The sequence below is a fragment of the Myiozetetes cayanensis genome, unplaced genomic scaffold (assembly GCF_022539395.1).
Source record: "Myiozetetes cayanensis isolate MyiCay16 unplaced genomic scaffold, myiCay2020 scf17, whole genome shotgun sequence".
In the NCBI taxonomy this organism is placed as follows: domain Eukaryota; kingdom Metazoa; phylum Chordata; class Aves; order Passeriformes; family Tyrannidae; genus Myiozetetes; species Myiozetetes cayanensis.
In genome coordinates, this window is record NW_026087378.1 from 16,919,808 (window position 1) to 17,046,601 (window position 126,794).

Genomic DNA, 126,794 nt, shown 5'->3' on the forward strand with positions numbered 1-126,794 from the left:
AGACCGTTCATTATCCTGGTGTCTCAGGAGCTGGCATCAGGAGATGGAGAGAGGCTTTTTACAAAGGTGAGCAGTGACAGGACAAGGGGAGCAGCTTCACACTGACAGAGAGTATGGTTAGATTGGATATGGGGAAGGAATTGTTCCCTGTGAGGGTGGGCAGGCCCTGGCACAGGTTGCCCAGAGAAGCTGTGGCTGCCCCTGGATCCCTGGAAGTGTCCAAGGCCAGGTTGGACAGGGCTTGGAGCAACCTGGGCTGGTGGAAGGTGCCCCTGCCCATGGCAGGGGTGTGGATTTGGGTGAGTTTTAACATCCTTTCCAACTGGAACCATTCTGTAATTCCATGATTCTCTGGCCATTGCAGTGCTGTGAATTCTCCCTGTCCCAGGTTTCTCTGGGCTCCTGTAGCACGTACTCTGCATTTTCTGCCGTGCTTGATGGAATCCACAAATTTCAACATTATCTTGCAACACTCCGTTAAGTCTCTACCAGTTAATAAATCCAAATCTTAGACATTTGTATGGTTATAAATTAGCACGTAACTATAGTAAAGAATTCTTAGGGTCCAAACACAGCCAGGACTACACAGGAACACGAAGGACAGCAACAGACCTTACAGTAATTTCTGTGCTTTGGGGTTGGTTTGGCAGGAGGGGAAAGCAGCATTATTATATAGATCCAGCTTCCTGCCTGATGCTGAACTCCTCACCACAGCTGGGGATTTAGAGTTTCACGGTTTTCTTTATGGATGTAAAACAATCCCTAAGGAGAAACTCAGTAGAGGTGGCTTCTTCAGCACTTGTAGAAGGTGGTGGTGTGTTTGTCACCCCATTTCTACTGACTGCCCACTCAAAGAATGATCAACAGGAACTCAAAAATTGAATTTGGGAGGGTGCTGAAGGAAAATTTTGCAAGAGTATAGGATTAATTTCTGTGCTCAATATTAAATTCATGGAATCATGAAATGGTTTGGATTGGAAGGGACCTTAAAGCCCATCCAGTTCCAACCCCCTGCCATGGGCAGGGACACCTTCCACTAGCCCAGGTTGCTCCGAGCCCCGTCCAACCTGGCCTTGGACACTTCCAGGGATCCAGGGGCAGCCACAGCTTCTCTGGGCAACCTGTGCCAGGGCCTCACCACCTCACAGGGAAAAAGTTTGGCTTATTAAATCCTAAAGAGCATGAAAATATATCTTATATAAATGACAAGTTTTGTTCTACCAGCAGTCAAATAGCAAAAAGCTTATTTAAGTACTCTGAGATGCAGGAGATCTGCTTCCAGTTCTCTCACTGATTACAAATTTTGTGTTCAACTTGGACTAATTCATTTACCTCTTCCAGGGTTTGGCTCCCGAGTTTTCCAGAGTAAATACATCACCCCCTTCTCCTGCTCTTTTCAGTCAGGCAGAAGGCTCTCCCAGGCAAGCACTGCTCAGTTCTGAACATTGTATAGCAGCACCTGTACAATGGCAGCACATCCTGGGGGGGTTTCAAGGCACTACTGCAATAGAAACAAATCCCAGCTCTCTGCTGTCAGTTGATTAAATGCATTCTTTTCAAGCAAAATTCACACCCCCTTTTGTTTTAATTAGCCATTCATACTTTATTTGGTGCTTCTTTGCCTCCATTTAAAGCACACCAACCCCACACCCACCAAATTCTCCCAGATATTCTCCTCAGCTAAATGCACAGTGACTCCTTTATTCCTTCAATAATGCACAGTGACATACAGGAACCCTCTGAGGCCAGGCATACACAGTAGGAAAAATAAAGGTGCTTGTAAAGCACTTCTCCAACTTTCCTAAAGGCTTCATATTTGTAACTTATAAATCAGGGAGGTTTGTTCCACGGTGACCTTGCCAGTTGGGTTCCACTGCAGTGAACATCCCTGAGAAGTCCCGGTGACGCAGCGTCTTCTTGATGGGGTGGATTTGCACAGAGTTTCCTACATCAATCTTGCACCAGTGGGGGTGATGTCATGAAGCTGGGAACAACTGTCAACTGTAGAGAAGCTGGGGGTGCCCTCAGCAGATGAACACCAGGGTTGTTCTGTGCAAAGCCGATGCTGAGGTTGAGCTCTGTGTGCAGCATCATCCTCATCTCAGTTCATGTGGAAGAACTTGGTTTAGAGCAGCAAGTTCCACTCTGTGTCTGCCTGAACCAGGGAGATGCACTGGGATTAGGAGCATCCCCTGCAGTTTACAGTGCAGCCATGAAAATTGCTGCAGTGGCACTTGACAGAGAGGGGCTCAGCTTCTGCAGCTGCAGGAGGATGTGCTGTGCTTCACAGGGAAGAAAATCCTCGGTTTTGTGTGAAAAATTACAGACTATGTCTGTACTTGGGCTATTTGCATCCCCATGGGTCAACATTACAGAAATGTGAGCAATTTCTCACAGGAAAGCTGGGCTTCCAGAGCCAGGCTGATACAAGAGCTACAGGCAATGTGCCTCTAAACTCAGAGTATTTCGTGTCATTTCTGACACCAATATCATAGGCAAGTTCTTACTGCTCTCCCAACTTGCATATTTATAAGATAGATGCATAGGGATCTTTCCTTTGTTGATGGATATATCCATTACCCTCCCTCCTTAAAATCTGTATTATTCATCCAGCTAATCTTGTTTTTACTGCAGACCTTCAGCTCCTTTTTTCTCAAAGTGTTGCTCTGAAAATTCAAACAGTGGTCATTTCTCACTGCCTGTGAGGGAAGGTTTCTAAAGGAATGAGTCTCAATCCAGCTTTGACACAGCTAAGTTTGAGGAAGCTGCAAACTCAGAGAGAGAGCTTCCACAGCTTGGTCAGAGAACACCATTTCACTTGTGAAACCATCCTGTTTGAGAGTACTTTCACCAACTGGCTCAGAAATGACCTGGTAATTACATACTGAGTTCACACCAACCCAGCCAGATGAAAATGCCTTCACTCTCAAAACTCGACGTTGTGATGCAGTTTTGTCTCCATGTTGCCTGTGCTCCCTCCAAGCTCAGGTTCAAACTGGGGTCATGGGTATTAGAGAATTAGTGGAGTTTTTTTGCCCAGGGATAGAGGCTACCCCGTGGCATTGGGGGTGGTTCACAAAATGACTGCACTTTGTGACCCCCACAGACCCAATCCCCCTTTCCAGTGTTAGTATTCTGGCACCCCAGTTTGGCTCACATAACAGCTGAAAGGCCCCGAAGGAATGAAGAGTGGGGAAAAGGTGTGTGAACAGTTTTAGACTCGTAAGAGCTATAGCATCCAATTTTGTCAAAAAGTTCAGAAGGCTTTGATAGTACTCAAATGAAAAGAGGCATTTTTACAGTACTTCTTCTAGATATCTGGTGTATAAAAATACAGAGATTTCTTCAGTCTTCTCTTGTGCATGGTGGGGGACAATGTCTTAAATGAGACCTCTTTCTGTGCAGTTGTTCAGTGAAAACAACAGGTAAGATGCAACATCACAGAACAGGAAAGGGTTTGTGGAACAACAGAATGACAGGCTGTAAATTTTACTGTAATCCTGACCTGCCAAAAATACACCAGCATGGCATCGAGACTACCTGACTAATAATATCGGGATGATCAAGTCATAGAAAATGTGTCAAAGGTGCATTTTTCCATAAGGAAGCCTGGGCTGCTGGCCAGAGTCGTGCTTTATGAGGCTTTTATAAGAAGAACAATAATAATATAATAAGAAAAAAGGGCCCTGGAGGTCCTGGAGGGTTCCAGTTGGCCCTGAGTCAGCAGTGCCCTGGCAGCCAGGAGGGACATCCCTGTCCTGGGGGCACCAGGGAGGGGATTGACCCGCTCTGCTCTGCCCTGGGGCAGCCTCACCTCAATATTGGGGCAGTTTGGGGGGACACAATATCTGAAAGATCTAAAGCTGTTGGAGAGTGTCCAAAGGAGGGACAGGAGGATGGGGAAGGGCCTGGGAGGGCCACACGAGGAGCAGCTGAGGTCACTTGGTGTGTTCAGCTGGAGAAGAGGAGACTGAGGGGAGACCTCAGTGGGGTCTGCAGCTCCATCTCTGCTCTGGGGGGACCAGAGACAGCCCCCAGGGAATGGCTGGAGCTGTGTCAGGGCAGGCTCAGGTTGGATCTCAGCAAAAGGTTCTTCCCCCAGAGGGTGGTTGGCACTGAACAGGCTCCCCAGGGCAGTGGGCACAGCCCCAAGGCTGCCAGAGCTCCAGGAGGCTTTGGAGGATCCTCTGGGGCACAGGGGGTGACTCTTGGGGCTGGGCCTGTGCAGGGCCAGGGGTTGGACTGGATGATCCTTGTATCTCCCTTCCCACTCAGATATTCCATGGTCCTGCCTGTAGAGCCTGTTTTTATTGCAGTGGTCCAACCCTCGCCCCTCCCGCCGCCGAACCAGAGGCTCGTGCTGCTGCCTGGTTTGGGGGAACTCTGAAAATGGTGAGCAATCTGGGAATGTTAACCTAAAACTCACATCTGTCAGCAATTACACTCACTCACTGAAGCACAAAAGAATTCTGCTTATTTGTATTAAGCTGTAAATGCAACATGGCATTGACTTTCAAATCCAGAGATAAGCCTGTCACTGCCTGAGCTGAACACTGTACATGACCAAAAAAGACAGACATGCCAGCAATTCTGTTCTTCTTCCCAAACTTTAATCTGGATGAGCATTATTTGCTATCTCATAGGATTTAGTACTTTAATAAAAACATCCACTTTTAGAACATAATATTCCCTCTCATAACCATATTCTTACACTCCTAACACCTGAAAATTCTCCCAAGCTTAACAGGCAGAGTCCCCAGCTTGAAAACAATCGACTGGTGAAGACAAAGAGAGAGAATGTTAATTATGTAGGAAAATAAATACTTCCAATATTGCCATCAGCTTTAATTAGACAGCATTTCACAGAAGACTCTGAACACCTAGTAACTGAGGCAAGCTGAGGTAGCTGCCACATCCATCTATTTTGTGAGCTACAGAAATGTGTGCTATTAACGTGCAATATGTATTATTAATGTGCTATTACCCACAAAGGACACCTTGAGCAACTCTATAGTACCTACCCAGTATGTTTTCTGGTCTCCGTGGGCAGGTCCTGTACTCTCTGAATTATCCCCCTCAACCTTTAGTTCATGGAGAGTGGATAATCCAAAGGAAGCTGTAAATCAGGACAGCAGCAGTCACACTGACTGAACTGGGATATGCATTTGGCCTCTGCTCCCCAGGGGTATTGCCTAAAGCTGGAGTGCACTCACCACCCAGGGCCTCTGGAGAGCATCAGGAAGAGCATTGGAGCAGGGCAGGGAGGGGATCCTGCCCCTCTGGCCAGCCCTGGGCAGGCACATCTGCAGGGCTGGCCCAGCTCTGGCTCCTCAGCACAGCAGGGCCAGGGAGCTCCTGGAGCGGCTCCAGCGCCGGCTGCGGAGATGCCCAAGGGCTGGAGCATCTCTGGGAGCAGCAAAGGCTGAGGGAGCTGGGGCTGTTGAGCCTGCAGAGCACCCCCTGAGAGGGGCCCTCCCCAGGGTGTGTCAGGGGCTGCAGGGAGGGGGCAGAGGATGGCCCAGGCTCTGCTCGGGGGGGCCCAGCAATGGCCCCAGAGCCACGGGCAGGAACTGATGCCCAGCAAGTTCCACTGGACAGGAGGAAGAACTTGTTGGCTGGGCAGTGAGCCAGCCCTGAGCAGAGAGCAGAGAGGGTGTGGAGTCTCCTCCCTGGGGATATTCCCGAGCTGTGTGGACACACTCCTGTGCCGTGTGCTCTGGGCTGGCCCTGCTGGAGCAGGGAGGTGGCACCAGATGAGCCACTTCCAGTCTTATCCATTCTGTGACTCTGCAAAGCCCAGAAGTCAAGAGGCTTACAGAGTCAGCCTCACTCTTGAGGCTGTCAGGGATGGGTAACTCTGCTGTGTGAATGAAACCTGAGCCCTTCATCAGCCAGAGCAGCAGTGCTGGCCAGAAATCCCAGCCAGTGTGCCACAGCCACAGAGCTGGTGGTTAGGAAGGAGCTTTTAAATGGTTTTGAGAGACATGGAAAATGCCACAATTAGGGAACTGGAGATTCCTTATGCAAATATTTTTCATATGTCCTCCCACACTTGGAGGCATTTGATTTTAGGCTTGCTTTCTTAGGGAAACAATGTTTAAGCAACCACAAAGTCTGCTTGCTCCACCCAACAACCTGTGTCATTCATTACTACATCTCTATCAAGTTTATTTGCAACTGGTTGTCCTGCAAAAATCATGAAAACACGTAGCCAGATAGAAAAGAGAGATCATTTTCATGACAGAGGGATGAACTCACACTGCAGATTATTGGATCCCACTCACAATTCATTCTTACAACACAGAGATTCTGGCTCTTGGAAACAAATCTTTAAGAACCTGGATTTGCTGGCTCAGCTGCACGTGGAGCAGCTTGAATTAGGAGCAAGGGCAGAGAGGCAGACTCATTGTTGACCCCCTCCTTCCCCTTTTCCAACAGCAGTTCAGAGCAGCAGCCACCCAGCACGGACAGAGGGTTTCTGGCAGCCAACTGATGCAAACAAAACAGAACACCCTGGCAGAACTCACTCTGAAAGAACACAACCTGCAACTCAGGGTGACATTTTTGCCCCAAGACAAGGCAGCAGGTATGATCCCATTCCTAGACCTGAAGGATGGTATGACATCCAGAGGGACTTGGACAGGCTCAAGAAGGGGCCCAGGAGATCTCCTGTTAAATCTCATGAGATTTAACAAGACCAAGGGCTGGTGCTGCACCTGGGTCAGGGCAATTCCTGGGATCAATCCAGGCTGGGGATGAGCAGATGGAGTACCCCTGGGAAGACCTGGGGGTGCTGGTGGGGGAGAGGCTGGACATGACCCACCCAGAACCCCCCGTGCCCTGGGCTGATCCCCCAGCGTGGGCAGCAGGGCAGGGGGGATTCTGCCCCTCTGCCCCTCAGGGGAGACCCCCCTGCAGAGCTGCTCCAGCCCTGGGGAACAGCACAGCAAGGACAGGGAGCTGCTGCAGAGAGTCCAGAGGAACCACCAAGATGGGCAGAGGATGGAGCAGCTCTGCTGGGAGGAAAGGCTGGGACAGCTGGGATTGTTCAGCCTGGAGAGGAGAAGCTTTGGGGTGACCTGACTGTGGCCTCCCAGTGCCTGAAGGAGCCGACAGAAAAGATGGAGAGAGACTATTGACAAGGGCCTGGAGTGCCAGGACAAGGGGGAATGGCTTCAAACTGCCAGAGGGCAGGGTTAGATGGGATATTGGGAAGGAATTCTTGGCTGTGAGGGTGGGGAGGCCCTGGCACAGGTTGGGCAGAGAAGCTGTGACTGCCCCTGGATCCCTGGAAGTGTCCAAGGCCAGGCTGGACAACCTGGAAGGTGTCTCTTTCCATGGCAGGAAGTTGGACCAGAATGGTCTTTAATGTCCCTTACCATGCAAACCATTCTGTCATTCTCTGCTTCTGTGATTCCATGATTCCATGGTTATTACAGACTCCTTTGCTGGAAGACTGTTTTCCTCGCTGAAGGTCATTAGAAAAAGTTTACTTATCATACCACCCCCTTCAGTTCAGCAGGAACTCTCCCACCCTGGTAGCAAAGTGAACTTGCCTCCCTGCTCCTCGCTGCTGGCAGCAGCCACGGCAGGACTGAACCATAAACAGGATCCACAGCAGCTCCTGGAGCTGGAGTGGGACAATACAGTGAATTGGAAGCACATGTGCTAAGGGAGAAGTGTAATGTAATTGGCATGTACGAGACGTGAGGAAAGCAAGACATTGACTGGGAGATTAAATTACAAAGGGGTCAAATCTGTGGAGGGGATGAAGGCAACAAAGCAGAAATTGTTGGCAAGACGGGAAAAAGAAACATTGCGTAAGAAAATGTTTTTAAAATAGCAGGTAAGAAAGATTTTTTTTAAAATGACAGGTTTTGAGGTGGGAGCTGAAAGGGGCTGAAACATATATATAACTGCATATGTAAAACATGTCAGCAAAGAGCAAAACAAAAACTAAGGCAGGTTTTATTTCTGCTGATCTCCTAAGTAGAAGCTCCAAGAGCTTGGTGAACTTCCTTTCTGCAGATGAGCCAAGCACAGACTGCAATGAAGACTTTTGGGACCATACACCAGGGTAAGCACAGAGGATTTCTGAAATGCCACCTGACCATCAGGACAAGGAAATAGAATCAGAGAATCACAGAACATGCCAAGATGGAAGGGACCCACAAAGATCCTCGAGTCCAAAAAATGTGTAGAATAACATCTCATGTAAAAGCAAGAGACAAGGAAGGGATGTGCCATTTCTATAAAACAGAATCTCTAATGGGTCTACCCAGGCAGATGTTATTACCCATAAATTGGGTAATGATGCTAAATTTGCATAAAATACTGATAGTTTGTTATCACTAAGTGTAAGGTAACACAGCCTTTCAAGCCCAGGGCACAGAGGACAGTAAATTCTAGTGTTACTCACACCTAAACAGGTGCAATCAGAAAGAATTTACAGTCTAGGACCTAGTCTAAAAAAATTTTGTGCACATAAAAATTTACATCCCCAAATTTATTAGGACTACACATAGCCTGTGCAATTATTTTAATTTCTTTTGTAAGAGCTCTATGTGCTTACATGCAGACGATTGGGCTCCAGGGAGAGAGTAAAAAAGAACCAACTCCTAAATGCCTTTAATTGTGTCATGTCTCTCTTCTGTTCACTGTGTCATATCTCAATTAGTTACCTTCAAGTATTTCTTCTCTAAAAACATACCACATTAAATATTTTCAATGAAAAAAATCCAAGGAATCAGCAACTCTGAGCTTTCAGATGTGTTCAAAAATGGAAAACTATTTGGATTTCTATGACACTGATTTATTTTGATTGTGCTTCTCCTCCAGCAGGAGCCACAGTCACAGGGACACAGAGTTCATCGCTTCACCTCTCATTCAGTGCCCTACAAAAACTGCTCCTTGCCTCACAGTTTCCTTACATCGTGAACTGCAGGAGATCTTGGTGTTCTTTCCTGCCAGAAAATGCTGTTTTGACGAATCCTTAGACTTGTCATACATGACAACACCACAATTAATTTTTTATTCCTGTAAATGGAGCTCATGCTGTTTATTAATGCCCTGCTGTAGCACCACCACAAAGTTACCTCGTTCAGATGGTTCAGCTCAGCCAGAACTGTCACCACCAAGTTCTCTCCCCCCTGAGCTCTGGTTGCTCACTCTAATCAGACTCGAGATGCAAATCACTGACCCTTGTGGAGTGGCCCCAACTCCCTGCCTGGCAGTTCATCACCCCCCTGAGCCACAGTTTCAAAAGCACAGGGAGAGAAATAAACTTGGTTTCACAAATTCAGACCTAGACAAGAAGCCACTCTGAAGATCTGTGGTAACATTGACAGGCCAGGAGCTGGGAGAGTAAAACCTGAGCACATGAGACCAACAAGGTCCTTTGTTAATGATTTCCACGTATGACCAGCACTGTACACTCAGATGCCCTTGACCCAGGGCTTCCCCTGGTACTCTAGCATATAAAAGGGGGGGATTATTTGAGTCACCTGTCCCAAGCAACCCCACAGAGAGTTACTTAGTGCAAGAAGGTACCCAGAAAGTCTCTGCAACACACAACACTTCGTGCTCTGCCATAAACTGCCCATCAGAAGTCACAGAAAATATTCTTACAGCACAAGGCATGAGCAGGCTATCAGTGTGCCAGCCTTTTGGAGGACTTCATTCCCTGTTTGGCAGTTGATAATACAAACAGGAACATCAAAATCTGCCACCCACACAGTGTTCCCAGCATTGTTAGAGCGTGTGTAAGCTGATGATGAGCCATGTACATGGCAAATATGCACAAAGGCATTTACTGCTGCTTGTAAATGAGATCTTACCTTTCCAGTGCTTGAATATGTCACTTGGAGAGAGTTACAGCAATTCTGCTGGGACTTCCACACACTGTCCAAAAAACAAGAAAGGGGAAGAGGGGTCAGGAAAGAAAAAGGTCATCGAAAGACTTCCTTTTTCACAAGTGAAAATAAGAATGTTAATATGTTAGTATTTATGTCCTCCAAAGTAGGCTAATGGCTGCTGTAAGTCTTCCATAAATTAAGTAAAGCTTAACCCTGCAGAACTGAGCAGAGAATCAGGGACAAGGAGGGCCAGGGCCACCTGCCCTGAGGGGGTACAGGCTGGACCTGGGGGTGGTTACAGATGGAATCTGGGGGCAAGACAGTTTTGTATTGCAACGTGATTCCCACCACTGCTGAGGCTGGACATGCTACAACTTCTCAAAGCCAAAACAGGACCCTCATTTATGTCTTACAACATCCTACCTTTCCTGAACAACTCCAATCCAGTCAAAGAATCGAAATAAGTTTTTTTCAGCATCCAGTCCAGGTTATTCAGTCTGCTGCTCAGGGTGTCTTTGAAATGTCCTGTGCCCCTGAAGATGGCACAGGAGACACTGCCACGCTCAGCAATCAGACAGGGATCTGACACTGAACTGTCCCTTAGCCTGGTTCATAGAACTGTAGAATGGTTTGCATCCTCTGGATGACTTTGGGACACCTGGGGAGGAAACTGTCTCACCTTTAATGTCACTCTGGGACTGTGGCAGGGAGAGGAGCAAAGAGGAGAAATCAAACAAGACCCTGAGGACTTGGGTATTGTTTACAGTGCAGGAATTTTATCTCGATATCGCTTATTGCAGTGGGCTTAACATACACTGTGACACGTGTGGAGAGGTCCTTCAGGGTTCATTATTCTGCTGCTCCAGAAAGCACCTGCACTCATAACAAGATTTTTACAGATCTTGGAAGAAACCTTTCAAAGCTCATCTACTTTGTACTAACCAACACAACTACAGATGATTATTTAATAAGTAAAAGAACCACCAAACATGCTGGGCAATAAGCAAAAGCTCTCACCACAAAATCAGCCAAATGAAATCAAAGTTTAGTTCTGAAAAACACCCAGTCTAATTAGTCCACTTTACAAGTCAATTCAGACCAATTCATCTTAATGCTGGGACCCAGCCAGTGTTATCAGAAGTGTTATTTTTATGCCTTCCTTTTCAGAAATTATCCCACAGACTGTAAACAATGTCTTCAAGTGCATAGGTATGTATATGATTTATGTATAGACTGGTATAAGTGAATGGGCATTATCAGTTTCAGATTACATTGTGATAACAAGATGATTTTGTATCTTTTGTAGCTCCAGCACAGAGCTCTGGGATCATAAACCACACACAGTTAAATCCAGTTCAACCACTTCCATAGAATCCCAGAATGGTTCAGGTTGGAACAGACCTTAAAGCTCATCCCATTGCACCCCCTGCCATGGGCAGGGACATCTTCCACTATCCAGGGTTGCTCCGAGCCCCGTCCAGCCTGGCCTTGGACACACGCACATGGGGGGGTTTCTGGGTCCCAGTGCACACAGCTGGGATGTATCTTTGGGTATTTACACAACTCCAGCCAAATCCCAGCTGCCCCAGCCCCTGGGCAACCTCCCCTCTCCTGCAAGCACCGGAGTGGGTGGAGGGAAGGTTGCCCTGAGGTCAGAGCTGTCCCCTCAGAGCGGGCAGGGTGTGCCCACCACTGGACTCTGGGCTGGACTGTAAAGGAACAGGAACACTACAATGGCCCCTCACAAGCAGGCACTGGGACTGTGCCTGTGGCTGCCCCGTGGGGTGAGGTGGTGATGGAAACCCTGGGCTGCTCCAGCCCACTGACAGGGCAGGCTGGGCCAGGGGGCAGGGCCCCACACACCTTCTGGGGGTGTCTCCTCCTGCTCCCACCTGGCCAACTGCTCCAGTTCAAGTGCAACCAGGCATTTTAAAAATAGTTCATACCCTTCCCTTTGACATTTAGACTTCCCTCTTCGTTTCCTCTCTAGTTTGAGTCTGTTAGCAGCACTCCCAGACTCACTGAAAGCCTCACTGGAGCAGAGTAAAGATTATGGTTTGGCATGAGACTCTCTGATGATACACAACTCCTAACTGTCCGCAGAACTCACAGTTGCAAAATTATCTTCCTTCTTTTGCCAATATTCTACCTTTGTGCTTCTGTTTTCCTGAAGTCACTGTCCCTCCAAGAGATCACTTCTTTTCCTTGAAAACCTCCCTCCTGGCTTTGCTGCTAAGAGAAACCTACAGCAGAACAGCCTGTTATCCAAAGAGAGGCAAAGGTATTTTATCTGCAAGACTGGGTTCTTTTCCTCTTTTCCCCCTCTCCTATCTCACAGTTCCTTTCAGTTCCCCAGGGGAAGGTCAGAGCATTGCCTGCTCCTCCTGTCACCATCTGCTTTGCTAGAAGAAGGAAGCAGGAAAGGAATCCAACCCAAGCAGAGTTTTCCCCCAGGCAGGCAAGAACAGAGTGTGATGACTGATATGTTTCATCCTAATGCAAATGCAGCTCCAACAGATTTATGATTAAACTGTAAAAACTGGCAACAGTGGAAGGAATTAGTATCACAGAAGGTCCTACAGTCAGAGGAGTTTTGGACCAGTTACTGAGCGATAAGGACAAGGAGCCTCAGCGAAAGACAAATTCATCCCAGTTGTGCAGTGCTTTTGCTGCTGTAAACTAAGAGTAATTTGCAGTGGGCAGTACCTGGAACATCAAGTGCATCTGGTGCACCCTGGTGTAACGTGAGACTGAGCTTTGAATTTTTATGAACACAGAGAAACAGCTGCAGAAGTTAAAACTCACAATAATCCCCCTCAGCAAAGTATTTGGCCCTAAGAAGGGGTATATAAACTCACTTTGTGCATCATTTCTCATCTATGCTATTCAGGTCTGCTGCTTCTCAGCACACACAGTGCAACAGCACATTCAGCCACGTAAGGAACATTGGATTTAACAAAAGGATAAATCTTGCAAGCACTTCAGATGTTCCCATCAACCCCCCTGACGTAGCAGGTGGCCCTTCAAAGCACCTGCAGCTTATTTGTCCTCGAGATAACACAGGAGGTCCAACATGACAGACTGGGGTAGTGTTGAAGCAAGGAATCACATCAGAAAGGAAAAGAGACCTCATCCATGAAAAAATACCTCAGTGCCAACCGGGCTGCAGCTGCCAGGGGACAGGAGGAGCCACATCTGCAGGGTGAGCTCCTCAGACACCCCACCCCAGAGCCGAGTGAGCTGAGGATGATACACACTGTCCACGTACCCTCCTGGTGTTCTGACATTAAGTGGTGCCAGGAAAGCCACTGCTTCTTGGCTCAGCAAAAAAAAGTACATTTTTGAAATGGAAGGCTGGGGCTAAAAGAGTAGAAAATGTGGCTGATCTCTTTTGGGAAGGAGGGAGCTTGATTTGGAGCCTGCATCATGCTCTGTGACCCTAGCAAATGAAAGCTCTAATTATGCTTTCAAGGTCCAATGCTGGCACTTCTTAATTATACTGAGCAACAGTTTGTTATTTGAATAAAGCTGGGAGATTCAGGGCTCTGTCCTAGTAAGGTACTACTGGGCCTGAGGTGCAGTTTTGTTTCAGAGCTAATTGTTTCTTCTGTCTCTCACATAACATGAGAGCTCCTAAACACTTTTCCCAAAGAAGCCAGTGAGAGCATTGTGTGTCTGTTCCTTTTTCATCTCAGAGAAATGTATCATTGCCCCTTACAGCCTTTATCCCAATCTGTATTGAAGTGGCAGTATTTTTACTGTTTAATGTATTTTGGGCTACTTTCAGCTTTGTCTAAGTTAATATCTCGCAGTAGTTGGTTTGCTCTGGCCTCTCCTCCCATGATACACTCACACTGTGCTGGTCACTGTTCTTTCACTGAGTTCTTGGTTCAAGGAGCTGGGCTTTTAGGTGTCAGGAAAAAATCAAAAGAGCAGCTCCAGAGGGCAAATGTACTAGGTCAGAGCTCTGAGAAGTGTTACACAGACCTTGTGACACTGAAACACTTTGGGCAGTTGGAAACACGCTTCATTGGGGCAATTGAGTCTGACATGGCTGCGGCTGAACAGGACTGAAATCCACTTCAGAGCCCTTGGAACAAGATGATAAGTCAAATCTACCACTTGAAAATTATTTCTTTCATATCTTTCACAGGCCATGCTATGAACTTCTAGTGGATGGTGCCGCAGCTGCAAAATGTCCAGGTCACAGCTAGAGTTTGGGCAAACAAGCAGAAGTTTGATTTGTTCCCCAAACACTCTGAGCCTCTGAGCTATTGTTCTCTTTGTCAGCGTGTTCCTGCCATCAGACATTCCCTTGGAGCAAGGGCTTCTGGAGCTGGATGCTGGTGCAAGGGTAGCTGTGCCACGTGAGAATTCAGGATGTGAATGAGACAAATTGTTTTTCGCCAGCTTGGCAAGGCTCAGTAAGACGGCAAAGGGGCATTTTTCAAGGCACCCAAAAGGTATCACAACGCCATGGGAAGACCACGGGTATTTAGGTGATGAACTCCTGCTGCTGCACTCAGTCAGACGTGCTGAGGTGCTGACTGTGGGTGTTTTCCAGGTGCCTGATGCAAATGGCTTTAGCACATCCCAGACAGAGCATCAGCTGCTCACAGTGCCCTCTGGGACACAGGGCAGAGCACTCTGAGGCAGAGGCTGACCCAGCAAGGGCTCAGGACTTACTACTCCATCACACACCAAACAACCCCTGGAAGGGGTTCTTCTTCATTAATCATCTCGTTGCCAGAGACACCATTCACCCATACAAAAGATAAAAATTACAAAAAGATATAAAATGAATTATTATTGTGAAATTTAAGCAGACTATACCCCTGTGTGCTGCAGCCTTCAGGACTATGGGAGGTAAGAGGAGCACAAATTATGAATATCTTTTGTTTGTTTTTAACCCAGTCAGTAAGATCCCAAACCCACACAGACTACGAATATAATTGGTAAGAAGGTGGTGTCATTGCAGTCTCATTGGAGATTGTAACACACTTTGACCTTAAAACTCAATAAAATTTCAGTTTATCTAATCCCAAAAGACTGTGGGTGATGCCAAGTCTTTTTTTTTTTTTTCCCCTTTGGCAGGAAAACTAAGAACTTAATTATAACTCATCTATCCTTACACTTTGAAGTTGCATGGTTTCATTACCTCAGAGATCTTCTAAATTCTTCTAGCCCACAAACAGCTCCATCACCTCTCTATTTAGTTACAAATTACCTTCACTTAAACCAAAAATCTATCATGAATTGGATGAAGACTGTCTCACAGAACTGTTCTGTTACTTTCTGTGCACTCTGTTCAAGCAGCAAGGATCTCCATCTCTTCCAGAACCCTGAGTGAAACAGGATGATGGAATTATTTTCTCTAGCCTGGGTTCTGTGCTTTCACTCACAGAAGAGCTGCTGGTTTGGTGTAGAAGGAAGGGTGAACTCAAATTCATCGCTGACCTCAACACATGCAACCCTTGGTCTTGGGTAACATCTTTTCTGAGAAAGGTAACGCACAGTGAGAGGTGACATGAGGTCTGTCACTGCCTGTGTGCAAGGTGGGCAGCCTGATTTATTAAAAACCAATGGACTGCTCAGCTGTCCAAGCAGACCCTTATGCCCCTGCAGGCATCACACACACAGAAAAGCAGCCTTCAAAATCCTTCACACGTTCCACCTGATCTGATGGGTATGGAAGAGAGGCAAAGAAAGTAAAAAAATCTGTTTTATCAGTGTGATGCTCAAAGTTGTCTTCTTGTTTGTTGCTGTATGAATAATTTATCTGGCTTCATTCCCTTTTCATTCTAGGTGAGGAAATGGAAAATAAGAGCCCTGTGAGCTGTCGAGCCCCAGAGCCTCCTGCTGACACTGGGCCTTGGCAGAAGGATGGTAAGGAAAGTCCTCACCTGAAGAAAGCTGATCCTCTTCTGGAATGTTCTGCCAATGGTGCTGTTCAGTTCCTCACCCCCCAGGAAGCAGAGCTCCCGTCTGTCCTGAGAATGGCACAGGGCATCGGAGACAGGCAGCCTGGCAGCCTTATCTGCACGGATTGCATTCCAATTGACCTCCTCCCAGACCTCCTCTGTGCCCTCCTCAGGAACCAACAAAGTCAAAACCCCTGCTCCTTGTTAAATACTGAACAGTTCAATGTTCTGTGTTAGTTGTACCTGCCCAAAGATGTGAGTCAGCAGTGCCCTGGGAGCCAGGAGGGACATCCCTGTCCTGGGGGCACCAGGGAGGGGATTGTCCTGCTCTGCTCTGCCCTGGGGCGGCCTCACCTCAACATTGGGGCAGTTTGGGGGTACACAATGTAAAAAGTTTCTAGAGCTGTTGGAAAGTGTCCAAAGGAGGGAGAGAAGGATGGGGAAAGGTCTGGAGGGGCCACACGAGGAGCAGCTGAGGGCACTTGGTGTGTTCAGCTGGAGAGGGGGAGACTGAGGGGAGACCTCAGTGGGGTCTGCAGCTCCATCTCTGTTCTGTGTGAGCAGGGACAGCCCCAAGGGAATGGCTGGAGCTGTGTCAGGGCAGGCTCAGGGTGGATCTCAGCAAAAGGTTCTTCCCCCAGAGGGTGGTTGGCACTGAACAGGTTCCCCAGGGCAGTGGGCACAGCCCCAAGGCTGCCAGAGCTCCAGGAGGCTTTGGACAACACTCTGAGGAACATGGTGGGATTGTTGGGGTGTCCTGGGCAGGGCCAGGGGTTGTACTTTGATGATGCTGTGGGTCCTCTCAAACTCAGCATATTCTGTGATTCTATATTTTGATATTTTAAGGGAATGAAGGAGCAAGTGTGGAAAACTGACACTGAGATGGGATAAGAAACAAATTCAGAACAACCAAAAGGCCAAAGTAGATGCTAAGTTGGACAAGATTGTTTGCTAAGTTTCTATGACTTGTTTCTCTTTCCAGTTCCCCACATCTCTCTAAGGCTGTATTTCCAGATTTGTATCTGGAAGGGGCATTTTGAAGATAACACAAACAAAAGCAGAAAGAACACAGAAAATTGACATCCAAATTTGGGAGAAATTTTCGAACAGCTAACTGAGATAGAGAGCAGAACAAAGCATTGCGTGTGTTGTAAGAGAACATTAAGGAAAAGGTGGGACACCAGGACATGAGGGAGGTGTGTGAGGAAGCAGGAAGGATTGGCTGCTGGAGTGGGACTTGAAAGCAGCAGCAGAACGGGCTGGATCCTCAGCCTGTTTGCATTGGCACTGCTCCTCTGACTCCACAGAGCAGCACAATTTACACCAGCTGACGATCTGGCCTGATAGCTGGGGTTTGAGGATAGACCATATTCATCACAGGGCTGTAAACCTTCCCCGCCCTAGGAAAACAAGAGGCGTAATCTGGTTCCTGAGCTTGCTGTGGCCAAGTGGAAAAGGTGCCAAACACCTGAATATCCCACATGTGAGGCTCACTATTTGGGGGAGAAAAAAAAAGCCAGACAATAAAAACAATTTTACTGCCAAATAAAAGTGTCCCTGATGCTTTCCTATAGAGAAACAATGACATCCAGTGGTGAGTTCATTAATCACAGGGCTTTACATTAACCCAAGCTCGAGAAATCCCAGCTCACACCTGTCCCAGGGAGGGGATGAGTTGCTGTGTCCTGTACCCTGTTCCAGTCCTTGGAGACTCCAAAGCTGTCCTCCCTCCTTTCTTTGCTGATAATCCAAATGCCTCGGTGCTTTTCTGTCAGCTGCACCTCTGAACCCCTGCTCCAGGTCCAAGGGCTTGCTAGAGAAGCATCTGCAGGTGACAGCAAGGGATGGCTTCTCTGCTGGGTAGGCAGAAGGCAGTTGGCAGTGCCAGCAGGGCAGATGTCCTGGCACTGTCCTCCCTGTGCCAGTGGTGACAACCTGCACCCCTCCTCACCTGGGGCAACCACCTCCAGGCTGGAGATGGAGGGAAAGGGTGATTAAGAGTACAGACTCTCATGAACCCCTTCTTACCCTTAGGATAACCTGATATTAGCACAAAATTGCTCCCCCCACCAGCCCTGCAGAGGCCAGTACAGATCTGGACCCTGGTTAATGGTCCCAGACTGTGAGCATCACACACTGCCTGTTTTCCTGCCTGCTTTTGCTCACCCCAGTGGAGAGAGATGACCTTTGCTTTGTTGCCTTTGTCCTGGTTCAGCTCATCTGCCACTGCTGCTTCAGAGGCTTACCCAGACTACTCCTTTTGATTTGTATTTTCAGCAACTTCGTGGATGTGCACCATGTGCTGCCATCTATTTTCACATCTTCAAAAGGTTCATTTAGTTGAGCATCCCTTCCCTCCCAATACTTTAAGTGAATTCAGAGCTTTCTGAAGACAACAGAAGGGGGACTGAAACAAATTGACAGGTGATGTACTGAGGTATTTATCCAGAAATGTTCTTGGAGTGAACTGTCATGTCAGCACTACACTAAAGGGCCTGGATGAAGAGACAAACTCCAGAGCTGGGAAAATTTCTTTCCTAAATTTGTCGGGAATTTGAAGGATTTTTCTATTTAATTTCTTTTCTACTATCTAGGTATCTTAAAAATTAATGTACCTGCCACCACAAGATACCTTTAAGAGGAGGTGGTGCTGGTTTACCTGTTGTATTACCAGGAGGCACAGATGGGATTTTTTGTGTATAAGTTCTTGGGATAAAAACACCTACCTGGTAGACTTTTTAAAAGAAGCTGGATACTGGGTTCCTAACTGGATTTTGTCATGTAGGTACTTTTAAAAATCTCATCAGATACCTACACTCATTGTTAAATGTCTGAATAGTCCCAACACTGTCCCAGCTGTTTCTGTCAAAGCTATACAAAAATCTGTGCTAGACCAGATCCTGAAGAAAAGCCTGAAGTGCACCATTAGAATAGAAGCCCTGTTGAGTGAACTGTTTTAAAAGCCCTCAGTTAGGACTGATTTTCCACTCTAATTCACAGAATCACAGAATGGGTCAGGCTGGAAGGGCCCACAGTGGCTCATCTGGTGCCACCTCCCTGCTCCAGCAGGGCCAGCCCAGAGCACACGGCACAGGAGTGTGTCCACACAGCTCGGGAATATCCCCAGGCAGGAGACTCCACACCCTCTCTGCTCTCTGCTCAGGGCTGGCTCACTGCCCAGCCAACAAGTTCTTCCTCCTGTCCAGTGGAACTTGCTGGGCATCAGTTCCTGCCCGTGGCTCTGGGGCCATTGCTGGGCCCCCCCGAGCAGAGCCTGGGCCATCCTCTGCCCCCTCCCTGCAGCCCCTGACACACCCTGGGGAGGGCCCCTCTCAGGGGGTGCTCTGCAGGCTCAACAGCCCCAGCTCCCTCAGCCTTTGCTGCTCCCAGAGATGCTCCAGCCCTTGGGCATCTCCGCAGCCGGCGCTGGAGCCGCTCCAGGAGCTCCCTGGCCCTGCTGTGCTGAGGAGTCCAATCCATTTATTGCCTTCTCAGGCAAGTCACACAGAGGAGAGAAAACTTTGCTTAGGGGCACACAGCAAACTCTCAAAATCAATGGTATTTCTACTAAATTGATTGTACCAGCTGCTTGTCTACAGCCTTTGAAGATCAGGACTTATAAATAGTCCCGTTGAATAATCTATGCTGAAATAATTTCCCTGTTTCTTTCTTTGCCAACTGACCCCTTGCTCTCATACTGGGGAGAAATGTTCACTTGAGGTGTGGATTAGTTTTCACGGTACCTTTCTTAAACACCTCACTCACATACTCTCCAGCCCTTCCTTCTTCCAAGCTAAACAATTCTCACTTTTGCACTCTATCCTCAGATGAAAACCCCACCCAGTCTCCCAACCATCCCATGACATGCTTTTGGTGGACGTCCAAACCAAAGAGGTTTCCAAACTGAACCTCCAAAATGTTTGAGGTTTCCCCATCTCTGTGCAGCACTTTCCAAGAGCACACTCCCACCGATTGTGGAGGCAGCCTGGGTCCAAACTAACCAGAACACAGTCAGGAACGAGTCTGGCTGCTTTTTAATGAGGAAATGTGCTCTTGGGAAGTATCATGCAGCGATGGGCAAACCTCAAACACGTTGGAGGTTCTGCCTATAAAGCTCTTTGATGTAGATGTCTCACCCAGCGGCACAAAAGTGATGATGAAGCAGGCACAGGAGAGTGCCAGCCACGGCACAGGAGAGCCCTTATCGTGGTGGGCAGGCAGCACAGACCCCCACACACACCCACACTGGCTGCAGCAGGCCTAAGGTCCAGCAAGGAAAGAACATTTCATTACCAATAATCAAAGAGAAAATAACCCAGAAGTATGTAATTCAGGTTAACAATCACCCCTCCCCAGCCCAGAGACTCCCACTGCAGTCGTATCTGGTGGAGCCAGTTCTAACGTGGCTCTCAGATCTGCAGCTGCAGAGAGTCCTGGCTGAGCCAGGTCCTGGTGATAACATGGCTTTAACTGTTCATTGTTCCACAGTGACAGAGAAACCAAGCTCTGCTGGGATGCAAATGTTTCTATTATTCAAAACTAAAATACTTGGACTCTACAAGAACACATTTTGCTTTTGGTGCATGTCACAAGGCCATCGACAGCTCAGAGTCACTGAAGTCTCAGCTTCAGGCCTGGCTTTTTATTTCCAGCTGCAGACTCACATCTCCTGCATCCAAGCCCTGTTGTTGGGTAGGTGGCAACCAATCCCAGAGAACCAGAGAGCCCTGACACCAAGGTGGGGTAGAAAATGGAGTGAGGCTCCAGGCTCTGTCAGTGTGTCCCAGCCCTCCTCTGCCTCTTCTCAGAGTCCTGCACATGAGGACAGAGGGGATTTTCCTTCAGGCAGAGAATTTTTTCGTTTTGCTGATGAAAGTTTCAGAAGAGACCATTTTTGTACTCTTCTCCAAGTCATTGATTTGTTTGTAACACTGGACAGCTGCACATGACACCAGGCTCTGCTGCTTGGTGTCCCCAAGGCTCCTCATCCCCTCTCCTTACATCCCTGTCCCCAGAGAGACAGTGGTAACGTGTGTTAGAGGTCCAGTGCAAGCAACTGCGAGTTCCAGTTCGTCATCAAAGCAGTATTAAACTCACTTTTAAGTAAAACTGAAACTCCCTCTTGCTTCTTTGAAGCCCAAGAACACCAGGCATTGCTGATTCACCGTTACAGACTGTGCAATCCTGCTTTAGCAGAGGGTTGTGGCAGGGCAAGGCAGGGCTGTGTACCTGCAGCCTCCGGAAAGGAGTGGACAGGGTCAGTCCCAAACCTGTCAGAACAATCCCAAGTGAGTGTGAGCAGCTGCTATTCTTGTGGTGTCTGACTGAGTAATATCTTATTTCTAATTTTAATATTCAAGAGGAACTTTTTGTTTGGGCTGGCGGGGCCAGAGCACCATTGGCAGTTGCCTGTGGCTCAAATGCTAATATGTGAGGAATTCAGGCTGGCACCCCATGAGTCCATGAGGGTGTGTCGTTCCTCACTGAGCTCTCCCTCCCCACAGGGAGGGAAAGCAGGGACCGGGAGCCCTGCAGGTCGTGTGGCTCCGTTCCCGAGCCCTGGGAGCTTCCAGTTGTGCATCCCTGTGGCTCCTACTCAGGTGAAACAGAGGTCACCACCAACCAGAAAACTTCTCAAGTATTAGCAATTTTATTTTCTGTCTGATACCCTGGGCAATATGGAAAGCTGTGCAAATAGGCTGGAGAAAATAAAAGACGTGAACCAAAGTGAACCTTTCACTGCAAGGTTGGGAAAGATTCCATTACCTTTTTATTAGCAGGAAAAAACTTTAGATTTACTTCAGGTTATCTTTATATCTCTGATACCTCAGGGGTGCAGTACCAAAACAGAGGAAACACTTTGCAACTTCTCTGTGTGAGCAGGGACAGCCCCGAGGGAATGGCTGGAGCTGTGTCAGGGCAGGCTCAGGGTGGATCTCAGCAAAAGGTTCTTCCCCCAGAGGGTGGTTGGCACTGAACAGGCTCCCCAGGGCAGTGGGCACAGCCCCAAGGCTGCCAGAGCTCCGGGAGGCTTTGGCTGATCCTCTGGGGCACAGGGGGTGACTCTTGGGGCTGGGCCTGTGCAGGGCCAGGGGTTGGACTGGATGATCCTTGGGGGTCCCTTCCAGCTGACCATATTCTGTGATCCCGTGGTTCTGTGGTCTGTGGTTCTGTGCAAACCTCACCTCTGGATCAGCAGCAGCCCTGAGGGTGCAGCTCTGAGTCTCCCAAGACTGGAAGGACTGATGAGGAGAGGAGGTTCTCCCCTCTGTTCCAAACTCTGCAGTAAATAGGAAGCTTGCCAGTGTCATCCACCCCTCATCCTCCCCAGTTAAAAGTTCACAACACTTCTGCAAGAAGACTGAGATAAGCCACCCTAAACCTGATCTAGCCTTTTGACCCACTGAAGTTCTGCCAGGATAACCCCAGAGTGCATTAGTGAGGTGAGACTGAATCAGGCCTGACATTAGAGATGTGAAAGACTGACCTCACTTCTCCTTTCTCAGCCCTTCTTCCCATTTTTGCCCAAAGTTACTCAAGCTGTTTAGTCCAGTATTTCCTAGAGTTGTCATGTATTTGTTTTAAATAAAATGAAATAACCTTAAGAGGTTCCATAGTCCTTTCTTGCTGGTCAACCTCTTAATTGCCTTTCCTCACACCCTTCAGATTCTGTCATGTGTTTTCACTGTGTGGCTCCTCTTCCCTCTTAAGGTTTCCTTATATTTGGACTCCTTCACCCTTCCTTGTGCCATCACTTGGTCAAAGTCTCAATATGTGCTTTCTTATGAATTATTTCCCCCCGATTCTTTTCCAATTATTGTGTCTCCCTCACCTGCTTATTTCATGGCTATTTAATCCCCACCAACTCCATTATATCTTGCATTGTGCATTTTGGAAGCACACAATTGGATACAATATCCCAAATCCCATGATGGCAGTGCCAATTCAGTAAAAAAGCATAATTATCCATTTCATATCTGATTTGCTGTCCCCTAAAACTCACAGGTCATGTTCCTGCTTCCCAAATCTCTCTGCCTGATGAAGTACTCGCAGTTTCCTTTAGACATTTTAGCTACATTTTTCTAAACTGAATCATGTTTGTTTTCTTCTTATTATAGTACTAATCTCTTGAGGCTTCTTTTGTACAAGTGGATGGAAAGATTTTTTTTTTCCCTTATTATTGCACAAGAGGGTTTTATGTCTTTGGATGTGTCATAATAAAATGGTTTTGGTAGCAGCAAACCTAATTCCTGTTGTTATTAAACCATAACACAATTCAGGAGAACTTAGTCATTGTGGAATAACAGTGTCTTGTGAGCACCACATATACCTGCAGGAAGTGCTGAAGTAAGAGGAAGTGGGCTGGAGATAGACAGAGGAAGGCTTTACAGGCTGAGTAAGAAGTTAAATTCAGCTACTCTTAATAAATTAGTTAAAAAAAATAAATAAACCACTAATCACCAGCAGCTCAATTTTTCTCTTACTCAAAAAAATTTTGCAGCGATTGCCTTTCCTGTAGCTGAAGGACAGCAAAAAGCAGGGGAGGAAAAACTTGACTCTAATTGTATATACATATTTTTGCTGAAAAAATATCCTCCAGACTTGGGCTCAGCATGGGGACAGGGGGTGTTGGGGTGCTGGGCTGCAGAGAGGCTGCTCCCCTCTTCTCTTCTCCACAGCCAGTGAGTTTCCTGGGTAAAGATGGGCTGTGAAGAATTTACAGCCACTTTGACAAGGTATTTTTTCACATCCAAAGCTGGCCTTTCCTCCCAGCCACTCCAATGAACTTCTTGTCAAACTGGAGCTTGCAGTGGGTGCCCTTCTCCAGGGCAGGGCAGCTCCCATGCACCAGCTAGCCATGGGCTCTTCCAGCCCCACAGTTGTCTGCAAGAAAAATTTTGTCTCTCTGAAGACAATCTGAGATCAAATCAACCAACTTGGTCTCCATCAGGCCACGCTGGCAGCCTGACAGTGCCGGAGGGAGATGCCACACAACATGTTTAGAGGAATGGGAGGTTGTGTGGCCCAAGTTCATTGCAAACCCCAGCACCATCTGACAGAGCTGGAAGATGAGACAGGGCAGAGTGCAAATTCACAAGTGCAGAAGCATTTTGAGGGGGAGCCAGCCCAGGTGCATCACATCTCTTTCATTCAAGAGTCCTGCTCAAATCACACCACTCAACTGGAGGAGTTGCAATGCACTTTATACCACTCGATACCTGTGAATTCACTCGACCTTGTGGCACCCCTGTGCGTTGTCCCAGCTGGATGTAGTTATTCCCAGAACCTCATGGGCACCCACAGCTTCTCTGGGCAACCTGTGTCAGTGTCTCACCACCCTCACAATGAAGGATTTCTCCCTAATATACAGTTCCCACATCCTGAGCAGATGAGAGGTGTGGCAGTGACAGTGACAGTGAAGAAGGAGCAGGGGAGAGAAGCAATTAGCAGTGAGGGTGGGAGGAATTAACTGGGCCCAGAGAAGTGAAGTGGATCAGGAGCAAACACCTGAAGTCCACAAAGAGGGGAAGGAAACAAAGGAGAGAGAGAACAAAACTCCTCCCTTAGCAGTTTATAGCAACAAGTCCTGGGAGAACTCTCCGAGTCCACATCCCTTGGAAACAGAGCCACCAATAAAGCAAACCTGGAAAAGCATCCCCCCTCCTAGTCCTGAACAGTGTGGATCCAGGCAATATTAAATCCATCTGCTGTGGAGAAAATGTTTTATCAAGAACAAAAAAACCCATTTGATTTATTGTCTGGACACCGGGCCCGGGATCAGTCACCAAGCTCTGCTATCTAATGTGGTCAGACAACTTCGAGGGAACAAACCTCTTGGTGCCATTACTCACAGCATTTGCTTTTCCCCTGTTCTCATCTGATTCCTCCCTTCTTATTATGGTTGAGTTGATAGGTCGTAATTTATTCTACAGGCTGAGGCTTTCATGCCTTTGTCAGTAACTTGAGCCAGAGGAGTGAGTTATTCTTGCCTGTGCTGTGCTTCTCTGCCTCAATCCTTCTCTGTCTGCAGTTTATGTAGACCTAGAACACACAAACCCTAAAGCACTACGCAGCAGGAGAGAGGCTGGTCAGCTTTCCCCCCAGTTTTATTGACAGTGTGTGTCCAGGAGTACCTTTGGATGAGTTTTTTGCTGGGTACCAGGTGATTAAAAGAATCCTTCACTGATACAGCACCATTAGTCCCGAAGTGCTTTCCAAAACACGGATGTATCCACTCCAGTTGTCCAGGTAACATTGACACAGGGGCATCACTGGAGCAGAGCAGGCACACAGCAGGCACTTCCCCTGCAAAGTTTTGTGTCAGGCATTGTGTCCAGCCCAGCTCCAGCCACTTCAGAAAGCACCTCACCTGCCTTTGCTGCTGTTCCAGCTACTCCTGAGTGGACAAAAGCCAGTGGTTTGCACTCATTTTACACCACAGTCCACCCTCATTACACAGATTAAAAACACTCCTGATTGGGAACCCAGTTGTTTCCCCTCAGTGAGCACAGTACCCACTGTTACAAGAAGGGTTTTTCTCCACCTTGGTGGGCAAGGACTCCCAGAGCAGCCACCTTTACTGCTCCCCACACAGGGACAAGGCTCTGCTCAGGCTGCAGCTGCACTGGGGTTTGTCACAGTGTAAATGCTTCTCAGGGAATTGCCAATAACTTCAGCTCATTCTACTCTGATAAAAAAATCCAAAATGGGTGGGGACAGACTCAAAAATGGCTCCCCCACCCATCCCAAAATGCTGGTTACCAAATTGCATGAAGATGTGCAGATCACTTACTTGGTAGACAAAAGGCAAAGGAACCACATGGGGCAAAAATACCCCTCCCATCCCATTCCATCCCATCCCATCCCATCCCTTCCCCTCCCCTCCCCTCCCATCCCATTCCATCCCATCCCATCCCATCCCATCCCATCCCATCCCATCCCATCCCATCCCATCCCATCCCATCCCATCCCTGCCCTCCTCTCATATCCCATCCCCTCCCATCCCACCTCAAATGAACTTTGCATTCTTCCTCTTCAAATGAGAGTTTCCCATAACACATAAGGGAGGCTCTACCTCATCTGAGAGTTTCCTTATTAGACTTCAGGACATTTTGTGCATCTCCCAGCATCAGGAGCTCAGCATGTTCATTACCTGCACTCTGAGTCAGATCTGCCTGGTTCTTGCCTAGGTGACACGAAAAATAAAACCTAAGAGTTCAGTTGGGTAAGAGTCAGGAACAATCAGATGGCCACTTGAGACACATTGAATTTCTTCCCAGAAATGGTTAAAAATTCAAGATCACCTGCCAATTTTTTTCAATAACCAAAGTCTTAAAAAAAGAAAAGAAAGAAAAAGAAAAAGAAAAAAACCACCAAATCCAAAGCACCCTCCCCCTGCAGAAGAGGGAAAGGTATGAAAGAATTTGAAGTAGCCCCAGCAATGTGGGCAAATACAGAGCTGGCCCATTAAAATACACTTTACCTGCTTAAAAAATGCCCTCACGGTCTTTGGAACGGGAGCAGTGATTCCTAATGTGCTGTTTGACAGCTGCCAGGGCCTTGCCAAGGGTGGTTCCTGCTCGGTGCTGAGTGAAGTGATTATTGTCCCTGCACTCAGCTCCACACCGAGCGTGGAAACCCAGGACATGAAAGGCACCAGAGAAATACACAGTATTATTGCTGCTATTGCTATTATTTCACTGGCCTTTTGCCTCACTCTCTGGTTGAGCAGCAGAATATGAGTATTCCTGACCATCCCCAACCCTGCCTTCAGTCAAGCCTCATCTTTAGCACTGCAGACCTTCAGGTCTAATTTTTTCCCATCATCTCAGCTCACAGAGCCACAGACCATGTTTCTTTACTTGGTATTAACTTCAAAGTATTTCTCCTTTTAAAATACAAGTCAATGTTAATTGTTAAATGACTGTTTTGAACTTGGATCCAATATTTTTAGTAAAATAAAAAAGGGGAAAAAAAAAGTTTTGTTTTGTTTTGTTTTATAACTGGAAGGGATCCAAACTATCCATGGCTTTTATAATCCAACTTCCTTATGAGTCAGAACATTTATTGCCAGAAAAATATTATTTTAACTTCATTAGTGCAATATAGCAGTGACATCTAGTGGCTTTCATCAGTGCCATGATGAGCAAGGGGCAGGCAAAGCTGGCAGGGTGTGGGAACAGATCCAGCTCAGGGGTTCATTACTCCATTGTTGGGATCCAATGGAAGATGGACGAGCTGTTTTACAGAGTTTACCAAAATGAGAAAATTCTAATCATAACATAATGAAAATAAACTCTGAGACTGGAAATTCTAATAGTATAACACCCATGGGTGATTTCTTTAGCTCACATTTGTAACAAGTAAGGTAAAATTCCTGACTTTCTTCATCCCTCACACTATGGAGCTCCTTCCCAGGAACTAGAGAGACAATATTCTCAACTTTCTAAATCAAAGCTCAGTCTAAGGCAATTTACAGACCATGTCACCTCAGTGCCATGGGCACAGCCCAGTTCCTCTGGAAAAAAACCCAGCACTTGTGGCCCAGTTTTCCATAAAACAAGATTATGTCTTCAATGTTACCTTTTTTTCCCTGCTGAAGCCCCTCCTCAGGCCTTCAGCCAGGACACATCTGCACTCAGGGACACCACTGGGTTCAGGATTGGCCTGCTGGGAACAGGATTGCAGCAGTGCCATCACTGAAAGAGGCAGGGGCTGCTCACGGGGCTCCTGAAGTAAAACTGACACCAGAGTTTGGCAAATGCAACACTTTTGGTGCTGTAATGGCCATTTCTCATCTGCTTGGGAGCTGAAAATATTTTTTATCAACTGTTCGTTGATATTACAACCAGCTTGGCATTCTCTCTGGGCTTACCTGCAAAACTTAGCTGGGCATAAAAGTTGGCAGCTGTTGTTTGAAGACAAAGCTGATTCTGCTCGACTGGCCTTGGAGCTTCAGGCCAGTAAAGCTTCCTGGGATTTCAAACTCTGCCTCAGATCTTACACTCCATTCTGTCCCTTTGGCTCAAGAAGTCCTTCGTTTTTTGGTCAAACTGCATCAAAAGCAGGGTGGGCAGCAGGTCAAGGGAAAGGATTGTCCCCCTGAGACCCCACCTGGAGCCCTGTGCACAGCTCTGCTGCCCCCAACACAAGGAGGACGTGGAGCTGTTGGAGCAGAGGCCGTGGAGGTGCTGAGGGGACTGGAGCTCCTCCCCTGTGGGGACAGGCTGGGACAGCTGGGGCTGCTCAGCCTGGAGGGGAGAAGGGTGTGTGGAGACCTCCCAGCACCTTCCAGGGGCTGAAGGGGCTCCAGGGAAGCTGGAGAGGGACTGTTCATCAGGACAAGGGGGAAAGGGTACAAACTACCAGAGAGTAGATTTAGTTTAGATATTGGGAAGAAATTCTTGGCTGTGAGGGTGGGCAGGCCCTGGCACAGGTTGCCCAGAGAAGCTGTGGCTGCCCCTGGATCCCTGGAAGTGTCCAGGGCCAGGTTGGACAGGGCTTGGAGCAGTCTGGGCTGGTGGAAGGTGTCCCTGCCCATGGCAGGGGGTGGGACTGAACTGTCTTAAGGTCCCTTCCATCCCAGGTCATTCTGTGACTCTGTTCTAAACTCTCCATGTAGAAGGCCCATTCGACAAAAAAAGTCTCAAACTGAGGAAAAAATATTAATGATTGTTTTATTTAGCTGTGGTCAGTCCAGCTACAAAGGAGAAGGAGACTAAATATTGGGAAGTTTCTTTTGTAGAAGTCCATTAGCCTGTGCTGGGTGATCTTAGATAAACCCCAAGGTGGCTCCACAGTGGACAGAAACCTTCCAGGAGCTTTGTGGGAAAGCCTGTGCTGGGTTCTGGCTGTACAGGTGTGTCCTGGCGTGGGGGTGGATCCCTGTGTGCCTGTGTTTTATGATGAAAGGATTTACTTGTCCCTGAGCAGCAGTGAGAGCCCCCCAGGGAAGGCAGAGCTGGGAAGGGTCTGATAGGACATTTGTGCTGCACTTGCACTTTGTGCCAACGTTGCTGCTCTGCTCTCCCTCCTCGGGGTTATTGGAGGGTTTGTAACATTAAATATAATGGCTGTCTTTGAAGTTCAGGCTTCACAACTGAGGCGGTTTTTCCACGCTGGCAGTGAAGCTGCAGCCTCCTTCCACGGACGGCAGGCCAAGGAAACAACTGCTCAGCTCCACATCTGCCCGAGGCACCTCCGTGGAGTCAACCCTCGGCTCCCAGCCGGGATGGGGGTGCCCCACACCCACCCCCTGGTCCTGCACGAGCTCAGACCTGGGGGTGTCCTGCAGTGCACCCCATGGGACAACCCTGGGGCCGTGGGGGACGGGCTGCAGGACGGGGACACTGCTGTGCCCACAGGGCAGCATTCCCTGCGTGCTGGGAAGTGGTGAGTCAGAGCAGCGGCTTCAGGGAGACTTCAAATACTCCAGCAGGTCTGGCAGAAATATTTACCCACCTGCATCCTCGAATACGCTCGACTTTCTCACTTTATAAATACACGGGATCCCACTGAACACTCGGCCTGGCAGAGCCAGGCGTGCCCCTCTCTGTTTGATGAACCAGCTGTTTTTCTGGCCCGTTCATATGAACATATTTGTGTGTGTTGATTTTGCAGTTCACTGGGGAAAAGAAACAGATGACAGGTTGTATGTGCATTTTTGTTCTGTATAGAACTGCCCCCAGAAAATTCCCTTCAGTCCATTTCTGAGGTGTTTATTCTGCATGAAGGGAAGCAGCACATAAAACACTTCGAGAAGGCACAGGACTGGTAATGCTCTTTAACCAAACGGATGCAAAATCAGTTGATGCAGCTGAGGGGTTGCAGTGGGTCTGTTTGCAGATCACCTCGGGTTGAGCACCAATGTGATGTGAGTCTACACATGGCACAGCTGAAGGAGCCTGGACAGAGAGCTCCTGCACGGCCATTCCTTTGGTTTTGGCTTCCACACCTGTTTCCATGTGTAAACTGGCACTGGCATTCGAGATTCAGACCAGGTTTTTCAAAGGATCAGTGACAGCCTTTTGTGGCACTAAAACGACATTTTGGCAGGTTGATGAGTCAAGAACTCACCTGCTCATCTGCTGCATGGCCCATGTGTGAGCAGCAGCCACAAGCTCATTCCTTCCTGTGTGGAGGTTTGACAGGAGCCACTGCAGCACCACAATCTCAACCAGCTCCTAAAATTATAAAGGGATGTCAAGGAAATTTTACCAAGACTGAAAAAAGAAAACATTCTGATATCCTCCTGTGGCCTCTCTCCAGCCCTGTAAGCTGCTGAGAGCCTGGCTTTGGGATGCTGTGCCAGCCAATGGCTCTGGACTCTGCCCTCTATTTGGAGGCACTGTCTTTCATTCAGCTGCATTATGGCCCTTTCCAAGGGGGACGTGCAACTGCAACATTACATGGAAAACCTCAGCTTAATGCCCTGACACTTTTTCCAGGCAGTAACTGGAAGTTGCATGGGCCCCTCAGGTCAGGAAGGACTGGAGCAGGTGCAGAGAAGAGCAACAAGGCTGGGGAAGGGACTGGAGCACAAGTGCTGTGAGGAGAGGCTGAGGGAGCTGGGGTTGTTGAGCCTGGAGAGGAGGAGGCTCAGGGGAGACCTCAGCACTCTCTGCAACTCCCTGACAGGAGGGGGGAGCCAGGTGGGGGTTGGTCTCTTCTCCCAGGAACCAGCAGTAGGAAAAGAGGGCTCGGTCTCAAGCTGTGCCAGGGGAGGTTTGGGTTGGATATTGGGAAGGAATTTTTTCCAGAGAGTGCTCAGCCATTGGAATGGGCTGCCCAGGGAGGGGGTGGAGTCCCCGTCCCTGGAGGTGTTTGAGGACAGCCTGGATGTGGCATCAGTGCCATGGGCTGGGAACCACAGCAGGGTTGGAGCAAGGGTTGGACTGGATGATCTGGGGGTCTTTCCAACACAGCTGATTCTGTGATTCTGTGATTCCATGGAACACCACAGAAGTTGTGCAATCCCCAGCATAAGGAACTTTACCCCATACAATCCACTGGAGTTAGACAAAAGAGAAGATGTACTCCTTGGACGTGCCAGATTTCTACTTGCCAGTTTTCTTCTTTATACTTACCTTAAGAATGCATTTATTATTTAATATTTTGCTCCATTTCTGGTTGTCTTTGGGTCCAAACTGTAGAATCTAAAGCACTACCAAATGGCTCAATCTGGTAACATTCACATTTTAGCAGTTGCCTAAAATAATCTCATTATGTTTTTACAGCTATCTGCCCCTTCCACTTCATCAGCAGTCCCACTGAACTCCTTCTCTTGGGCAACAATTGAAATTTTAAAAGACCTCATTATCGTGTGTGTGATTTTTAGGATGTGATTTCACCCCCAAGCAAAAAGGCAGAAGGCAAATCACAGTCTGCAATTCCTGGGGAGCAGAGGAGGGGCAGGACTGAGCTCTGCTCTGGGGGGACCAGGGACAGCCCCCAGGGAATGGCTGGAGCTGTGTCAGGGCAGGCTCAGGGTGGATCTCAGCAAAAGGTTCTTCCCCCAGAGGGTGGTTGGCACTGAACAGGCTCCCCAGGGCAGTGGGCACAGCCCCAAGGCTGCCAGAGCTGCAGGAGGGTTTGGCTGATCCTCTGGGGCACAGGGGGTGACTCTTGGGGCTGGGCCTGTGCAGGGCCAGGGGTTGGACTGGATGACCCTTGTGAAGTTCACAAAGAGAGCTCATTTTCCCAAAGCCAGTCTTGTATCCATGATCCCTGTGGACTGGCACCCCAACGGCAAGGGACACGATGGAGCACTGGAGCAGCTCTAGCCCAAACATGAGGTTCTGTTTCGTTTTGAAGAACAATCTAATGTTATTTGCTCCCTTTGGAATTTCACACAACTCTTCCTTTCCCTGTAGAGGTTTGGAAGCAGCTTTATTTGCCACGTCCCGTGGGGATGCGGTGCAGGGCAGGACACTGGTGTGACACACCTGCACCCCGTGCTCCCCACGAGGGGGGAGTGGCTGTGCTGTGGAGGGGGGGATGTGCCTGCTCTGCCCAAACATTTGCTGTTCCTTCCACGTGCACCAGGCAAACACAGCCCCCTCCACTCCTCCCGTCAGCCAGACAACCCCAGCTGGACTGGCACCAGAAATCACTGCTTAATCCTCAGCTGAGCCAGGTGGCTGAATATATATGGGAGAGGAATCATTTCCAAATTGCGTGCCAAGCTCATGTTCTCTGCAGTGGGGCCCCGCTTTGTGCTGGGGAAGAGCTGGGACTCCAAATCGCAGTGTCATGGGATGCTCTGGGCACAGAATCCACTGCTGTTGGCTGGAGATGCTCAGAGACAGCACTGATCCTGCTGGAGCTCTGAAAATAGATCTGCACCTGCTATTAACATCAGCTCTGCCATCAAAACCCTGTCCAAGGGTGTAAATAACTCACGAACGAGAGAGATTTTGAAAATAGACTCCACTCATCCTCCCCATCAAGGAAACAACCCAGACAAAGAGTCCAAATCCTTCTGACCGTTCCAAAGCTGAGGTAGCACTTTACAAGTGTTAGAAAGACAACCCCAGCAACTGACAGCTGTGCAATGGAAGTGGGCAACAGACTCACCTAACTGAACAATGCTGTCAAAGATCCAGGTATAAATTGACTTGAAAGGATCTGAAGAACTACCAGGGCAATTAAATGATCTTGCACGGGCCACTTCCAGCTTCTCTGCCCCTTGTCCTGCCCCCTCTTTGGGGTTCCAGGCCTGCCAGTGCACTGACTGTCCCTGTCTCCTGGTTTGTACCTGCTCCCAGGGTCACTGCTGCAGCTGAATGTGGTGTCTATTCTGGGAATAAAAGTATGAGAAGGTAGTAAAAGATGGGATAAGCAAAAATTTCAAAACCAACCAATCATTTTAAACATTTTTATTCTGGGTTATGGCTTGAGCTGCTTGAAATTCAATATTGGGGTTGTGAAGTAGTTCAACAATGACTCTAAATTAATCTTCCACCACTGTGATTTCTAAAATCATATGACATTTTTCAAAATCTTTGCCCATGAATTTAAAGTGAGGACAAAAAGCCCCATCCATTCCAGGAGGCAGGGAATGTTTATTCCCAGGCAAAGTTGAAGGGTACCCATTTGGAGGAGGTTGGTTTTGAAGTTGTTTACAAACTATATACAAGAAATAGGTTCTGGTGGTTGCTCAGAAGGAGCTGGATAATGAACAGGGATACACACAGTAGTAAAATCCAAATATACAGGGATTACAAATGCAAAGAGAGCAACGGCAACTTCAGCTGTCTCTGCCTGCTGGTTTACCCAGCTGTGGGTTTGAGGTCACTGCTTAAAACCAGTGGTTTCCTGTCTCATGCACAAGTAACATCTCAGTTCAAAGCAGTCCCACCTGGTGCCCAAACTCAGGGCCTGACAAAGGCCTTGCCCAAGCCCAGGCTGAGCAGAGCAGGCACCAGCCCTGTGTGACCAGGAGGGCTCAGTGAGGAGGCTCCTCACACTGCCAGCCCAGACCCTCCCTGGCCAGCATGATCCTGCTCCCACTGGAGACCTTATCAGTGGCAATCAGGCTGGATTTGTGCTGAACTCTCCTCAAAGATGGAGAAATAAAACCCCTGGTTTGGCACAGGTGACCTTGAACAGTTTCAGATTAAGCTAAAATAAAGTTGCCTTGGATTTCTGTCCCCATTGCCCTTGACCTCTGCTGACCCTGTGGTTCCCAGGAATCCTGATGCTCTTCCCACACCATCCCACAGCACTGGCTGAGAGAAAGGACACACGTCCAGCCCATGAGGTTCCTGAAAAAACAGTGTTGATTTTCCCTAAGAAGGGATGTCATCTGGATGCCTGTTCTCCCACTGCAGGAGCTCAGAGGGAGCACAGCCCAACACATTTGGATTGTGTCACATGGGACAAGTTAAACACTCAGCAATGGGCTCAGGAGCTGCCAAAATGTCACAGAGGTAGTGGAAGAAGCGAAAGTCTGGCCAGCTCTCACATGAATGTGTGCTGGCTCCAGAACTCCTGCTGGAAGCCTATGTGGCCACTTGAATTTCCTCATTTTGCTCCTCTTGTTTCAGTTATCCGGTCGTGGAGCGAAAAAGCAAAACAAAAGAAGAGCACCCAAGGTAGGTGATTAATCACTGCCAGCCAGTGGCCAAGGGCAAGGCACGGCAAATAATTCACCGGCACTCTGCTGACACACGCTGGGCTGGGCTGTGCAGCCAGCTCTGACCAGCAGACTCCTAGAAATGTGTGTCTGCAGGAAACTCATCGACAGAGAAAAATATGGTATTTGTTACTGGCACCTTTTCCAGTTCTATTGTTAGCCTAATATGGCAAAACACGGCCAGGATGAAGCAGAAGGTGCAAACAAACCATGCTGTGCCCACCAGGAACCCAGCTGGGCAGGAGGATTGGAGGAGAGGGTGTTGAGTGGAGACCTCATAGCACCTTCCAGTGCTGAAGGGGCCTATGGGGACAGGGACACTTCACCAGGAACTGGAGTGGCAGGACAAGGAGGAATGGCTTCACACTGACAGTTCACACTGACAGAGAGTAGGTTTGGATGGGATATGGGGAAGAAACTTTTCCCTGTGAGGGTGGGCAGGCCCTGGCACAGGTTGGGCAGAGAAGCTGTGGCTGCCCCTGGATCCCTGGAAGTGTCCAAGGCCAGGTTGGACGGGGCTTGGAGCAACCTGGGCTGGTGGAAGGTGTCCCTGCCCATGGCAGGGGGTGGAACTGGATGAGCTTTAAGGTCCCTTCCAACCCAGGTCATTCTGTGGTTCTGTGATTCCATCCCACCTGGAAGGTCACTTGACCTAATTTCCAGGCAGGATTCAGATCTCTCAGCTGTCACAAGTGGGGTCTGACTTTCAAAAACTTTCCTTAAATTCAGCCCCATACACAGCTCAGGTTTTCAAAAGCATGTACTGCCAGATGCTCAGAGCCCCTGTGAAAACCCAGCCACCCAACCTGCTCCCTAAACAAGGGCTGACCCCCCCTGGAATGAACCCTTCCGAGCTGAGAACCTCACTGCAGGCTTGCCAATTGCTCACAGTGGCCTTCAGGTTCAGGAGAAAAAGGAAACCTTGAGGGGCAACAGATCTTATCCAAGGTCATCCAAGCAGAAATGCCTTGCTCTGCAAACTTGGTTTCTCTATGGGCTGCCCTCCCCCCGTACCCTGAGTGGCACCTGGCCTGGGACACAGACGGGTCAGCCCCAGCACACAACACACAGCTGTAAATGGACCATGCATGATGGTGTTTCATTTTGTATTCTCAGCTTACCAACAGAGATTAGGTCATGTGAGAGGTCTGGTTGTGAGAGAGAGAACTCAAGCCCTGGAATAAAAGCTACAAAGTTTTCCTTTATGTGTGGATGTGGATTGAGGGTCCCTGAGGGAGATCAAGGCCCTGGTGTGGCCAAATGAAAAGATCCACATGGAAAGTGTCCCTGCTCATGGCAGAGGGGTGGAACAAGATGATCTTTAAGACCCCTCCCAACACAAACTGTTCAGGGATTCTGTGATTCTGTGAATGGACCACAGGATCTTGCAGCACCTGTTTGAATCACAGAATCCCAGAATGGTTTGGATTGGAAAGGATCTTAAATCCATCCCATTCCACCCTCCTGCCATGGGCAGGGACACCTTCCACCAGCCCAGGCTGTTCCATGCCCTGTCCAGCCTGGCCTTGGACACTTCCAGGGATCCAGGGGCAGCCACAGCTTCTCTGGGCAACCTGTGCCAGGGCCTGCCCACCCTCACAGGGAAGGATTTCTCCCATTTATCTGACATAAGTTTCCCCTCTTTCAGTCTGAACTCCTCTTTTTATTTTGATGACACTGCAACAACAACATCACTCAGCAGTTCAGGGCATTTTGCTCACACCTTCCCATCCTGGCACGGGGTCCAGCAGGGCCCGGAATATCTCAAACCCAACATTTCTAGTGTAAATGCCTGCAGGCTTCATATGGTCCCCAAGGATTATGCAGAGTCAGGAAACCTCCTCAGATATGGGAATATGCAGAAGGGGCAGGACAGAAGAGACAAACACAGGCAAAAAACCAGGCTGAAAACTGCACATTTCTGTGTGTGCATCCCAACAGACCCAGAGGGACACTTAGGGGGCTCCTTGTCTGTTTTCTTGTCCAGTAACAGGACCCAGACTATTTCTCCTACAGAACTAAAACAAGATGTGTGTTTCCCCTGCTCCCTCTTTCCATGACCTTCTCCTGAGGTCTTCCAGAGCAGCTCCAGAGCACAGGGTGCTGTGAGGAGGGCGCCTGCATGGGCAGCGTTGTCATCTCCTCAGGGTGTCTGAACCAGCTCAGGCACCTGCTGCTGAACCAGGCCCTGCCAGCTGGGCTTGGAAGGGAAAGCTAATTTATTCTTCAGCATCACTCTGTGCCTTGCTGGTCACACAGGGCTAATTTTGGTACTGCTTTCATTGCTGCTCTTGCCATGAAGATATGATTTTTATGATTTTTTATGATTTTTCTCCCTTCAGTCCAATTTTCTTTCCAACCCCTGCCAAGGCAAGTGGTGCAGGCATTTATGGCCCTTTAGTTTGGTGAAATGTGATCTTCAGGAAAGCAGAGTTTGACCTCCCCTGCCTTCAGGCCAGCACAGCTTTCTCGTGAGGCATCCCTGGCACTGGGCACACAGCAGGATTTCCCACAGCAATGAGATGCTGCTGGAGAAAGGACAGGATTTTTTGCAAAATGAGCAATGCACATTCACCCCCCCACCCCAGTGCCAGAGGGGCTGTGAGGTCCTACCCAAAATTCAGAGCTTGGGAGCAGTGCAGACCAGGGCATCCTCAGCAAGGGATTCAAACTACAGTGCAGGCTCTCCCTTTTTTTAGGGGAGATACAGATAAATACAGAGGTGCCTCAGTGCCCAGCCTGGCATTCTGATTAATCACATGCTTGCCCCAAAAAAAAAAACAAATTCTCCTATGGGGGCACAACCACTTCCACACCAATCTTTTTCCAAGTCCTGCTTGTAATTAATTTCCAGGACATGACATCACCATCTCCTGAGGTGCTTTCCGAGCCTTGAGTTCAGAAACTGCCACCGTAAATTGGGAAGATGAAGTTCAGCAAGGGCAAGGGCTGGATCCTGCCCTGGGGTGGGGCAACCCCGGATGGATGGACCAGTTTTCATGTGCAGTTGGGCTTCTCACTGGGGAATTTGCAAAATTTGGCCAGGTTGTGACACCAGTGGCACAAAGAGACAAGATCAGGTGGAGGCAATGAGGGGGTGCACACAGGAAGCACCACAGGATCCCAGAACATGCTGAGTTGGGAGGGACCCACAGGGATCATCCAGTCCAACTCCTGGCCCTGCACAGGCCCAGCCCCAAGAGTCACCCCCTGTGCCTGAGAAAGATTTGGAATCCACAGATTTACTGAGATAGACCAGGCAGATCAAGCTAAACCAAGGCTGGAATGACCTCACCACCTCAAGCCATGTAAACCAACATGGCAAGGCAGAAGGAAGCCTTGGGAGGGTGGTAAATTTAAATTTTTTCCCAAGCAAAACATTTTTATTAATTTGATAACCAGCAGCATTTTATTTTGACATTAAGATTCCAGTCGAGATAATGGGAAATGGCAGCTTTCTGATTTGTTTTTTTTTTTACAACACCATTCAAAGGGTTGAGAAGCATTTGCTCCATTTCTGTTGGAGAATTTCACCTACAAGCAGCCCTATATGTTATGTGTTTTTAAAAATATTTCCATATGCTAAAGGAATGCAAATGGTTGCCAAGGAAAGGGGCTGTTACAGCAGCAGACTGGGGCTGTTTTTCAAGGAGAAAACTGCTGCAGAAACGAGGTATCCACAGAGGTGCACTGAAGCAACACTAACTGCAGTGACCTTGAGATGACCTAGACCTCCTCATATTACAAAAATGAAAAGGGAGTTAGAAAATCTGAGGCCAATTAGGTGCTTTTTTTTTTTTTTCCTGGAGACATGATGAAATTTCCTGAAACAAAAACTTTAGCAAATTCTATAAAATACTTCTAGCTTTGGTGGAAAAATAAATTATTGCCTTTTTATCTCCTCATTCCTGAGGCACAGAACTGGCCCACTTCTGTTTGTGCAGATGGATTGGAGGGAAAACACCCAAAGAAGGGCCAAGTGGTGAGATTCTTGGCACGAGCAATGAAGTGTGAAGTTATTCTCAGGGCTGCCTATTTGTTATTGCAGCAGGAATCATTAAGATTATATGGAAAGATATTGTCTGGGAAAAAGTGTGAAGTCAGGATTATATGTCCTGAAATGTGATTAGTGAGCAAAGCATCATCTGTCCCGGGCAGGGTCCCTCCGGAGCGTCAGTGGCTGCACTCAGGTGGCTCCCAGGACACTTGGCTTTTGGGCTGAGCTTCATTTCTGAGCCACATCCAGGAGCCCCGGGGGCAGAGGAGAAGGTTGTCCCCCCCTGCCCTGCAGTGCTGCATGTTCACCTGCCTCCCTCCCGCTGGATGGCCCTGCAATGAGGCTTCTGGTGGGTCCGGGGTGCTGCACAGCGTCACTCACATCTCGTGCAGCTGCTCCTGGGGGAGGGTTTGGTGCTCAGCAGCTTCCCAGCATCCCAGCCAGGCAGTGCTGGGGGGATGGCTCAGCCTCCTGTGAGCACAGCCCAGAGAGGCAGGACCCTGCATGAGCTGCTGCCCAAGGTGCCAGACACCCCCGGGCACCGTGGCCGCCCGTTTCCCGCTTCATCCTGAGGTGCTGGGCGGGATCACCCTGATTGCTGTGAGAATTGGGTGCAATCAAGACAGAGGAGGCACCTCTGTGAAGGAGACCTTCCCTGTCCCCATCGCTTGTGGCAGCCCCCCCTGTGCTCCCATCCCCACGTCCCCTGCCCAGCCCTCTCTGTGCAGGTGAGGATCAGAGGGTCAGGGGTGCACAGTGCCATGGGGGCAGCAGGAGGAGGACCAGGGAGTGCAAAGGGTCCTTGGCAGGTCACAGTCACACAGACCACTCACCTGCCCAGCTTGGCACAGGGTGTGACCCTTGCGGAGGGTCCTGTGCGGGACCTGGATGATCCTTGGGGGTCCCTCCCAGCTTGGCATGTTCTGTGATTCTGTGATCCATCGAAGCCTCTCTCCCTCAAACCAAGGCTCCACATGCAAAACCAGGAGCCATTTCCTCTCCCACCCGAGGGCAAGCAAAGCTTTGGGGCCACACTCTCCTGGCCACTTCCTCGGGCCTCTTGCTCACTCAGAGCAACCCCATTCGGGAGGGGAACGTTTGTGCTCCAAACCCAGTGCCGGGGGTTTGGACTTTCCCTTTCCCAGCTCAGGTCCTGTGGCACGTGCTGCAGATTGGGGCAGGGTTTGGGGCCAAAGGAGCACGGGCTGAGGCCCCGCGGTGCCCACGAGGGGCTGGCAGGGGGTCTGTGCCAAACCTGCCAGGGCATTTGGAGTCACTGATGGCTGTGCCGACTGCTCCGAGTGCCTTTTCCCGATGGATCCCCCCTCAGCACCTCCGAGGAGCTGTCCCCAAGCACAGAGCAGGGTGGAGGGTGCAGACACTTGCACAGCTCATCAGAGACTCGTGTTTGGATGGGAAAGACCCGCCAGGTCATCGGGAGAGGAGCCTCGCTGTGCTGATCCCAGAAACCCCACAGACAGAGGGACCTGCATTCCCGTGACACGAGGCTGCCCCGGGTTCGCAGCCGCGAGCAGACAGCGGGAAAGACGATACGGGAGAGGGTGGGGAGGCTCCAAAGCCCTGCGGAGGCAGCCGGAGCTCATTACTGCTCCCTCAGCCCCGGCACAGCTCGGGGAGGGCAGGGGAGCTGCGGAGTCACCACCACAGACAAGACAAAAGGTGCCCGTCCCTAAAGCCTGATTGGGTACAGGTGCCTCGTGTGGAGATGTACAAACCACCCTGAAAATCCTGGGGAATCCCTCTTCGGTTCAGTTGCAATTTTGACTTGCTCAGGTACTGGTTTGAATATTTTAAAAAAAAAAAAAAAAAAAAAAATCTCAATGCTAAAACTAAACCAAAATCTCCTAAGGATAAAAATGAAGTGTTTCAGTCGGTGCTAATATTTTAGTGGGCACGTGCCACGTGTTTACTGATAAGAGGAACAACCAGGGAAACTGAGGGAGCTCAAAGAGCTGAAAGCAGAAAAGTCTCGGCTCAGTTCAGTCCCTCGTCCTGCTCCAGCAGCTGCTCTCAGCACCCACGAGGTATTCCAAGGGGATGTCAGCTACGGACATGGCAGCACTCCCACGAAGACCCCACCGCCCACAGGGGGGTGTGAGTGATTCTTCTGGTGTGGGAGTGATCAACAGGTGACTGAGCCCTGTGTCAGAGCACAGCACAAAGGCTTTTGAAGTAACCAGCGAGAAGCTGGGCCTTGGAAGGGTCGGTGAGTGCTCCAGCCCACCCCATGGCAGCAGGAACAGGGGCTGCACCATAAAACCTGCTGAGTTTTGTGGGGTGTGCTCAGCACCCCGGGCTGGGCCACAGGGACAACCAGTGAGCCACCACAGAGCAACCAAGGTGCCACTGCAGAGTCCCAGGGGGGTCTGCACTGCAGGGATGGTCACAGACCGTGCCAAGGGTGCTCAAAGCCCTGTGGCAGCACAGCCAAGGGAGGCTGTTCCTGAAGACTGGGTCTGCCCTGGGAATTTTAGGAAAAGCTCTGGTGGGATGGGGTGGAGAAGAGGGTCTTTTCTGATTTTTTACATTATACCTACACTTTTATCCCTGCATCCTCACAGGATGCCCCTGGGCATCCCCCAGGCTCTTGGTGCAGCACAGGGGAAGGTCCATGAGCTCTGCCCATCCCCACTGGCAGCAATGCTGTGTTCTTTAATTCAGGCTGGAAGCTTTTGGTTCTCAGAAATCCATAGCCCAGAGTGTTACACACCTACACACCTTGAAAACAAGGGCTAAAGCCTTGACCTTGATACAGTGGGATACTGTGGTTGGTGCTGTAAAAATACAGATGCTGAGGGTATGAACCTGGGCTCACTCTGCTGGAAAAGCACTGAGAACTCATTCCTGGAACGTGCAGGTGGCTCCCATGGGAAACTGGGCCTGTCCCAGGATGGGGTTGAAAGGTGCAGCTTAAGGAGCTGCATGAAGGCAGTGGCTCCACCAGTCCCAGCATTTCCTTCCAGCTGAAAGATTCAAATTCTGTAATCTCTCCACAGCTTTTGTTTGGTTTGTGTTTGCTTGGGTTTTTTTTTTCTTTACAAAATACACTAGAATTCAATCACCCATTCCCAAATTAGGGCAGGCACACCCTGCCACAGACAGCCCAATCTGAGGCCTGCTGGGAAGAGCTACTGCCCAGAGCAGAGTGAAACCTTGAGTCTGAGGAGGCTCCATCAGACCCAGGACCCAACACCACCTGGAAAAAAATTCCCCAGCTCAGTTCCTGCTGTCCAGAGGCTCATCCAGCAGAGTCATCCCACTGACCCCCCACATGGAAGGGCCAGCCTGTCTTAGTGGGAGCCTCATAGGGAAAAATAAAAAGTATGATGTGCTTGGAAATTAAAAATTAAATCTTCAAAGGGAAAAAAAAAGGAGGAAAAGCAAATACAAAATTTTCAACTGCAGAAAAAAAAGTAGTCAAGAGATACAAAGGCACCTCACTTAATTCACACTGACCTGTGCCAAGGAAAAGATGGAACTGCAGCTCCTGACATTGGCCCGACAAGAAAAGCTGGTTCTCCTGCAGCCTGAGCCCCGACCTTGGATAAAAGAGGGGCCACCTCCCCACCCTGGACAGACAGCCTGGAGCAGTCAGGGAGAGAGGGGGCCATTCCTGCATGGATACACCTCACAGGGAGAGAGGGGGCCATTCCCACATGGATACACCTCACAGGGAGGGAGGGGGTTGTTCCCACATGGATACACCTCACAGGCAGTGCCAGAGCTGAGCGATGCCCACAGGAACCCCCAATCCTTAAACATGCAGGGAATGTTTCACACTTTTGTCTCCATGAACAGAGGGAAACCTCTCCCAGAGTGGGCACTCACCCCAATTGACTTCTGCTGTTGGCACACAGAATGTCCTGAGTTGAAAAGGGCCTGCACAGATCATCCAGTCCATCTCCTGGCCCTGCACACACACCCCAGCAATCCCTCCCTGTCCCTCAGAGCATTGTCCAAAGCCTCCTGGAGCTCTGGCAGCCTTGGGGCTGTGCCCACGGCCCTGGGGAGCCTGTTCAGTGCCAACCACCCTCTGGAGGAAGAACCTTTTGCTGAGATCCAACCTGAGCCTGCCCTGACACAGCTCCAGCAGCTCCACGTCCTTGCTGTGCTGTTCCCCAGGGCTGGAGCCAACAGCCCTGCTCAGCACCCACCCTGTTGCACAGGGCTGCTTTACTGTTCTCTTTCCAGCTGTCACCTGCTGTGTTCTTACCCCTCTGGTGGAGACCAGAGCACTCAACAGACACGGCCCTGCAGCCGTGGGTGGGTTTGGAGCTGCAGGAACATCCCCACACGGTGCCCCACAGCCCCCAGGGGGACAGACACAGACTCACTCAAGGTGCTCAGAGCTCTTGGAATCACAGGATCACTGAGGTTGGGAAAGTCCTCCGACATCTTCAAGTCCCCCCTGTCCCCATCCCCACCCTGTCCCCAGCCCAGAGCACTGAGTGCCACGGCCAGGCCTGCCTGGGACACCTCCAGGGCTGGGCACTCCAAACCTCCCTGGGCAGCCCCTGCCAAGGCCTGACCACCCTTTGCAGCACTCAGGGCCAGCACAGCAGCAGGGCAGGGATGGGTCCCAACACCACCCACGGCAGCCCCAGCAGGGTGGGCAGGGCTTGGCAGCAGATGCTGGGCCTGAGCGAGACCCCAGTGCCTGCGAGGGCCAACGGACCCCAGACCTGCTCTCCTTGCCCACGTGCTCCTAACCCTTGGTGGGAGGGGAGAGCCCAAAGGGGCCCCAAATCACACCAGGATGGGGAGAACACCCAGCAGAGAGGTGCCTACAGCTTCACTGGGAAGTTCTCTGGTGGGAATTAACAGACAACTGTTAAAAAGGCTACAGCTGCAAGGAAAACTCCAACAAAACAACCAAAACCAAAGGCCACCCAGGTAAGGTGGAATGTTCAAGTTTGACCTCAGGGTTTATACTGCAGATCTATCACAGAGCTTTTGCAGCTTATTGGGATAACCATACCCAGCAAGGCCTTCCCAAGCCCTGTCAGGGGCCCAGCGAGGCTGCACTTTTACAGGGCATTTCTGACAGAAGAGATCTGGCCCCTCTGCTCTCATTGGGAGCAGCCTCAACCTGAGCAGCAGCCACTCTGCTTAGAAACTATTGCCCAGTGCTAGAGGGGGTCAAGAAGAATAAAAAGTGCTCTGTGTTAGAGGCTTTCTGAGGACTGTTTGCCAACACTGAGCCAGAACCACGTTCATATTCTTACCACAGGGTTTACAGCACCTTGAAAAGCATTTCAGGTCAGCGGCTCCAACAGACATCTCCCCAAACCCAAGGCTTCATGAGCAGCTCCCTGTGGCCCCCCTGGCTGGCACACAAAGCCAGCCCAAGCAGCACAGCACGAGGGTGGAACCAGAGACTGTCACCCCTCACTGCCCTTGGAGCTGAACTGGGACAAACCAGCACAGTCCTGGCCAGTCCCCCCAAGGCAGAGGATCCGCACCATGGACCACCTCTGGTCAGGAATGAACTGGAGCAACTCATTAACCACACACAGACAGCAACTGCTCAAACTGAAGTGAGCTTAACTCACAAATAAAACTACTGAGAGCAGAGCGGGGAAGAGGGCAGAGCTGAGAACTTGGAATCCCTTTTCTCCCCAGTCACTGCACATCACCTAAAGAAAGCCCAAAACAATGCCTGTCCTGAGTCAGAGCGAGTGCTGGAAGACACAGGGCTCAGGTTGTTTCAACAAGCAAGGAGATGAGTAATATTTTAAAAATTCTGTCTGCATTCTTAATAAAAGTAAGAAAAAATTCTTCTGATGTTCCTGTGGAGGCACACTAGACCAGGTTGCTCCAAGGGCTGTGGAGACGATGTCACTCAGCCATTCACTGGACAAATTAAGTTCAAACTTTTTTTTATTAAGCACATTCCACAGTACAAAGCTTTAGATCATGAACGATATCTGTACAATTTAACAGTTTCAAGAAGCTGTTCATACACCAACTTTCCAAACAGATAATTGGCAAACATAATTACAAGTTAGAATTAGACTATCCCAGTGCTTTGAAACATTAATATCGCAGTAATGTACAGTTGCTCAATTATGGTTAGCAAAACAAAGTCCAGAGTGCAGCCAGGATCACTACCATGAATCCCAGGAGTCGAGTTCCTTGGGTGCCAATCACAAAAGTCCACTGCTATGTTACACAAAGCACAAAGAAGTTTAGACTGCATGTTCAAATACCATTATCTCCCAAGGAAAAAACAGGAATTTAAATCTTACACATGCATTTTAACAAAAGGACTCCGCTCTTCGGAAACAAATACCTTTTTCTCCAGGGCTGCGACAGGTTTCTCTTTTTAGCCAGTTTAATATTAAAGCTGTTAGATGAGGAGGGGGAAGTAAGACACTCGCACGAGCTACTGCCAAGCTTACCAAAAATGACCTTACGGACACTCAGGGCGCCGGATCTTCCGCACTTCAGCACACTCGGTCACGGCGAGGAGAGACAGCGCTGGGGAACATGGAAATGGGGGTCTGACTCTCCCCTCCAGCGGCACTGCCGGGGGGGCGGCACCACCTCGCCATCCGCGCGGCTCCGGAGGGTCCCGTGGAGGGAGCGGCCTCGGCAGCGCCCGGCCCTGCCCTGGGACTGCAGCGGGGAGAAACACAAACCCAGCCAGTGCTGCCAGAGCACAGCACGCGGCGCTGCAGGACGTACACACGGCCAGAGCAACGCCAGGACACGTCTGTGCCAGCACAGCTCCCCGGGGCAGCGGGCACAGTCACTGCCAGCACACCCGACCAGCGCGGGCCCCACGGCTGGGGCTGACCCAGCCACGGCTCACCCTGACCCAAGGAAAATGCAGCTGCACAAGCACACCAGGGACAGGGGAGACCGAGAGAACTCAGGGAACTATGGAGGTTCTGACAAAACCATGCTAATGAGGAGGAACCGGGACATCGGCACGTGGTCACAGCAGATTGTTATGGAAAACCAGCACGGGAATGAGCACGGAAACCAGACTGGAAGGGACCTCCACTGCACCGTAAGAAGTGTTACAAACCAAACATAAATAAATGAACTTTGGCCCATGGTATCTTCTCCACCGAGCAGCCAAGCTAACGCTACCGAAGGACATCAGCAGGTGTCTGCGAGGACCCGCTGGTGTTAAAGACAGACATCTGTAAATACCGCGGCACAAAAATATAAGATACAGAACATAAATTAAACAATTTTTAATTTTTAAAAAGTTTAGAAATTACATTTTTAAAATATGTAGTTCCCATTAAAAAAAAAAAAAAAAACAAACAAAAAAAAAAAAAAAAGAAAAAGGAAACCAAAAACAACTAATGAATACTGAAAACCTCCTTTTGCAGAGAAAATGTCTAAGTAATTCATGTCCCCACCAGTGCCACAGTCAGGACATCCTGCTGCCAAGTGCTCCCACGTTGCGTGTTAGTGTGTACTGTCAGGAGATCCTGACTCTGGCACCAGAGGTTTCTGTATGTACATCATATCTACATGCTTACACAGTATCTGAAATGAGGCAAGCACACATGGGCAGGGGTTACTAGAGCAAACATCGGGAAGCGCAGGACGGCTGGAGTACAGAGCACAGGGAAAAGGAAAAGACAGTGCTATACAACTAGTTCAGATAACCTAGCCTGAATTACAGGGAATCTTTAATTTAAAAGAAATTATTGGTGCAGAAACAAGTAAACTGTCATCCAAAAATATTACTGAGCGAGTCAGAAATATCTGTAAGAGTCCAACGTACACTCCTATGAACAGAACGGGCTCTGAACCTGGCATGAGTAACGCCTAAAGGACAGTGGTGACTGGAAAGCAAAGCTCTGTACATTCTGGGCATGTGTTTGGCACCCAAATTTCGTTGGAGAATGTTTTTGTTTTTTTTCTTTAAAGTCAGACAAAAGTGCAAAGCAATATAAATTAGGCCAAGTCCTTTCTTGACTTCTGATTTATTTCTGAAAAACAAGCCATCAGAGTTCAGTTTCTACGGACAATTTACATGTGAAGCTTTGGATTTCTCACGGCAGGGAAGGATAGGCTTCTGAAATTCATCTACTCCAAGTCAGTGAATTTGTAGCAAATTCAAAGACGACCACTGAGAGCAGGGAAGATTAAGAAATTTAGATATAGAATTGTGCTGCTTTGCAACTACACAGCATCTAGAACCAATTCTGACTTTAGCTGTCAATCAACATCTTCAGGCATGTAGTAGCCAAAAATCCAGTAGTTCAAGACTGTGGAACCCTGAAAAAGACAAAAGACAAGTGAACTGAGAAAAGGCACAAATCAAACAGGATCCAGAGCTGGGCAGGCTGGAAGGGAAAGGGCAGAACATCTGGAGGATGTGACACTGTGCAGCACACCCAGGGGTGCCCACTGTGAACACGGCCCTTCCTCCAGGGCAGAGGCACCCCAGGGGCTCTGTGCTGTGGGATATGCTCTGAATTCCACTGGAGCAAGAGCCAGGCTCTACAGGGCACTGCTCCTCGGGGGGTCACCCAGGTCTGCCAGTTTTCTTAGATGTGTAAGAGTCAAACCTGCCCTGGGCACTGCCAGGTGACCCCCAGGTCAGATCACTGAACCCCAAGCACTGTTTACTCCAACTGGCACGAAACTGTCCTTTCCTCCTCATCCTGCAGAGCAAGAGCTCTGCACAGGAGGCAAGTTCACTTGCTCTAATACATGAGGAGTTTTTAAGAAAACAGCCACAACACTCCAATACTGTGATATTTCGTTGACCTTTTCCAGCCTGATGACTCCCTTATCAGCTTGGAGGCTGTGCAAGTTCTGAGTGGAATTAAATGTCACTTCCTTGACATTTTTATGGACTAGGGACAGCATCCCTCTTCTGATTGGAAGTTCCCAGGAAAGGTTAAAACATTCGTAGGCACTTCCCCCTGACTTCCCTTCCCCCAGCCCAGGGCCTAGTGCTTAATATAAGAATATTAGACTATCATATGGTAACAATTTTTATCATGTTACAATAAACAACAGGAATTCAACAGAAAGCAATAAAACTCTCACAGCCAATTGCCAGGACTGTCAAAAATGATCCACTTTGAAGAGGCCTCACATTGCAAAGCCTGTAAAAACGTGTACAGGGTTGCTTCAAAATTCAGAAGACTGTAATGTTTGAAAGCATATAAAACTGTTTCACTAAATGTCATAACGAAATATTAGCTGTTTGACCATAATTTTATGTAGATCTATGGTTTTTGGATTCTGAAGTCAGACAAACCTGTCAAAAAGTGACATCACAGCATCTCTCCAGGAGAGGAAATAGCTATTAAGGGACTGTCATTACCAACACAAGTCCCAGGACACGGGGGCTGTGTGGTTCCAGCTGTGTGTCGTGGGACAAGCCAGACTGAGCTGTGCAGAACTGTCAAGTGTGCAGAATTTGAACTGCAGAACACCCTGCCAAAGGCATTTCATACTGCACTGGCAAATCCCAGTGACAGGGAGTCATCTGGGCCACGTGGCAGGGAAGCCCCACGCCAGCACACTGCTGGTCCAAGTGAATCGACGTAAATTTTATTCAACTCCTAATTTCTTGACCCAAGAGAACGGCTGGAGCTGTGTCAGGGCAGGCTCAGGGTGGATCTCAGCAAAAGGTTCTTCCCCCAGAGGGTGGTTGGCACTGAACAGGCTCCCCAGGGCAATGGGCACAGCCCCAAGGCTGCCAGAGCTCCAGGAGGCTTTGGACAACACTCTCAGGGTGGGATTGTTGGGGTGTCCTGGGCAGGGCCAGGAGTGGGACTGGATGACCCTTGTGGGTTCCTTCCCACTCAGGACACTGTGATTCTTTCATGCTTTAGACACACTATGTGTAGCTCTTCCACGAATCAAAGCTATTTAAAGAAGCCCAATATACTCCTGTAAGAAAAGAATTGGTCTATCTCAAATTATCTTCAAGTTACCAGAAGCAAGCAGTGGTGCAGGGACTAGAAGACAGACTGTTCCTGAAGTGCAGCCTGTTCTGTCTGACTGAGAAAGCAAGAAAAATAAATAATAGAATTACTCAGAAAGGAGGCAAAGAAGTTTTCCACTGAGAGGGAAAACTATTCAGCTTCAAGAAGCCTGGGAGTTCCCACAGCAGCAGCTCACTTAGGTCTGGACCCAGTGGCACAAAGCCAATGGCAGGGGCAGGACAGAGTCCCTGGGGACACACCAGTGACAGCACAAAGGGATGCAAGTGTGTCCTCTGGGATCAAACAGAACGAGGGGGGCAGCACTGGAAGGCCTGGCTCTCTGGGGAGTTCCAGGAGTTCTCTCCCATGGAGTTGTGTTTTTAGCCTGTCCCCACCCTGCACAAACATTCAGCTCAGCAGTTGGGCCTTTCCAGGTGTCTGCTGTCCCTCTGCAGCAGGATGAGCAAGTCCAGGACTTTCACTGAACTACTCTACAGCAACGTTCCCAAAACATGGCCTTAAGGGAAAGTTTAAGTGGGATTCTGCACATGGCTCATCATCACATCATTAGACTTCCTCCTTAATCATGGGCCTGATTAGGTGGAGCAATCACAGCTCAGGCAGAGGCAGCTGCCTTGGCTTTTTGTAGAACAAGCAGAGTTCAGCAGCAGGGAAGGCAGCCAACCCTTCCCCAGGAATGCTTCCAGGAGAAAGCAAATTCAGACTGAAGCAGGAGCATCTCAAAGTATGTCTTCACAAGGGAAGGTGTTTCCTAGCCAGAAGCAGAGATCCTACAGGAGTGACAAACCTGAGAACATGTTGCCACAGCAGGGACAAATGTACCCAGACATAACGAAAATCCATTCTTGTGTGAAGACAGGGAAAGCTTTTCACATCACACTGAAGCAAAGCATTATCTACTTCAGATAAAATAAATCCTTCCTGTTGGGGCCATGGCACTCATAACTCCTCCTGCTGTGGTGTCTGCAGTGCCCTGGAAGACTCCAGTCTGGCACGGGCAGAGACTGCTCTGCTTTGGGAAGGCAGTGCCTGTGTTTCCATGACCCAGCACTCACAGCTCTGTATAGTTTGAAGCTCAACTGTTGGCCCAGATGACCTGGGGAAAAGAATCCACTGTCCCAACAAAGCAGAGCCTTTGAGCACTAACTGGAGCTGACTGGCAGGAACAGGGAAACAGAACAGGCCATGTTCCTGGGCACCATTTTGGACAGCTCTGAGCTGTCGTGGTGCCCAACACAATGCGATGTTGAGCTCTGAGAGCTTCCTCTGCTCCTTGTGGTGCTCACAGAACTGCTCTTTCCTGGTGAGCACCTGTCCAAGGCTGCTGTGAATACATAACAGCTTTCTACAAAATGCTTGAAGTACCCAATTCCAAACAGGAGGGTGAGATAACAGGACATGCTGCAGCGTGACTGCACAAAGATGAGATGGGGAAAGAAGTGGCATGAACAGGCTTTATGAAAAGAAAAACTTCATCTTGCTGTTTGACTAAGCCAACCTGCAGGCAGAGGGAACATTTCAGATATTTATAACACATCCAATAAAAGGAGGGAGCTTCCTTACCTTCTGAGGGCAGTAAAGTGCAGACTGTTATCTGGAGATGTAAGTGTATGTTCTAGATGGAGAGCGGGTCTCGTTCTGGGCACTCGGTGGCACGTTTAAGAAATCCCAAATCAGAATTGTATCGTCATGGGAACTACTAATGATCTGAAATTCATCAAACTGGAGCCTAAAGACACGTCCTGAATGTTCCTGTGAGCAATAGGCAAGAAGTTAGCAAGGCAAGAGGGGAACTCTTCAGTACACTGGCATCACACTCTGCTGTGCTGGCTCAGAAACCCTGCGTTAACATTACACACAGAGTCAAGAAAAGCTGCTTTTGTGTGTAAGATTTTTACAGCAAAACTCACTGCTTCCACATCCAGCACCTGTACACCATGAGCCTCCTCCAGCAGGGCCAGCCACAGGCTGAGAATATTCCACACCAAAGCTGCCCATCCATCAAGGAGCAGCAATTTCAGAGACTGGTTGGCACCAGTGCTCTCCCAGGGCTCCTTCTCCTGCAGAATTCTCTGCTGACTCTGTTTCTGTGCATCCCCCAAACACCACATCATCTCAGGTTCACCCAGAGATGCTCCTGCAGGATCCTCAGGGCTCACTCAGGAGCCAGGAGCTCAAACACTGCCATAGGAAGGGAGGTGGAACACGTGCTCCGGCAGCTCTTCCAAGAAACCCCAACGTGGCACCAAGAAGCCCAGAAAAGGAAAGGGTCTCCTCTTGGTCCTGCTTATCCATTTTTATTCACTCCAAAATGAAGACACTGCCTTTACTGGAGAACTAATCCCAGCTGGCAGAATGATCCCCAAACTCTAACCTGAGCTACAGGATACCCACAGCAGGAGAACAACCCACTTTTTCACTAAAACTAAATTAAAGAATAGTTAAATCTCATCTCTGTGAAAAGAATACTGAAGGGAAAGAAAAACAAGAAACATCTCTGGCCACATCAGCCCTTCTCTAGGTGCTGGCAAGGCCAAGCATGTGCACTCCTACAGCCATTGACTTTGGGTTGCTATCAGCTTGTCAAACTGACTCCTGAAGGAAAATTCCACCCACATTTCGATTAAAAGAACAATTAACTCATTTCCCCAATCTATTTTTAATCAAGTCAGCTGTCATAAGCCAAAACCCTAATTATAAAAAAATATAACTTAAGCAACAGCCTTAAATGTCCCTTTGAAGGGATAAGAGTTCCTGTGGCAATGTGTGACTCAATCCCTTTTCCCCTTACCAACTCTTCCCTTGCAAAGTGAAGGGTTGGGAGAAAAGTTTGGGAAAGGCTCCCAAGATTCCTCCCCCTTTTTTAATAAAGATGAAATTTAAAGCCAGTCTTACAGTGATATCAGGGAAACACACCAATAACTAGATGGATCTGATACAGTGTCATGACGATTTTTTTCCTGAGAATCCCAAAATAAGAAAAACTTGATCTTTCATTTAAGCTCAGATGCAAATCACTCAGGACACAACAAGAAATTTTCCTTTACTCTTAAGCACTCCAGACTTCATAAAACATCCTGACATTGCCCTCTCTGCCACTGCAGTGCAATAAACCCCCCTGACCAGGAGGGTATTCCAGACAAGCCCGAGTCAATGAGTCGTTACGTACCACTAACGTACGCAAGCACAACGTACTCGCTGGGGCACGAGGGTCAAGAGCAGCTTGCAAGTCCCAGACTTTGATTTTGCTAAAAGGAAGAGAAAGAGGTCATTGTGAAAACACTGTTTCAAGTATAAGCACAGAAAACAACATCCAAAGCCCTGGAAGGTTTGCCACGTTGTCCCTACAGCTAATTCCTCAGGATTAGCTCAGCAAATTGTGAGACTCTGCTGTTACTAAAATACCAAAACTCAGTCTTGTAAAACACAGGTAGTTTTGTGTTTCTTTTCAGCAGCAAATGCAGTGGTGGCTTTGTGATGGTTGTATGACAGACAAGAGGACTGTGCACACACAAACCCCTCTGGAAGGTGAGAATGAAGCTGGGCTGGCCAACCCCAGGGACACACTGACCCCAAATAAAAGGCTACAGACAGACACAGTTCCAGAATAGTTTTAGTAACTCTGTTGAGAAAGAAATGGAGGCTTTGGACATGGATGTAAAATGCCATGAATCCATTAAAGACTGAAAACACTGAACAAGACAGAGGTGCCAGTGGTGGGAGTCCTGCCCTCAGCTCCACAGAAATGGTCCCTGAAGACTTCTGAGAGCCCCACAGGATAAATTAATGTTCATAATAAACAGTTTTAACGTGCTGCCTTAGACAAATAGAAAGTTTGAACTACTCTAAGCACACAGGACCTGGCAAGGAGTGATTCCTGAGGGAAGAAGCAAAGCAATGTCACTTCAGCCAAACAAGTTTACTTACAATGGGAAGTCAAACTCGAGTGATAACACAATTTAGGAGTGTGTTAAAGGGCACCAGAAAAGCAGCTGCTTGGCCACTTAAAACTGTGCTGAAATGCTCAAGCAGAAGCCCCTTGGGTATGCACTGACCCATTCACCAAACCAGGAGAGGCCCCTGGCCCAGGGAACACCAGGCTCAGGGGCTTTCAGAAGACGGTTCACTGAAGGCAAAATTTTTGGCAACTGCTTTCCAACATACCCATCGTAGGCTCCACTGACAATCCTCTTGTTGTCGAACCTGATGCATCGAACCAGCTCTTCATGGCCTTCTAATACCCTTAAACAGGCACCACATTCGATGTCCCAGAGCCTGCAGAGAACAGAGGAGGGAGGCTGAGCACTGCAGCTTCAGCCTCACACCCAGGGATTTAAATGTGCTACCCACTGGTTTCTTGGGCAAAATATCATGTAATTTGCTCTAAAAGGCACGAGAACCATGCATGCCACTCAGAGCAGCTGCAGCTTATCAAAATTAGTGCAGTCATTCAAAATTACATGGAAGTAAAGCTTAGATCTGTGTTATTCTGGGAAATTTCAACACACTTTTTTCTATCTGCACAAACGGTTGATTAGAAGTTCAGGAAATCAGAAAACCAGTGACCAATGTCTTCCCCACCTCTCCAAGCAGGAGGCAAGGTGATACAGCAGTAGGCAAGAAGTTTTGTTTAGTTTGAAATAAACCTGTGGCCCACTTTTTCACAGGGCTGTGATAAGTTTGCTCTCACACTGCATTCAGTTCCACCCATAAATCCTCTGCTCCGATTGGAAGCCATGCCAAGGATGTGCAGGCATCAAAAAAGGGGGAAATCCTGTTTTCCCTGGTCACGTGGACAGCGTTACACAGGAACAGCAGCCCTGGGCACCCACCTAATGGTGTTGTCTGAGGAGCCACTGACCACCAGGCGGTCCCGGTACTGCAGGCAGGCGATGCCTCGCTTGTGCCCGTTCAGGGTCCGCACAAACTCACACGTGCTCGTGCTCCAGACCTGGGGAACGCAGGAGAAACTCCTCTGAGGGTTACACCACACAAGGTTTATGGATTTCAACAGAAACCACTATGAATTCACAAACAGGAGAGCCCCGAGGCTGAGCCTTTGAAAAGCCCCAGTGTGTCTTTACAGGTCCCTGGCGCTCCGGGGACCCAGCAGTGACACTGAGCTCTGCCACTGCACACAGAGTCACTGAGAAGAGCAGCAGGGCTGCATATAAAATGTTTTCAGGTGTTTTCAGAGACTGCCCCAAATGATATCACAAATTTGATTACACTTGAATCGTGGTAAGTTAAAAACCATTTTGAAAAGCGGAAGTTATCACACACAACCCCCCCACTTTTTTTACCAAAGAATTTATTAGCAAGCTACTAGTAAAGAGAAGGCCAAACTGTGGCCTTTAAGAGTTTGGTGGCTGCTTCTTTCTTAGCATTAAAGGATTCAAACAACTTTGCCCATTTTTAATGAACTGTAATTGAAGTTGTAATGCAGAGTATCAAGTGGCTCATTTTCCAACACAGCACAGCAGGATCTCTGGCAGAGATTTGGACATGGAACTGCCAAGAACTTCTTGGCCCAGGCTAAGGCAGCTCTGGTTCAGAGAGGGCAGGGTGGAAATGCTTTTGTTATACACCAGTACACTCTGGGTAACTCAAATCTTCTGGTATGTAACAGCCTTCGAATACAGCCTCTTCAGCCTTCAAACATGGCCCAGCCTGGCTGAGCTGCTGGGAAGGCACAGTGAGGAGACTGAGGGGAGACCTCCCTGCAGTTCCAACTGCCTGGGCAGGGCAGAGGAGGGGCAGGACTGAGCTCTGCTCTGGGGGGACCAGGGACAGCCCCCAGGGAAGGGCTGGAGCTGTGTCAGGGCAGGCTCAGGGTGGATCTCAGCAAAAGGTTCTTCCCCCAGAGGGTGGTTGGCACTGAACAGGCTCCCCAGGGCAGTGGGCACAGCCCCAAGGCTGCCAGAGCTCCAGGAGGCTTTGGCTGATCCTCTGGGGCACAGGGGGTGACTCTTGGGGCTGGGCCTGTGCAGGGCCAGGGGTTGGACTGGATGACCCTTGCGGGTCCCTTCCAACTCAGCACATTCTGGGATTCTGTGAAAGGCACTGCTGATAAATTTCACATCTGGACAGGACTGCCAAGTAAAATTAAAAATACCCATTAGAAATAGGCACAAGATGTTCCACATTCAACAAACCAACCCATCTTGAGAGCAGAGCTCGAGCAGCAAATGTGCTTTGCTCTTCTGCAGTTGTACCACAGAAGCCACAAGAATATTCAAGCACAGTTACGTGCACAGACACCAACTGCCAGCAAGGGGAAGCCAAGGGGAACAAGAAAGGCAAAGGCCCAGAACTGGTCAAGGCTGTTCCGAGCTGAGGACGCTCCGAGGCTTCCCCAGCTTGGTGGCCACGCAGAGCTGGGCTAGAGCTGTGCCCACTTACTTTGATGGTCCTGTCCCCTGAGGCTGACACGATGTACTTGTCATCGAAGTCCACCACGTTGACGGCAGCGCGGTGGCCGACCAGGACCCGGCGCAGGGTGATGTCCGTGGGAGAGGCCATGTCCCACACGGCGATGGATCTGTCCTTGGAGCACGTCACCATCAGCCCGTTGCTGAACCTCAAATGAAGCACTGCCTCGTTGTGATGGATCAGCGTGTTCAGAACCTCCCCCGTATTTACATCCCAAACTCTGCAAGAGAAAAGAAGGTGTCCCAGCTGAAGGGTGATGGCTCTGCAGGGCGGGAACCTGCACAGATCTGTCTGAGCTCTCTGGCTCTTTAACCCCTGCCAGGGCCTGGGAGAAGCAGGGAGATGAGTGCTGGGAAGTATTCTTGTCACACCTCACACTCCCAAGTAACAGCTAACAGCAGCAAACAATTAGGCAGGAAATGACCACTGCTAAGAGAATAAGCTACCCAACAACTCTACAAACTTTTCCAGGATCACTAAAGTTTGTATGATGGAACAGATCAAAACAAACACTGTCCATATGGGTGTTTTCCAGTTTTACACCATTCATTCAGATTTCATCCCCACCAGTAGCAACTGGAATGCAGCACCCTCCAGAGCCACCTACCAGCTTACCTGAAGTGTAAAATCACTACTTAATTTACCGTTTTTGAAGGGGATTAAGCTCTTTTAGGGAGATTGGCACCGGCAGACCAATGCAAAGCACTAGAGGAGACAAGACCCTTCCACTGAACTGCACCTGAGTGTCTTCATACTGGGACATCTACTGACCATTAAGAACACAGAAGAATTTAAACTCACTGTGAGCAAAACTGCAGTCAGACAAATGCTCCATATGTACTAAATACCCTTTCAATAATAGTCACAACTAAGAGATGTCAGAAGGCAGTACAATAAACCTTAAAGAAGAAATTATTGTACAGTTGGCCATCAACCACTCTAAAACTTCAGGATATGCCTTGAATCACTCAGGTCATATTCCTTCAAAATTCTTAAAGCTAAAAACACGACACAGATTTGGAAGAAAAACTATTTAATGAGATGCTTTGCCAAGTATAAATATCTTGCTTCTGGAATAATAGTATCACATTTGTATTAGGGATGTCTTCTGATATTTAGAGATTAATTGTAAATATTCCCAGCCCTGATACTCAAATTATCTTTGTGCAAAAACTCAGCACTCACCTCACTGTAGAATCTGAAGATCCAGTTACAATGACTCTTTCATCATATTGCAGACAAAGAACTGAGCCAGTATGTCCCGTTAATACTTTTAAACATTCCAAGCTTGTTTTGTCCCAAATCTGTTAAAAACAGGAAGGATAAGTGGTTTATCAAGATCAAGAGCATGGATCCAAGACTTGAAAACTGTCATAACTGCAAGGGAAGGATTAAAACTAGAGCCCCATGAGGAGTGAGTCTGTCCCATCAGCGGGCCTCGTCCTTCCTTTCAGCTTAAGGCAAGTCTTGATGCAAGTTTGGTTTGAAATGACCAACCATCATGGAAAGAGCAAATCCCATCTGGCAAAAGGAAGAGCCATGGACAGTGAGCATGGAAGCAAGCTGGCAGCATGCCAGCAGACTCCTGGCAATGCCCCCAGTGCCAGTGAAGGACAGCAGCACACACTCACTGCACCCAGCTCGTGCCAACACTGACCTCACAAGAATGTCTCTGTGGTGGACAGAACCAATCCCTGGCTGGCAGTGCCCAACATTTCCAGAGCAGAGTGCAGGTGTCAACTTTGCCAGGCTCCAGCAGCCACGCCACCCTCCCAAACCCTGCCCAGATAAACCCTGTCCCAGCAGGAGACAAGGGGAAGCCAGGCAGCACAGGCAGCCAGCTCTGCAGGGCAGAGCTCCCCCAGCAGCAGTGTTTACCTTGATGGAGTTGTCTCGTAGGCCACTGATGATCTTCTCATCATCGTACTGTAAACAGTAGACCCCTTTGCTGTTCTCGGAGCGGCACTGGATCCTCTGCAGGTTGTGCCGCCCACACCGCCAGTTGGATTCTATAGTCTGGGGGCACAAGCAGGAGTGAGTGCCAAGGCTGCAGCAGGAATGCTCCAACACACACACAGCTCTCTGCTTTTAAACAAGCCATCCTTAAATCTGACCTATGCAAAGCTTAAATGAATCTTTTCTCCCCCCTAAATAAAAACACACGAACCACAATGAATTGGAATTAGTACTTCTCTAATTTGCCATGACTAGAGCTGTGTTCAGTGGAAAGGATTATGGTCAGGCCACTTTAGTGACAGTCTCCCAAGGAGCCACTGCAGAGATACATCCAGTTCCCCCTCCCCCCATATTTATGTGATCACCTGACAGCAGCAGCAAAGATGAAAGCTCATACAGTGCCATGTTTAGTCTCCCCTGAGAGACCAACTTACAAAACCGCTGAGTCCAGCAGGTGGGTTGTGTGAGTTCTTGGACTTTTCCTTCCCCTACCCAGCCATATCATCTCTTAATTGTAGTCACACGCCTTAGAAAGGGATTTTGAGATATGGAAGCCTCCTCTAAGCCCCTTGAAGCCTGATAAAAATAAAACTGGGACTTTATAATGTTTCAAACAATCCAAAGTTGCTCTCCCCCTGCTCCTGCTTAAAATCTGTAGAAGGGAAGTTCTCCACCTTTGCATTCTGAGAGACATTTTCAAGGAAAGAGACCTGGCATGCCTTAAAAAGCTGTGAACTATTTGACAGTAGAACCAGGATAATTTTTGTGTTTTAATCAGCTTTATTACTTGTTAGACAACCACTGCTGGTTTCAAAGCCATGTGGGATTTTGGACAGGAAGCTCATAACAACCATAAGGGAATGTGTGCTCAGAACTCCAGGCCAACACCTGCAGCACCTGGACAGGCTGGAATGTTTTCACCTTCCAACAGAGGCACCAGATCAGGCCACTCATTCAGCAATTTCTCAGGGATTCTCCCCAAATACTGCAAGGAATCCAGGGGAGAAGCTGATGGACTGCCAGTTTGTTTGGAAAAGCATATTTATAACCCATATAATCCTATAATCCCAACTTTTGAAGCAATAGCAGGCACCTCTGCAGCTCCTCCAAGGCTCAAAACCAACACTTAGCAAAGACAGAAGTGCAGTGTGACTACGACATCCCAATTCTAGGAAAGCATGTCTGCTTCAAGGGAAAACTAACTTTCCACTTTGTTTTTCATGCATTTGCTCCTTCAATTGTCTCCCATTATGCAATTTGGAGAGAATTATACACAGTCATAATACAAACCTGATGTGCCCCAGGAATTTGTCTAAATCATAAATACTTAAGAGATGCTTCCAGAGGAGCAGCTGACAAGCCACTCATCCCCTCTCATTCTCTTCCAATTTGGAGGGGAAGCTGATGAAATTAGGATAATGAGGCGGCTGTCAGTTTGGGATCAGCTTCCCTGGCCAGGCAGTGCACTGCTGATTGTCAGACTGGGGACTGGGCTCCAATCTGACACTGCTCTGCTTCAGCCTTGCAGGGAGCAGCCTCCTTATTGTGCTCCTTGCTCAGCATGGGATGGAGGGGGAAGGACAGGCAATTTTCAGGTTTTATCTGAAGATTTCTCATCTGCACTAAGTGGGCAGGACTGCAGCTCATTAACTCCTCTGCTGCTCCAGAGGTGACCCTCAGAAACAGGACTGTAAGCAACGACAGCATGAACCAATGTCATTACAGATCTGAAGGCAGAAGATTTAAAAACGCAACAGTAACACTGACGAGACAAGAGATAAAGCATCAGAGATCCCAGTTAGCCAAATTAAACAGTTTTACAAACTCTCTGTGTTCAGATATTCGAGTCTAAGAAGCCTCAGGGGAGAGCTTCCCTCCAGCCCCGTTCTTGGAAAGCGGTGCAGTGAGCAGTTGCACAGAGCACGTGCCAGCAGAGCCGTGAGAGCTCACACAGTGGGAGCACTCTCACACTGCAGCTTCCTGCGACAGCCACTGCCACGGCCCCACAACACACTGGGGGCAACAAACCCCAACTGCTGCTGCTCCCAGTGCCCAAACACAGCAGCAGTGCAAGTTCACTCAGCAGACACTGGGGACACAGGGTGCCTTCATTCTTACAAACTCACTACAGGAAGCCACTTGATGCACTCCCTGGAAGAAAATGCTGGCTTCAAATGAAGGAAACTGAAGTCCCACGCACATCCCTGTGAAGGCACTGCAAAGCAGTAAGTCACATGCAGGTGCACATTTTAATTCTGTGAATAGAGGTCATTTCATGCAGACCTTACATGGGGTGGCTACTGTGGGAAAATACTGCATGTTTGTTGAGAACTTGTAAAATCCCCTTACACTGCGTAAATTCTCGGTGTGCTGGGAAGGCAGCCACCATCCACAGAGCACACAGCAGCATTTCAATGGGCAGCAGAGTGAAACCAGATGTGCATGTATGGAGAAATAACATTATTTTAGATGACTGAATAGGGCTGAGTGGGTGGGCAAACCTGGAGGACCCTCCGAGAAGGAACATGGTTAATACAATACTGGAAGCCACATGAAAGCTTCTTGCTCCAGGAGATTTCTGGTTGTTACTCAACAGTGCCATTAGGAAAAGTCTTCATCTGCAACCCCCTTCCAGGAGATATGTTATAACCATGGATACACTGAGCAGGTGGGCAGGGAGGAGATCCCTGTGCTCATGGACTCTCACAAATGCCAGGGACTCAGTGAAGAGTCCCACTTGTGTGTTTATGGTTCCAAACCCAACACCAATATATTCAACACCCACTACTGTATTTTCTACAGATCCCCTCCAAAGTCTCCAAGATAACTGCCTCTGTTCTTGGTTTTCACGATTAAAAGCAAGATGTTGCAGAACAGTCTCCTGAGGTCACGCTTAGTTCTCACTCTGCTAAATGTTCACCAGAGCAACAGCAGCAAGTAGCTGACAAATGTACAACCAACAAAAACTGGGCATACAAGGGACAAAGACCGTTTGCCACAGCAGGAGAGCCATTTGGCAGCTGAAGTGGTGCATAAATGGATATGAAAAAAAAAAAGCATTTAATGAGAAAAGTGCACATAGAAAAAGTAGTCCAAGATGTAGAGGCAAAGCCAAGCCTTGACCATGCCAGAACATATTCACTGGTACAAAGATGCACAGTGAAAAACGATGCACTTCATCTGGATTAAGAGCTGGAACTACACATTAGAAGGGTTAAGGATAATGTACTAGGAGCAGGGGTTTTTCCCACTGGATAATGTACACTGTGTTCAGCTCCTTGGCTAACAATTGCATTTTTATCCTTGTGAATGTTATTGCAGAGTAAGTGGGTTTATCTTAATCCCATAAACCAAGGAGTTTCTGTTCCCCCTGAATGCACAATTCTCCTGCAGGACAAATGGGGCAGGAAAAAGAAGAAGGAAGGTAACATTTGTTACGTTCACAGGGGTTTCTCTGATGCATGAGCTCTTCACATGCCTTCTTCAAAGAGAAAAAAGAAAACCCCTCCTGCCCATGGCAAGGGAAAGGTAGAAGTAAATGAACTTATGTCAGCAGGGTAGAGACATAACCTGGCAGTGCCTCTAGGAGAGAGGAACAAGCACTGCAAACCACCCACCACCACAGCCTGCCATTTATTTTCCTACTTCTGCACCAGGGGAGGCTCAGGTTGGACTTCAGGAATATTTTTTTCATGGAAAGGATGGTCAGGCCTTGGAAGGGACTGCCCAGGCAGGTTTGGAGTCCCCAGCCCTGGAGGTGTCCAAGGCAGGCCTGGCCATGGCACTCAGTGCTCTGGGCTGGGGATGGGGCACAGGGGGGATCCATGGGCTGGGAGGGCTTTTCCAACTTAATTTTAGGATTTTACCCTTAAGGACACTGCCTTGCCCTATTAATCCTCTCATCCTATCCCACAAAAAGCCTGAAGCAACCCGATCAAAGATCATCCAGTCCAACCATTCCCCAGCACTGCCAAGGTCACCACTGTAACCCCTGTCCCCAGGTGCCACATCCACAGGGCTTTTAAATCCCTCCAGGGATGGGGACTCCTCCAGCAGAAAATAAAGTGTTACATGGAAGAAACTGTTGCCATGTTAAACAACAGTAACAAATGAGACAAACACATGGAGATAAACCTAAACAAAGGTTAATTCACAGGAGTGATCAATTGGGTTTTGGTATTTACATCACTTTATGCAAATAGAACAGTCAAGTAAGAATAAAAACCACATTCACAAAGAATAACTGTAGCAAGTCAAACAGAGAAACAGGGATTCACTACACCCCACCAATATATAAGGAATATTATTTTTATACACATGTATGCAGATATTTGAAGTTCAGCATGCATTGTTTAATACAAGCAGAAGTGCCCACTTACACACACAAAAGGGGGGAAATTTCCAGTCACTGAACAGTGGGCTTTGGTATGATTCACAAAAATCCCAGGATACTCAGGCTGCGTTTTTAAGAACAGCCCCAAATTAAAGTGAGGCCAAAAACACAGGAGGGCATTACTGAGAGCTACTCACACCTGAACACTACGTGGGTTTTCAGCTCAGTCTGAGCAGAAGAGCCCTTCCAGGATGGACTCCCAAGAGCAGAGGAAAAGCTGTCAACAGCAAAATCCAAAAATCCAAACAACTCTAGAGCAAAAGGAAATGGAAGTTTTCCCCAGCAAGTGTCTTGGCAGAATTTGAGGCCTAAGATCACAAACTGATGGAGTGTGGTCCCTTTCTGCATGAGACTGATCAAAGGTCCACAAGTGCAACCATTCCAACCTCACTGCAGCTTCACTGGACCCTTTTTAGAGCCACATTTTAAAAGAACAGATCAACCTCCTGATGCTGAGTGAGATCAGTCTGGGCAGTGGAACATGTTTACATCTGACAGAGGAAGAGGGGACGAAGACTACTGACACACAAGGAATCTGGGAATCCCTCTGGGAGAAGCTCACAGTGCAGTCCTGTGGATCACAGTAACACACACACTGATGGGTTTGGCTGCTTTGCTCTTAAAGGATCCTCATTTCCACCAATGAACAAACTAAAGATGAAGATGTCCAGCTTTTATGTTAGAGGTGCAATAGCAATAAATACTGACTTTAAATGGATTCGTGGTAACACCAAAGTGATGGGGGGAGGAGAGGTACTGCTGTGAGTGCCAGATCTGGAGAGGAAACCTTAAAACTACAAGCCAACACCAACATAAAGAGAGAGAGATCCTCTGAGGCACTTCAGTGCCATGTGCCTCTTGACTACACAAAACACTTGACAAAGACCATGCTGCTGAAAAACAAAACTAAGTTCAAGCACAACATCATAAAAACACAAAGTTCTTAGAAACACAGAATATCCTGAGTTGGAAGGGACCCCCAAGGATCATCCAGTCCAACCCCTGGCCCTGCACAGGCCCAGCCCCAAGAGTCACCCCCTGTGCCCCAGAGGATCAGCCAAAGCCTCCTGCAGCTCTGGCAGCCTTGGGGCTGTGCCCACTGCCCTGGGGAGCCTGTTCAGTGCCAACCACCCTCTGGGGGAAGAACCTTTTGCTGAGATCCAACCTGAGCCTGCCCTGACACAGCTCCAGCCATTCCCTGGGGGCTGTCCCTGCTCCCCCCAGAGCAGAGATGGAGCTGCAGACCCCACTGAGGTCTCCCCTCAGTCTCCTCCTCTCCAGCTGAACACACCAAGTGCCCTCAGCTGCTCCTCGTGTGGCCCCTCCAGGCCCTTCCCCATCCTCATGTCCCTCCTTCGGACACTTTCCAACAGCTTTAGATCTTTTTGATATTGTGTCCCCCCAAACTGCCCCAATGTTGAGGTGAGGCCACCCCAGGGCAGAGCAGAGTGGGACAATCCCCTCCCTGGTGCCCCCAGGACAGGGATGTCCCTCCTGGTTGCCAGGGCACTGCTGACTCAGGGCCAACTGGCACCCACCAGAACCCCCAGGGCCCTTTCCCCAGAGCTGCTCTCCAGCAGGTGTGACACAGGCAAAGTGAGCCAAAAAATCTCAAAGACAGGGCCCATCCCATGCTGGGGCATCTGAAAGGGGTGTTTGCCTGTTCAGAGGGGAGAGCAGAGTTCTGTGTCATGCACCACAACTTTGTCCCTGCTGCTCCAAAGCCTCTCCTTTCCTTGGCCAGCTTCGTTTTTAAGAAATGCCTTTTGGGAAGTGCCCGTGGAACGGAGATTCCAAAGGTTGGCTGAAAAAATTTCTAGGCAAATAATGCTGACCAGATTCTCCCCACACATGCACAGAAAGTTACTTCAGATCATAATTTGAGTAGTACTAAACAAACCCACTTCTCTCAGAAATTATACACTGCATCTTTCATAAACAACCATCTCCTCATGCTGGCAGGGACTTAGGGCAGGAGCTGATTTCTTCCTATTTTCAAATTGTCCCAAGGCTTTAAAATTTCAGTTCCAGTCCTAAAATCTGAACTTATCCAGAATTCAGAACAACACAGGATATTTATCTGATGGCCTGGTACCACATTTTCCTAAGGTCTTAAAAAACCCCACATTTTAATTCTTGTCTTAATTAAGTGGACCTAAGTTCTCCATGGAAACCAGATGAGGGGATCCACCACGTGCCTAAAGATAAGGGGAACGTTTATGAAATGAGTCTTCTCAGCTCCCCACCAGAAACAGATACTTGTGCTAATCCTGAGGGGAAAACAGAATAGTTGGCCAAGTTTCACAAATAAGACAGAAAAATTCCAGGGGCTTGGGGTTCTGGAATCAGCATCACTGAACTCCCTGCCTGGCACCGTTCAATGGACACAGTCCCGTGGGAACAGCACCCACCAGGTGCTCTCCAGAAACAAGGCCTTGCAAACCAAGCTCGGTTTCCCAGGATAATCCCCAAATCAAGTCTTCCCTTTAAAAAGCCTCTTAAAGAAGTTTGGCAACTCAGCACGTGACTTGGAGATGGTCAAAATGACTGGGCCATTCTCAGGAAATGAAACCCAATGGAATATTTGGTTTCACAGCAGAGGTGGAGAGTTACCTCCTCTTTCCAAGAATTTGGTTTCAGACCTCTGAATGTCCTCCTATTTTCAAATCCAATGATTTCAGAACGGACATGATGTTCCTAAAATGTGTTTGGCATGAAATAACCAGATACTGGCACCACTAAATTTTCAGAGGCAGGGGAACCTCCCTTTGCCAAGTCACTGCCTGCCTGCAGTACCTTGGGCACACCACCACATCGTGGTGGCATGAACTTCTCACCAAAATGCAAAGAGAGCCCAAGAGAAAGAATTCCAATTTGCTGTTTCTCACTCGTCATTTTTCCTTCCAATTGTTAATTCAGATTTGGGATTATTTTTCAAACTCTGACAGTCAGAGAGCACCCTTTCCTTTGAGCTTATCTCTGCCCACAACCCAATTCAGCTGCAGTGAATTCATAACTCTCACCTAGAAACAGTCCAGCAGAATTTGGTTAATCTTTGTGCTCCAGGGGTGCTTTGCTGTATTAAAAACAACAGGTATATAATTCTATAAATGCTAATATGGTCTTTGGTTCATCACTCACTCCCCAAACTCTGACCCCCTGACAGAAACAAGATCTTATTAAAAGCCCAGGAAAATATTTGAAGAAAAAACATTTTGGTACTCAGAGATACAAAATTCTTCATCACAGTTAAGATGAGAGTTTTATTTAAGAGTTTCTGCACATGGCTGTGAAATATGAAAGGATGGGAAAAGTATAAAACTGTGGGAGAGCAAAACTTCAGGCTTAAAAACAATGAGAGGAGGAAGAAGTTAAGAACTGCTCCTAATCTTAAAGCTAAATTTGGTTGTTATGGTACTCACCCTCAATATTTTAAAAAAGTGTTAAAAGCTTTTGACAGCCCTTTAGGGAAGCAATTTGTGAAAAGTACTTTAAAGGGAGATTTATTTGAAAAGTTATAATAGACCTTTGGAAGAATTATTGGCCCCTTGACTATCAGCAGAAACACTCCCCCCACTGCAGGTTGGAAACCTGGCAAACAGCAATATTTCAGAGGCCTTGGAGGAGATATGGAAACAGGGCCAACTCTGCTGTGGCACAAAGCCCCTGTCACCTGCCTGCCCCTGCAGCTCAGCCATGCTCAAGGACCAGGAATGAGAATCACACTCCCTGTGTAAATGGAGCCCTGGTGATTCTGGAAGTGGCCACTGGTCCTCAAACAGAGATTGAGCCATTGGAGAGTGTCCAAAGGAGGCCACGAGGATGGGAAGGGCCTTGATTTGAAGCCGTGTGAGGACACTGAGGACACTTGGTGTGTTCAGCTGGAGAGGAGGAGACTGAGGGGAGACCTCCCTGCAGTCACAACTGCCTGGGCAGGGGCAGAGGAGGGGCAGGACTGAGCTCTGCTCTGGGGGGACCAGGGACAGCCCCCAGGGAAGGGCTGGAGCTGTGTCAGGGCAGGCTCAGGGTGGATCTCAGCAAAAGGTTCTTCCCCCAGAGGGTGGTTGGCACTGAACAGGCTCCCCAGGGCAGTGGGCACAGCCCCAAGGCTGCCAGAGCTCCAGGAGGCTTTGGCTGATCCTCTGGGGCACAGGGGGTGACTCTTGGGGCTGGGTCTGTGCAGGGCCAGGGGTTGGACTGGATGATCCTTGGGGGTCCCTTCCAACTCAGCATATTCTGGGATTCTGTGATTTATTTCCTAATTCAGGCAAAGAGAGGCTTCAGTTCCTCTTGCTCAAGTGAAGTTCAGAGGGAGGAGCCCAGAGCTGACAGGTCCCTGCTTTACTCCACTTCCCACGTGCCCCTGGGCCATGGATGGTGTTGTCTGCCCCAGGAATATTTCACTTCCATATGGATGGAAGCACTGGATAGAAAGCACAAGAGCCATAGGAAGCAGCAGCTGGATCACCAGGCAGCTTGGAATGGGCAGAAACTCCAGCAACAGCTCCCAGTTAACTCTGTGCACTGCAGGGAACACAACGCTGTCTCTTCACTTCCAAACATCAGGGTGTTTTCTCTCCATTTTGAACAGATGGGCTCTTACTTACCAAGCTGTGCTATGCAATTTTTTCTCCTAATCTGAGGGATTAATATATTTATTGTTAATTTAATGAAATTTAGAGGGTTTTTTAAGAAATATGCTGATGACTGTATCTTTTTAATGGCACACCCTTTCCCCACTCTCAGACTGACCATTTTTATAGAGTTATTATTGATGTTGGGGATGAGAAAAGCATGAAGGGTTTGGTTTTTTCCTACTTATTTCATTCATTCTAGTAAGAACTGTCCAATTCAGGAGCTTCACTTCTGTGCACTGCACCAGCAATTCTACAGTAACTGAAAAATCACAGTATTGAAGAGCAGATGGGACAGATCAAAAGGCCTCAAAGTCCTCAGAACACCTTCAAGGAGTTCCTCCATCTTTAACAGTAGCAATTCCTACACAACTGTTCCACAAATATATACATGAGTTTCAGAAGAGCATCCTTCAAAGTGTGAGTTATATCAACACTGAACTCTTTCAGTGTTCTGTGCAGAAGTTTTCATGCTGCTTTTTGCCCATTTTCTTTACAGAATTAGGCCAGAATTGTGCAGAAAGCAAGAAAATGTCACAGTAAGAGTTCCTCTAAATCCCATGGGCTTCTGATGATTGCAGCATCACTCTCATTCCTTCCAGGGAGAAGACATCAAATAACAAAGTGCATCATTCAGCTCACAGGTAAATATCAAGTTTGGTCATATCTTGCCTAGGCTGCATTTCGTGCTGAGTTCTTTATCTCTGAATGTTAATAAATTATGAAGCAAGGTTTATAAAAAGATATCTGAGAAGTACATTATGCCTTCCAGCAGATGCATTTCACAGCCAGGTTAAGAGCTCTGGATAATTTCGTCTCCTGAGTGCCAAGGAACACAAACTGCCATTTGCCATTGCACAGTGATTCCATGAGTTCACATCTGTCTTCAACACCAAAACACGTGTTTCCCCACTAATGAATTTCAGACCAATAATTTCACATCCTGAAATAAATCCGTGTCAGTCTGTGGTGTAACTGCAGAGTTTTGTGGTGGGTGCACAGCAAACAGAATGCTGGGATTATCCTGATTTATCAGGAATACTTTCAAATGACCAAGCGAGCCCCACTCTGGAAGTCTTAAACCAAGATAAGCAAAATTTTATATCTGAAGTTTGCCACTGATGCCCCTCTGGGTTTATCATCATATGCCTGGTTATTGTTCCCATCAAACCACTGGAGAGGGGAAAAATCCCATATGGTGAGCAAAGCTGGATTTGCAAAAGTCAGTCACTGCTCTAGAAGTATTAAGTTACATTTTAAATGGCCAGAGTTTTAAGGCATTAACCCTCAGATCACTTTCTAAGGTTGTGTGACCAGGATACTGAACATTCAGCAAGACATGGAACTGATTTGCAGTAGTGTGCTCTAAATCAGCTATTCCATTAAAATCCAGAGTCCCAGAAAGAATTCCAAAAATCCTTAAGTGCCAAAAGGATGGTGTTAACACCAAGTTAATGCCTGTGCTGTGGCAGTGAGTTGCTGAGAGCAGCAGTGACACAGATCCACTGCTCCAACAGGCACCCCCTCTGAAAGCCCCCCAGGGTGCACCATCGCTTGTGCTGCAGACACGATCCACCAGAACACCTACCTCTATATCCTGGATTATCTTTGGGTATAAGGACCTGTAAAACGAGTTGGGGGGCCCATCTGTTGGTCTGTTTTTGAACAGGTACTGATCCCTAGAAAGAAACAGAAACACACTTTTCAGTATATCAACAAGAGCCCAAGCTTTGAAGGGTTGCAAAGCCTGCCCAGAACAAACCATTAGGACATGAGAGAAATTTTAATATTGCTGTTACAACCCTTGTGACTGTGCAATTTGACAAGTACTTAAAATGTCCAAGATTAAAAGGATAATAGATATTTTCCTTATGGTTTTCCAAGTAGGATTCACTACTCCACAAGGTTTCCAGGCAGCAGGGTGTCCCTTGCTCTGTACAACATGCCTTGCTTTGCTCAGGCACACCACTAGAGAGCACAGGGAAACAGGTTTCAGAAGCAGAACGTCTCTCCACACTTTTGGAAAGGACAGAAAAAGTCCACTGCCACAAACAGCAATGGTTTCTCTTCAAGAGGTTTCTGCAGCCCAAGCAGCTGTTTTCCACTGTGAGCAAAAAAGCTGAAATGGAAATACTTCACTTGAGAAAAAGTCCTGCAAATGTCCTGTCACTGTTTTTTGTGAGCTGATGGAATTGTTAGTTCTCCCTGCAAAACAGAACTTCCAAATCTGCAGAAAGACTTAAGCAAGCAAGTGTGACAGACACAGGAGCACAAAGGGACAAGGTAGGGCAGGAAGGGGAGCTGAGAGCTTTGACCACAGTTACCCCCAGTCCCTGGAGCTCAGCAACACCCATTTACTGTAGATTTCCTTTTTGGCAGAGCTCACTATTAGAGCATTTGTAAAGGAGAGCACTGCAGAAGGTGTGTTTAGCTGTGAAGGTACTTACCAACCCCTCCTCTCTGACAGCCCCTTCCACAGCGGGTCTGTGCGTACCATCCTCTCGATGAGCTTCTTCCACAGCATCCCCTCCGAGATGACCCTCTGCCACTCCTTACACACCAGCTCTGCTGCACAGAGTGATCTGGCATCCAGATACGAAAGGATGTTCTCTGCTATGTGATCTAAGCCTTGCTCTACAAAGGAATAAAGGCAACCAGTCAGTCACTGCACAGAGAGCAACTGAACAAGCTTTGCAAACACCCCGAGAAAGCCAGAGCTCTGAGGCACTGCAGGGACCCCAGGGTTACCTGTCACGTGGGCAAGCACCACTTACAAATGAATGCACACACCACAGCATCCCCAACGTTTTCCACCTTCCCCGCTGTGCCTGTGGGACTGTCCCTTTGCCCTGCAGGGAGAATGAGCACAACGAGGCATCCAAAGGGCAGCAGGGCAGGGAGGGGATTGTCCCCTCCACTCTGCTCTCCTGAGACCCCACCTGGAGCCCTGTGCACAGTTCCTCCAACACAAGGAGGACATGGAGCTGTTGGAGCAGAGGCCATGGAGGTGCTGAGGGGACTGGAGCTCCTCCCCTGTGGGGACAGGCTGGGACAGCTGGGGCTGCTCAGCCTGGAGGGGAGAAGGGTGTGTGGAGACCTCCCAGCACCTTCCAGGGGTTGAAGGGGCTCCAGGGAAGCTGGAGAGGGACTGTTCATCAGGAACTGGAGTGGTAGGACAAGAGGAACAGCTTCAAATTGACAGAGAGTAGGGTTAGATTGGGTATTAAAGAAATTTCTCTCTGTGAGGGTGGGCAGGCCCTGGCACAGGTTGCCCAGAGAAGCTGTGGCTGCCCCTGGATCCCTGGAAGTGTCCAAGGTCACCTTGGACGGGGCTTGGAGCAACCTGGGCTGGTGGAAGGTGTCCCTGCCCATGGCAGGAGGTGGCACTGGATGAGTTTTAAGGTCCCTTCCAACCCAAACCATTCTATGTGGTTCTGTGAACCCAAAATTCAGCAGAGTGCACAAGCAGCAGAAAGCATTTTGCTACTTCTGGGCACAGAATCTGGGACTTTGAGCACATGATCCAAAGAGATGGTCACCTTCCAGCACACACTTCACTAAGCAGCAGCAATAAAAATTAAACTACTGATTCTTTGACCATTCCCTCACATGCAACAACAGGTAATCCAGCTCAACATGGACAGGGCTGCACAGGAACAAACACAGAGCACTGCAAGTGGGAGCAAAGATTCTGCAGACACTTTCTTGCACCAAACACGATGACATCTTTTCTATTTAAGCCCTTTCCAGAATCTGCTGGTGCCAAATCCACTCCTTAATTTTCTTCAGGACTCAAGTGACAGAGCACATGCCAAAGGCACCATGCCCTGCAGCCTGATGTGGGGAGGGGAAATAATGAGTTGGACGGTTATTTGTTAATTCCAAAGGCACTTATCCCAATTTAGGGGTTACTGTTAGATCCATACTTTGTGAAATTATTCCTGACTTACTTACACCAGAGACTGGGGGGGTCCACCTCAGCAAGAGGGGGAAAAAAAAGTCAAGAGCAGCAATTATTTTAAACAACTTCAAGTTGAGCAACTCAGATCGTAACATTCCATAAAGCATTTATTGGGGAGCCAATGGATGCAACTGGTTCTACTATGAGAGCCAGCTAAGAACCCTCAGGATCAGCAGCAATTGAGTAACTCTCAAACCATGAGAGGCGACAGTGCAGCTTCTGCATCCTGAATTCCAGTGAAAAAAAAACTTAGTTTAGCTTGCCAAAGATTCCCCAATGTATTTCCAACAGCCAGATGAATGGATATTATCTTGGCATGTTTCCTGCAGCTGCTGCTCTCCCGCTCTCAGGGCACAGAGTGTGAGTTTGGGCACTGCTGATCAGAGAACCACAGAGCTCCCAGGTGAAAGGCCATCACTCCAAGCCTTTGGCCAGGACCCGTCCCAGGAACATCCCCTGGGAGCTCCAACGCTGTAATTCCACCTGCAGCATTGGGGTGTTGGTCACCAACCAAGAGCTACCACAGAGCCCCAGAACAGCCTGGGTTGGAAGTGACCTCACAGCTCATCTCATTTCATGGGCAGGGACCCCTTCCACCAGCCCAGGCTGCTCCAGGCCCTGTTATCTGGGGACTGGGGACACACTGACACTCCCTTCCAAGATCCCAGGAGCAGCTTGGTAACCCCTGTGATTTCTATCACAGTAGGGTCACATTTAGGTATTAAATGCTCTCAGCACCCCAGCAGACTTCAGACTGTCAGAACTGGGGTCTGGCCTGTTGATCCAGGGCTACATAAGGCAATGAGCTCCAACAGATTGTTTCTCAGCACTGGAACTGGCAGAAGAAACAAACACAACAATAAACAGGATTAATGCAGTGAGCTGCCAGCACAGACCAGTGAGGACACAACCAGGTGAACACTGCATGTGTTTGCCTCTGCCCAGACCTTGTCTCCTGCTGAGGGTGCCTGGTTTCAAAACAGGATTGCAGTTGAGCAGAGGTACATACACAGAAACCACTTCAGTAATGTGCCTGCACTAAATTTAAACAGCAATCAAACTCTTCTTGTTCATCTTTTAACTACAGCATCATCTAACTACTAACTAGCATCACCTAACTACTACATCATCCTACGAAAAGTCACTCATAAGTCTGTTACTTATCTCAAAGGACCTGCAATTTTGCTTTCCCCAAAACTGCCCTGAATCTGAGATCCTGAATAACTCCATTTTCATGAGTAACGTGCACCAGTTGGCCAAGCATGAAAAGAATATGTCAAAGCAGGAGATGACGACCTTTTTAATTTTCCACTTTATCTCATGACAGCCTACTTTAGGCTTCAAATAGTCCTGGAAAACCAAAGGAACTGCTGTTAATTTCTGAAGGAATGAAGGAAGTGTGTTCATACAGTCCTCCACTGCATGCTAAACTTGGCATGGCCTCCATAAAAATGAACAGCAACAGAAAGGAGAAGCCAATACATGCAGTGTGATTCCATTTATTCATTTCTTTTACATAATTTAGAGAACTATATAAAGGCTTTAAAGGATGGTGAAAACTCCTACAACGTAAACTGGGTTTATACAAATTTTTCAACACCAGTCATAATAACAGATTCAAATAACTGCAATGTAACAATGTCCAAATAACTGGCGGGTCTCAAATCTCACCAGTTCCAAACCAGTAAATTCTCTCTTAACACCACCGTGTCTCAGAGCAGCTTTCAGCTGTCCCATCCCCTACATCAGCAGTTTGAGCAAAATACCAGGGCATTTTAAATCCACTGGAAAAGTGGCCCTCCAGTCTGCCACATCCCAGTCTTGCTAGTCAAAACAGCTCTGAGATTGCAAAAGTTTGCTTGGGATGTATTTATCTTACTATGATGCTCTGTGATTTGAAACAGTTCTTGAAGTTTTTGAAAAAAAAATAAGCATTGCAAGGTCCCTTTCAAGAGTCAGTTTAAAATCAGAGCCTTGGGTACCAAGATGACAAATTAATTCATTATGAAAGTGGAGGACACAGCTGGTTAAAATGAACAAACAGGTCTGCTGAGCATTTCTGACAGTGAAGGTTTCAGGTGTGAACAGGGCACACACCATGTTCTAACAGGAACTCATCTAGCAGTTATTTTAGACTTTAGTACCAAATAGTTGTGTTCAAAAACACAACCTATCCCAGAATCCCAGCCTGGGCCAGGCTGGAAGGGCCCACAGTGGCTCATCTGGTGCCACCTCCCTGCTCCAGCAGGGCCAGCCCAGAGCACACGGCACAGGAGTGTGTCCACACAGCTCGGGAATGTCTCCAGGGAGGAGACTCCACACCCTCTCTGCTCTCTGCTCAGGGCTGGCTCACTGCCCAGCCAACAAGTTCTTCCTCCTGTCCAGTGGAACTTGCTGGGCATCAGTTCCTGCCCGTGGCTCTGGGGCCATTGCTGAGCCCCCCCGAGCAGAGCCTGGGCCATCCTCTGCCCCCTCCCTGCAGCCCCTGACACACCCTGGGGAGGGCCCCTCTCAGGGGGTGCTCTGCAGGCTCAACAGCCCCAGCTCCCTCAGCCTTTGCTGCTCCCAGAGATGCTCCAGCCCTTGGGCATCTCCGCAGCCGGCGCTGGAGCCGCTCCAGGAGCTCCCTGGCCCTGCTGTGCTGAGGAGCCAGAGCTGGGCCAGCCCTGCAGATGTGCCTGCCCAGGGCTGGCCAGAGGGGCAGGATCCCCTCCCTGCCCTGCTCCAGTGCTCTTCCTGATGCCCCCAGGATCCCATTGGCCTCCCTGACCCCAGGACACACGGCTGGGCAGAGCAAGTGACTCTGTGGTCCATCTCCATCAGATGTCCACCCCCAACAGACCTGTCCCTGTTCAGGACATTGTGAAGAGGAAGGATTTTCTACACAAAGCACAGCAGTTCCCAGAGCAGGCAGTGCAGAGGACATGGTAATTATCCTGTGACTGTAAACCCCCTGTGAGCAGAGCACTGCACCGAGCTTCCTGTACTAAAGGTGTTTCAGGCTCCCATTCCACTGCACCATTTTCCTTCCAACAGCCAATATACACCACCTGACCTGAGCTCACCTCCCTCTCCAGAGGCTGTTCGTGCACTCACTGTCCTGCACGTGTAGCTAAAGGTGTATTATTGTATTATTTACCTCCCACAGGAACATTTAGCCAAGTCATTGGGTAACAGAGAGACCACAGTGCTAAGAACTGTCAGAATTGATCACTCAGTTCCACCAGGCTGCTACATTTCATGGTTGCTAATTAAACAGAAAAAATAAGGACAGCAAAATTTGGAACAAGTTCAAAGAAACCAGAAGTAAACACCAAAGAGTTGCAGATAATTTCAGCAGACCCAGAAATTACTGAACAGTGAGGAGAATACCATGATGCCAATGGTATTTCTGCAAAATGTGGCAGAGCCAAGAGTGCACTGACTTTCAGCTTCCATCTCTCCCAGAGATCCCAGGATGCTGCCTGTCCCTTCCCTTGACAGGCATTTGGGACCAGCAGTGGTGTGGCAGGAGAGCACACACACACCAAACCAACCTGTTCAGGTGTCCTGAACTCCCCTTTGTTAGAAGAGAAACACAGCCCAGCTGTGGCTGGGTTCCAAAGCACCAGGAGCACACGACATGCTGCTGACAGACTAATCTGCCAAGGTCTGCACTCTTCAGGTGCCAAATTCTCTACTGCTGCATCCCTAAGTTTGCAGAAGGCTGAGCAAAGGCACGATGCAAAGTTCATCACATAAATGTCTGGAGAGCCAAAGGAACAGCTGTCCTTGGCACACGGGGGTCAAAACACTACTCATGGTTTGAAACAGTTCTCAAGGTTTTTCTGGAGAATATCATCATTGCAAGGTCACTTTTAAGAGTCAGTTTCAAATCATGAATCCTCAGATATCACGATGACAAACAACCTGCCTGTGGAAGTGGAGGACACAGTGATCCCTAGTGAAGGTTGGGCAGCAGGATCAGTGCTGAACAGGGGCCCAGCTGCTGGGTGCTGTTGTCATACCCGAGGTGAGAAGTAATTTTGCCCAATAAGCATAATTTATAAACCAACAACAACATGTGCACTGAACTCCTTGGGTGATTGAAACTGAAAAGAGCACTGAGCAAACCATAAGTCTGCCCTTCTTTCAGCCAGGGACAGGAGGGGCTGTGTGAGGGGCTGGACAGCCACAGGAAGGTTCTGCTTGCACCTCGCTTAGAGCTCTGAGCAATTTTTGACATGTGGACATCATGAACATGTCAGATGTGGAATCAACAGTTCCTAAAGGAGAAAGTGATGGATAAATAGAAGATGCTTAAATGATACGGAACAGCTTCAGGGTGAGCTAATTGTGGCCTTCCAGTACCCAAAGGAGCCAACAGGAAAGATGGAGAAAGACTGTTGACAAGGGCCTGGAGTGCCAGGACAAGGGGGAATGGCTTCAAACTGCCAGAGGGCAGGGTTAGATGGGATATTGGGAAGGAATTCCTCCCTGTGAGGATGGGGAGGCCCTGGCACAGGTTGCCCAGAGAAGCTGTGGCTGCCCCTGGATCCCTGGAAGTGTCCAAGGCCAGGTTGGACGGGGCTTGGAGCAACCTGGGCTGGTGGAAGGTGTCCCTGCCCATGGCAGGGGGTGGAACTGGATGGGTTTTAAGGTCCTTTCCAACACAAACCAGTCTGTGATTCCATGACATTCATGGATAAAAAAATACTCTAAGAGTTTATCTGTTACTGCCATCTCCTGGCAACAAACTAAATAACCCTGCTGCCCTGAAGGAGAGATGGATGAGAACTCCAAGGAGCTGTAAAGTTACCCACAACCAACCTAAGGCCACACTGCAGAGCATCCTTTCAACCAAACACGTGCCTGGTTCTGTGGTGTTTTGCTGCTGCTGGGTTTGGGTTTTTCCCCCTTCTCTCACATACCTGATTATCTTTCAGAAGGCACCGACCAGTTCAGTTTGAGAATCACACCTGAGATGCCTTTCAGAGCCAGCACTGCTGCATCACTGGTGTTTCCAGAGCAGGCAGGGGGTTTTAAATCCAGCACAAACACTTCAGAAGTTTCATATCAGCATCACCAAAATTCAACCTCTGGTCCTGCCCAGAACACCCCAACGATCCCACCCTGTTCCTCAGAGCGTTGTCCAAAGCCTCCTGGAGCTCTGGCAGCCTTGGGGCTGTGCCCACTGCCCTGGGCAGCCTGTTCAGTGCCAACCACCCTCTGGGGGAAGAACCTTTTGCTGAGATCCAACCTGAGCCTGCCCTGACACAGCTCCAGCCATTCCCCTGGGGCTGTCCCTGCTCACCCAGAGCAGAGATGGAGTTGCAGAACCTCAGTCTCCTCCAGCTGAACACACCAAGGGCCCTCAGCTGCTCCTCATGTGGCCCCTCCAGGCCCTTCCCCATCCTCTTGTCCCTTCTTTGGACACTCTCCAACAGCTTTAGACCCTTCTTACATTGTGACACCCAAAACTGCCCCCAGGACTCGAGGTGAGGCCATCCCAGGGCAGGGCAGAGCAGGACAATCCCCTCCCTGGTGACCCCAGAGCTGCCAGGGCACTGCTGACTCAACTCACTTCAACCCAAGGCTTTTTCAGCCTCTTCCTTCCAGTGTAACCCTGGTACCAAAGGCTTGTTGATGTTTGACTGAGCTGAGCCAAGGTTTGCAATCAAAGCCCACTGCAAGCAGCTCCCACACCCCCACAAGAGCTCTCACACACACACATGCACGTCATGGACTGTGCACCTTCAGCACATGCACCCTGCCCAGCAGGAAGCCAGCATTTCACTGAGTTTTAAGGATCAACTGGGAATTATCAGGCAAAAGCCCCTTCTTTATCAAGATGCCAAATTTTCACAGTTCTGTGTAACACTGGTCACAGTTAAATGCCTATTTTTAACGAGCCAGAAACTGCAGTGTTTTCTGATGTTCAAATCTGACAATCTCATCTTCTCTGAACACACAGAGCCTTCAAAGTCCCACACTGAGCACAAACACAAATGCTTTGCTCTGCCATCAAGGCTATTCCCAAGACTTTCACTGCTTGCAGAAGTGCTAGTTTAAACTGCTGCATTAAAAAAAGATGTCAGGTAAAATATTTACCCTAATTAACAGAGTAGGAACTGGTCCAAAGCACAGATACTTAGGCCAGGCCCACTAAAATTGTGTCAGACAACACACAGGACTAAGTCTAAGACACGTTAAGGCCTGAAATAGCTGCACATCCCTATTTTACACTAGAAGACAGTGAGTCTTTATTAGAAAGTGTTTCTGAAATAGGTACTAAACCCAAACCATTTTCTTAAGTAAAATCCATGTAGCATCTATGGGGAGACTTTTCAAAGCAAAACATGACACCCATCCCTTATTCCTCTCCGAGAGTGTTTGCAGTTTTATAGAAAATGGTGAAAAAGTTAGAGCTATTGTGGATTAGAGGGACCAGCTGAAGAGTTTGTTGGAATTTCAATATTGAATTAAAACAATTAAAATTCACAGGGTTTTCAAAGGTCAGCGTGTTAATACCACTTTGTATGAAAACAAAACCCACATGTGGGATGTCAGCTCTATAAAACTGCCCAAGTTTAGACACAAAACAGTCACTTAATAACCAAAATCATGGAGATGACCAAGTTCAACTGGCCAAGGATCACCGAGTCCAACTCCTTGCCCTGCACAGGATGACCCAGCAATCCCACCAAGTGCCTGAGAGTGGCACTTCTCTGGGATCCCTCAATGTGACTGCAGCCCAACACGGGATTGATTTCAATCACCTCAGATTAAGTTCCTGGGTAAATTTAGACAGATGTTCTTTGCACACCACATCAGCTTCAAGGAAGGCTGAATATGGGAACAATTCGCAGTATTTACATTGTAAAAAAGTAACAGAAGTAAAGATATATTTTGATTTATACAAACATGGTGTAAACAAGTGTCATCTTATGAAGTTTCCAAAAATTTCTTAGGTAGAAATATACAATGATATATAATAAAAGAACTGTATAACTCTGTATCAGCCCTCAGGGGTAAAAGCAAACAAAATAAAACTATAATTGGAGCCCACACTTGCACATGGTGGGTCTGGAGAGTCAGTTTTATGAGGAGCAGCTGAGGGAGCTGGGGGGGGGCTCAGCCTGGAGAAAAGGAGGCTCAGGGGGGACCTTCTGGCTCTGCAATCCCTGACAGGAGGGGGGAGCTGGGGGGGGTCGGGCTCTGCTCCCAGGGAACAGGGACAGGAGGAGAGGGAACGGCCTCCAGCTGTGCCAGGGGAGGGGCAGGTGGGACATCAGGAGGAATTTCTGCCTGGAAAGGGTGGTCAGGCCTTGGCAGGGGCTGCCCAGGGAGGTTTGGAGTGCCCAGCCCTGGAGGTGTCCCAGGCAGGCCTGGCCGTGGCACTCAGTGCTCTGGGCTGGGGACAGGGTGGGGATGGGGCACAGGGGGGATCCATGGGCTGGGAGGGCTTTTCCAACCTCAGGGATCCTGGGATCACCATGACTTTCTACATCACTTTAGTTAATCCCAGATACTCCCTGGAGAAATCAACATTCAGTATTTGAAAAGAAGCTGAAAGTACCATTCACACAGGTAGGAGACAGCTCTGACAGGAAAGCAGGAGCACGTTTCCTGTGCGTGGCCAGACAAACTCAGTGCTCTATAAAATAATTCCTGTGAAACTGAGGTAGGGGGAAAGGACACCTGCTCCCCTTCAGAGCCCTCCTGCACCTTTTCTCAGCTTGTTTTTTTAAGAAAATAGAGCACATATAAAATCCCCCATCACTGCCCTACTCTCTGTTCTTCGTTCCCATCCAAGGACTCAGAAGTTCATTTCAACCCGCTTGGGCAGATGAGCCCAAATCCCCCCCATCACCTCCTGAAGCTGAATCCCTGCAGATGTTGGGAAAATACAGCAGCATTACAGAGAGCAGGAGCTCTGACACCCCAGCAGGATCCTGTCCCACGTCCCAGGAAGGCCCCACACCTACCACCACCTGAGCACACCAGTGTCTGCAGGAGCTTCAGAGCTGTAGAGTTTACTGCAGTGTCCCTGTGCAGAAAAACTACCCGTTTCCAAATCCTTTTATGATTTGTATCACCTCCTCTTCCACCCTCAGTGCTCCCTGTGGTGTCCTGGCATTCCTGGGATAACGTCCCAGGCTGCTCAGGCACTGCAGGGCTGAGTGTTGCTGTTGTACTGCAAGCAGCACTCAAAACATTCTCACCACTTCTTTCGTGCCTATTTCCCACTCTGGAAATAATGTCCACACATTTACCTTTCAAGGAATAAATGATTCACTCTTCCCAGCAGCAAAAATCCAGAGATACAATTTCTTCCAAAAATTAATGGAAAAAACACACACACCTTACCAGGAAAGAACAAGCTAGAGATTCTATACCTCCTTGTTGCTGCTCCGTGGCTTCTTTAGGGAATGCACAGAGCAAGTGTAAGGACAGATTTCACACCTGCACTAGGGACACAGGTTGGCACTGATGGGTGACAAATGAAGTTCTGAGGAACTGAAGGAGGCTGGACAATACAATAAAAATCCACACGTGCTTTTGCTCTTAAGTCAGCAACAAGACCAGACAAACCAGATCCACCCATCTAAGCAGTTACATTTCTAGTTAAGATTATAGAAACTCAGAACTTAAGATTTCATCAATTAATAAACTGCTGGAGCAGTACTTTCTGCACTTATGGGGTTTGTGTGAAAAAGGGATTTAGACCAAAGCTTGCAGAGATACAACTTTTGCAACAGTTCAGTTCCAACCGGTGATCCTTGGGATATGAGAGTCCAGCTATCTGTACGTGGAACAACACTGGCATCCAGTGGCCAATTCAATTAATCACAGAACAGAAGGACTTCACTGCCCTCCTGCCCTTCTTTGGGCTAGGAAACACCACTGTGAGAGCCCATGTGCTGCTGGAGGCTGCTCCTGGGAGCTTGCACAGCCCGGAGTGTTGAGCCAAGCCCTGGGCCGTGCCCGGCAGGGACGCGGCCGTCGCTTACCTGGCAGCGCAGTGATGAAGTCCCGCTGTAACATGGGCTTCAGGTAAGAGTTAATATGTCCATGCTGATAGTGACACATTCGTGAAATGAGGTGTTCCACAAATTCCACTTGATCTGATTCAGACCACTGGTCAAAATATTTTATACACAAGTCTTTTTCCTTTTCGTAGTTTCCTTCCGATGGTCTTTTTCTTGAGACGATCACGGATGAAGTTCCATTACTTATCTGGTGTTAGAAAAACAACATCAGTATTAAACAGAAACAACAGGAGTAGCTTTGAAAGAACTCTCTGCAGGAAAAACATGTAAGATGCAAAGAAATAATCAAAACTAAGTTTTAAAACACATTCTCCGAGGTATGAGTTACACCAGATAAATTTCACCTCTCATTGACAAAGATGAGTGAAAGCACTTTGCTTCCAAGTTACTTCTTACACTGAAAGTCTTGAATTCCTCTATACTTCTTCACATTTAAACACCAAGGAATTTAGTTCTTTTCAGCCATGGCTTTCCCAGATTAACCCAGTGCTTTCTGCAGCACTTTGCAGTTGCCTCTACAAATGTTCTCCTCAGGTTCCAGCAGTTAAATTAACAACACACCAAAGCTGGATATTAATACTCTAATTAACACAAGAATTCAATCCTCATGTCAGTGTTGAACTGCCTGTCCCTAAGTGAAAACCGGGACTGAGATGACATCCAGGATCTGGTTTGTATTTGAAAACCAGCTCATGTCAGTGTTTGGGACATCCACATAAATACCTCATTAAAATCCTGGGGCTCCAAATGAGGATGCTACAAGAACACCACCCCAGGAGTTACTGCTAATTAGTGAGTAGAACCTAAGACTGATGCCAGGCTCCTCTGAGCCCTTCGGGAGGCCACCACGCTGCTGGGGACCAGTTGTCAGCTCGCTGAAATATTCCCAACTCCTTCAAAGCAAATTGGTTGCAAGTCCTTGCCATGTTGAATTCCTCCTTTCAAACAACAGTGCCACGCTCAGAAATACAGCTGAGCTTCATTCCCCAGTGTCCTTCGACGCAGAATGGTCCTCCCAAGGTCAGCACCAACCACAAAATCGGAGAAGAGCGAGTGATTTCTCCAGGATTTCTCAATGGTGTCATCCCTCACTCCAAGGCTGGGCTCATTTTAGGATGATACACTGAACCACGTCCAAGGATGATTATACAGACACAAGGTTTGGATGTTTCTCAGAAGCAAGAACACACAAAATCATGTAAACTCTCTTTTTTACAAGAATGTTAGTCCTACCTGCCACAGGGTATTTTTCTTTGGAGACTCATCTTCATTCTGATCCTCCATTACTGACGTGTTCTAGAAAAAAAAAGAAGAAATATCACTTCAATTTTTTATTCTGTAACAATTCCTTGCTCTACAAGCATTATTAAGAAGCAAATCAACTGAACTTATAAAATTCATTTTCCTAGTGAAGAGAACTATCAAAGACTTCTGGTCACAAAACCTGAATATTATAAATAAATTCCCCTTTTAACTGACATGTTTATCAATTCCATTTACTGTAAAGATAACTCCCCAACCCCACTTCAATTTCCTTTGACAGGTTTTCATGCAGCCTTTCAACGCTTTTCTCACTGGGAAATAAATTCACTTTCATCCTACTCAAGCCAAAGCAATTAAACCTGTCAAAGTATTCAACCAGCACTTTCTGCCAAACTTAAATTGCATACAGCTCGTGGAAAAAAAATTAGAAATCACTATACACAACTTACATGCAACAGAATGGGGGCTTTTCCCAGCTCCAGCTACCACAAGGAACAGGGATTGCTCTCTGCAGAACAACTCTGCACTTCACTGCCCCTCTGTGTCTCTAACCCTTGGCAGTCCCCATCTTTCTGCCCCTGCCTTCACTGCAGTGCTCTCCCCACATCAGAACTGCCCCTCCCTTCTGTTTTCTTCCCCAACAAGAGATGTAAGAATTTCTGTGAACATTCAGCTGCAAATGTTCCTCTGAGCTCACCTTGGTTTCCCAAAAGCTCTCCCTCCTCCCGTCCCTCGTCCATCGCCTGCTCCCTTTGGTGCCCAGGGCACAAGCCCCATCTCCCCCTGCCCCCCCAGTCCCTCAGCCCAGCCCTGGGCTCCATCCTCTGCCCAGCTGACCAGCACAGGGGTCAGCACCACCAGCTGAGTGGCCTCAAACACTGTCTGCATTTATTTCAGCCTCCTTCCCCTCCATCAGCTGCCTCAGCAGAAAGAGGAACAACACCCTCAAGTAAAACACATGATGGAATAAGTCACACAATTCCTTCACTCTTGTCATCGTGGATTATGGATTAACCCCTTAACCACCACATCCACCCCCACTCAAAACACAATTCCACCTCAAAAGCATTCATCTCCTCCTCTTTCTGCCATAAGGATGTACTGCACCAAACCCAGAAAACGTGGAGAAATCAACAGTATGACCTGTACAGCAAAGCCTTCCTCCCTCACCCCACTGCCATGGCTCCAGGTTACCCTGAACCCTCTTCTGCCTTGCAGCCAGGTATGGAAAAACGTGTGTCACATGGCCTGCAGATGGCACTAGAAAAACTGGGGCCACAGGCTGATGGAAAGACTCAGGTCTGCCCAGTCCTGACACACAGGACAATGACAAAGCCTGGGAGATGGCTAGAGGGGAAGCCAGGAAGGGCTACAGGCAGGAAAGGGTTTGGGTGACTCCACAGATACACATATTTTAGTGTTCCTGGACAGACACAGACCAGTAACACTGAAGGGAAATCACACCTTGCCCAGTTTTTAAAGTGACAGTCTCTTGAGGGCCATCCCAGTTATCCCAAACTGCTCCCTGCTCCCACCCAGCCCTCTCCCGGGGTACCACCATGTCCCCCACACAGTGCCCAGGACACACATCAGCCACACCCTCACTGGGACCCAACCAGCCCACACCACTTAAACCATTCTGGGAAGCAAACACGCTGCCAGGGAAGGCTGCAGGGTTCCTGTGATTTGATTTATTTCAATATGAATCTGCAGAAATGTCATTACAGCGACTGTGTGCTGTTAATGGTATGTTATGTATGTTAATGGTGTTTCCCATTAGTATGTCCTTAAATGCTGAGGGACATCGCATCTCCTTTAGCAGCTGAAGGCTAAAGAAATGTATCAATCCTGTGAGCCACAAGCAAGGAACACAGGGAATACCAAACACAGGTGGTTGGATCAGCATATTCAGCAGAAATCCCACATTTTATCAACTTAGCCCCCACCTAACTTTCCCTCAGCAGGTCACAGCAGACTATGCCTTTATCGGGAAACACCTCAGCTCACTGCCAGCTTTTCCTGGGAGGGAGGCCAAGAACTGCCTCCTAAACGTGGTGTCTTTTCATTTCAGGCACATACAATGAACCTGTGGCAGAGCAGCCCTGTAACAGCGTGCAAGGTCCCACACTCAGACAGGAATTCCACCCCAGGCAGATGGCAGAGCCAGTTTCCCTCTGTTCTGTCGCCCACTCAATTCTTCTGTGCCTCTGCTGCTGCCCAGGGAAAGAAAACTGGGCAGCAGGATTTGGGGAGATGTTACATCCTTGGCATGTCACAGAATCGCACAATCATTCAGGTTGGAAAAGACCTCCAAGATCATTCAGTCCCCCCTGTGCCCGATGCCCACCCTGTCCCCAGCCCAGAGCACTGAGTGCCACGGCCAGGCCTGCCTGGGACACCTCCAGGGCTGGGCACTCCAAACCTCCCTGGGCAGCCCCTACCACTGCCTGACCACCCTTTCCAGGTAGAAATTCCTCCTGATGTCCCACCTGCCCCTCCCCTGGCACAGCTGGAGGCCGTTCCCTCTCCTCCTGTCCCTGTTCCCTGGGAGCAGAGCCCGACCCTCCCCGGCTCCCCCCTCCTGTCAGGGATTGCAGAGCCAGAAGGTCCCCCCTGAGCCTCCTTTTCTCCAGGCTGAGCCCCCCCAGCTCCCTCAGCCCCTCCTGCTGCTCCAGCCCCTTCCCAGCTCCGTTCCCTTCCCTGCCCACGCTCCAGCCCCTCCCTGTGTCTCTTCCAGGAGGGCCCAGCCCTGGACACAGCCCTGGAGGGGCCTCAGCAGGGCCAGCACAGGGACAGTCCCTGCCCTGGTCCTGCTGTCACACCGTGGCTGGCACAGCCCAGGGGCCATCGGCCTCTTGTCCCCCTGGGCTCACCTGGGCTCATGTGCAGCCCTGGCACCAGCACCCCCAGGGCCTTTCCAGCTCTCAACATCTGAGCCATGAATGTGAGGGCAGACGACACAGACTGATTTTTAGGCTGGAAATTTAACATTCTATGTAGATATGCTTCACCAGGAAGCAGCAGCTGTGTTAATGTAATGGTATCTGCTGCTACAGTTTCTTGTTTTCTCTTTTCCCATCCTCACTCCATTTTCTCTTACTATATTTTAGAGCTTTTAAATCCTTCATCCTTTCCCTTTTCACTCCCAAATACGTTGTTTGTTTTCACTATTATATATTCTCTTCCTAATAAATTCACTCTGCTTCTGTCTTAAACACTTAATTTCAGGGTCATTCCCCAGGTCACACACATCCTAGCTCAGACTGCAATCTCTCTCTCCAGCACTTAAACCTAACCCAGAAGATGACAGAGTGGATCCTGCCCTGTTGTCTGGAAGGAGCAATTAGACAAATCTAATCTACCCTGTCCATTCCCAGCACTTGGTAAAAGAATTTCGGAATTCCTAACAACTGGTGTCACCAGTCCTGGCTCTGTAAGGCCTCCAGCTCTTGTGCAAGAACAAAGATAGGCATCTACAAGTTCAACTCTTCCCTTCTCTCAACCTGCACCTCCTTGTTCACCCCACCCACTCTCTACATAAAGCCACCTCTGCTGGTTTCCCAGGTGGCCCTAAAGCGGCATCGACACAGACCTCAACCTATTTCCTGCAGTTGAACAGCAGCAAGGCCTGATGCCATCAGTGACCTCTCCTTCCAGTGACACAGCAGGGTCATGAGCCCCTGCAGTACTGACCTGCCCTGGCAGACACTGCCCAGGTGTGATTCTGGACCCTCACAAGAGCCTTGCAGCTTCTCAGAGGGGAAGCAGAGCTTCTAAACAGTGTCAATTCACGTTGTTTATACGTTCATCTTTTCCAGAGATTCTCGTGAAGCTGCTCACAGCTCTTGCAAAAGTGCAATGATTATTTCCAACCAGCTGTCATTCCTTAATTAGTCAGCCTGGAGTAAGTGCTCTCCATCCCTACTGGCAATGGCAGCAAGAGATAACCCTGGGTCCGAGCAGGGACGTTCTGCTGCTGCCTTACAGCTGTGAAAAGCCAAGTGAGCTGAGTCACCCCAGAAAAGTGCAGCAATGACAGTAAAACTGCCACATTGCTCTGCAAGTTGAAAAGGCTGGTCCCTTGAACTTCTGCATCCCATAGGAACTTCAGGCTTTCCTTAGTCTTTCTGCTCCACAACAGCTCCAGTCTTTGGGATTTCTGTGAGATGCAGATGAACATGGCAAACAGGTTCAAGAATTACTCAAGGAGAAAGAGGTGCTGACAAGCCTAATTACATCAGGCTTGTTCCCTTTGGAGATCAGGAAAAGCTTCCAAGAGAAAAACAAAGATCCCCAGAGGCAAAAGATTGGTCAGTATTGTAAAACCCCATAAATCCCAATTTCCATTAAGATCCCTGGATATCTGGTAGCAACCAATATCTCAAGTTTAGTGGTGTCACATTCTGTGTTTACACAACATGAGGTGCAAAGGCAGCGATGTCCTCCTGCAGGTGAAGGGCTGGGGGCCTCCAGGGCTCACCTCCCTCAGCAGGGGCAGGAAAAGCTGCACCTTTGCTAGCAGGAATCTATCAAACCTGCACAGGCTAATCCAGATTGCCACTGCTCCAGGCTCCAGGCAGGGAACAGCCAGGTTTGCACCCAGGGAGTGCCCTGAGTCACTTTAATTGCCTGGGAAGAGGAACAGCCCCGGTGCAGCTTTGTTCCCTAACCCAGTTCCACTTCCAGTATCGGGAGAGCAATTAGGAAGTGACAGCAGGTAATCCTGGGAACTGGGACAGAAACAGGAGGTGCAGGAGAGCACCCAGCAGGGCAGACAACATCACTGAGCTTCCCTGGGGATAAACTTTGCCCTAACAAAGAAGGGATTCACAGCACTCAAAGGATGGACGGACAAAACTAGACAACAGTTTTGTTACCTTGAAAAAAAAGAATAACAGTCTTATATTTTGGCTATAATGAAAGGGAAAGTGATAGAAAACAATGACTTGTATTTCCCACTGCCCTTGAGATTACACCAGTAATTCTCATCTCAGTTAAGGACCAAGCTAAGTCTTCAAAAATCTTAACTCTTCACAAGATTCCCACTCTGGAGAAAACACTGGGGAATTTCAGTTAAAATTACAAAATAAGCAAAAGTAATCAGAACAGTTCAGTAAACAGGCTCTGACCTCCAAGAAGAAATCATGCCCATATCTGACTTTGAAGAAGTTGAAGAAACAAGAAAAAATAACTAATACATACTTGGATACTTTGAAGTCAAACCCAGCAGATTGAGCTGGAGCTTTAAAGCACCTCCCGAAGCAGCTCTGCCCAGGGACTGCTGGAGGCACCAATGACACAGTCCCCAAAGGAGAGGAATCCCCAGCTCGTGTGACAGCTGGAGCACAGCAGGAAGGGACAGAGCTGGGCAACCCTCTGGACCATCCAAACTGAGGAGCATCTGCCCTCGTGGCCTCCTGCTGCGATACAGCCACAAACCCCACGTGCTTTAAAGCATTTCATCATGAGGATGAGTCTCTCCTTTGGGTGCAAGGGACATTTGCTAAACCAGGAGCCTGTTAAAATGTTTATCTTTGGAAGCACAGCCATGGGCTGTATATGAAGCAATGATATCAAAGATTCATGTATAAGCATAAAGGGTATGGACAGTTATTCAGATCTGGTCAATACAGATGTTGGGTTTCACAGAGCAGCAACACACCTTCAGCTACAGGTTTAACCTCACTCAGGTTGCCTTTGGATAAACTAAATCCACTGCCCACAGTCACTACAAAGCACTTGGAAAACAAAGCTCCCAGGTTCATCAAATTAAATTTGATTTAGTTTTCAGCAGTCCTGTGATGAACAGGGATCTGGACTCAATGATCCTGATGGATCCCTTCTAACCTGAGACACCACAGGAGTCACAGAATGGGTCAGGCTGGAAGGGCCCACAGTGGCTCATCTGGTGCCACCTCCCTGCTCCAGCAGGGCCAGCCCAGAGCACACGGCACAGGAGTGTGTCCACACAGCTCAGGAATATCCCCAGGGAGGAGACTCCACACCCTCTCTGCTCTCTGCTCAGGGCTGGCTCACTGCCCAGCCAACAAGTTCTTCCCCTCCCTGCCCTGCTCCAATGCTCTTCCCGATGCCCCCAGGACCCCACTGGCCTCCCTGGCCCCAGCACACACGGCTGGGCAGGGACAGCTGGTTGTCCCCCAAACATAAAAGTTAAGTCTGCTGACCACAGACATGTCTATATTTGACATCTGTATTAGTAACTGCTTGTTTCAGCTCAAACCAAACTATTTATGTAAGCAGTAGAGATCTGCACAAATTCAGCTGAACACGCTCCATTTCTTACCTAGCTCGCTGCTCTCCCAGTTGCCAGGTTTTATTTTAGTGCAGCTATTGCTGGAAGTTCAAACAAAAATACACTTCAAATACTAAAAGAGTCTACCAAGAGCCAACAGCTGAAGGCAAAATTAGAAAAAAACCCTCACACTGAAAATAAGGCATCAATTTTTATTCGGCCTCTGAGTAACCACCAAAAAGTTGAGAGGAAAACAGGGAGAATTCAGCACCAGCACAGTTACCCAGTTTGTGCTTCAAGCTGCTACAAACAAATAGTATTTGGTGTAGTTTGACCACAAGTTGTAGATGGGAAGTTTTTTTAAAAGATACCTCATGCTTTTACATACCCAGTTTGACATCTCTCAAGGGTCTATTTTTTAGGAAGTATTGGCCAGAGTAGTCAATTCCCCAAAACCAACAGCTGCCTGCTCCTGCCTCTGCTCAGGGCATTCTCCACCTAAATGTTCCAGGTCAATTATTTTTCAGGTTCTAAGGACTACACACAGTTACTAAAAAGGTCATCCTGTTGAATCACCAACCTCTTGATAACCAGCAATTAGTACCACTATGGGAACTTTGGTTCTGCAGTATCAGAGCTGCCTGGAACTCATCCCAAAATCAACCTGCTGATCCTCTGAATATACATAACTGTGGATCTTCAGTACATGTGACTCCAGGTAGAGCTGAGCCCAGAATGGGTTGGGTTGGAAGGGAACTTGAAGATCATCCAGTCCCACCCCTGCCACAGGCACCTTCCACCAGCCCAGGTTGCTCCAAGCCCCGTCCAACCTGGCCTTGGACACTTCCAGGGATCCAGGGGCAGCCACAGCTTCTCTGGGCAACCTGTGCCAGGGCCTCCCCACCCCACAGCCAAGAATTCCTTCCCAATATCCCATCTAACCCTGCCCTCTGGCAGTTTGAAGCCATTCCCCCTTGTCCTGTCCCTCCAGGCCCTTGTCAATAGTCTCTCTCCATCTTTCCTGTCGGCTCCTTCAGGCACTGGGAGGCCACAATCAGGTCACCCCAAAGCTTCTCCTCTCCAGGCTGAACAATCCCAGCTGTCCCAGCCTTTCCTCCCAGCAGAGGTGCTCCATCCTCTGCCCATCTTGGTGGCCCTCAGCAGTCAGGTCACTGTGGGCTGTGTCCAGAGTCAGACTCCATAACTTGTTTTTTAAATAAAATTATACATGAAAATGCCCAGCACTTCAGGATAACTTTCCTGATCCATGAAACACGAAGGACTCCAACTCCACCACTGAGCTGCTGCTGATGGCACATCCTTTCAATGGGCACTTGTGTGCCCAAACTGCAGCCTGAGCCTGCCCGGCAGAGCAGGGATTTAATTCATACCCCAATCTGTGAAGCACAACAGCTGATGGAGAACTGTAAGAGCAGAATCACTCTGCTGGCTTTCAGAGCTTCTGAATTAGTGTAATGCATATTCTCATCAAGATTTACATAAAAAACCTGACTAAACTAGTAGTCAATTTAGGTTGCAATAAGAAACAAAACACTTCTGATCTAGCTAGCAGCTATTTTCCAGCATGTCTCAATTTCCAAGGAGCAAGCTGACGTCACTAGAAAAAAAATGTAATTATTGCAATCCCAAGAGACACTCAGGGGTGGGTTTTGTTTGGTTTTGCTGGGTTTGGTTTTTAAATATGCAACAGCTTATTAGTTCTTAAAGGTAGGCTTCCCTCCACAGGTGCTGCAGGATCACCCCTCAGAACACAGCCCTTGTGTAAGTGTTTCACAGACACCTTCAACTCCCATTTTCATTTCCCGAGTGGTCAGAGTAAAGAGTCAGTAATGCAAACCTGCTTCTATCCATCCTATAAAAATATGTTGTATTTCCAAGGACAATGAGCACTGAATTGTGTAATTGTAGCAATTTGATGACTCATCCCTGCACCACTCCGGGTACCAAAGCAGGGCTTGCAGAACTTGCACATCACGCAAACTCTTCTGCTGAATATAAATACACTGAGCCCCAAATAGAGACAGAAACCACTCCCTCTACACCTGCCCCTCCAAGCACCACTTTGATGCAGAATCAGCTCCCTGGAAGGAATGGCAAAAGCAGTTTGCAGTTCAGCCAGGCCAGGTCTGGGGGCCAAGTTCAGCCTTGCTGGAACATCCCCTCGGTGCCCACGGGCTCAGCTCGAGCTGGCAGGGCGAGATTGGGCATCACTAAAATAATCCTAATCCTCTCTTAGCTTATGACACAGCACCCAGCAAGTGTCCCTGCAAATGTTTTACTTCAACTGCCAACTGGCTTCTTTTCCCACCCAGCTGCTCTGCAGCCCCTTCCCAGCCTCAGAGGAGCTGCCCTTGTACCTTCAGCTTACAAGTGGTGCTTGAGTTTCAGCTGTCTTGGTTCCACTCCCTGCCCAGAGCAGAGAAACCTCAACACTTGAACTGTTTATCAAAGCAATCGAGCTTATCACTGATATCAATGCAAACAGTGGCAGCCACTTTCCTAGAACGTTTCTCAATTAACTTCCACAGCTCCAGAGGACAAACACCTCAAAAGGGAAATCCTTTCTTCCTGCAAACAACAATTTTAACAACAAAACGTTTCAATCAGAAATATGGCCCTGACAAACTGGAAGTAGGAAGGTACACAGACATTAGCAGCAAGGTACTGCTTTGCTTTTTTATTTTGGTGGGGTTTTGTTATGGTTTTTTGTTTTGTTTGTTTGTTTTTAATTAAGAGAAGTTACCTCAAGTTCTCAGCTGCAATTATTATTATTGGGTTTGCACTAATGGTTCATCTATTTTCCATATAAACCTTCCAGGTAGAACCTATCTGCACTTCCAATCTTAATCCATCCCAAGGTAAAACAGTTTCTTCTCTGTACTTTTAAGACTCAAGGGAAACTTCAAACCATGTTACTCAGCTAACTCATTAAAACTTCTGAAGTAAATGCAAAGCTTCAGTGTTTAGAGCTCTGACTACACCATGGACACTTGTCTTGTGCTACATACTTGTTCAGAACATTTGCACCTACAACTATACCAAAAGCCACCCTAAAAAACTGGATTTTGTTAGGCAGGAGGATTAGATATGATAAGCTTTTTTGGAAGGGGAGGGGGACTGGTACAATGGAAGCATTAAGTTGTATTTACTACCTTAGAAACTCTCTCAATGTCTAGTAAAGAGCCCCTTTAGCTTTTAATTCCTGTGTTAAAAAAACATCCACAAATGAAAACTTGAGGGGAAAATACTAACTCAAGATTATTGTCACCTTTCTTCTTTTTAGGGCAGGTGTAAAGAAGCCTCTTCAGACCCACTCATCATTTATAGGACTTGAACAAGGAACACAAATTATTTAAAAAGTTGCATTTCACCGCTGCCCTCTCCAATTAGCACAAGAGCAGCACATGTGAGTGCCAGGGCTCGGGAGCAGCCAAGGCATTTGAGAGCCAGTTGCTGCATCCCTCCAACCAAACTGCTACACCAACACAGCTCCCACAGCCCTGAACCGGCTCCAGGCACCTCCCAAAGGCACAGCACTTTCCCTGGAGCATCCTTGCCAAAAGTAGGGGGGCTGTGTGGACACCCCGGGCAAAAATTCAAATTCCAAAAGCTCCGAGTTGGACAATTTTCCTTACATCATGTTCAAGGGTAAACAAGACAACACACCCTCCTGCCCCACACAACGATTAGGGGTTAACAGCATTCCAGGTTAAAAGCAGGATAAGGAACTTCTCCGAAGCAAATTTCAGGGTCAGCTGGTAATTAGAGACTTCAGATTCATCAAAAATAAATCAGCCTTGGTTAAGATTACATATCTGCAACTCGGCTGCCTGGTTAAAATATTTCCAGGGTTATTCCTAGATTCCCACAGGGAATTTAGGTCCAGGTCTCTGCTGCTGGTTCCACGTGCCCCCAGCTCTGTCCCAGCTGAGTTCCCTGTGCCAGCCAGGACAGCCTTGCCCGTGGAGGGGCCTGAGGGGCTGTGACAGGGACAGCACTGATGGCCATGGGACACACCAGGGAGAGGGGATCACTGCAGACACTGAGCCTTTTCAAAATCTCATATCCACCACTGCTTAATACCTCTGGCTTTCCCGGAGGTCCAGAAAATCCCTGGGAGTGCCCCAGGCCAGGTTGGAGCCACCTGGTCCAGTGGAAGGTGTCCCTGCTCATGGCAGGGGGGGAACAACAGGAGTTTTTAGGTCCCTTTCCAACCCAAACCATTCCACCATTCCATGAGAAGCCCTTCAGCCCTCAAGCAGAACAGCACTGAGAAAAGGAGTGGCCACGACTTCCACCCTGAGAAAAGTGGCTGAGCAACAAACACCACACAGCAAAGCACACATAAATGAGGAATAATTGAAAAATAAGCAACTCCAAACAACTACAAGCCCACAGCCACAAATTCATGGCATTAAATACTAAGGCACCAGGAATGGAGAATCAAAAGAAGACCTAAGCTTCAATTAAACATTCAGTAATTTCCTCCAGTGGGGTTCTGTATTTTCTCTCATTTTTCTAAACCAGATTCTGGCCCTTCTTCCCCTACATCCCCTCCTGTTTTGCCTGGGCACCAAGACCACATCAGAATTTATTCACATTCATTGGGTTTTGCCCTTCCCTGAGGATCAGCAACATTTTAGGCATATTTTGAAGAGGCTTCTATACAAACTTTTAGTGCCGAAGTTACTAAAAGGTTCCTCAAAACCACTGAGGAGTCTGGAATACTAAAACTGCAGTAACCCTCAATTATTTATCTTTTGCAAAATAGAAGGCGTTTGCACGAAAGAAATATAGAAGTAGCAGCACTGCAATGAAATATTGAATAAAATTAAGCCTAGAACCAGTGAGCTACTCCAAGGAAGAATCCTGTGCTGTTCCCAGTTCAGTTTTTTCCTCCCAAGATGTATGGCAGTGTACTCCAGATTTGGCAACTCAGGAAACTGGATCCATCCTTCATAATTATTCAGGAAATTCTAATCACTCACTAATTGTCTGAAACACAAGCTTTTGTTTATACACAATTTCAGTGTGTTTTTGGAACTGCTGACATCCAAGCAACCCAAAACCTGCAGGGAACTTTATCTCCATAAGGGCTGCAGACTGACCAGCCAAAGAACAAAGCCTTTAGTAACACAAAATGGAAAAAAATGCCCAAATCCTTTTTTCCAACCCCCACTCAGCCTTGCCTGGGGTGAGCCAGACACTCTGCACTCGAGTGCTGATTTTATCTGGGTATTCAAAGGCATGTGCAATTGCACAGTTGAGATTTCCCCTGGTTTATATAATGGATGGTAAACGCTCCTGACCTGCACGGTCAGCACCACTTCTCCCTCTACAGCCTCAAGATCCGGCTGACGAGCACAAAAAGCACATCAGGGGCAGACTGCACAGACAGGCTCTGACAACAGGAGGAACACTTGCCCCAGGTCTTGGGGCTTGAGACTTTTAGACTCTATTTGCTTTAACAACCAGGCTTAAGTGTGCAGGACTGCAGGTGAGCTCCTGCAACAGTACAGCAAATATTTTTTCAGTATTATATGCCTTTAATAAATTCTCTAGTTCAAGAATCTTCAAAAGCAGACAAAAGTATTACAGTTTTTTCGAGCTCAAGTGTGCATTCAGATTCTGCCATCATGCATAAAAGTTTAGGTATAACTTCACCTGATCCCTGTTTAATTCATTTCTCAAGTAGGACATTTAATCATCAGCTACTGAGGAACTCAGAACTTTACAGTCCACTTTCATTCATTCATCTTTTTCTTTTTAAATCACATTTTCTGTATTTTCCATCAAATTCAGACTCTAACAGCCTTAATCCATTTAGCACAATGATATTCATCATTCATCAGTCACAGCATGAAAGACATGCCAATATGTTTGCATTTGCACACCTTATAGTAAATATTTAGCAGTGTATTTATAAAAAAATAATACTAAAAAGATGCAGAAAAACACAGATTAGAAGCATAGTTTGGATCATCCCTAAAGCCTGGCTTAATAATTGCATCAAAAAACACATGTGAACTTGAGGAATGCAAAAACCATGAAAGAATTAAAAAGGCAAAGAGTTGATCTTCAACAGCTGAGAGTTCCTGACCCCAGCAGTGCTAGGGCACTGACCAGACCTCAGTGCTTACAAAGTGAAAAGGCTGGGATGGAGACAGCCTAGATTATTTCTCTATGGCAACAAAGTCAACTCAAACTTCTCAAGTATCTCTAAAATCCCCCTGGAAGCGCTGGGAGAACATTCTGCAGCACCAAGCAATGCCCTTCCCTAGGGGGGCTTTGCAAATGTAACTATTTTTCCAATATTATGCCAAGTGGCAAAGAGCTGTGGTGACAGTTCCTTCTTCCTCTGGGCCACTTCCCCCAGCCTGGACAGGTGGGCACTGGTGATGTTTGCTCAGTCCTGCTGCTGTGCTTGGAGCCACCTGTCCTGCCCTGCACTCTGAGGCCTCCTCTCATTTGGGGGGATTCTCTCACCACTTCAAAGCATCACAAGAACCAAACCACCCACGAGAAGACTCTTCTATGCCACAGCCTTGAGGGCCTGCAAACCAACCTGTGGCACGGCAGTGCTGGAGGCCCAGGGACACCTGGGAATGGCCAACCTGCTAAACCCCCAGGAGCCTGCACAGGGCAGGGGAATGTCCTCCCTGCCAGTGGGACCATCACTAACACTGACATCACCAGGCCAGGGACAGCCCCTCCTGCAGGGCTGTGTCCCAGGAGGAGCCCAGCAAAGACACTGCCCAGATGTCATTTTAACCTGAGCTGTGAATATCTGATTACATGTTTCTGTTTCCTTGAAAATTCTTCTGTGGAAGAGACACCAAAGCTCTGCAAGGGAGAGGACAATGTCACACACCCCCAGAGCACGCTGCCTGGCATCTCCTGTCTCCAGATTTCCCTCCTCCCCTCCCAGCAGGAGCAGGGCACTCCTGGAGGCAGGCACACTTCCCGGCACATGGCTTTCCACCGTAACAGGATCAGAGAGTAAAAAAAAAATCCTCTTTTCCAAAAGGAGGCTGAGAAAGCACGAACATGAGGCTGTGGCTGACAACAGCCCTGCACTCACACACAGCCTGCTGCTGATGCTTCCTAAGAGGCATCAGCAATAACAGCTCCTGCCCACTCCTTGTGAAATCTCTCGAGCTTAGTGGGACTGTGTCAAGCTTTAAGGGACACAATTTATGTCAAAATTACACTCCCTGTTGCAGCTCTGAGCAGCGGGCTCTGCATTTGCCGAGACAAGGTCTGGTACCTCGTGGGGTTACATGAATCCATCACAGAGTATTTGTCTCCACAGGGACACATCCTCCCAGTCTGAGAGAGGATAGATTGAGATGTCTCTGTGGAACAAGAGAAACACCAGCAAAAGGCAGGCTAGCAGGTCCCTCAGGGGAATAAGGACCAGGTCTCTGAGCTCACACCACTTTTTCTGTGCTCAGAAGTCCCTTCTGCAGCAGCTCAGTGACGTATCTCAGGAGGGAGTCATATCACCACTTCCTCCTAATCTCGATCATCAAGACTCGTGATTCAGTCAATTACTAACTTCTGATTAGCTGCAACTTCTGAGGAAAAGACAAAGATGAGAGAACTACCCAGAAGCCAACAGCATGGTTGAAATGATTTGAAAAGCTCTTTTAAAAGAGAGCAGGGCTCCTGAGAGGGGTCACTCCTCTGGTCAAGCCCACGTGCAGCTCAGGGATGAGGTGTATGATCCTCAGTGCTCTCTAAAAACCACTGAGAACAAGCAAGCCCCAAAAAAGCACTCGTGTGTATGAAGTGGTTTGTACCGGCCAAGCCCTTTGCCCAGCAGCAGGAAGGTCGGGGGTTGGCAGCTCTCAAACAGTCCCTGCTGGGGAGGCCACCACAGGTGTGACCCCAACCTGTCACGGGGTTCCACAGGCTGCTCTCACCACAGACCACGGGGAATGCAGCTGGACTCGCGTGGCAGGGGCCGAGGGACTGGTGTACGTCACATCTGAGCAAAATCAGGAACCAAAACTCACAGACAGTTGCTCTATCTGCTGGTCTCTGGACAGCAGGGACACACCTCTCCTCAGCTGAGGGAAGCACTGAGCACAGTTCTGGATCAGTCCTTGCTCACGGGTTGCAGTTCACTCCAGCGAGTAACCACTCACTTCTACTTCAAAATAAACACCAGGAATTGTCCCACTAAAGAGCAGGACTCTCTTCCTGCCCTAAGAATGAACAGGCTGAGTTAATAACTGAAGTCATAAAGCTGAGAGCACTCAGACACACAAAGGATGACGGAGAAGTGTCTATCACAACCCTACCTTCAGATAACCAATCCCACTTGGCAAAAGCAATCCCAGCATTGCTCATCTCCTGAAGGGGCTGCAGCAGAGCAGTGCCTGGTTCTGAGACCCACCCCAGTGCCCATCCCAGTTTTTTTACCTCAGCTTTAAGGAGTGGGGACACCAGGTCATGCCCCTGCCCCAACCAGCAGCAGGCTGACCACGGGCAGAGCTTTAATTGCTCCTGCAATGCTGGGCTGAAAGCTTTGTGGCTCTGAAAGAAGAGACACAAATAAAGGGACAAGCACAGATAGTTCAGATATTGGAGAGAACACTCTGTCCCCTTAAAGAAACGGAACCAAATACGTATTTCTTTTTAATGGATCTGCTGGACTGTTTCCAGAAAGAAATAGTAACAGTCCCACTGTTTTGAGGCAAAATACCAGAAAACATGTCAAAGAGGTATTTGTAAATTCCTTCCAACCTAACAGAGGCAGCAAAGCAGTTGCCTGGTTCTGACAACTCCCTTTAACAGCTGCAGAGAAGAACATTTCCAAAGGGATGCAGGCTCCAGAGTGACAGGCCAGGCCTCGTCTCCCATCTGGGATTTCATGCTCCAGAGGAAAAGGCTTGAGCAGAAATGCATGTCCTGCACTTGCTGGCATTTTAAGAACACTGCATCATGTCTGTGCTTGAATTTGCACCGTGAAAAAAGGATGATGAAGTTACGATGTTAAACTCTTGGCTTTCAAGTACAAACTTTTCCAACTCCAGTTTCCATTGCTGTATTTCCTTCTGGTATCAGAACAGAAACACCAACCAACAGAAGCTCCAAATTAGTAAAGAACAACAAACAGAAGCTTAAGCAAGTTAATCCAAAAGTCTATCATCAATAAATAGAAAGATAAACTTCCTTCTGGAAGTCTCTGTGTTTAAACTGAAAGAAGGGAAACTCATGATAGATATTGGGAAGGAATTCCTCCCTGTGAGGGTGGGGAGGGCAAGTGCGGGGCACTGCATGCAATTAAGCTGAAAATTTTAAGAACAATAAATGGAAAGAAAGGTGTAGAAAAGAACCTTTTCTAAGAACCCCAAAGACCCTGTGAGGGTCTAAATGAGCATGAAAAAACCTAAGCAGAGTTTAAGAAGAGAGATAAAATGATCTTTTTTTAAAAAAAGTAAAGGAAAAGTGTAACTGAAACAGGGAAGAAAGCTGATGAGGCAATACTTGGTTAGTAGGTTAAGTTCATTACAACTATCTAATAATTCATTTCCCAAGGACTATTTCATCACATCCTACACTATGCAATAATTCGAAGTGATGTCTGGGCTCTTATCTTCTGCTGCTGATTGATCAGTCTCCAGTTCACACTGCAGATGTTTGCTTACAGAGCCCAGAGCCCTGGATGATGCCTGCCAGAGCTCTCAGAGCTATTCCCAAATCAGTGTGGTAAAGATGCTTAAAACCCTGCAATGCTCCACCAGGCCGAAGCCATGGAAGGTGCTGCACCCACAGGGCTGCATTACACAACTGGTAACAGAACCAGTCCCTCTAAAGACCTAAATAAGAGGCCAGCATGGTTTTGATTTTGCAGTCAAATCCATGCTGGAGCAGATGAAAACAGGAGCTATTGGAATCCATGTGTTCATAATGGGGAGCTCCTTGGTACAACAGCATTATTAAAGATAATTAAGGAGTTAAAAATAAGGCCTGGGAATCTATAACAGTTTCAAGTATTAGGAACTGGCATTTAATATCTGCTTCTGAATGCAACAGGGACAAGTGATAGGGACCAAGGACTTTATTTCCAAATAATACCAATTACATTGCAAGTCAGCATAGATCAGAGCAAACTCCAAGTACCACAAATAGGAATAAATACCTTCTAATAAGTTATCTGTCTCTCCATTCACTAACAGTTTACAGAATGCAGAAAGTAAATAATTTTCCAGAAAACTGCAGGAATTACGAAGGTATTTGACTACATGAGAAAAAAGCACTGAACTCAAAGACTATCTGTGGACAAATGGAACACCACCTTCAACCCATGGGCATCAGAGGTGGTTGCTCAGTGTTACAGCCTGATTTCAGAAGAGCCTCGTTAGGTTTCATGATTAACAACACCATGGAGAGCAAACCTGATCTCTGCCTTCTCCTTTCACACGGGTTCCAAAGGACTCCTGGAGCCTAAATGGTTGAAAAAGCACCAAGACTGAATAAAAGCTTCCTGAAGAGATTCTACAAGGCTCCAGATTTAAGACTGTTCTCACCTCTTTCTGGCCTGTTCACTAATTACTCTACACATACACCACACAGATAACAGATACATCTCCCAGATAAGGTCTGGGAATCACCCAAGAGCTTCTCTATCTCCCTCCTTGCACTTGCTATTAATCATCATTACCCTAAATGAATGTGTGCTACAGAACCAAAATCTATCTATGCCCCATCTGACATATATGTGGGTTTAGGGCTCAGGAAACAACGAAGAGCAAGCCATGGTGCCAAAAATAAAAACTGGGGAAAAGCAGCTGGTGCCACTTTCACTTTCAAGTTCCCATTCAGCTGTCACCAGGTCACACACTCAAAAGGAGAACTAAAAAAAAAAATCTCCACAGACTGTTCCAAAAGATTCAAAACCTCTTCTGGTTGCAGCTCTACAAAATAAATCAGACCCTAATAAAAAGGAAAAAGCCTTCATTTTGGAGCAATACTTCACAGACTCATGGAATATTCCAAGTTGGAAGGGACCCCCAAGGATCATCCAGTCCAACCCCTGGCCCTGCACAGGCCCAGCCCCAAGAGTCACCCCCTGTGCCCCAGAGGATCAGCCAAAGCCTCCTGGAGCTCTGGCAGCCTTGGGGCTGTGCCCACTGCCCTGGGGAGCCTGTTCAGTGCCAACCACCCTCTGGGGGAAGAACCTTTCCCTGAGCTCCAACCTGAGCCTGCCCTGACACAGCTCCAGCCATTCCCTGGGGGCTGTTCCTGGTCCCCCCAGAGCAGAGATGGAGCTGCAGACCCTGGTGAGGTCTCCCCTCAGCCTCCTCCTCTCCAGCTGAACAAGCCAAGAGCCCTCAGCCACCTGACTCAAACCCCAGAGCACACTGCACACAATAAAACACCGCTGAAATCCTCCTCAGTCACTCCCACGTGCAACAGGCTGGACACACACAGCTGTTTCTCTGCACACACTGAGCTCCCACAGCCTCAAAGCAACCCCACCTGCCTGAACACCGTGGTGCCCTTGCAGTGATGTACTTTATCACTGAAATTCCTTAACCCTGCTAACTGCTGCTAAAAATGTTCTGGGATTGTGCAATTCCCACAGGCACGTGGAGCAGGAAAGCCTTACACAAATGAACTGGCACTTCAGCGTGACAGATCTGTACCGATTCCTGAAAACAAGACAGGTTTGAGGAGTCTTTCCAAGTGACACATTCTGACAAAACAGCTGCCTTAGCTCTGGGTTTTAATTATATGGCACCACATCTGTGTGATAACAGGTTTCCAAAAACCTGGTGTATAAAGCAGCACGTTCACCAACAAACTGGATTGTATTTTAGCCTGTAATCAATATTATCAACAGAAGTTTGTAATGCAACATATTCTACATCAATTAATCAACTCCCAGCCCAAGCAGAGCTTTCCCCTTTGAATTTACAGTTTATGTACCCAGTGGAGTTGATTTGTAAGGAACTGGGGACAGTCCAAGTCCTCAGACTCAGCACTAAGAAGTCCTAAACAGTTCTCAAAGCGCTGAACACAGTTAAGCTGAAGCCACAACTTCCAAAGCCGGGTAGGGAGGAGGTACCAAATTCAGCAAGAGAGTGCAGGGTGGCAGCAGCCCCCACCCTCAGCAGGGCTCAGGAACCAGCCTGGAAACCATCCCTGGCCGTCCCACCACACTGCCAACACCACTACCCAGCTTAAAACCAACCATGACCACTTGCTAAAACATCCCCAGACACCCTCTGGCCACTGACAGAGAAGATCCAGGGAGAAAAGGAAATTCAGAATTCCCACTGAAACAAAGCTTTATTTTACTTTTCCAGGAAGGGGGTCAATGCTGAGTATCAGGAAAAGGGAGCAGGAAGATTTTTGCATTAGAATAAGCTTGCAAGTATTTCCAAGACAGACACCAAACCTCAGTGACTTTGCCCTGGCACAACTATAGGCACCTTCTATAACCATTATTTGGCCATGAGACAGAGTAATTTCTATAAATTTGAATTATCCTTCTATGTGTTTATCTTGGGGGTTTTTTTCCTTGCTTTGAATACTATTTCAAAATGGGAAATACAAAGCATTCAAACAGGAAAACTTTCTAATTTAACAGAAATTTTGAAAGAATTTCTAATTCTGAAGCTGAAATTTGCTGGTCACATTTTGCAGGTGGGAGGAGAGGTTTTGAAATAACTGGTTGCTGTCTAAGGTAAGACTGTGGCTGAACTCAAATGGAGTGACAAACAAAAATTGTTTGTTTTCATTCACAAAAGCAATTTAAGTACTCACTTTGCACACATGAAAGACTGAACAACTGAACAATGTTATTATGTTATAAAATGTGACATTCAGAAACACCTGAGGAAGTGCCACACAGTTACTACACACATTGGACATTTTCTTTCCCAGGTAAATCCTCCGGGACTTCAAACTTGTTAACTGGTACCAAAAGCTCCTTTTTTATCATTTAGAATCCCTCCCAAACCAGTGAAGAAACAGTAGCAATTCCCCATCTATAAATTAATGCAGGCTCAGCTCCAACAGCTCACTAGCACAAAAACAACAGAGAACTTAGGGTTTAGTGGTTTTCTATGCAGAATAACCCCCCATCCCCTCACTTCTTCCAAGTTCCAGCACTAAGTTAAGAGGGCAACCCAAGGACCCCAGGGCCCAGAGCAGTGTCAGGCTGCACCCAGGCAAATAAAAAGTTTCTCCTTTCTAAAGGAAATCACACAAATATCACAGGCTAGTCAGTTCATTGCAATTTAAGAGAAAAGGCAAAGCTCATTATGTTATTTTTTTAAATTAAACGAGAAAGCAAAACGTAGCAGGCAACATGCAGAACTATGTGCTACTTATATCACAACGTCAGTAAACAGGCAATCAAACACAACTTCACCCCCCCCCAGCACCTCCTGCACAGAAAGACCTTTAAGAGTCACTCCTCCAATGCAGTTAAGTAGAAGATTTCAGAAAAAAGGATGCACAACAAACATTTAGCAGACTTAACAATTGGATTAAACAGAGTCCTGCGAGTTTAACACAAGTTCAAAGCATAAGGCATAACATTTACAACAAGAAAGAAGAAAGGCACCTGGAGACATCTGACACTGGGCATGCTCTGCAGGCATCTCAGTGCGCACATGCTCTCTACCAGGTTGGAGCAGCCTAGCCACAAAGACCTTGGCACAGAACACTGCAGGGTGACAAAAAGGAAGGAAGAGAAGAAGCAGTTAGATGCCACAACAAATCACTCAAGGCAGGCAACTCATTAGTAAGTTAACGTGGGTATTATCTATGTTACTCTACAGCAGTCACCAGGCTGGCAGCCAAGGGTAAAATAACCACTGAAGATCCTATGCAGCATTGAGTCCTCCCCATGCCCTGAGCTCAGTCACCCCCCTGCCCTGAGCTCACGTAACCTGCTGGGTTGAGTGCCCAGCTGAACATCCTAACTCAGGCCCAGCAGGCTGGGAGCTGTTCCAGTTGGGGTCCCCAATGTGCTGACAGAAGCTCTGGGACACTCAGTGCAGCCGCTGGGGCTCTGTCCTTCAGCAACAGCAACTTCAGCTGCTTTTTCAGGTTACTGAGCATCTTTGTTGCTTAACCCAGATTAATAGCTCTGGATCAAAGCTACGCACCCATTGCTAAATGCTCTTTGCAGGGAATGCAGCAATTGGACAAGAGAACCACAAACATCACCATGTGTAAAAAATCCCGGTTTTTTGGCTCTTTACTGTTATTTTGTAAAAACATGTGTTGTTCTCTATCTTAATGCAGTGTTGCTGCTGCCTTATTTTGCTCTCTCTGGATGTTTTAAGGACTCAGTTTGTACACAAGTCCCCAGAGTGCACCCCAAAAAGGGAACAGCACCAGGTGTTCCCCTCACAGATCCCCCCCAGACACAAGGGCAGGAGGTTCCCATTAGGGTGGCAAATCTTGAGAGTGGAAGTGGAGGAGCTTTGGGAATTAAGGTTTGGCTCTCCCCACTGTCTCAGCTTTCCCAAACTATTTGTGGTGCTTTATTCCAACAGCAAAACCAACATCAGTGTCTGAGGTTCCAGCCTCTCTACTGGGACTGACAACCAAAAAACTGGGGTATTTTTAGACAGGAACAACCTCTACGTTCAAACTGCAAGACGAAGTTCTGTTTAGTCAAGATGCATGGTATCCTGAGAAACTGGGGGAAAACTCTGGAATTCTCAGTTGAAGATATCCTAAAGCCAAATTATACCCTGACTTCAGTTATTACTCACACCACCACCCCAGCTGAACTACCAGGAAAAGTTAGGAAAAGTTTGGAAATCCTTGCTGGTTTTTTTTCTGAAGCTGAAGAAATGTTGTGCAGAGATTCCCCAAACCTTTTACAGCTCCAGGGTATTATTTCACAGCTCCTTTTAAGGACAGAGCAGCTCATACACCAGATAACACTGGGGGAAAGGCTTCAACTCCTCAGTATCAAGCACAGACCCAGCTCAAATCCTTGGCACAGGCTGAGCTTCCAGTATTTTCACACTGGCTTCCAATTTAGTTATAACAAAGAGTTTAGTTATTTTCTATTTAGTTAATTTAGTTATAGCAAAGAGCAGATCTTCAAAAAACAAACCCCACACAGTTCACAGCTGACAGTGGAATAACTGGAGATGAAAGCAGTTTTGTGCCAGGAGGGAGGAGGGGGAGAGAGCTCAGAGCACCTGAAGGGGTTAAAAACTAATTGCTTTTATTCCATGTCTTACAAACAAAAGAATGTGTAATATTTTCATCTCCATGCTAAGGAGAGAAATTAAAGCAAGAATAGGCCACGACCAGCATCAAAACACAGTGGAATTCTCTCTCCTCTTATGCAGCAGGAAGGTGGTGATTCCAAAGGGATATCCTGTGCTCTGCACTTGGCATGGAGACAGTGGGTACATACACAGGGCACAGGTACAGGGGGAAAATGCACATATTTATGCTGTATTGTATTGTTCTTTCCTCAATAGCAAAATAAATCACAGTTTTGTATTACTGAAAGTTTCTCATTTAAAGTTTAGAGAAATGTGATTTTGCATTTAGCCATAGAGTAATTAACCCAGTGTATCTGTAATTACTCTGCAGTAATTTCCTTGGACACGTCCTCACACAAAATTTCAAAATTTAATTCTCAGAGCTCTTCTGAGTCAACCAGTGACAACAGGGAAACCACCTTCATTTCAGCAAGACACCCCAAAAAAAGTTTTCATATTTTTAAAGAGATGGGGTGTTCAAATCCACTGATACTGAATATACAGACCTTTTATTGGTCTGTTGCTTCAAAACCAGAGTGCATAATTCAAGAAACTTCCTTTCCAGTCTGTTTCACTATTTAATCTCATTTGGCATAATACCTGTATGGTGTTTCTGCAACACTGAGCCATCAAAATTCAGGGTATCACTGCAGGTATTTATTAAAGCCCAAAGAAAACGTTGCATATTTAAACATACAGGTATGGTAAAAAAAATTTCATTCTGCTCACATGACTTAATAAAAATCATTGATCAAAAAACACAGCAAACTTGTCTCCTAAGATGTTCAGATCAGGTGCTCAAAGCCAAGTATAATGTTTGAATGAATCTACACCTGTAGGTGTCCATACATTATAAGCTAAATAGTTTTACTATTTTTCACTAGTTTAGGTTGTTAGATTGCTTTTTCTTTTATGAACTACTTTACCTAAATAAGCTGAATTTTAAATACTTAGGAGCAAGATGGGTCACTTGAGAGCATTTCTGTAACTTTACTTCACAGTCCATGAGACACCCAGGCCGTTTCCACGCCAAGTTTAAGCCCCACAAAAGCCTTTTCACAGGATTATGAAACCCTGACTGAAAGGATTTATAAAACCATATTGCACAATACTACAAATTAAATATTGCCTCCCACTTCACACCAAACAGGAACGTGCAAATATTTGTGTGTTCACTGACATGTTATTGCTTGACCTGCTTGCGCAGGGACTGTCAGGAATAAAAGTTTAACAGTTACTACAGACCCAACCCTGCCCAGCAGGAGCCTGAACTCTCCCTCGCCTTTCCTCAGGATCCCAGGGAGCTGCAGCTGCATTCAGGGCAGTTTGGAGAGCTGTGGGATCACCTGAAGCCCTGCCTGCAGGGCACACAGGGGCTCTGAGCTCGGGGGCAAGAGCAGAGGAACTCTCACACTCTGACCTTTGCCAAGCCTCACACCTGGAAGGACTCACACCCTAATTTCATTAGCAGATGATTGATTTTACTTCTATACACAAAGCCCCTGGAATTACAGTTCAAGATTTAGGTTTCCACCTTAAATCTCAAATTTAAGCAGCCTAGGCAAATGCTGCATTTGCATTCAAACCTGGAAATTCTCAGTAGTATCAGTAACAAAGGAACATGCCTCAATTCCTTTAAATCTTGGATGCTAAGAATTTCTCATATTAATAGCAAAGCACAAAGCAGCGTTCACCCAACAAACCAACATTTTAGGATGAAGGTATCAAAAAACCCCTCTCAGGCCCTGAACCATCCAAAGTTTTCATTTCCTCTGCACTTCTCCCAGGTTACAGCACTGTTCAGTGCATCTGCTATTAGAGTGATGTCCCCACAGAAATCCTCACACTTCTGTATCCCTCACCAAGGAAAATCCCTCGTTTATCCTCTGAAGCCCATTAAACTGCTCAAGAAATGCCTCTGGACTACAGAGGGCATTCCTGAAGGAACCAGCACCCCTTTGCTGCCCAGGGATGGCAACACTGCAGGGGCAGAATCAAGAGCTGCAGCAGTGCCATAGCCCAGCCTTGTGCTGCAGCTCTTAGGAAGGATCCAGGTTAGGACCTCAGAAGTTTTCGTGCATTCATTTAATTTATACAAGATAATTTAAGGAATCCAAATTTATTGGATCCAAATTTACAGCTTGGGAAAATCAGGTCTTAAGGTAAAAATATCCTTGTTTTTTTACAAACAGTTTCCAGACAGAGTCCAAAAAGATTGGCAAGGAATTTTGGAATTCCAAAGGAAAATGCAGTAAAACAAATGAAGGAGCTAATTTACCCTGTTTTTTTCCAGGAAGCATGGCTAACTATATTAATTCACTCCTCCTGCAGCAACTTTTTTCTTACACAGAAACTGACCATCAGAACCCAACAAATCTTTCCAGTTTATAAATCCTAAAGTCTGAAATGCTTTTCCCAGCTTTCCTGTGACAGCAGACCAGTTCCTCAGCAAGGTTAGGTTGTGCTCTGGATGTCCAGGGGGCTATGAATTCATATCTGAACTGGTAAGAAAGGTACAATCAAATACCTTGAACCCTCATTATGAATTTTTTCAGGTTTTTAGCTGTAAGAAACTCACATGCTACTCAACATTGGTGATTTATTGCTTAGTCTACTTTGATTTAGGCCTGGACCAACAGAACTGATACTTCTATATTTCCAATTATTAACAATTCATATTGACAAATTTATGGGGTAACTGCTGCTACTTAAGCCCCTCTCCACGGCTGGGGGCTCATTTAGTGCTGCACAAAGGGGTGCTGTGAAAAACACTTGGATTTGAGGGTGGTCTGAACACCTGGGAAAGCCTTCTGCTCCCAACTCAAATTTAATATCAAGCTCAGATCTCAGTTTCTCAAAAATCAGCATTAACCACCATAAGACATAAAAACCATAGAGCAGTAACAGTGTTTGAAGGCCTTCAGTATTATTTTACACTCGGCAGGGCACAGTTGCCAGCTGAAAGTCCATCCTGGTTGGCAGGCTGGGACATCATCCAGATCTTACCTGGTGCTTTCACTGTAAGTGATTTATTCAAACAGTGCCAGGCAGAGCAGTGGTGACTCACCGGGCATGGGAAGGAGTGCTCTGAGGATGTGAGGGGTGGAAAGCAGGAATGTCAGTGTGCTGTGTGTGTGAATACTCGGTGGGACATGCAGGGAGCACGGGCAGTGCCCCGGTGACACCTGGCCCTGCTCTGCACGCTGCTCCACCACCCGCAGCTCTGCAGAGGGGCTGCAGGGCAGCTCTTTGTGCTCCTCCCGCGCCACTCCAAGCCCCAGCTGTCCCCTGGAGGTGCAGGCTGTTCACATGCTCTGTACAGCTCTGCTGCAGTTGGTGCCAGCACAGCACTGCCTTTCCCAGGGCCAAACGCAGCCTCACGGCACGTCCTGAAGTTCCAAACTGGAAGGCTGTTGGAGCACCATCCTTACAATGTATTTCCAAATCCATGGAGTTTACATGTGCAGTCCAGTGACCTGCTTCACTTTAAGGAGGACTGTATTTTCAAGTCAAGAAAGCTGTCTGAGATATAGTTTACTCTTGCATTTCTGTCCTTTGATGAACTACAAATGCAAAAGTGATTTTCTCAAAAATAAGTAGCCACAGAGTGGCAAACTCGTTTTAACTTGTGAAATGTTTCTGGTTATTCCTTTATTATCAGATCATTCTAAAAAAGTAGGAAACCAATAACTGAGTCATGGTGCCATTAGGAAAACCAATTTGGACTTATGATTTGCCATTCCCAATAAAAATGGCTCAATGCAACAACCTTCCAACAGCCATTCAAGATCTGCACGTGAGCTCTTGCATTTGGGGAAAAGCACTAAGTGAGGAATCAGGAAATGTTAAGCAAGACAAAGGGAAAATAACTGATGAGAGAAATTCTCCTCATTACCACACCGTTGCTCTAGATAGGACACTGAATTCACAGCAGGGTGATGGATAACGCTGTCCCACTCTGCTCCTGGAGACCAAAGTACACGTGTGCTACACCAAATGAATGCTACAAAAGGAATATGGGTTCAGTGGAGAGAAGAGAAAATGCTTTCCTTGAATATAATAACCATCTCAGTCCATCATAATTTATTCAGCAGGATAAGACTCCTCAGATGCAGCAGCTCATTTTCAGGAAGGTACAAAGGGCTGGGGAGAAAATCCTAATTCGTTCGTGTAAATCACTCTGAACATGAACTGAAATCACCTAAATTTTCCAAAACAGACAGTATTTATATTAATCCTGCTTCCTTCATGTACACCCCACCTCCCACAGTTCCAAAACCCCACAAGTGTGATACTCCCTTCTGCATTACCACAGCCTGTGTTACACTCAAAAGGCCATTTCAAAAGCCAAGGGTTTCCCCAGTTCTCCTGCAGCAGGAACGGGGGGCTCACAGACACCTCCAGACAGCAGCACCCCTGCTCTGAGCACGGAACACCTGGGGAGAAGAGACCCAGCACTGCCAACCCAGACAGGAGACACTTGGAGTGAGTTAAACACATAGAAAAACGTGGCTGAAACTTGTCTAACATGTTAAAAGTTGTCTCAGACTCTCTCTGTATTAAGTTTTTAAGGGTGAGGCCTAACACAATTAACAGTAGTATTAACCCCCAACTACACACACTCCTGAGGCTCTCACATAACAAAACTCTGGATTCACAGGCAGGGTTTGTGCACCAGAGGCTGCACAGAAATACTGACACAGTTCTGAGAGCTGCCTTACGTTGTACTTTCTGAAATGTATAAGATTAAAAACACGGGCAAGAAAAAAAACCATCCACCTGCTCTGCTCTACTGCTGCTGTTTCATGTTTCCAAAAGTTAAGCAATATTAAACATCACAGCACTGGGGATCTTGATCAGCAGGAGCACACATTTATGCTTCCTCTTTTTCCCCCCCTCAGTGTATTTTGAATTATTTCCTCTTTTCAGGTTTCATCATAAAAGATGCCAAGTTCACTTCTGCCTCCCTGTTTTCTCATTTTAGAACAAGGCACACCCTGAACAGCAAATATTCCACAGGAAGATGTTATTTTACAGTTTTAACTCCAAAGTGAGTCTGATAGGTGCATGGGACAAATTCAATTTGGTATCAGATGAGACTGCAAGAAATGTGTCAGACTAAGGTTAATAAGTATTTTCTTAAGGTTTTCCCTCAGGTTTACTTTAGAGAATTACACTAAAACAGCATGCCCAACACTTCTCCACCCTAACCAAATAAAATTCTACTACTCAAAAAACCAAACCAAAAACCAACAGCACCCTGTGCACAAATCATTCATTATACATGTATTTATCAATTAAATTCAAATATAACTTTTGCACAAAATACCACACCAGCAAAACAAACGCAGAGCTAAAACAACCAATGGCACCTACAAGAGTCTCTGGTACAGGAGGTTAAAGACTGAGGCCTTACCAGTTGCTGTAGCAACTCCCTGCCAAAGAGAACACACAAGTGGCTTGGTGTTGAATTGAGGTGCATTGCTTTGGAGTGACTTTGGAAATAAGCTGCCAAGTTCATCAAAGCACTAACTGACACTAGAGCTGGGCACTGGGAGAGGTGCAGCTCTCCTGTTCACACCACATACACTGAACTGGTAGAACTTCATTTTCCTCCCACTCAGGGACACAGTTTTCCTTCCTGAGGCACAAAAGTACCCTCCAAACCCACCTCCAAGATAACATTTTGTAGCCCTTTACAGTCATCTCAAAATCCCAGATGAATGTGACTCAAAATACAACCACTCTCCCCTACTCTGAAATGAACCCGTTATCACTTCAAGGCTCCTCCCTAAGGCCCTGCCTTACACTGGGCTCAGATACTCCAAAACCACCTGGGGACAGATCTTCCCACTGAAATCCCTCAAAGGGTTTGGGACACTGCCCACAACAGAATTCCAAAAGGCATTTCATCAGGAAAAGCTACAGGAATTCGTACTAGGAAGAACGAGAGAAACTCTCTCCGTTTGTGATGAACCATCAGAACTCCGAGCAGTTACCTGAGAGCTCCCTGAACTCCCCAGAGCAGCTCAGTGCAGTCCCTGGCGAGGCTGCTCTGCCCTTCCAGAGGCAGGATGTGGCAGCCACTCACTCCGTGCCCCTACACACGGCTTTCCAGCTCCACAGAAGTTCACCTCATGCTCCTAGGCCTGTCCTTCAGAGCAGACCAGCAATTCCCTACAGTCCTCCTGTAACTCCTGGACGTGCCCTTGCTGACTGCAAGCTCAGCAGCTGACTCCCTGTGTCCAAACACTCTGGGGACATGAAGCAGTTAAAGCAAGAGACTGATTGTGCGGACAAACTCGTCTAAGCAGAAGCAGCAAGATATAGTACAGGGTGACATCTTACCTGAAACTTTGTTTCTGGGCTTCAGATCCACCAATCCAGAATGAAAGGGGATTCGAATGGGTTTTCCTTCTCAGACTTGTCTGTTAAAAGAGAGCAGCCAATCATCTTCAGCCTGGTGTATCTACTTCTTTCTTGAACGAAAGCCCAATTACTGCTAAAGCTGTTAGAGACAAGGCACTGACCAGCCCGGCACCGACTGCGTTAGTGGGGCGGCGGATTGGTGGATCTAAGACAGAGAAACGGATTTACCGATAGAAATTTGCTCCTTCCCCTACCCTGAATCACCCAAGGAACAAGTGTTTTGGGGCTACAGCTCACTTTGCAAAGATTAAAGAAGATGAGAAGGAACTACAGTGCAAACAACAAAGCAAATACTAAAGCTCCAACCACCAGCTCACACCTCGCATGGCCGCTCCAGGAGCTGCCCCAAGGGCCGTGCCCAGCTCTGCAAACAGCCCCATGTGCTTCTCCTGATCTGCTACACACATGCTCTAAAGCACTGACTGCAGTGATTATTTCCCTGTTTCCAGACTCAAAATGACCTGACTTGCCTCACATATCTGCAGCACAAAGATGGAGCCATTATGACATTCCAGACCTGAACGACAGCACTGAATTCAGTGTCTTTTCAGCTGCTTCTCTGGAAAACAACCCAGAACCAGGAGAGAGTAAGACACGGTCTGCCACTCCTGAGACTGAAAACGTCACCTCCTGCTAAGCAAGGAGATAAAAGGCCCCCAGCCAGTACTGTCAGCAGTACACTTTAGGTGACTCATTTAAAGCAGCTGGAACAGTAACCCCTGAGAGAAGATGGAGTCTGCAGAAAACTCACACTACATGTGTCACAGAAAGCACATCCTACAGAGACCAAACTGTGAGCCTTTCAGAGAGATCTTCAAAAAGTCTGGGCCATGACCTATAAAACTTCCCCTGCCAGCAGCCAGAAGCAGGAGCAAGGTTTTCTAGAACCAAATGCTGCCACATCCCCAGCCAAACATGGCTCGGTCCTCTCTCACCCTCTGCCCTGCTCTCCAGCCCCTCCAGGGAGCTGAACCGAGTGTTCTCAGCCTCCACCACTGTGCTCCACATTTCAAGGCACCAGCACCTCAGCAGGGTAGGAGAAACTGCCACTGTTCCCAGCTGTGCCAAGAAACTGCTCCATGAGGACACAAGTGCCCCTGACTGCCCACAGCTTCCCAAAGAAAGGAGCATCTTCATCGTGGGCCAATTTCCTGCTTCTCTCCCACTGCTAAAGCCATAGTAATTACAGGGCAGCATTCAAGGACAAAGCAGCACTGTAAGCCCAGTACCATGTCCAATGTATGATTTTTTAAGGCTGCCAAGAAAAGTACTGAGATGTTAAGGCATATGAGTCAGAATTTTTTAAGAGCACAATACAGCTCAGCAAGAAGCCACCTATCAAAATTATATAAATGTACTGATTTGCTAAGTCACTGCAGAGCCAGCAGGGTGTTGGAAGGAGAGGCATTTCTCCATGAAGGCAAACCTCACAATTATTTGCAAGTGTCACAGCACAGGTCTGATTTTGGTCTGGAGAAGGACTGGTGTGATGGAGACAGCCTGAATAACAAGTTTCCCTGGCCAGTCCTTCCCTGCCCCAAGAGATTCTCTATCAAATCCAAGCTGTAGCTTACCAAGTTTTTGCAAATTCTGAGTGTAGATTTTCAAAGAGCTGTAGGGAATTTTTGTTTGAAAATTCGAAATTGGCTTCACTGAAAAGGCTGGGAGATTTGAACACAGCCCCATCCTGCAAACCACCTTGAAATACAACCACACCCCTCTCAAAAAGGCAAACAGTGCACACGTCACAACTTCTGTACCAGAACTCCACATCCACAAACTCCTCAACAGAATGAAACTCAGAGTGCAGCCCTGCAACTTGTACACTGAATATACACATATAAATATAACTGTGATTCTCCTCCAAGTCAATGAGCCAACCAAAATGTTGTAGTGTTGCCACAGCAAGAAGCTGACCCACAAAAGCTTTTTTTCCACCGTTTTTCCCAGAAAGCACATCAGTCCCTATTCCTATCAAGTAGGTCCCTACCAACATCTTACAAATTCCCAGCTGTATTCACACGAGAAACAGGCCTGGGAAGCTGAACTACTCTTTGATCCCAAATAAAACTGTTAATTTCCCGGGGTGCAAATACAAGGATGCGAGTCCTGCAGGGACCTGGATTAAGAAAGCACCGAAGAAACAACATGCCTTCAAACGTTCCCATTGTTAATTTAGCCTGCAGGAGAAGCAAATTAAGTTTTCAAAAAGAGTCAGTGCTTTTTGGTTATTAAAACACAAACAGCATTACGTTACTTTTGCATTATCTGGTCTCGGTCATGCATTGCTCATAGTGGGAAATGTGCGGACGTGGTACAGGATAGCGGAGGAGGCTGTCAGATGTCACACCACTGAGCTCATAAACACATCAATAAAGTGGGGAAGGAAGGGATTTTCCAGAAAAAGTGGATTTTCTGTGGATAATGATGCCATAAAAATCAAACCAAGAAAGCAGATTATGTAACAACATAAACAGTGGCACTCGTACAAAGAAGACATCGCCCAAGAAAAAAGCTGGAAGGAAAGGATTGTTACTAATCAGCATTAGTTTAAACAACTCAGTAAATATTCTCATTTCCCTTCAATTTATTTTCTCCCTTGCAACAAAAAAACCCCTTGTCACGGAGCAGCCCTCATAACCACGGCCTCTTTCTCTCTCCCACACATCATCCCTCTCACACTGGCACGTTTGCTGCAACATCCATTTCGTTGCAGGGCCATCAGCAATCTCCCTTCACGTGCTGCTGCACAGGCACCAGAGCTGCCCAGGGCCAGGGAACTGGAAACGCCAAAGCAACGGAGTCCCCCGACTGCACAGCAACAGCCCCCCACACCAGAGACGCAGCACACTGGTTCCACGACAGAAGGCGTTTCAGAAAACACAGGTGACGTGAAGAGGTGCAGCCATCCCTCAAAGCACATTGCCAGCCTCTCTGAGGGTACAGCCTGTACCAAGGCAGGTTGTTTTGCTGAGATGTTGCTCACGACGCTCCTCAGTAACCCAAATTTTCCCCAGCGCTCCGAGCCCTGTATCCCAAGGGACACGGTGAGCCCCGTGTGACACGGCCACGGTAGACACGTGGCAGCCAGGGCAGAGCTCCACGGCCTCGGGAGGGCAGCTGTGCACACCCCGGCCTGCCTGCAGGGCATCCCGACCCTCACCCGGCTGGGCATCCCCAGGCACGGGGCAGGGATCGGCCAGCACAGCCCCGGTAGCCGCTCCCGCACAGGAGCTGTGCCCGTGTCTGTGCTCCAGGGAGCTCTCTTTGCTGCACCAACCCTGCCCGCGGGGGGCACAGCTGGAAACTTCACCGATGTTACAAAATGCAACTGCATCGTGAGGTAAAAAAGCCTCCGAACCTCGAAAGAGACTGAAAAAGTGAGACATTGGCCAAACACCAGGGCTTACTCTCCTCAAGATACTGTAACTTTTCCATTAAGAAGCAAAAGCAATTTACTTACAGAATTTTCCCTACGACTGGCACATCTGCAGCTTTCCTTCACCTGAATAAACTGATGGCTGCTGCCACCCTCATCACAAATCTCATGCTTCTGCATCTTCGTAGTCTCCTTCTTCCCTCTGCCGTCCCATTTCCCCAATCAGTCTATTCCTTCACCTAACCCTTCCCAAAAGATGTAGCTTTCCACATTTCGTGTACTTCCCTCATTTCCTCCCCACTCTGCTGGCTCCAAAAGCAGTTGCCGTGCTCTAATTCATGTTCTTAAGCTCTTCCTTCCCATTTTCTGCACGGCTGCCAAAGTCCCAGCAATCTCCTCTCTTTAGCCTCTCATCCCTCCTCTCGGAGGCACTCTGTGAAACGGGACTGTCACTCTGAGCCTGGCAGCAGCACAGACCTCACATCCCCTGCCCCCAAGGCTCACCCTAAGGCTGTGCCTTCCTGACACCCATCCAAGCACCACCTCTTCAGCTGTCTGCTCCAGCCCCTGCCTGCTTTAATGCCCCACACACAGCTCCCAGCTCTGCTCATCTGGCTGCTGAAGATCAGAGAAACGGTAACAGCAGAGCCAACACATCATTACCCTGCTGAGGAAAGCCCAACCAGGTTACACACAGGTTTACAAAAGCCTTACCGACTCTCAATCTACTCCCAGGCTTCAATTAAGAAGCAGTGACATTTCAGCCAGAACACCTCCTTTGTTTCAGCTGCAAAGATGATCGTTGCCTGTACCTCCACCGCTACAAAAGTCCGCTCTTTGAAGGATGCCTCCGAGAACATGTGGAAAAAAATTCTCACAAATACAACTGCCTGCTTAGCTTGCAATGACTGAGACAGGGGAGAAAAAAGCCAGACCACTATAGCCCTCCTGAGATATCCACAGCAGCTGTATTTCAGTTTCCAAACAGAATGCTGAGATTTATTTTGCACTGTAAAGCTTTAAATAGTTTGGGGGCACAAGCACCTCCAGTTGCAGTAACCCAAGGAACTGATTTACAGCAGGAGCTGCTGCTGGCAAGGCAGGCCTGTGTGAAACACATCCTTCTGAAATTGGTACCCTCAGATTTGAAGACCTTCAGCTCCCATCAAAGCCATGAGAAAGGGACAGATTTCTGGCAAGATACTCAATTGTAGTTCTTCATTTATTATTTACAGAGTACTTAAACACCGGACGCCTTTATGAGAGCCAGAGACGTTCTAGCCACTGAAGGCAGTGCGTTAGGAAGACTGTTTTCCACATGTGGAACTTCAGGATACAAATGCTAACGCCGTGTGAACAAGTGCTTGTCCCTTCCATTGCTAGGCATGGCCCTCCCATAACCCTTCCCTGCTCCTACCACGAGCACTGCTGTGCTGGATCTGAACTGCCAGCACGGGCATCTGTGTCTGACAGCAGCACAGGCACCAGGGGCACAGTGAAACACAGATGGGAGAGCTTCCACACAGCAGCCACGGCCCAGAGGGCTCTGCTGGGTACCAGAGCCTGCGAGCAACAGATTTATTCCCTTGTGCTATCGACATCTTATGCTGGACACATTTACCCCATAAACGCCTAACTTTTTAACCTGTATTAAAAAAACCTTATTTGTCATATTTATGTATTCTTTTACAACCACTTTAACATAAACTAAGCAGCTAATTACCCCCTGCTTTGAAAGCTGCTGCTGAAACTGAAGTATGGTGCAGGGAAGCTTCCTGAGAAAATGAGGAACACAAGGCTTTTAGCAGGTATCAAAGGCAAATCACAGGGCTGATGTGACTGAACACCACAGATTCTACACACAACTCGGACTCTGGAGGTAACAAAACCTATTTCACAAAGCATTGTTAGTACTTCACCTCAAGAAAGAAAAAAGGTTGGTTCTTTAGAAGAGCAGAAAGGTCACAGTTATCTAATTTCACTGAGAAAACCAAACCCAGGGAAGAAAGAGCCTTTTCAATGGCTCTGGCTGGCCCCCCATCTGTTCTGGATTACTTCCTCACTCCCCACTTCCCAGCCGCTCTCACACAGCCCTTCCCTGAGCCCGAAGGTGACTGAGCCAGACCCAACCCCTGCACACCCCAGAGAGCCCCAGGAAACCTGGGAGCCTCCCAAACCACCTCTGCAGGCACCGGGAGCTCAGCTGGACAGGCAAGCCATGGAATGGATCACTCCATCACTGCTCATCCCTGGAGACGACTGATGACAGGATACAGAACTGGCACCAGGCACAGGAAGCCCTCAGCTGTCCTAAGGGATACAGTGACCTGGGAACACTCACTAAAACTTCCCGCAGCAAAGCAAAGTGGTCACTCTGAAACCTGGAAATATTTCTCTTAGATTCCAGCTTTAAAAATAGAAGAGTGTTATTTCCATGACTGATTTTCCTTTAAATAAATGCAAATGATCTATCCAGGGAAGGTAGACTCGAGGGCTAGAAGAGCAATTAACATGTTGACACATCATCTCTAATTGTTCCTCGGCCCCTCAGAACCCGGTTCCGTTTGCTCCTCGGAACTTTCACATCGCACATTTGCTCCTCTATTTACTACAGATTCCTCCTGGCACTGCAGGGGAGTAATGGAGCACCCAGAGAGCACCAGTCTGCATCACAGAGGCATAAAACATCCTGCTTTTAGTGACCCAGAACACCCTCACAAGGAGCAGCGCTGCCCTCGGTCTGCCAGGCTGCCATGAGCCCCAAGCCCCAGGCTTTGGGATATGCTTCCCACCCGGCTTCCCATTTCACACAGAAATCCCTGATGGGAAACTCAGCCCAAACAGCTTCTGCTCTGGGGATTTAAACAAATCTCCTGGAGAATCTCACCTTCCACACCACACGAGAAGGCAAAACCTCCACGCCTTGGTTTAGGGATGAATTTCCAACGATTTCAGTGGAACATTTCCACTCAAACACAAGTGTTTCTGTGCAAGCCCTCACTAAGGTTAACGTGAAATTCAGCTACCAACTACATTTTGCAGAGTACCGTTTCCTGCTAGAAACTACAGAACTGTTCATCTTATTAAAATTTTTACATATGTCCATTTCTTGTGAAAGAGAGAAAAATTTGTTTCTTAAACCTCCTCCTACATAATGAAACTCCTACTAACCCCACAGACATTTGCATGGATCAGCATATTTCCCAGCTCCAGCTGTAAATGGAGGGTACAACAATTAACCAGCAAAAGTTCCATTTGCTTCCTCCTGCTACAACCTGGCCCCAAACAGGAGAGACTAAAACACGAGAGCACTTACAAAACAGCAAGGAAGAAAGTCGAGGGAGCCAAACCTTGCAGGCCCAAACGCTATTTGGGCACCTCACACAACCCCCAGCAGAGGGGTGTGAGTGACCCACAGCTCCGGGGAGGGGAAAAAACCACCAGAAGTCACTTTTCCCCTCGGGAATTTCATAGGCATTGTTCTGGAGGAGCCTGGTCCTGTGAGGGACCCCAGAGAGCAGCCCCAGCCTTGCCCTCGCTGCTGCAGGGCAGTGATGGCTCTGCTGACCCCCAGGGACCCACAGGGGCCAGGGCTCCCCAGGAACAGCTTTTAAGCCCTTGGCCTCGGCAACCAGTAAAAATAACGAAAGAAACACCAAGTTCTTTTTTAGGTTTCCCCCTTTTCTATTTTATTTTTGCTTTATGAGGCCAGGTGACACGTTTAAAGAAAGCTCGTATTTTCCAGATCAGGTAATTTAGCAAGAATTTGGCCAAAAAAACCCATTTAGTGTCTCCACTGAACCCAGCTCACCTTCGGAGTGCCTTAACAGCAAATTACTTGCGTTCTGCCCCTCAGCTCTGGAGAACCGCATGGAAACTCGTGTGTGAGACCAAATTATGCCGAGCACAAAAAGCAGTTACACTCGTGACAAACAAATTAGGAGATATTTACCGATTATTATTCTCTCCCAGCTCCTAACTGAATTTAATTCATGCCTGAAGGCAGGCAAAACGAGGGGCCCCTAATGTTTGACTGAAGAGACCTAATTTCCTTCTGTTAAAGAAAAAACATCTCTTTGCACCGCTGCCATCAGAGCGCCTCTGCACTACGGTGAATTTAGCGGCGTGCGCGTTAATTGGGAGTCCAACCCGCACACAATGAGGTGATCCCGTGTGCTCGGCGGGGGCTCCGGTGGGGCGCAGGGCCGGGGGCCCGGCCCGGGGTGCGGGGCGGCGGGACCGGACCCCCTCCCGGGGCGTTCCGCTGCGGGCCCGTGCGGCGCCCCCGGCCCGGCGCGGCCCCCGCGGGGTTAATTGTTGTTAGCGATTCACCCGCGGGGAGCCCCGGGGGCGCGGCCCGGCTCGGCCCCTCAGAGCGGCGGGGCGGGACCCGCGGGGCCTGGGGCGAGCGGGGCGCGGGGGGTGACTCACCATGAGCTCGATGGTCTTGTCCTCGATGACCGAGTCGGGCTCCATCGCGGCGGCGGCGCTGCCCTGCCCAGCCCTGCCCAGCCCAGCCCAGCCCGGCCCGGCCCCGCTCGGCCCAGCCCGGCCCGGCCCCGCCGCCGCCGCCGCCGCCCCGCGCCCGCCAGGCCCGCTCGGCCCGCCCGCCCCCGCCGCGCGCACGCGCACGACACCGCGCACGCGCGCCGCGCCGGGCCGGGCCGCGACGTCACGGCGCGCGCGGGGACAGGAGGGGGGCGGGGCGCGAGAGCGCGCGGGGGGTGACGGGAACGGCCCCTCAGAGCCCGCTGGGGGGGAGCGGCGGGAACGGAATGGGAATGGGTATGGGAACGGGAACGGGATCGGGAACGGGAACGAATGGGAATGGGAACGGAATGGGAATGGGAACGGGAACGGGATCGGGAACGGGAACGAATGGGAATGGGAACGGAATGGGAATGGGAACGGGAACGGGATCGGGAACGGGAACGAATGGGAATGGGAACGGAATGGGAATGGGAACGGGAACGGGAACGGGAATGGGTATGGGAATGGGATCGGGAATGGGAACGGGAATGGGAACGGGATCGGGAATGGGAACGGGATCGGGAACGGAATGGGAATGGGAACGGGAATGGGAACGGGAACGGGATCGGGAACGGGAACGAATGGGAATGGGAACGGAATGGGAATGGGAACGGGAACGGGATCGGGATCGGGAACGGGAACGAATGGGAATGGGAACGGAATGGGAATGGGAACGGGAACGGGATCGGGATCGGGAACGGAACGAATGGGAATGGGAACGAACGGGAATGGGAATGGGAACGGGATCGGGAATGGGAACGGGAATGGGAATGGGAACGGAATGGGAATGGGAACGGGAACGGGATCGGGAACGGGATCGGGAACGAGAACGGAATGGGAACGGGAATGGGAACGGGAACGGGAATGGGATCGGGAACGGGAATGGGATCGGGAATGGGAATGGGATCGGGAACGGGAACGGGAATGGGAACGGCCCCTCAGAGCCCGCGGGGAGCGACGGGACGGACGGGAATGGGTATGGGAATGGGATCGGGAATGGGAACGGGAATGGGAACGGGATCGGGAATGGGAACGGGATCGGGAACGGGAACGAATGGGAATGGGAACGGAATGGGAATGGGAACGGGAATGGGAACGGGAACGGGATCGGGAACGGGAACGAATGGGAATGGGAACGGAACGGGAATGGGAACGGGAACGGAATGGGAACGGGATCGGGAACGAGAACGGAATGGGAACGGGAACGGGAATGGGATCGGGAATGGGAATGGGATCGGGAACGGGAATGGGAACGGCCCCTCAGAGCCCGCGGGGGGGGGAGCGGCGGGAACGGGAATGGGAATGGGAACGGGATCGGGAATGGGAACGGGAATGGGAATGGGAACGGGATCGGGAATGGGAACGGGATCGGGAATGGGAACGGGAACGGGATCGGGAATGGGAACGGGAACAGGAATGGGATCGGGATGGGGAATGGGAACGGAACGGGATCGGGAATGGGAATGGGAGCGGGAATGGGAACGGGATCGGGAACGGGAACAGCCCCTCAGAGCCCGCGGGGAGCGGAACGGGAATGGGAATGGGAACGGGAATGGGAACGGGATCGGGAATGGGAGCGGGAACGGGAATGGGAACGGGAACGGTCCCCTCAGGGAGCAAAGGGAACGGGAACGGCCCGGGTCCCTCGGGGCCCGGGGGAGCGGCGGTACCGACACAGGCGGGGCCGCCCCGGCCCCCTCGGAGCGGCCGGGCCCGAGCGCGGCTCTCGCTGCCCTGCCGTGTTACTGTGCGGGGCTGTGGGGCCGGGCGGGAGCGCGGGGTGTCTGTGTGTCCGTGTGGGGGTGTCTGTGTGTCCGTGTGGGGGTGTCTGTGTGTCCCTGTGGGGGTGTCTGTGTGTCCGTGTGGAGGTGTCTGTGTGTCGGTGTGGGGGTGTCTGTGTGTCCGTGTGTCCATGTGGGGGTGTCCGTGTGTCCGTGTGGGGGTGTCCGTGTGTCCCTGTGGGGTGTCTGTGTGTCTGTGTGTCCGTGTGTGTCTGTGTGTCGGTGTGGGGGTGTCTGTGTGTCCGTGTGGAGGTGTCTGTGTGTCCCTGTGGGGGTGTCTGTGTGTCCGTGTGGAGGTGTCTGTGTGTCGGTGTGGGGGTGTCTGTGTGTCCGTGTGGAGGTGTCTGTGTGTCCATGTGGGGGTGTCTGTGTGTCCATGTGGGGTGTCTGTGTGTCCCTGTGGGGTGTCTGTGTGTCCGTGTGGGGGTGTCTGTGTGTCCGTGTGGGGGTGTCCGTGTGTCCGTGTGGGGGTGTCTGTGTGTCCGTATGGAGGTGTCTGTGTGTCCGTGTGGGGGTGTCTGTGTGTCCGTGTGGGGGTGTCCGTGTGTCCGTGTGGGGGTGTCCGTGTGTCCGTATGGAGGTGTCTGTGTGTCCATGTCTGTGTGTCCATGTGGGGGTGTCTGTGTGTCCGTCTGGGGGTGTCTGTGTGTCCGTATGGAGGTGTCTGTGTGTCCGAAGGGCCGCGCTGCGCTTTGTGCTCGAAACCGGGAATTGAAAGCGCTGGAAAAACGCCTTTGAGAACCCGCGTGTGCTCGCCGCGAGCTCTTGGCACAGGTTGGGCAGAGAAGCTGTGGCTGCCCCTGGATCCCTGGAAGTGTCCAAGGCCAGGTTGGACGGGGCTTGGAGCAACCTGGGCTGGTGGAAGGTGTCCCTGCCCGTGGCAGGGGGTGGGAATGGATGTAAGGTCCCTTCCAGCCCACACCGATCTGGGATTCCGTGATGCTCCCTCCGCTCCACCCTGTCCTGCTCCACTGCCCTCCCACCTGCCGTGGCAAATTAACGGATTTAAATAGATGACGCTTTCCTGTTCTCAATAAATTAATTCTATCCCAGGCAGCTTGAATATCCCACTACAGAAGCAGAACTGGCTGGATTTCATTTTCCTGCTCTGCACCCACACCAGCACAGGGAGGCTGAAATCTTCCAGCAGCCAGTCCTGGGAGAATCCTTCCCTTGCTCCGGACTGTGCCCAGGGAGGTGGCTCTGGGATCCTTCTGGCTCTCCCAGAGAGGGAATCGCCCTCTTGGTGCCAACCTGAGGGCTGTGTCCACCTGGTTAACACCGATAAAGCCCTGGGGGGAGGAGAACAGAGCTTCAGGGGGTGAGGGAGCCTCGGCAGCGTCACAGCCCCAGCGGTACCGGGCTGTGTGAAGGGTCGTGTTTTCGTGAACAGTGAGACACTGGGTGGATTTGTAGCTGTCCCTGTGAGGTGTCCGAGCAGCTCTGCCCCAGTTCTGCTTCCAGCAGAGCCGGGAATGACTCGCTCAGCCCAGAACGCCTGTTACAAACCCAGGAGCTGCAGCACAGGACGGCACCTTGGGAAACAAGACACCTCCCCCTCGGAGCTCCTGCACGGCCCACGGTGTGACGGGGAGGAGGTGCCACCACCTGGGACCTGGGTGGAAATATGGAGAAGGAATTGTTCCCTGGGAGGGTGTGAGGCCCTGGCATAGGCTGCCCATGGAAGCTGTGGCTGCCCCTGGATCCCTGAAAGTGTCCAAGACCAGGTTGGACGGGGCTTGGAGCAACCTGGGCTGGTGGAAGGTGTCCCTGCCATGGCAGGGGTGGCACTGGATGGGCTTTGAGGTCCCTTCCAGCCCAGACCAGTCTGGGATTCTGTGATCCCCCGAATCATGAGCTGGTTTTGCACACTGTGCTGTTTAATAACCGGTTCTATTTAAGGAGCCCCAACCTCAGCTGGCATTGCTGGCTCAGATTGTCCTGTCTGTGCCTTCAAGCAGGATGCCTGACATGGGGTTATTTACCACAGTCCCACTGACCGCAGGCACAGCATCCAGAAATAACCAATGGGCCTTGCCAGAGAAAACCTCCTGTGCAGGTGAGATGGACACAGGGTGGGATACAAAAGCCTGTAAAGGAGATGTGCCATACTTGCAAGGAGACATGGAAACACCTGGCTCAGGTGATGGCATTTCCATCTACTTAACCTCAGCCTTTGGCAAGGAGCAGCTTCTTCAGCCTTCAGGGTGTGTATCCTGCAGGCAAACTGCAGTGCCCCCATTGCAAGGAGCACCAGGAACCAGGGCAGGATGGGAAACACGTGGGGGCTTTGGGGACCAAGGACACACAGGCTGCCAGCAGATGACACAGCAGGGACCAAATGCAGCAGCAGGCATTGGAATTTGGAATCCAAACTGTCCTGACAGCAGCATGGTGTGACAGCACAGCACTGGGCTTGCCATGGGAACGGACCCAGAGCTTCCTGCTAAGCGTTTTTTAACGTTACCTGTTTGAATCTCTGCCAAATGGTAGAGAGATGGAAATGGGAAAGGTGCAGAGTCCTTTCTTATCGACAGCACACCTGCCTCCCAGGACAATGGTGTCAGCAGAGATGTCTTTAATCCGTTCAAAATTGCATAGGACAATGCTCGTCATAAGCTTGAAACCCTTCTTGTAGCATTTAAAAGGTAAAGCAGGAGCTGCAAGTCTCCCCCTCTGCCCCAGCAAACAACTACTGCTGCTCCAAGTGAAACTTTGATGTACCCCAAAAGCTGCCCCATTTACATTCTCCTGGACAAAGCCAACACCAAACATGCCACTGCCCCAAAGTCCCTCTGAGCGGGGCCATAAAGTGCCCCTGTCAGCCTGGGCTGTGTGAGCACTGGGACCCTCAGTGCACAACACTCCATTTCCAGCTGAAAAAACATCCAAGGGCTTTTCCTGGGTGCCTGAGCTGAATTCCTTCCACCTTCACATCATGACCTGGAACGAAGGACTCACAGGTCAAATCCCACCCGTTGTGTAATCCCCTCAGCCAGCTCACTGAGGTGTCACCGAGACTGAGAGGGGACAAAAGCCAGCCTCTTCTGCTCTCCCTGTAATCAGACGTTGGCTCTGGACATCACCCAAGGCAGCAGAGGTTTGTTTGTGACACCAAAGTAAAAAATCAGCATGTCTCAGTCTAAATATACACAGAATAGAGATTTGCTGACCAGTACAACGCTCTTGGTGCTTTCCAAAGTACTGCTGTACAGCCAGGCTGGTGTCCTGACCATGGAAAGGATTGCCAGGGCATAGGAAATGAGGAAAACAAGAAAAAAGAGGAAAAAAAAGGATAAAAAGAGAGGGGAAATCTTCCATTTATTTGCAGAAAGAATAAATCTGTGTCTCATTCTGGCAGCTGATGCATCGCACCGATGGACGGTGCAGCGGCCCCAGCTCTCACTCTGTGGCAGATGTCAGCTGGAACTGGAGTTCCTGTAATCTGCTTGTAACAGTGACAAAAACAATCCCTATGATATGAGAGAAAGAGAAAAATGTTGAAATTAATTAAGGAAAGCATTATAAAAAAAAATCAAACGTTTTGGCTTTAGCATGGAACGCCAGGAAAAGCAAGAGAAGGGATTGATCCCTGTGTCTGTAAATTCAAATTGTTTCTGAGCAACTCATGAGTGGCATATCCAAGACCTGCTAAAATGGATGAAAAACCAGGGGTTTGATAATTTTTTCTAAGATACAAACTCACTGAGAGTCAGCCATGGGAGGAGCAGCTGAGGGGGGCTCAGCCTGGAGAAAAGGAGGCTCAGGGGGGACCTTCTGGCTCTGCAATCCCTGACAGGAGGGGGGAGCCGGGGGGGGTCGGGCTCTGCTCCCAGGGAACAGGGACAGGAGGAGAGGGAACGGCCTCCAGCTGTGCCAGGGGAGGGGCAGGTGGGACATCAGGAGGAATTTCTGCCTGGAAAGGGTGGTCAGGCCTTGGCAGGGGCTGCCCAGGGAGGTTTGGAGTGCCCAGCCCTGGAGGTGTCCCAGGCAGGCCTGGCCGTGGCACTCAGTGCTCTGGGCTGGGGACAGGGTGGGGATGGGGCACAGGGGGATCCATGGGCTGGAAAGGCTTTTCCAACCTCAGTGATCCCATCAGTCTATGATTCAACCACGATATTCCCATGAGTAGCTGACTCCCAGGCTGCAGGAATTTGGGGAGCAGTCTCTGGGTGTGTGCTCTGCTGGGACAAGGCTGTATCAGGACAGATCTGTGTCACAGCAGCCACAGGGACACAGCAGGTAATCAGTGCTAAGGAGGAGCTGGCTCAGGGGGAAGCACACCCGGGTGCTGGGGCAGTTTCAGCCCAAGAGAACTCGCTCTGCCGGTTCTCCTGTGAGGATGAGGATGAGGGGAAGTGGAAGAGGGAAAGTCCCGGCGCCAACGAACCCTGAGATATCTCCACATTGTGCAACAGGGCCAGGATCCATTGGGGGTGATGTCATCCTCACTGCATCGAGGGAAAAGGAATCAGGTGTTTCAAAAAACCCTGGACAACTTGTGTTGTGGCCTCGGGCCCAGCACTGCCCTGAGAGCTCTGGGTCACCTGTCTGGGGATGCCCCAGGACACAGCCCCGACCCAAACCGTCCCTTGGGCTGACCCTGCTGACCCTCGGCCATCGTTTCCAGTCCATGTGTTCTCTCCCCTCATTTGTCATGGCAGGATTTGCTCCCTGCTCCCCTCCAACCCCTCTGGCCCCAGGGCCTGGCTGTGGCTCTCTCTGCCCCACAGCACACCTGGGGTGGGATGCTGGGAGAGGCACCACTGCAGTTTGTCTCACCACCTCTTTCTGGCTAATAAAGGGAACTATTCCTAAGCCTGTGCCCATTTCCTGCATTTTTTTTAGGCCTTGGATAGCCCAGGCAGATGGGAGTCATCCTGGCAGCTTGGCCCTTTATTCCAAGGCTGCCTTTGGATGTTAAACACCCCCAAGATGAGGATAAGAGCAACTGGACATAACTTGCTCTGAACCCACCCACTGCCCCAGTGCCACTGCTGAGGCAGGGAAAAACAAGTCAAAGTAAGAGCCAGGCAGTGACAAAATGACACAATCTCTGGGATTTGCTCGGGGGCTGCTGGGAGGCAGCTGCTCAAATCCTCCTGCAGCTCTGTGGGTATCCACTTCCCAAACTTCAGATGCCTTCCTGAAACCCCCAGCCTAACAGAGCCTACTCACTAAAACCCTCATCTTGGATCTTGCAGTGTTTATTTGGCTGTTTGGGTAGGGATCAGGGGTTACTCAATGGTCAGTAACAGTCAGAGCACCAGAAAAGCAAGGGCAGAACCACTCCAAATTCTCCTGCTGGAAGAATAATTATTGAACTTCCAGCTGGTAGGAGTAAGATATAAATAAACATTCTTGTGAGGGCAGGGATGGCTGCACTTGGAGCAGGCAAACATTTATTCTTCCTTCAGAGAAGTATTTGTAGCCAAAATGAGCTGACACTGGGTTTGATGGGTTTTTTTAAAGATCTGGAAAAGATTCCTGATCAATTCGTGGTGACCCAGGGGGGTGCCAGGGCTGCTCCTCAAGGCCTGACCGCCCTTTCCAGGCAGAAATTCCTGCTGATGTCCAACCTGCCCCTCCCCTGGCACAGTTTGGGGCTGTGTCCTCTTGTCCTGTCGATTTGTCCCTGGCAAATACTCCCTGTAGTCACACAGTCAGGTTATTCCAGCAATGTCTTTGTTTTCTCTTGATGCCTTCAGCATGTTTTGGACACTTAAGAAATTAAAAAGTTTTTTCACCTTGTACTGGATGGAGCGAACAAAAAAGAGGCACAAAATCCCTGTTTTATCCTCGAAACCAGCTTTGCTCTGCAGCCTTTCCAGGGCTGTCACCTGGATTTTAAGGAGGGACCATAACAAGAAGGGTTTCTCCATCCCTTGCCTGGAACTTCACCCTTCCTTTTGCTGTCCCTGCAGGAGTCAAAAACAGATCCAAACCTTCTTTCCTGAAGCTGAGTCTGGGTGTGTCAGTCCCAAGGGGGGCTGGAGCAAAGTAAATCATGGAATCACAGAATCCCAGCATGTGCTGAGCTGGAAGGGACCCACGAGGATCATCCAGTCCAACCCCTGACCCTGCACAGGCCCAGCCCCAAGAGTCACCCCCTGTGCCCCAGAGGATCAGCCAAAGCCTCCTGGAGCTCTGGCAGCCTTGGGGCTGTGCCCACTGCCCTGGGGAGCCTGTTCAGTGCCAACCACCCTCTGGGGGAAGAACCTTTTGCTGAGATCCACCCTGAGCCTGCCCTGACACAGCTCCAGCCATTCCCTGGGGGCTGTCCCTGGTCCCCCCAGAGCAGAGCTCAGTCCTGCCCCTCCTCTGCCCCTCCCCAGGCAGTTGTGACTGCAGGGAGGTCTCCCCTCAGTCTCCTCTTCTCCAGCTGAACACACCAAGTGCCCTCAGTGTCCTCACACGGCTTCAAATCCAGGCCCTTCCCCATCCTCATGGCCTCCTTTGGACACTCTCCAATGGCTCAATCTCTCCCTTATAGTGCCCCAGAGCAGAGGATGTGCTGCCATCACCCTGAGCCAACCACATGGACTGAGCTCAGCCTGACCTGGCCCACGTTCCCACCACGGACAGGAACTGTCCCTGTCAGGTGACAGCTCACCCTGAGCCCCAGCTGTGGTTTGGTGGCTGCAGTTACAGTGGCTGCCCTCGAGAACTGGACCAAATGTGGTGAAAATGCTGCAAAGCTCAGCCCTCAGCATTTAATAAATGCACAGAGCAGAAGACAGAAGAGGCCGCAGGGACTGCTGAGGGGCAGATTCACCCAGGACACGGTACTGGCTGCAGGAGCAGCACAGCAGCTCCTTCATGTGGCAGAGGGCAGTGCTGGCTCTCCAGCCTGCTCCAGGAGGTGACACTGGGGCAGCTGGTACCCTGTCAGTGGTAAGAGAGCCTCCTGAAGCCAGTGGAGGATGACAATCAAGCTATGAAAGACTTGCTTTGCTCTGCAGAGCCCTTCAGGCACATCCACCTCTCCCAGCAAACAGGAGGGACTGAGAGCAGCCCAGTTATCCCCTCCTGAGAATGGAGAGCAAAAGCAATTCTCACACAGGGGCTTTATCCCAGCATGGGCAGGGAGGGATGACACCTCCTGCTGGGTTTGAAAGTGAAAGGGAAAGGCCCCAGCCCTTTTGAATTTACTTCCAGGTTATTTTTTACCACAAATTGCAGCTGTGTGGACTTTGGGAAGGATTAATGCCCCCCCTCCCCCCTTCCTGCCATGGGCAGGGACACCTTCCACCAGCCCAGGTTGCTCCAAGCCCTGTCCAACCTGGCCTTGGACACTTCCAGGGATCCAGGGGCAGTCACAGCTTCTCTGGGCAACCTGGGCCAGGGCCTGCCCACCCTTACAGGGGAGAATTCCTTCCCTATATCCCATCTAACCCTGCCCTCTGGCAGTTTGAAGCCATTCCCCCTTGTCCTGTCCCTCCAGGCCCTTGTCAATAGTCTCTCTCCATCTTTCCTGTCGGCTCCTTCAGGCACTGGAAGGTCACAATTAGGACCCTGATGGGCGTGACCTTCATACCCACGGATGTTTCCAGGCCTCTGAACAGCTCCAGTCTCTCTGAGAACCCACACTGGGGACCTCTGTGGCCACTCACAGTGTTCCTGAAGGATGGCATCCAGCTCCAGCAGTGCCCAGGTGAGACCAGCCAGCCCTCCCTCTTCTCTTCTGCCTCTTAGTTTGTCTACAGTTTCCATTTCCCTCACTGGAAATCAGCTTTTTCTCTCACTTGTACCTCCCAGGCAAGTGTTCCACCTCCATCCCCTCTGTCCTCAGGCCACACAAACGTCTCTGGGGTAAATTCAGACATGACAGTGCAGAGCCTCCCCACTGGGGGTAAGGTCTGTCCTCTGACACCCTCCCTGCACACCCAGCCAGTGCCCTCCTGTGCCCCCCAAACCACCCTGTGCTGTGCCCTGGGCCTTGGCCAGGAGCTGCTCCCTGCCCTGGAGCAGGAGTGTGGGCAGGATCCTGATCCCTGGGGCAGCACCAGGAGCTGGTGTGTTCAGTCTGGAGCAGAGAAGATGGAGAGCACACACGACGTGGCTGCAGCGTCACAGGCAGAGCTCGGGAGGGAGGCACAAGCACGAGGTTCCCCACGTGGCAAGGGAAATGCCTTTCCCCAGTTCCAGTGGAATTTGCCATTTCCCTTGGTGAGCTGAGCTGGTGAGAGGTTCAGTGGGGCTGTCCATGCCTGAGGCTCCTGGGGTCTCAAGGGCAGCAGCACGGGAGCATTCAAGCACCAGGACAGCAACCTGGGCTGAAAGCAGCTCCTGAGAAACGAGCTAGAGAGGAGCAGAGGGGGGTTGTGAGCCTGGGGGAGGCTCCTCCCCCTGCATCCTCCTGGCCTGAGCACCAGCCTACCCTGGTGCTCCTTCCCAGCACGGCACAGGGCCCCACTGGATGTTCAGAGCATCCCCTCCACCTCCAAGCCCAGGCAAAGCCCAGAAAGGGGCAGAGAGCCCCCCAGGAGCAGCCAGGAGAGCGGGCAGTGCCTGTGTGAAGAGTGCTGGGGTGGAACCACCTCCACGGGATGGGACATCCCTCAGCCCTGTGCCTGGGGGTTTGGGAGCAGGGATGGGGAGAGGGCAGGGGGTGAGCCAGGGTGTCTCCAGGGCACAGAGGGCATCCCCTCCCCTGCTTCTCCCAACACCATCTCCCCATGGCAGGGTGTCCTGGAGGCCCCCGAGCTTCCTTGGAGCGGCACAGCCTGGGAATGCCCCGTGTCAGCCTCAGCACCCTCTGAACTCCACGGGCTGGGGGAGCTGGGCAAAGTGCAGAGCAGCTCTGGGGGAACTGCAGGGCACTGGCAGCTCCAACCAGGCTGATTGCAAGGTGTCCCAATCCAAGCAAGTCCTGAGGTCAGTGCAGGGAAGGAGAGCAGCGAAGCAGCTGCCGGGGACTGCCAGGCACAGGCAGGGAACTGCAAGGCAGGGAAGCTCAGCTGTGAGGATCCCATTGCCAGACAGGAGGGGTTTGTGCCAGTCTGGAAACTTGGTGGCCAAACAGCTGAAGCTGCTCCTCGGGAAAGTCCTGCCCTGGGTTAGAAAGGTTGAGCTCCAGAGGTGGTTGGGATTGTAGGGAGGAGTCCAACACTTGGACATTCAGCCCCCTGGACTTACACACAGATTCCTTCAGGAGCTCCTGCCCCCCGCCCTGGCTGTCCCAGAGCTGCCACAGCCAGGGTGGCACTGAGGTGGCTCTGGGGAGAGCAGACCTGCACAGCCAGCACAGCCAGGGAGCCACAGCGACCGCAGGGCCGGGGGGAGAGCCGGGGAGACAGAGGGGACTGGGGGGGACCAGCCCTGAGAGGGGCACTGGGAGAAGAGCAAGGAGCCAGGAGTCACCCCCAGCAGTGCCATGGAATGCCTGCAGAGCAGGGCAGATGGGTGGTGGGGCAGAGCTGGGATGTCCCACCCTCTCCCAGGCCCTTCCCAGCGAGGCTCTCCCCACCCCAGTTCCAGCCTTTCCCAGCTCAGCCCCCGCAGCAGCGCCGGGTCACCCCCTCGTCTCACTCACCAGCAAGAAGCCAGGATTTGCCCTTTGATTTATTTAAGCCCCGACAACGACTCAAAAGCGTTGGAAGCGCAATTTTT

General features: G+C 48.9%; 2 protein-coding genes across 17 annotated transcripts; one reads left to right on the forward strand and one right to left on the reverse strand.

The window, feature by feature from the left end:
* Positions 1-43,791: 43,791 nt before the first annotated feature.
* FBXW11 (F-box and WD repeat domain containing 11) lies at positions 43,792-115,405 on the reverse strand. 4 transcript variants are annotated; one of them, XM_050312335.1, is made up of 15 exons: positions 115,303-115,353; positions 107,412-107,491; positions 99,392-99,493; positions 79,503-79,565; positions 78,231-78,456; positions 67,724-67,910; positions 66,865-66,955; positions 56,172-56,309; positions 55,479-55,597; positions 54,264-54,513; positions 52,694-52,812; positions 52,026-52,136; positions 51,031-51,109; positions 49,425-49,613; positions 43,792-46,173 (listed from the first exon to the last, which is right to left on the reverse strand). In XM_050312335.1, the coding sequence occupies exons 3-14, from the start codon at positions 99,440-99,442 to the stop codon at positions 49,452-49,454; spliced, it is 1,596 nt and encodes a 531-aa protein (XP_050168292.1). In that variant the 5' UTR covers positions 99,443-99,493; positions 107,412-107,491; positions 115,303-115,353; the 3' UTR covers positions 43,792-46,173; positions 49,425-49,451. The 4 variants fall into 4 exon arrangements, with proteins under 4 accessions (XP_050168292.1, XP_050168294.1, XP_050168291.1 ...); XM_050312337.1 differs by lacking the exon at positions 99,392-99,493 and having other exon boundaries at positions 115,303-115,379; XM_050312334.1 differs by lacking the exon at positions 107,412-107,491 and having other exon boundaries at positions 115,303-115,368.
* A 1,569-nt stretch (positions 115,406-116,974) lies between these two features.
* Positions 116,975-118,252, forward strand: LOC126638453 (uncharacterized). Of its 13 annotated transcripts, none has more exons than XM_050312353.1 (3): positions 116,975-117,225; positions 117,479-117,630; positions 117,675-118,252. In XM_050312353.1, exons 1-3 carry the CDS (start codon positions 116,990-116,992, stop codon positions 118,193-118,195), a joined length of 909 nt encoding a protein of 302 aa, XP_050168310.1. In that variant the 5' UTR covers positions 116,975-116,989; the 3' UTR covers positions 118,196-118,252. The 13 variants fall into 13 exon arrangements, 2 of the variants coding, with proteins under 2 accessions (XP_050168310.1, XP_050168312.1); XR_007628599.1 differs by lacking the exon at positions 116,975-117,225 and having other exon boundaries at positions 117,315-117,630; positions 117,675-117,740; positions 117,843-118,252; XR_007628601.1 differs by lacking the exon at positions 116,975-117,225 and having other exon boundaries at positions 117,315-117,608; positions 117,675-117,740; positions 117,843-118,252.
* Positions 118,253-126,794: the final 8,542 nt, after the last annotated feature.

Coding starts and splice junctions, on each gene's coding strand:
- FBXW11 (XM_050312334.1), bottom strand. CDS start 115,347: ATGGAGCCCGACTCGGTCATCGAGGACAAGACCATCGAGCTCATG. Junction 78,457..79,502: donor AGAAAAATACCCTGTGGCAG/GTAGGACTAACA, acceptor TTCTAACACCAG/ATAAGTAATGGAACTTCATC. Junction 66,956..67,723: donor CTGTCAGAGAGGAGGGGTTG/GTAAGTACCTTC, acceptor GTTTCTTTCTAG/GGATCAGTACCTGTTCAAAA.
- LOC126638453 (XM_050312353.1), top strand. CDS start 116,990: ATGGGAACGGGAACGGTCCCCTCAGGGAGCAAAGGGAACGGGAACGGC. Junction 117,226..117,478: donor GTCTGTGTGTCCGTGTGGGG/GTGTCTGTGTGT, acceptor GTCCGTGTGGAG/GTGTCTGTGTGTCGGTGTGG. Junction 117,631..117,674: donor GTCTGTGTGTCCGTGTGGGG/GTGTCCGTGTGT, acceptor GTCCGTATGGAG/GTGTCTGTGTGTCCGTGTGG.